The 136,435-nt window shown below is 37.9% G+C and overlaps 6 protein-coding genes across 6 annotated transcripts; 2 read left to right on the plus strand and 4 right to left on the minus strand.

Annotated features, from left to right (window-relative positions):
- The first annotated feature begins 3,705 nt into the window (after positions 1–3,705).
- Positions 3,706–6,949, plus strand: gmnc (geminin coiled-coil domain containing). Its single transcript, XM_084126646.1, has 4 exons — positions 3,706–4,047; positions 4,359–4,441; positions 4,529–4,645; positions 6,055–6,949. Exons 1-4 carry the CDS (start codon positions 3,882–3,884, stop codon positions 6,847–6,849), a joined length of 1,161 nt encoding a protein of 386 aa, XP_083982772.1. The 5' UTR covers positions 3,706–3,881; the 3' UTR covers positions 6,850–6,949.
- A 23,873-nt stretch (positions 6,950–30,822) lies between these two features.
- LOC311090965 (protein NLRC3-like) lies at positions 30,823–44,144 on the minus strand. The gene is made up of 16 exons (XM_084126640.1): positions 43,965–44,144; positions 43,599–43,657; positions 43,326–43,394; positions 42,982–43,086; positions 42,670–42,765; positions 39,304–39,399; positions 37,985–38,080; positions 37,727–37,822; positions 35,606–37,393; positions 35,071–35,244; positions 34,512–34,685; positions 34,171–34,344; positions 33,893–34,066; positions 33,634–33,807; positions 33,086–33,259; positions 30,823–32,747 (listed from the first exon to the last, which is right to left on the minus strand). Exons 4-16 carry the CDS (start codon positions 43,020–43,022, stop codon positions 32,546–32,548), a joined length of 3,459 nt encoding a protein of 1,152 aa, XP_083982766.1. The 5' UTR covers positions 43,023–43,086; positions 43,326–43,394; positions 43,599–43,657; positions 43,965–44,144; the 3' UTR covers positions 30,823–32,545.
- Positions 44,145–45,249: 1,105 nt separating this feature from the next.
- Positions 45,250–52,862, minus strand: LOC311090967 (NLR family CARD domain-containing protein 3-like). The gene is made up of 6 exons (XM_084126642.1): positions 51,085–52,862; positions 50,515–50,688; positions 50,135–50,308; positions 47,191–47,364; positions 46,890–47,063; positions 45,250–46,733 (listed from the first exon to the last, which is right to left on the minus strand). The coding sequence occupies exons 1-6, from the start codon at positions 52,653–52,655 to the stop codon at positions 46,724–46,726; spliced, it is 2,277 nt and encodes a 758-aa protein (XP_083982768.1). The 5' UTR covers positions 52,656–52,862; the 3' UTR covers positions 45,250–46,723.
- Positions 52,863–62,168: 9,306 nt separating this feature from the next.
- Positions 62,169–66,872, minus strand: LOC311090969 (GTPase IMAP family member 8). Its single transcript, XM_084126645.1, has 5 exons — positions 66,681–66,872; positions 65,089–65,766; positions 63,826–64,530; positions 63,075–63,740; positions 62,169–62,996 (listed from the first exon to the last, which is right to left on the minus strand). The coding sequence occupies exons 1-5, from the start codon at positions 66,709–66,711 to the stop codon at positions 62,848–62,850; spliced, it is 2,229 nt and encodes a 742-aa protein (XP_083982771.1). The 5' UTR covers positions 66,712–66,872; the 3' UTR covers positions 62,169–62,847.
- An 11,422-nt stretch (positions 66,873–78,294) lies between these two features.
- Positions 78,295–80,066, plus strand: LOC311090971 (uncharacterized protein). The gene is made up of 4 exons (XM_084126647.1): positions 78,295–78,508; positions 78,795–78,926; positions 79,292–79,429; positions 79,720–80,066. The coding sequence occupies exons 1-4, from the start codon at positions 78,373–78,375 to the stop codon at positions 79,770–79,772; spliced, it is 459 nt and encodes a 152-aa protein (XP_083982773.1). The 5' UTR covers positions 78,295–78,372; the 3' UTR covers positions 79,773–80,066.
- Positions 80,067–81,799: 1,733 nt separating this feature from the next.
- LOC311090966 (NLR family CARD domain-containing protein 3-like) lies at positions 81,800–95,632 on the minus strand. Its single transcript, XM_084126641.1, has 14 exons — positions 95,540–95,632; positions 94,534–94,625; positions 94,247–94,351; positions 93,340–93,444; positions 92,791–92,901; positions 87,968–89,713; positions 87,671–87,844; positions 85,744–85,905; positions 85,480–85,653; positions 85,207–85,380; positions 84,582–84,755; positions 84,299–84,472; positions 83,010–84,025; positions 81,800–82,214 (listed from the first exon to the last, which is right to left on the minus strand). Exons 2-13 carry the CDS (start codon positions 94,569–94,571, stop codon positions 83,953–83,955), a joined length of 3,210 nt encoding a protein of 1,069 aa, XP_083982767.1. The 5' UTR covers positions 94,572–94,625; positions 95,540–95,632; the 3' UTR covers positions 81,800–82,214; positions 83,010–83,952.
- Between the last annotated feature and the right edge of the window lie 40,803 nt (positions 95,633–136,435).

Raw genomic sequence — 136,435 nt, forward strand, 5'->3', positions numbered from 1 at the left:
TGAACACACACACCCATTTCACACTCTTCAAGAGCGGGCTTTCTTCAATAGATTCCCGCATATTATACCACACACACTTAAATTAATATTCTATGGTTTGTGTTCTTTATATGTATTGATGAGTCATGGGTTCATTTAATACATCACAGTGTGTTCATGGATGGGACCATATCACTTTATAGGATGTTTTATAACCTCAAAGTGCAGATTATCAAAATGATCATCCGTCATAAAGGTTCACTGTACTTACACTACCATTCTAAAGTTTGGGGTCAGTAAGATTTTTTAATGTTTTTGAAAGTCTCTTATGCTCATATCTGAATTTATTTGATTAAAAATAAAGTAATATTGTGAAATATAATTTCAATTTAAAATATTTTAAAATGTAATTTATTCCTGTGATGTCATTTTCAGCATCATTACTCTAGTCTTCAGTGTCACATGATCCTTCAGAAATCATTCTAATACGATGATTTGATGCTCAAGAAACATTTATTATTATAATCAGTTGCTTAATATTTTTGTGGAAACCATGATACATTATTTTTCAGGACTTTTTAATGAATAGAAAATTCCAAAGAACTGTATTCACTTGAAATAGAAATATTTTGTGACATTATAAGTGTTTACTGTCACTTTTGATCAATTCAATGTGTTCTTGCTGAAAAAAAGTAATCTCTAAAAAAAAAAAAAAACCCACCAAACTTTTAACAGAAGTTGATTGCTCAATATGTTTACAGGTTATGACAGACTTTGTTTAAAAAAATTCTAAAAGTTCTAACATCAATATTTGTGATCAGAGCATGCTATTTTACAATTACATACCCTGTTACTCACATATAAAATGAATGCACAGTTCTGGAGAACTATTTGCAGTTTCTCCCATACTTCATTTAAGTTCACCCCAACTGTTACTGGGTTTCTATATCTCTGGTATCAGGTGAGAGGACTAGGAAAGAAAGACAGAGAGTGTGAGTGAGCCTGGACAGAGGTTTCAGGTGAAATGACCTGTTTAATTGGCAGTTATAGTGTCGTGGATTAAACACTATCACCATATCCGTCCTCTCCTATACCTCCGCCTCTCAGCTCCTTTCTACAGGCAAGCAAAGCGGCCTCCGAAACCTATACAAAGTCATTCTAAAACCCTGCAATTAGTGCCCAGAGGCCGCATACATCCAAATGGGGACATACCATAGACTTCATAAAGACTAGAGAATAAACCTAACCCAAAGCACTACTCATAAAAGAAAACAGGTTACACTTTATTTTACAGTACATGCACTTACAGTGTCCTTAACCAAGGAAGTATATGGGTAATATAAGGTAACTGCATGGGTTAAGGTTAGGTTTAGGTGTAGGTTCAGGGTTAGTACCTAGTTATTACCCAGTTATTGTAATTGCTATAGCAATACTTACATTTGTATGTACATTATGTCATATGATTTTTTTTATTTTTTATTTTTAATTATGCACGGATGTCCCAAAAGGAAGTTTTGTCAGATTTTGCACATTTAGACTATTTTGTATCCAAATTATATCTACTTTCACACATAGCAGCATACCTTCTTTCTAACTGCCCCATATCCACCCCCACCACATCACACCTTGATGTAAAAGTCCTTATCACTAGTTAAATGTGTTTTTAAAAAACTGAATAAACACTGCATTCAAAGACATTTTGCAACCCATTTACTATAATTTATAACTGAAAGAAGACCTCAGATTTACAGAACAGTGTTCACTGCTGGAGAAATCTGGTCAAAATGACAGAAGGGGATTATTGATGTTGCTTAATGCCCTCTGTATGTTTAGTGGGTCTAGCAAGATAAGGTTTCACCCTAAAGTCAATCTGTGTAATTGAAATCAGTCAAAATATAACAAAGAATAATGCTTTTCACTATCAAAGATGCAATCGATTACAAAGACAACTGAAATTGACTCATTGTTACTGTTCTGTTAAATTAGTTTTTCCATCTTATTAAACAAAATGTTAACATTTTAGGAGAAATATTTGCCATTAAAATGAACACTTGCACTAATCACTTAGTAAATGAATTTTAAGTTCAAAATGTTTTGTCAACATGTCATAATGTTCTGCTCATCAATACATTACCAATGCCTTGAAAAAGACATTTGACATCTGCATTCTGACATGCTGTGATATATAACATAACATGTAAAAATGCACTTGAAAAATCAATTCCATGATGCAAATATCACCCATTAATTAAATTAATTTCTGACATCTGACATGTATAAAGTTAATATTTGGGCTATTTATTTCCATTTGATTAGGCTTATCTCAGAGTATCACCAGACACCATTCTAGACATAGCTGTATTTGTTGATGTCTTCCAAATGAAGTGCAAAGTACAAAAAGCCAAGTGAGTATTAAAATTATAATCTTTCAGTTCTTTGGTGAAAAAAAAACAACAAAAAAAACAGACTGACAGAAATGCACAAAAGTATGTTAATGTGTCACTCTGTGGTATGCACCTTTCATTTAACTCTGAGAGGGGGTCATGAGCATGTCCCTTTGCTCGTTTGGTTAAATTAATTCATCATGCTTCTAAACTATCAGTTGAGCAATTATACATTAACTCACTGGACAGCGCACAGCACCCAGATGCGCAGAGGGACCATCTACCTCTCCATCCTAAAGCAATAAAACCTTGTGGGTGTTGCATTAAATACTACAATCTCCTCTTAAGGTGAACAAATCACGCGCATTGCATTCTGCTCGAGCACTCGCTCATTGCGCATCTGCGATCCAACAGTAAAAGTGTCACGTCACTAATCTGACAGCTTCGCACCGAATCAGGTTTGCTGCTGCGCTCTGGAGAGCCGCGCTTGAGCGAGCGTCAAAGCAATTTGAATGAAGTTTAGCGCACTTGCTTCTCTAGGTCTTTGGAGAGCTCGCACTTACCCGTGTCACTCTACCCCAAGAATTGGTAAGTGTTTCTCTAAATGTTCTGATTATTAGGTTACTAAATGTTTCTATCTCCTGTTATTTTAAAACATTTTAATTACTTGAAAATCTTCATGGCGAGCTGGCTTTACGCGCACCTGTCAGTTGGTGTTTTATCAGGTCTCCGAGAGCCATGTGCATATATCTTGATGTTTAGATGTGACTGATACATTGACAGTTATTTGACATGCATAATTAGCAGACAAAAGCAATGCCAGCGCCAATGATGAAGCAATAGAAGGAGAGTAGCTTAGTTTGTTGCAGTGAGCGCAACACGTGGGTAGGCTACTGTGAGGGCATAACACAGAATGATTGCCAATTTCAATAAATAATTGAATGATGACGCAGAAGATGGAGAGTATTGCTCTATATTAGTTGGGGTTTTTGCCTCATTTTTGCAGAAAAGTTGCACATATTTTCTTGACAGAATATATAGCCTATATTTGCGCATGGAACTGCAGGTTGTAAATTTTGCACCACTTAGCAGGCTGAAAGGTATAGTGCAAAAACAAGTAATCTATATTATGCATTTAACCTATATATTGCCTGTCTCAACAGCGTTTTCAAACAATATTTTAATAAAAGTTAGATTACAAGTTACAGAGCGCAACTAAACAGAAGTTACGTTGGACTGAGAAAGCAGCTCGAGCGCTTTCCGTTAGGAACCGTATGGAACACATTACAAAATAAAAATACTGTCACTGTTTATCACTTGGGACACATTTTATATAAGATTTTATACAAGGGGATGCTGAATAGCTGAATAATCATATTCATTAGCTACCCTGTCTATTTGTAAAGTGGACGCGACAATATTAAATATGCAATTATTTATCATTCAAAATAATAATGAGATTAAATAATTAAATAATTGTCGCCTCACACTGTTATGATGGATTTTTTTTAGAGCACCATGCTGTCCTGCCAAGATCTGAGCTTTGCAGGAGGGCAGCGCTACGAGTACCCCGCCTCGACGTCAGCTGATGGTAGTGTTGACGTTTCCACAGCGACGCTCGTCTCCCTCTGGGACGCCGGTCCCCTGGACAACGCTGCCCGCCAGCACGAGCCGCCGCGGCGGGGTAAGTCCTGCAATATGCCGGGATCAGCGGCGCGAGAGGCTTCCCGCCTTGGCAAACTGGAATTTTTCCATCTTGTACTTTTTTTTTCTTTCTTCTTTTTTCCCCCGTGTTTTGTTAGAGTAGCAATGGACTGTGGAGTGTCTGGCCACCTTCAAATTGTTAGTTCTTTTGGGCTCTTTCTTTTGTTTTCAAAGTAGCCTATTTATTTCATTGATGTTTTTCTTTTCTTTTCACTTTTCAGCTTGCAATTATCCCTAGACCATTACTAATCAGGATGATGACCTTTATTTCAAATGTTCCATTTGTTTTAGATTCACTGCCTGTGTCTGAGCATATGGGACATCAACCCACCTGGCCAGATCAGCTGTCACCTCAACTTCAACGAAACAAGCAGGTATTTAAAAAGATTATCATATCCTAATTACTCCGCCGAAGCTGCTGACATATTGTTAATGATTGTGAAAACATTTGTCCCATAAAGCTCCAAGACACCCTAATGCAAAGAGAAGAAGAGCTGGCCAGACTGCAAGAAGAGAACAACAAACTCAAAGAGTTTTTAAACTCATCATATGTGAAGTCTTTGGAGGAAAAAACTAAGGTAAGAAACCTCACATCTTAAAGGAGTAGTTCACTTCAGAAATAAAATTTACTGATCATTTACTCACCCCCATGGCATCCAAGATGTTCATGTCTTTCTTTCTTCAGTCAAAAATAAATTAAGGTTTTCTCTATATAGTGGACTTCAAGGGGAACCAACGGGTTGAAAGCCCAAATTGCAGTTTCAATGCAGCTTTAAAGGGCTCTACACGAGCTAAGCCGAGGAATAAGAGTCTTATCTAGCGAAACGATTGGTCATTTAAAAAAACAAAACAATATATATATATATATACAGTATGTGCAAAAGTCTTAGGCATGTTAATATTCTTCTTCTCAGTTCTTCTGGATTTAGTCTGTTTAGGTTTCTGTTTCTTCATGTAATCACAGACGGACTCGATGATGGTGAGATCAGATCATACCGGCTGTTGTCAGACTCCTTGTGCATAATGTAAACTGATATTTCCTACTGACACACTACAGCAAAATATATAAATAACTGACTTAAAACCATTTTGGGGGGGGGGTATTAACATGCCCAAGACTTTTGCACAGTACTATGCTTATATATGCTTATTAACCACAAATGCTCGTCTTGCACGTCCACGACTTCACGCATTACATAATCACGTTGGAAAGGTTAGGCGGTAACCTGATGTAGGCTGAAAATGTAGGGTAGAGTGAAAACATACCTCACGTAATAGCACTTTTGGAAGTACTTCGACTCTGCGCAGTAAAAAGTCACGCCTGATCCTCTTCCTCTCACTTCTGTCAATAGTGGAAAGAGGATCAGGCGTGACTTTTTACTGCGCCAGTCGAAGTACTTCCAAAAGTGCTATTACGCCATACATTATAGTTATCCTTTTTAACCCGCTTAGAAAAGCGCCACGTTTTATTTTGTGTCACCATACTTGGTCGTATAACTACTCGTGTAACTGTTTTTAAATAGGGAAAACGTTGATGTGTTTGGTCACTTCTAAATTTATTGCTGCTAGATACCATTGAATATACTGGGGTAAGCTAAGTGCTTTCAAAGTGTCACCGCGCGCTAGAGCGATTAAGTGCACGCACTGAGATGAGAGAGGTATGTATCAACTCGTCTTAGTTAAGGGAATAACATAGTTTAATATGAAAAAACGGTAGAGTATCCCTTTAAGCTATGGAAAGGCGCTATATAAGGTAAACTATATAAATAAATCTCAAGCATTTAAAGCAACAAATAAAATAACTGCAATGCTTGTTTATAATATGCTTTGGTGTGAATGCTAAAATAGTTCTAGTTATCTTTATAGTTATGGTTCTTGGTGTGAATGGCCCTTTACTGTCGCTCATGTCAGATCTTTCCTCAAAATATATGTACAATCAACTTCGCTCACATTCGTTTTACCGCTTTCTCTCTTCTTCAAATTGCAGAAACTTCTTTCTAACCGCAAGGTTCCAGATGGGTCAAGACACCGGAAAAGAACACACGGTGATTTCCGGAACCTGAGCCAGTTGCTTCACAGCGGTGAGGGGAAGCAGACCTGCCGCAATCTCTCTTTGGAGTTTTGCTCTGCAGAAGAGCTGGCAGCCACCCCACCTCTAGACTCATGGATTCTAGAGACTCTCGGTCTGCAAGACGAGAACACCGTCGACCCTGCCCGCAGTTTCAACACCCCTTCTTTCAGCTGTCCACTTCCTACAGAAGATCATTACAGCATGGCAAATGTTGACATTGGCTTCAGCCCTAATGCAGAGGCACGCTGCGATTACAGCAGCATCATAGACTCATCCAGCAACTGCAGTCTGGACACCTCCAGTGGCTACAGCACCTCCCAGAGCTTGGGTTCAAACTATTCAACTCTTGACCCCTCAGCTCTGTACACCATCACATCTACCGGGTCACTAGTCAGCTCTCCACCAGCGATGACTACCGCTCAACACTTCACGCCACCACGAGCTGCCTCCACTCCATATCGGCCCCAAGACATAAGCCCTGGATCATACTACAACACACCAGGCTGTGGTTCCTCCAGTCCATCAAGGGGCGATGGTCAACTTTTCTCCACACCTCGTATGTCACGTAACAGGACAGATGTAGCTTTTAGCATGTCACTAAGTCCACAAAACAGTGTGAAGACGCACAGTTTCTCTCAAGGACAAGCTTTCACACGCAGAGATGCACAAGGGGGGTGGAACTTCACCTGGGTGCCTAAACAATGTTCCTAGAGAAATATTTGAGAACTGTGGGAGAACAACAGACATTTTAGCCATTTTTGAGGACTAATAACGCAATACGCCCCATAATTGCAACAACTCTTCAATTTTACGGGTTATGTTTATATATAATCATTGTATAGCTTTGTGGTATTGTTTATGTCATTTATGAATTTGTATATAATGTTTTTATTCATTGTGATTGAAAGACTTCGTCTTCGATTTTAGATGCAGGATCATGACTGAATTCATTAAAATCACAACAAAAAAAAGTCATAATAAAATGTTTAAAATGTTTGTTACTTTCAAATTGTACAAGAAAACATTAAGATTTGGCCCTTAAATTAAGATTGTCACCACCCACCTTGATGTTACAATGCTAATTCACAAACAGCATATGTCACTAGCTATAAGACACCTGGATCAAATACAGTTTGCATATGTCTTCCATTGAAAATACTAGCTCACCACTAGTCTCTTTAATTGTGAACTGACGCAGTTTAAGTATCAATGTTGTGAGTCCCAAATTTTCTCGTGCTACACCGTTAGCCCTAACCTGTCATTCCCACAGCTGTCCCGCTTCCCTTCCCCTATCACTTTCCCTCCCTGTGTTTCTCTCCGGTACGTCTTCTCCATTCTCCCGCCACTGTGAGACAAAAGAGAGGGCCGGCTGGTCTCGAGGGAGACTTCCTCCCCGACCCGCCCCACAGTTCTGAGACCCCCATGGGGGTCCAACATGGGATACTTACACCTCTCTATCCCTCCCCTCTGCCCAGCCTCTCACTCTCTGCTCTGCCCTCAGGGAGCTGGGGACGGCAGGGAAAGTTTGGGCCTTGAGTTAGCCATGGAGAAGCCAGGGTGAGTGGTCTATATCTAATGACACGGTTAAGCCCCCTGCAGATGGCCTCCAGATTGAGGGGTTGACAGGAAAGAGCACCTTGAGAGGTACAGGTGAAAGAACCAGGAAAAGGAGATGATACATGGATGGGGGTGACCGAAAGGGAATTTGGAAGGATGTGTTAAACAATCAACAGGTTGTGGTTTAAAGAATAACAATGACCTCAGAGATTTGTCTGCAATTCAATATTATATATTCAATTTTAGGTCTTATATTTGGTCTCAGATTAAACAATAGCCTCCCTTTCGACCTGAACACTCAATTCTGTGAAGTTCAATGGAAAGTAAAGCACTGCAGAGATGATGTATTTTTATAGGCCAAAACCCATAAACAAGTAAACATTTTAGTACTTCTGTTTCCATCCTCTCGAAGTCAATTGGTTTTTTGAATGGGTTTTTGGTTAAATGGCTGAAATAAGGTCTGTGTTGAACACAAGTTCAAGATATTTTCATGTTTTATTCTGTGACATAAAATGCATCAGTAATACCCTCTTGTGATTTTTAAAAGATTTTACTTGTCTTGGAAAATGAGGTTGCTAGCAAGTGGCTAAGTGGAACTACATAAGTTGTCGTAGATATTAAACATCATCAGTTGAAAAGCTTTTAGCTTAATAGCTTGAAGTCATGCGATCATTGTGTAGTTAATTTATAACTTACGTTTAGATTTTTACTTCTGCCTTCTGAATGTTTATTTGAGAAGATTATTATGATGAACAAAAAGTGTAAGAATCATACACTTTTGTTGGTCACAGAGCTTAATTACTGCAATAATCCAAAAGCCACTGGAAAAATCCTGTTGGGTTTTTTGTCGAAGGAACCAGTGTGATGCTAACTTCCAGGTTGCTTCCGGCCTATAAAAATAAGCATCACTACAGTACTCTGTACAACAGATATGAAAAACACTACAAGCCAACTGGTACTGATGGTAACTTCAACTGGTCTTGGTAACTTCAAAGTTTATTTGCAAAGACAGGGCGGATAAAGGTGTGTTTGAGACAATCATTCAAGCATTCAAGTTGGGAAACTAAAAGATTGCCTGTTTTTGAATTTGGTTATGTGGGACCATTTCATTACAACACGATCAGCTCAACCAGCCCAAATAACAAAAAGAAAATAGAAATAAAATGTATATCATTATGAGTCATTTTAAGGTTTAAAACAAAACAAAACAAACAAACAAAAAAAAATTCCTAAAGACAGCCTCTGGTTAACTAGGTAGACAGAGAAGTGTAACATTAACAGCAGGCCTCCATAAAATGTACACACAAATACTGAAGAAGAGGTGTTCAAATAAAACACACCAAGACTTGCCCAAACCCTATACCTAAAAGAAAACTTTTTCACATATCTGAATAAAATAAAACATTATTTTATGACATATTTGTTTTTTATATGTAGCTAACTTCTGGGGACAATTCAAATACCCCCAAATGATAGCGAGGTCAACCACACACATGGTGGCTATTGATGGTTATTCATTATATACAGGCTCCCGGCTGTTCCTTGCACCACTTCTATTATAACCAAGAACACCATTTAATCTTCAGCAGCCATAAAACAAAAAGTACTCAATAATTCTACTTCAGATTATGCTGTCAAACTAAGTTTCCGTTTGGCTGACATAATATAACTAAACTGTTCTACAACTCCTAGAATCACTTAGCTGTTGTGAGGCAAACTAATTCAGAAGCAACAGCTATGCTTCTATATTTGAGCATAAGAAAATAATAAATCATAACTGTACCTATACAATGTTAAAGTAGATGTAGGCGTTAGACATTAGGAGAATACTCGACAGAGATAAAGTTAATGTTTAAACAGGCCGTGTGTGCCTCTCTAATTAAGGAAGCCCTGTTATCTTGATCTCTAATAGGTCTGCAGTAATACATGATGTATAAGGTAGAGAGAGTATGCCGGAATGCTGCTCTGCCCGGTGTGATGGTTAATGTGTATCTATGACTGTGAAGCTTGAGTAACTGTACACTGTAAACTGCAGCTGTAAAATCTCTTCAAATATTTATTTTCTCTCATTAAGGTCTCATTGGATACATATCAAAATTTCCTCAGTTGACACAGGCTTGGCTCACACACGCACACCAGAAATGCTCAGATTTATGTGTTCCTGCATGAGGGATTAGGATCTTGGCTATGTTTAGGTTATGTTTTACTACATACTGAATACTGTGCAGAATACACTGTATATTGACTTCTTTAGTTTTAGAAAAGTAAGTGAAACAGTAGACATCCAGTTAAGTGCAGTGCATTATGGGACACAGTATTCCACTCAGTGTTCTCTGAATACTGCACACTTTGGCAAATTCAACATTTGCATACTGTAGGCTATACTTTTAAATATTAGTCTATGGCGGCATCTGATGCAGAGAACTGGGCGAACTGTGGTGATGACTCCCCCCACCCACCACCTAGAGAGACCGACTCAGTCAGGCCTTGGCAAGACTCAGAGCTCATCCGCATCCTTACCAAGACAGTGAGTGTGTTGAGTTTAGACTGGTTGGCTCCAGAAGAGCCCTGCTTCAGCCACCTTGATGAATTATTCTTGCAGCCGGGGCGCCAAAATCAGGCCCCCTTTCAGCGACCAGCCCCGTTCTTCCCTGAGGTCCACGAAAATGGAGCAGCCTCCTCAGTATTTCCCTTGGGCCTATTACACATGCGGTTGAACGTCTGCGTCCCACCTTGAGTGTGGCGCAAGGGCCACAGTTTTCTCAGGGTGAGCCACAAGCCCTGGTCCCCTGGAAATCTCCCCATCTGTATAAAATAAATGTGGAGCTGGGCTCAGTTTCCAGAAGGAAAGTAGTCCTGACATACGCTTCCAAGACTGGTAAGGGCGCCCTCTGCAATGGCAGGCCAGCCTTTGGCTCTTGGACAGAGCCAATGTTGGGTTAGCACATCAACTGTCTGGAAATGATGGTAGTACTTCTGGCCTTCAGAAAGCTCCAGTCTGAACTCAGAGGGCACCATGTCCTGGACATGTCGGACAATGTGACAGTGGTAGTCGTCTAAATCCCCAGGGGGTCTCAAGTCCCATCTTCTGAACAGACTGGTGCGCCGCCTCCTCCTGTGGGTACAGGACAATCTCCGCTCAGTGAGAGCGATACATGTGCTGGGCTCCATGAACACGGGAGCAGATATTCTGTCCCGGTATGGACCTCCTCTGGGGAAGTGGAGACTCCACACCCAGACGGTCCGCATGATTTGGAGCATTTTCGGCAAGGCGGAAGTGGACCTCTTTTCATCGAAAGAGAACACCCACTGCCCGATATTCTTTTTGAAGGAAAAGGATACATTAGCCCACAGGTTGCACTCTCTGCACATTTATGCTTTCCCTCCGGTAGCACTGCTCCCTCAGGTCATCAGCTGAATCAGGGAGGACAGATGCTCAGTTTTGTTCGTGGCACCACTCTGGCAGAACCAGCCATGGTTCCCGGGAATAGTTCAGCTGCTGTCAGCAGCACCATGGCCAATCCCACTGAGGAGGGACCTCCTTTCCCAGGCAGAGGGGTCAATCTTGCATCCCCAACCCGAGTTGTGGAGCCCCCATCAATGGCCGCTCAACGGGAGCCTTCACGTATCTCCAGGGAGATCATGAACATGGTGACTTTATGGACAAAAAAATGGTGGCGTACCATACTCCTATAGCTGGCCAGTCAGTCTTGAGGTCAGATTTCTCAGAGGGGCCAGGAGGCTAAATCCGCCTCGCCTCAACATGGTCCCTTCCTTCGATCTGTCCATTGTCCTGAGAGCACTTATCTCGCTAAAGACCACCCTTCTGCTGGCTCTGACATCGGTCAAGCGATCGGTCAATTCAAGCAAATTGGTGACCTGCAGGCTCTTTCAGTGGATGCTTCCTGCCTCGAGTTTAGGCCCAGTGGCAGCAAAGTAGCCCTTAAACCTAGACGAGGCTATGTGCCCAAGGTGCTTTCCATGCATTTTAGGGGACAAGTCATCTGCTGTCTGTTCTCCCCTCTACCGAAGGTGAGCAAACACCACACACACTTTGCCCCAGTTCGGGCCCTTCGGATGACCATTTCAGGCAAACAGAGCTGCCAGTTACTAAGCAGAGACTGTCCCACTGGATAGTGGACGCGATAACACTAGCTTAAAAGTCCTTGGACTTGCAGTGCTCTATTAAGGTAAGGTCCCATTCCACCAGGAGAATGTCCTCCTCTTGGGCTTGGTCTAGTGGAATATCTATCGCTGATATCTGTGCGGCGGCCAGTTGGTCCTCGCCATCCACCTTTGCCAGGTTCTATAACCTAGACGTCCTTGCCCTTTAGGCACAGATCCTTTCTGCCTAGTCCACCTCCAGCCTCACGGGTTTTCTCTAGGAGACATTATACCCACAAGCTCTGGTCCTGAACCCGAGCCTGCCTTATTGGACACTTTCTAGGTCCCCAACTCAAGTAGCCTGCCTGGGGCCCTTGTCATCAAGCGCCCCCAGGCTATGGCCTCAAACCGTCCTGCACTGATAGCACTGTAGTGAGTTTCCCATATGCATCAGAAACATTGACGTAATGCGAATTAACCGTATCGAAATGGAATGCTCCGGTTATTCACGTAACCTCAGTTACCTGAGATAACGGGAATGAACAATGCATAGCTTACCATGCTACAGTGCATATGGGCGAGTCCACGCTAACGCTACTGCTACTCAGTCGGAAAAAATGTTGAAAGAAGACTTGAAATGGCTTTTAGCACGACTTAAATAGGCAGTCGGCCCTTCCCGTTTTGGCGGGCTGAAAAGCTATTTGTCTGTGCAGTTTTTACTCCGGAAACCGAGTGTTGCATTCTAATACCTATTTTTTGAACATGTTTGTTTATTTGTTATTTTTTATTTTGTTAGTATAATATTTTTTTTTTCATTTGTTTGATACATTGAAATGTGTATGTGTATATGTACATTACATGATTGTACATATTTAACATTTCACATTTTCATGCATTATTTAAAATGTCATTGTACTTTGTATCTTGTTTTGCCTCATTTGTTGTATATTGATAAAAAACAAATGCTATTAAAATACATACTATATACTAATATGCATCAGCAACACAGTAATATAATAATATGGCAGTCTGAGCATAACAAATTGAGTGTCCGGCTCACAGCTCCACCTACTGGACACAGTTCCACACAGCAAAACTACCAGCAAAACGCTCCGGTTACGACTGTAACCTCGGTTCCCTGAAGAGGGAACGAGCGTTGCGTCGAGTTTGACGCTATGGGAACGCTTTGCGTGATGACGTCTTGAAGCACATGTAAAATCAGTCCAATGGCGTGGCGGAACGTCAGAGGCGGGTGACGTCACGTACCAGGAAGCTATAAAAACCGGCCCGAAACAGAAAATGACAGCTTAATAAAGTCTGAAGTCGTGCTGACAGGCATGAAGGAGATATGGCAAGGTGACGCAACGCTCGTTCCCTCTTCAGGGAACCGAGGTTACAGTCGTAACCGGAGCGCTCCCTTTCAAGGGAACTCGCGTTGCGTCGAGTTTGACGCTATGGGAACGTCTATACCAACGCCTCCATAGCTACAAATGTCTGTCCTGTGTGAAATCTAGTAGAGCAGCACTAGGATGACAAAACATGAGACCCTGGAGCAGAGTCTAGATCCAGAGAGTAGAACCTGACGAAAGTGTGCGGTGAGGACCAGCCTGCCGCATCACAAACGTCCTGTAAAGAAACTCCTGAAATAAGGGCCTTAGAGGCCGCCATACTCCTAGTAGAGTGCGACCGGACAGCCAAAGGAGAAGGCTGCCCAGCCGCCTCATAAGCAAGTGAGATAGCCTCAACCACCCACTTGCTCATTCTTTGCTTAGACACCGGGCCTCCCTTGTTAGGGGAGCCAAAGCAAACAAATAACTGATCACTTCTACGCCACAGGGCAGCTCTGTGGACATAGGCGTCCAACGCCCGAACTGGGCAAAGCAAATTATTAGCCTCCTGGTCCGCATTCTGGAAGGGAGGAGGACAAAAGGCCTGCAGAACGATAGGTCTGACCACATTAGTGGGGACCTTGGGGATATAACCCGGTCTGGGATGAAGAAAAGCTTTCACCATACCCGGAGCAAACTCTAAGCATGACGGAGCAACCGACAATGCTTGCAGATCCCCTATTCTCTTAAGAGAAGAAATAGCCAGAAGAAAAAGAGCTTTCAGAGTTAGAAATTTCTCAGGAACCTCCTCAATGGGCTCAAAGGGGGCCAGGGACAGGCCTTGTAGTACAATGGACAAGTCCCATGGTGGCACCCTAGAGCGAACTGCAGGCCTCAGCCTCCAAGTGCCACGAAGGAAACGAGATATTAAAGGGTCTTTCCCCACAGACATTCCACCCAAAGGAATGTGGTAAGCACCTATGGCCGCCACATAAACCTTTAAGGTGGACGGGGTCAGACCTGCAGTGAACCGGTCCTGCAGGAACTCCAGCACTGTACCAATTGGGCAGTTAACTGGGTCCAACCGACGGTCACTACACCAAGAAGTGAAGACTCTCCACTTCAGGGCATAAAGTTTCCTCGTGGAGGGAGCTCTGGATTGTAGAATGGTCTCAACAACCTCAGTTGAGAGACCTGACTCTATGAGCTGGGCCCCCTCAGAGGCCAAGCCCACAGGTTCCACAGTTCTGGGCGGGGGTGAAATATTGAGCCCCCTGCCTGGGACAGAAGGTCTCTCCTGACGGGTAACTCCAGAGGATGCCCGTCGAGGAGGGAGACCAGATCGGGAAACCATACTCTGCCCGGCCAACGCGGGGCTATAAGAAGCAGGCAAACCCGGTCCCTGCGAACTCTCTCCAGAACTCCCGGGAGCAGAGCAACTGGGGGAAAGGCGTACAGACGTAGCCTCGGCCACGTCTGAACCATAGCATCCAGTCCCAGAGGAGCTGGATGCGTGAGGGAGAACCAAAGTGGACAGTGAGACGTCTCTCGAGACGCAAACAGATCCACTTGTGCTTGGCCGAACTCCCTCCATATCAGCTCCACCACCTCGGGGTGGAGCCTCCATTCCCCGGGCCTCGGCCCCTGCCTCGACAGAGTGTCTGCTCCTATATTCTGGACCCCGGGGATGTAGGCTGCTCTGAGTGACAGCAACTTCCCCTGGGACCACAAGAGGATATGGCGCGCCAGATTGGATAATGGGCGCGAGCGCAGACCCCCTTGGTGGTTGATATAGGCGACTACCGACGTGTTGTCCGTATGCACTAACACATGGTGTCCCCTGAGATCTGTGATAAAGCTCCTCAGAGCCCGGAAGACGGCTAACATCTCTAGGCGATTGATATGCCAGGAACGATGATGGTCTTCCCACAGACCTTGAGATGAGCGACCCTCCAGGATCGCTCCCCAACCCGTGAGGGAAGCATCCGTCGTTAGCAGTTTGCGACGACAAGGAGCTCCCAACACTGGGCCCTGGGACAGGAACCAAGGTTTCTTCCACATAACCAAGGCACGTAGGCATCGCCGCGTGACCTTGATTGTGCGAAATGGGTTGCCCCTCGGGGAAAACCCCCTGGTCCTGAGCCACCACTGCAGGGGCCTCATGTGCAGCAGTCCAAAAGGTATCACGTTGGAAGCTGCCGCCATGAGACCCAACAGTCTCTGGAACTGTTTGACAGTGAGTAGCTGGCCTAGCTTTACACTTTTCACAGCTGCAAGGATGGACTCTATACGTGGCGGTGACAGGCGCGCCTGCATCGACACTGAGTCCCAAACCACGCCTAAAAAAGTGGTCCTCTGGAGTGGAGAAAGCACACTCTTCTTGGCGTTCAGCCGTAACCCCAGCTCTTTCATGTGGGCGAGAACAACATCTCGATGAAAGTGCGGGGTGATAAAGCTAGGCCGAATGGAAGAACACGATATTGGTAAGCTTTGCCCCCGAAAGCAAACCTCAGGAACTTCCAATGACACGGACGGATGGAAATGTGGAAATATGCGTCCTTGAGATCTATCGTGACAAACCAGTCCTCGGATCTGATCTGTGGCACGATCTGTCTCAATGTTAACATTTTGAACTTGAGCTGCATGACTGAATCGTTCAGAACTCGAAGATCTAAAATGGGACGCAATCCCCCGTCCTTTTTTGGAACTATGAAGTACCGGCTGTAAAACCCGGTTTCCCTGTCGGAGGGAGGTACATATTCTATGGCCCCTTTCTCTAACAGAGTGTTCACTTCTTGTTCCATAACCAGAACCTGCTCGGGGGCCACCACTGTGGGCAGGACCCCCATAAACCGAGGTGGGCGTTTCTTGAATTGTATCAGATACCCTCTTTCCACGGTCTGCAGGACCCAACGAGAAACATTTGACAGTAGTTTCCACGCTGTCAAAGATTCTACTAGAGGTACCAGCCTCTCGAGACTGGTTTCTGGATTTTGTTGTTGTTGAGCAGTCAATTCGACGCCCTGTAACGGCGCACCGGCAGGGAGCGACCGAACAGACTGCTCTAACACCCTCCTCGGAGGGGGCGGGCATCCCGAGGCCACTGCGTTTCCGGGTGGTCCTTGAGATATGTGCTCGCCGGAGACCGCTGCGCCCTGTAACACCGGAGGCGGCAGGGTTAGCAGAACGGTCCCCTGAGGGTACCGAAGAGAGACGGGCACCGTAAAAAGAGGTGTTAACCGCTCTGCTTCGGGGGGGACTACCCTCATTAGTCCTGAGCCCTCGGACGTCAGGATTTCTTCCCAGCAGCCTTCTTGGCGGTAATAACGGTCCGCAGATCCGCTTTACCCCTCGAAGACTGCTGGGTTTGAGCGCGCCCTCCGTGTCCCCGAGATTTTTGTGGGGGAGCACGGGAGGACACGCTCTGCTTCTGAGTGGCACGGTGCTCAGCGCCCTTTTTAGAGGAGTGAGGCTGCTCCCGCTCAGCAGCCTCATAGAAAGAACGGCGGGGAAGAAGCTTTTGGAGAGCAGCTGCTTGTTTAGCGGCTTCTTGAGATTTTGCAACCGCAATATTCACTGCATCCCCAAATAACCCGGCAGTGGAAACCGGAGCATCTAAAAGAACATGTTTCTCTTTGTCCTTTATATCGCTTAGATTGAGCCACAGATGCCTCTCAGTGGCCACCAGGGCTGCCATAGACCGCCCGATAGATTTAGCGGTCTCCTTGGTGGCCCTGAGAGAAACATCTGTGGCTCTGCGAAGTTCAGCCACAGTGTCGGGACCAATTCCCCCGCCCTCCTCTAAATCCCCCAATAATTCTGCCTGATATGCTTGCAGGATGGACATCGTATGCAGACACGCTGCAGCTTGACCAGCGGCTGCATACGATTTATGTACCAGGGACGAAGTCATTTTTACTGGCTTAGAGGGAAGTGTAGGAGCCTTCAGGGAAGATGCCGTTGCTGGAGAGAGATAGCCCGCGAGCGTCTCTTCCACCCTCGGCATCTCCCCATAACCATACTCTTTATACTTTGAAATAGAGGAATAGAGAGAAGTGTGTGGTGTGTATACTCTGTGAGACACTGGTTTCCCCCACGATCTCGACACCTCGATGTGGAGATCGGGGAAAAACGGCAGGCTCCTGCGCTGGGGCTGAGCACGAGATGGCAGGAAGCGTTCGTCGAGCTTACTTTTCGAACGAACGTCCTGCCGATCCTCTGGCCACTCAATAGATAGTCTGTCAACCGCTCTAGTAATGACATCGAGCAGTTCCTCAAACGCATGAGACTGAGGTGGCGAATCCTCAGACTCAGCTTCAATACTCACAACATCCAACTCCTCAGAGCTGGATAGTTGCAGTACTGGTACCTCTATCGGGGGGGAAGTAACCGCAGCGCGTGCTTCCACACCCTGATGAGAGGCACTGGATCTATCAGAAGGATGCTGAGATAAGGCAGAGCCCGTCTCAACATCCACTGATAAATCCATTTGTGAACCCCAGGACTGAGATCGACGCCGTGCCTCGGCAGCGGCGGGACCCGAGCCCTGGGGAACGTGGTCGGGATAGAACCGAGCCAGGCGGGATCGGAGTGTACGCAAAGGAAGCGCACAGCAATGCTCACAGTCACCACCCTCGAGTGCTGACTGGGCATGCTCCTCTCCCAAACAAACAACACAAAGAGTGTGTGTGTCACCTCCCGTTAAATAACGCGGGCAGGGATGGACACACACTCTAAACTGCTGCTTGCTCGCCATACTGAATAATATAAATATATATACAGACAACACCAAATAAGACAGACAGATTTCAACACAGAGCGCAACTGAAGACTCAGAAAGCTGTCATTTTCTGTTTCGGGCCGGTTTTTATAGCTTCCTGGTACGTGACGTCACCCGCCTCTGACGTTCCGCCACGCCATTGGACTGATTTTACATGTGCTTCAAGACGTCATCACGCAAAGCGTTCCCATAGCGTCAAACTCGACGCAACGCGAGTTCCCTTGAAAGGGAACTCTCTGAAACAAGGCAATCTTGAGCAAGTAACTACTACAGAATAAAACAGCACTTTGATTCAGAGAGGCTGAGGCCGACGAGGAAGTGAGAAAGAAAGACACAACGTTGGTGGAAGATGGAGGCGTTTAGCTGACAACACAAAACAGAAGAGAGGTGTAGCTGTAATATAATGAAACGTGCAGAGAAAGCGTGACAGAGAACAGTTAAACTATTGTGTGTGTTGGTGGGTGTATGTAGTGTTCCGCTCGGAGGATTCTGTTGCTGCTGTCGCGTGGCAAGTGTGTCTGGAATGTGACGTGACCACATTACTCGACCCCTCACACTGCTGGAGAGCTTACAGCCTATCATACTCAAATTAACACATATTCACAAATACAAACATTTATATTCATAGAACCACTGCAATTGCATGGATAAAAAAATATATTACATAAAAAAGCAGGAAAGTGGCGTTGTGCAACTGAGGCCTTCATCACTGTAGTCAATGAATGGCTGTTGCAGAAAGACATTTGCAGCCTTGATCATCAATCCTTAACCATTCAGCTGTCAATCAAATTGTTCATCCTTAACTGCCACAGAGAGTCTATTGCACAATACTGGCAGCTTATAATATCAACTATCAACCTAAAGCAAACTCCACACAGACCACACACACTTACTACATATATTTATAGACAAAAACCAAAGGCACCTTTGACCCTGTGAAAGTCCCTTAAAACAATATGAAGACATGCTAGTTTACTTAATCTGACTATAAACACTGTCCAACAGTGGATTTACACTTTCAAGCACATGGGAATTAAGCTGTCGTTGTTTTTTTTCTCTCCCTGAGCTGAACAAATGTAATTTCCACCACATTTCAAATCACCTTTCATTTTGTAGTTGAAATGACATTTAAATTTTTTTTGGAATAAATAAAATGACTGATCCCTTTGTTTTGCTAATGCTAATTTCACAGCTGGCATTTATTTTGTCCAGAATACAGAGAATTAAACAACTACAAAGTTTATTGTAGTTATTTTTCACACTTTTTTGACGAATGAAGCATTCACTGGTTACTAAGAACTTTTGAAAAAAAAAAAAAAAAACACTTTATTGATACAAACATGTTGGTCATATGACACTTTGCCAGTAATGATTGTATAAAAATATATGTTAATATTTTTTTAACACAATTAATATTTAAATGGTTTGTGTTTATATCACTATTTGTTGTTAAAATTTGAAATTTTTATATTTTAAGATGAAAAGTTTGGGTCTGGCGATTCTATATATACCAAAAATTAAAAAAAAAATAGCAGAAATAAATTACTGCATAGTAAAATGTTTCCAAAACTGTTTTAATGTGACCTTTAGATAACAAAGTTATCTGTGACATACAGTGACTGTAGTTGACGAAACACAGATACGTCTCACTGACATTCAGTTGTTTTATAAATCCTGGATGTTATCATCTTAAGTGTTCTGCTAATAGTTTAGATGAGTCAGTGCTGTTCATTCAGCCGACAAATTTTACTGTACCTAAAGGACACGCTCATAAATCTGTACTGAGAGTCCCATGGGATAAATGTTACAGAGATCATGATGGGACAAAGCTATTGGCATTTGCGTAGGCACAAGCAAGTCATTAAATGCACGCACATATACACACACACACATTCAATGCTTCAATAAACATTTATAGGTTCTGATTGACAGAGAGGAAGTGGAGGAGAGGAAACGGATGCAAACCAAGAGCCTCAGGAAAAAAGGCATTTTGAATAATCATTTTACTGAGCAACGATAAGACATGCATTGATCTGAGTATGTGTGTGTGTTTTGTGAACCTTCCCAAACTAACCAGATCAATGCCCATACAAACATATCTTATTGCACTTTTTGTTTTGCCAAAAAATGTCTGTACACTGACAAGCTGGGATTTAAGATCTCAAAAATCTTTGGAGTTTTTGGGTTTTGAAAAATGTAATACAAAGAAATGTTGTGAGAATTTGAATAAGAAATATTTTATATGTATTTATATGTATATATTTCAATGTAATACTCAAATTAGTGGCATTGAGACGTGTACAGTGTTTAATCAAACTTTTCATTCAAATTATAATATAATGATAATTGTAATGAAAAAACAGTACTAATTTACAGTATACAGAGGACTTTTGCACTACACTGAACTTAAAATGCTTAATTCTAATCTAATTTATATATATATATATATATATATATATATATATATATATATATATATATATATATATATATATATACTGTATATATATATAACTATGGAGAAGCATGGTTTCAAGCACCCTGTATCCCTCCTATCTGCTTATTATCACTTGCGTTTTACACAAACATCTTACACATTACACTGGAATGAGCAGATACAAGAGACCCTAATTTAAATATGACCTTTGACCTTTACATTCCTTAACTCACACATGCTTAGGGTTGGCTGCATACACCTGTCATACACAACACACATGCATCCATTCTATTTGCTCATAATCCCCTTTTTACACAGTTTATCATCCTGATCCTTTGCAACCATTAAACATCATTGATTGTGTCATCCTCAGTAATGTCTATGTTACACCTAAGTTCAAATGACTCCATAATATACTGAGATCTTATTTACAAATATTAGCATCACAAATAAGTGATTATTAATTGTACAGAGCTGTTGTCTTTTTAAAGCTTATGGTCAAGTTAGAGTGAGGTTCCTCTTATGTAAGATAGACCTTAAGCTTTAAAACTCTTACAGTTTGATAAACATCTCCCTCTAGTGGAATTATATGTAATTGCTTCAAATTCTGACAATGGAATTATGGATACAGCGAAATTTATTTTTAATGAGTGCTAGAAAGAAAAAAAGTTAGCTCATATTTTACTGCTGACCATGTACCACATCACATTATGCCATCAACTGTTCATCAACAGTGCTCTCATATGCACTCACATTGCTTTTACTGCCTTTGCAATTCATAGCACTATAATCATCATAATGTATAACACTTTATACATTATTATGTATTAACAAAATTCATTAATAATAATACATTAAATATTAATAAAAAAAAAAAGAAAAATATGAATTAAATTAAAATAATATCAATTACATTTATTACAGTTTTCCTCAATCGATTTGGTACATTTCTCCAAACTCAGGTAACAGCTCTCAAAACAGTTAACACAGCAAACTAAACACACTCTTATGTTGGCGAAACAGTTAAGTATTCACTGCACAATGAAACACAGCATTTTATTCTAGTAATGCGTTTATTAAAATTCAATATTAACATCAAAACTAAAAGTGTGTTCTCTGTTGATTTGATAAATTCAGCTGAAGATACACAAAGAAATAAATGAAAATACATGTTTTTCATTAAGTTCTTTAATGAGGAGTTCAGGTGTATAACAATGAGTTATCACCCCACAAAAAAATATATATATTATGCAAATAAGTACATAGGTAAATAAAAAATAAAATAATGTACTGCATTCATTGAATCAATTGATTTATTGATAATGCCTCTCAATTACATCTGGCCGGAGAATTTCATCAACATCACAGCAAATATTTTCACGAGTCATGCATCGTGGGAAAAACGCCTTGAATGCTGGATCCATCCTTGACATGCTTGTGCCCCAATATCTCCACAGGCCTCTTCCATCGCTTGAAGACTTACTTGGTTATAAGGGTTGCGATCATGTACTTTCCAACTCCAAGAGGAGAAGAATTCCTCAATTGGATTCAAGAAAGGAGAATATGGTGGAAGGAACACCATCCTGAAATGTGGGTGATTCTCAAACCACTCTCGCACTAGTGCTGAATGATGGAATTGGACATTGTCCCAAACAACTACAAAATTCCGCACCATTTGCTCCTGATCACCCTGCGGAAAGAAGATTTCATTGAGGAGGTTTAAAAAAATATGTAGGAGCCTTGCTGTGTTGTATGGTCCCAAGACAGCATTGTGTGCCACAACACCAATTGTAGAAATTGTGGCACAGAGAGTGATGTTGCCTCCTCGTTGTCCAGGGACATTGACTGTAGCACGATGGCCAATCACACTTCTTCCTCTTCTCCTTTTTTTTGTGAAGATTGAAGCCTACAGTAATGGCATTGATTGCAGTCAATACTACTGTGAAACTGTTGCTGAAGTTTGAGTTCACACTTTGAAGCAGCAGTATACATAGATATGCCTAAATCTTTTCACTTACAGTATGGAATAGTCCCTCTACTCCTTTATCTTCTCCTCTTCCTACATCCTCAGCTCTTCTTTCTCCTACATCCTCAGCTCTTCTTTCTCTTTCTCCTACATCTTCAGCTCTTCTTGCTCTTTCTCTTTCTCCATCTCCATCTCCTCTTCTTCTCCCTCTACCCTGTCCACCACCTCTCCCTCTTACACCTCTTCCTTTTCCATTGTTCATCACTTCTTCTTTTTATTGTCTTTTCTTCTCATTCGTCTTATTTGTTGTTTTTCTCTTCCCCTTTTGTAGTTGTTGTAATTAAGACAGCTGTGTGAACAATTAGGAAATTGGCTTTTTCTGTGTTGAGTTGATTATTAACTCATCAAATATCAATTTGGGGTTAATTGAGGACATAAGGTGTGCAACTGACTATTTTACAATTCACAGAGTTTTGTTTGTTGTGTTTTGAAAATGGTACAAAAATGCTTGTGATCTTTGTGAAGACCAATGAAAAAGCTGCAAATGTTTTTCCTGATATATTAAAGATTTGGTTGGCTGTATGAACTGCTGTGATAACATTAGGGAATTTTGTGCACAGTGTTTTGAGAAAATGATGCTTTTGATTTGTAATTTGTATGAAATGAAGGAGAATTTACTATCTGTTTAGGACAATTACAAAGTGTTCAAATCACTGTGTTAAATGTTTTGAGAGCAGTTACCTGAGTTTGGAGAAATGTACCAAATCAATTGAGAAAAACTGTAATATGAGACAACAAGTACGCTAAAATTGAATCAGCCCTTTGGCTTTGTGGTACATTTTACTGGATCAACTGAATCACCAACCCTTCCGAAGGGAAACATTATAATTGCGTCACCGCAGTACAATGTAGCAAAGGCTGTCCCAATTCGAAGGCTCCTTCAAATGCGTCCTTCGTTTCCCGTGAAATGAAGGATACAACAGATGGATCCTTCACGGTCGTGCCTATCACAGAATTCATTGTGTGCCAGTGACAAAAGGATTTTTTGGAGAGAAATTGCAGAATTATTCTTTTAAACGTAAGTTTTGGGTCTCTAATAAAAAATGTTTAAATAATATATATATTTTTTAAAGCGGTTCAAATGTTGACATATCTCACCAAGATGTGAGTATATTTATACTCTTAATCATATTCAGAAATGGACCATAGTGAACATAGACAGTTGTGATCCCTGTTTTGTTTTCAGATAGTTTAATATAATTTTCAAAAAAGTCTAGTACAAATGTTACTGTCATTTACAGTTTTTTTTATTCGCTTTGGTACTATTTTCACAAATAAGGTGTACATTTTCAAAACTCTTAGTACAAAAATCCAAACTGATCACACTTGCAACACAGCTAGTCATTCTTTCAAAACCTGATCTTATGCTTTCATTACAGTTATACACTTTTCAGTCCACACAACATTTGGTTTAATCACAGAAACACAACAGTATGATCTTCTTTCAATTTAGTACTTTTAACAATCAGTTCATTCAACAGCAAACAATGCAAGATACATGTTTAAAAACACAGTTGTTGCTGAATTAATTACAGTAAAACAGGCTATGCCACATTAGAAAATACACGTGCATAACCTAACTTATGTAACTGAATCCATAATGTTTGTAATAGTATCTATCCAGTGTGTTATCAAAAGGTGTTATGAAGTACAGCCATGAGGTTCTGTGCTAGAACAGTTTGCTGGCAATGAATACAGTAAATGATTTTGACTATTTGACTGAATATACTGTAGTGGACCTTTACAGATGAAGGTTGAGTTACAGTAATGTAACAACCATGTCTCTACCATGTTTATAGTATCACATGGCATACATACTGTAATGTAAAATGCTGTATTTGATGCCGTCTGTCTCCCTTCTATGATGCATCTCTGATCAATCTGATGTTTTACAGTCATTGACTGTTTCCTCTCCCTTATACTCTATTCTGCTTTACAGTATTTTCACAAATGGCAAATTTCTCTGTATCTTTCTCTTTCACACACACACACACACACACACACACACACACACACACACACACACACACACACACACACACACACACACACACACACACACACACATGCGTGTGCACACACTTTGAACATCATGGTGGTTATTATCTATAAATCACTTATGTAAAAATAATTCATTACATTTGGTTATCCATATCGGAAATTGCAAACAAGTTCTATAGAAACTGTATATTGAATCAATATCTATAGAAATCTATAGGTGTACCAAATGATTCATTGATTAACTATTAAGATCAGTTGGATTAAATAATAGACAAATGTATTAAATTGAACAAGAAGAGATGCAAATCAAAAGTTTGATAGTAAGAGCTTTATGAAAGGCAGTTACTGTGAATGAAACATTTATGTAGATGAAACACTTATTTTGTGTTGTGAAAAGGATACTTTGTGATTTTGTGTATTGTGCTAACACAATTGAAAACATGATGAAATGTTTGAAAAAAGTGCACTTTTGATGATCTGTTGTGATATTAGCACTAAGAAAATGTACACCTAACTTGTGAAAATAGTACCAAACCGAATAAAAAAAAAAACTGTATTACGGTCACAGTTGCTAGGTGACAAGAACAGTCCTCCGTATATGGCAAGCCGTTTTAACATTTAATCATTTCAACCGACTAGTATCTATTTTCATGCTACTAGTACTTATTTTTTAGATACTAGTATCTATTCCATTAAGTACTAGTACTTATTCAATAGATACTAGTACTTATTCATTAGATACTAGTTCTTATTTATTAGATACTAGTACTTATTCCAATAGTGACTAGTTCTTATTTATTAGATACTAGTACTTATTCATTAGTTACTAGTACTTATTATTAGATACTAGTACTTATTCATTAGATACTAGTACCTATTAAATAGATACTAGTACTTATTCATTAGATACTAGTACTTATTTCAAGAGTGACTAGTAACTATTCTTTTGTTACTAGTAACAAATTTAAATTTTTTGCCATTGACTTCTATGGGGCTCTGTCATTCAGATATCAACTATTCAGTTCTGACTAGTATGTATTCCAATTGTGACTAGTACATATATATTAGATACTAGTAGTTATTCATTAGGTACTAGTACTTATTTTTTAGATACTAGTACCTATTACTAGATACTAGTACTTATTCAATAAATACTAGTACTAAGTCATTAAATATATACTAGTACTTATTCATTAGTACTTATTCAATAGATACTAGTACTTATTCATTAGATACTAGTATGTATTCATTAGATACTAGTACCTATTAATTAGTATTAATTAGCTACTAGTACTTATTCAATAGATACTAGTACCTATTTATTAGATACTAGTATTTATTCCAAATGTTACTAGTAAGATTTTTTATTTTACTAGTAAGATTTTTAATTGAACTCTCCAGTGGCCGTTCTGACTAGTCAAAACATAAGACTAGTAAATTAAGAATAGTTACTAGTAACAATTACAAAAGATACTAGTGTCTAATAAATAGGTACTAGTATCTAATGAATAAGTACTAGTATCTAATGAATAAGAACTAGTAGCTAATGAATAGGTACTAGTATCTAATAGGTACTAGTATCGAATGAATAAGTACTATGTAAAAAATAAGTACTAGTACCTAATAAATAACTACTAGTATCTAATATATATGTACTAGTCACAAATGCAATACATACTAGTCAGAACCGAATAGTTGATATCTGAATGACAGATCCCCATAGAAGTCAATGGCAAATTTTTTTATTTGTTACTAGTAACAAAAGAATAGTTACTTATGGCAAGCCGTTTTAGCTTAAATTGTACCCAGCGTTACTCGTCATAATTGCATTTTTACTAGTAAGAATTAAATTTGAGAGCTCTACAATTCAATTCTTACTAGTAGCAATTACAATTAGAGAGCTCTCTAATTCAATTATTACTAGTAAAAATTACAATTAAAGAGCTCTCTAATTCAATTATCTATCTATAAATTACAGAAACGTCTGTCTGTCTGTCTGTCTGTCTGTGTGTGTGTGTGTGTGTGTGTATGTCTGTTACTCGCATATCTCTCGAACCGTTAGTCCGACTGATTTCAAACTCGACAGGTGTCTCGCTACGGGCACGAGTAAGTGCAGTGCCAAGTTTGACGTTGTTTGGATGAGAAATGCTAAAGATATCGTTAAAAATATCAGTAAAAGAAGCACTTAGAAGGTTGTGGTTTAAAAATAAACATTCTGACATTAGAGGGTTGTATCATTCAAAGAAGCTCCAAGAAGGTTGTGGTTTAAAAATAAACATTCTGATATAAACACGTTGAAAACCATATTTATATATTAAAAACATATTATTGTAAACTGAATCTGTAAGTCAGCTATGCTGTTTACTTCTGAATATTATATTTCATTCTGGTGCGCTTAACGTTATCGCTGCTGTGTAATAGTAGCCTATGTTATTCACCAACTAAACAAGTTATCCTATTCAATGCATTCACAGTCTCTTTCACGGGCATCATTTGTAGTAGCCTATTCACAAAATGTTTGCTCAAGCGTTTTCTCGGAGAGTTCACTGTGTGCTTTCTACCATGCACAAATAAAAATGTCACTGAACTTTTGCTGTGTAATTGTAACAATGTGCACTCAAACACCAAACCAACAATGACTAAAAACACACTTAAAAACTGATTTTGCACGGGCATTTTGCGTGTCTGTCTGTATGTCTGTCTGTGTGTCTGTCTGTGTGTCTGTTAACCACATATCTCTCGAACCATTAGTTTGAACCATTAGCTACGGGCACGAGTAAGTGCAGTGCCAAGTTTGACGTTGTTTGGATGAGAAATGCTAAAGATATCGTTAAATATATCATTTTTAAAAGGTTGTGGTTTAAAAATAAACATTCTGACATAAACACTCAGTCAGCTACACTGTTTACTTCTGAATATTATAGTTTGGTTCCAGAACGTGATAAATCCATCTACCTATAAATTACAGAAACGTCTGTCTGTCTGTCTGTCTGTCTGTATGTCTGTCTGTCTGTCTGTGTGTGTGTCTGTTAACCACATATCTCTCATTAGTCCGATGGATTTCAAATTCGACAGGTGTCTCGCCACGGCAACGAGTAAGTGCAGTGCCAAGTTTGACGTTGTTTGGATGAGAAATGCTAAAGATATCGTTAAATATATCATTTTTAAAAGGTTGTGGTTTAAAAATAAACATTCTGACATTAGAGGGTTGTGTCGGTCAAAGAAGCCCCAAGAAGGTTGTGGTTTAAAAATAAACATTCTGATATAAACACTCAGTCAGCTACACTGTTTACTTCTGAATATTATAGTTTGGTTCCAGAACGTGATAAATCCATTTTGATTAATTTGCGTAAAAATGTGTTTTCTTTACCAAGAAAGTGGCAAGATGAAAACCACTATTTTCTGTTTCAAACTTTCACATAGCATCTTTAGGTTATAATAACATAAAAAATTCAAATCCAGATTTGGATTTTCAAAGATCTATTATAAAAACGGATTATTTCCCCCAAAAAATGCAATAAATTCATGACACTTTTTTTTTCAAAATGCTATCATATTGAAACTGTTGAAATCAGCCATCACTAAGAAATATCTCCTGAACTTTTTTGACGGCGATCAGCTCACAAAAACTGATTTTGCACGGGCACTTTGCACTGCTCCCAGAATCGACGCGCTTATTCATTTGTGGATGTAAACTGAATCTGTAAGTCAGCTATGCTGTTTACTTCTGAATATTAGATTTCATTCTGGTGCGCTTAACGTTATCGCTACTGTGTAATAGTAGCCTATGCTATTCACCAACTAAACATATCCTATTCAATGCGTTCACAGTCTCTTTCACGGGCATCATTTAAGCATAGCATTTTCTCGGAGTTCACTTTGTGCTTTCTACCATGCACAAATAAAAATGTCACTGAACTTTTGCTGTGTAATTGTAACAATGAGCACTCAAACACACCAAACCAACAATTACTAAAAACACACTCAAAAACTGATTTTGCATGGGCATTTTGCACTAGTTACTAGTAATAATTACAATTACAGAGCTCTCTAATTCAGTTCTTACTAGTAACAATTGGAGCCTGGCTCCTTCAATTTGCATTCCAGCTGATTGCAAGGATTGTTCGGTACCTCAACGATGGAAGGACTCATGCAGACTATCCTGGCTATTGAGGGAAATTCTTTGCAGCTTTGCTCATGCAGGAACAAGATATCATGCAAAGACACACACCAGGTCTGCTCTGCATGTCTTGGGCTGAAACATGCCCAATTGGCGATCAAGAATCCTGGTTCCTGTGAGCACAGTGTGGTGCCTCGCCATGAAGAGCCTTCATCGCAGGCTATCACACCAAGCTAGCCTGTCAGGTCAGGATCCCCTCATGTCACCTAGCCCCGCTCCAGCTGTCACTCCACAGGTATCCATACATATTGAGTTGCCCACCACAGCAACTGTATCCTGGGGTGAACTGCTTGATGCATGCGTCCCTCTGCCCAGTTTGCTCAGCATGGTCGAAAAAGAGGACACGCTTGATTTCGAGGAAGATGGGCCATTGGACTTTCTTCTCTCTGAAGAAGCGGAAGATTTCGAGGACTCCCCTTTCCTTCCCCCTGAACACCCGACACAACTCCTCGCTGTGAGATCGATCCATGGAGGAGGCGGGCAGGGGACTATTCTCTCCGCTTCTCAATGTTAATCTGCAAGATGTGTGCAAACACTGCAGATAAATAAAATATTCTGTGTCCGACTGTGGTAGAAGAGACTCCTGGAGGAGGTTGCGGTTACCTGGAAGGACAAAGCTTTCACCAGTAAGCTGCCTGTGCAGGGTGGATCCGCTCTAGATGTAGAGGAGGTGGAGAAATTCTCTGCATGCCCCGTATGGAGCCATTAGATGCCATGCACTAGCACCTAAAGCGAACGGCGGCTGCAAATCTGACAATGCCATCTAAAGCGGACTAATTCCAGTCGAGCATGATGGTAAGCACTTATAAAGCAGTCACTCTCTCAGTCAGGGCTCTGAGTGCAACCTCCATGCTGAACACACACCAAGCAATGCTTCAGGATGAAGCGTCTACCATGTCAATAGCCTATTATCATTTTTAAACATAAATATAAAATTTAATTAATGGCTACAACACATAGTACAGAACAGAGAAGTTTCATGTCAGAGCTGGATTTGAGCGAACGTCGTTTTGGTGAGTGTTAGCGGTTCATGAGTGGAGCGTTCGCTTGAGACATGACCGATTGAGTGGAGCGCACTGGCATACTCTGCCGCCCAACCCCCCAGCTTTCGCATTCCTAGATGGCAGAGACCGAACGTGAATGCAGCAGGTCAGAGCGGAATACCAGAGCAGAAAACTGCCTGGCCTAGGAAGAACTATCCGCTTGCAAGAGCTCAGACGGTCCAGCCAGCTCCTCATCCTCAGGAGGCGAGAAGGGAGAAGGCGGCAGTTTTATGGGGTCTTCCCCAAGGAGAGGAGCCCACAAGTTTTCACTGTACTCCCAGGAAATGTTGCAAAACATAATGCCCCCAAAATTTTGCAAAACATATTAACAGAACACCCTCAGAGAGTTTGACTCTGTCCAAGCACTAAGTGCCCACTCCTGTGAAATACAGACCACAAACTTGTTCACGACTCATCCACACGATGGCAACAGAACGCTGCAAATAAATAATTGGCACACAGTGCCGCTGTATAATGGTTCATAACTCATCCATCCCTGGATGTGGTGTTTGTGGTTGGCAGGAGACTTCGAGGTATGTGGCAATACAGGAGTTAGGATAGTGAGAAACTATAGTTGTTATTCGATCTATGTCATCAATGTTCGCGGCGGCCATGTTGTTGACATAGAAACCACAGCAACTGTCAGTCTGTCAATTAGTCTGACAAGCGAGGCAGCATCGGTATTATCCATGGTATTATCGTATTATGTTTTTTTTTAAAACAGCGCAATGGTGTGTTGTGTAATACACGGCTGTTCTAACAACAGCAATAAGAACCCCGGAGTTAGTTTTTATGCGATACCGACTGTCAGAAAACGTGAAGGGAAGGAGACAGAGGAGTTGAGCCAGCGCAGGAGAGACTTGTGGCTAGCTAGGATAAATAGGCTAAACTTTCAGCCAACTCCCCACAGCAAAGTCTGTTCCCATCATTTTACCACAGGTAACGTTAGGGATATATGCCTCACAGCAAAGTCTGTTCCCATAATTTTATCACATATGGTTAGCTGTAAGCAGTGGCTGAAACTAAAAAAGTAAGAAGGTTGCCGACTTTGCCAGAGATGAAGTAGTTATATGACTCAAGTGACTTGAAGGCCTTCAGCTCCTGCGAAGTGTATGTGGATACTGTATGAACGAGATAGTTATAAATATCCGGATAAGTTACGGCTGGCAATAAGGACGGATCTTTACTTAAGGCTATTGGGTCTATTTGACATGGGTCCACACCAATCAAGTAAGTAAGTAACATTTATTTGTATAGCACCTTTCACAGACAGAAGGGTCACAAAGTGCTGCACAGTAATGAAAATAAACAATAAAATAAAATAAAAACAGCACAAGTACAAACCTAGTACAACTCCATAACTGTACTACCATCAGATTCATAAAAATCCACTAATAAACACGTCAAATTGTTAATTAAAAGCTTGTCCAAAAAGATGAGTCTTTAAGTGTTTTTTAAAAGATTCTACAGAACTCATAGTTCTCAGAGCTAAAGGGAGCGAGTTCCAGAGCTTTGGAGCCACAACACAAAAAGCACGGTCACCTCTTGTCTTAAGGCGTGTTCTGGGAACAGTTAAAAGATCTTGGCCTGAAGACCTCAGAGACCTACACGGAGTATGCATATGTAATAGATCCTGAACGTAGGAGGGTGCTTGACCATGCAAGGCTCTAAAAGTAATGACCAAAATTTTAAAATGTACTCTAAAACCAACAGGAAGCCAATGAAGGGCCTTCAGCACAGGAGTAATGTGTGACCTCCTGCTGGTCCTAGTCAAAAGCCTAGCAGCTGCATTTTGTACAACTTGCAGTCGATCTAAAGAAAATTTATTCAAACAAGTGTACAGCACATTGCAATAGTCCAATCGTGTAGAAATAAAGGCATGAACAAGCATCTCCATCTCTTTTTTGGAAACCATAGATCTAATCTTAGCAATGTTTCTAAGATGGAAAAAACAGGTGCGAACCACAGACTTAACATGACTGTTAAAACACATTGATCTATCAAAAATGACACCCAGATTTCTTATGTCACTGCGGTCAGAGGATGATAGACCCCCGAGGGCCTGACTAATCTTAGGGGTAATGTTGTCTGGGGCAAAAATCATCACCTCTGTTTTATCCGTATTAAGTTGCAGAAAGTTCTCAGCCATCCATTTATTAACGGAGACTAAACAATTCAGCAGAAGGGACAGTTTGTCTAGTCTGTCCGTCCAATCAAGCGTATCTTCTCTTGATACTGACGAGATGAAGCCATTAGGCTACTGCTTCCCTCAACTCAAATCTGCGTGCGGCTAGGGGCAGGACAGATGTCATGTCAACAATATGGCCGTGGTTAGCTACTTCCGGTGTTTGCGAATAAGGCCTATAGTGAGAAACTGAAACGAGTATGTTGCTTAATATATGCGTATGCACTTAATGTTATCAGAGAACCGGGGTTACACAAGTAACCTATTGTTCTCTCACACTCGCTCGATTTCCAGGATATTGTTTATAATTTGTGGGTCTATATGCGGGAGACTCAAGGAACTTCCAGGAGAGGTGGGATGTCTGGTAACAGGTATAATTACTCGTCGATTCCATAAATCAATACTTTACCTACGCTTGCAATATTATCTAGCTAGCTATACAGTCCTTTCTTGATTCATCCTTCCCATTGTGAAGACTCGCATACAACTTGCACCTAGTCCATGTTTCACATCCATTTCTCATGATTTGTCTGTGGCCTTGTAGCACGAAGAAGAATGTGGAAATCTGATAGTGTTTAGTCTGAATCAAAGACAATGATCAGAGTGGAGACAACTTATCTACTTATCAAAATTAAACTCAGTGCAAAGACTCATAATCAATCTCTTTACATTTTTTAAGACATGCAAGGATCATTTCAGTAGACCTACAGAAGAATAACAAAAGCTTATTTCTTTAAAAACTGGATATCTAAGAATAACGATGTGATTAATGTTGTAGTGTTTGCATTTGCAGTTGTAGTTTTTGCATTTTAAATTTTGGGTCATCCTCCATAGCAGACAACAGCTGCCTTGTTGAATCTCCTAGATTGTTCATGTACAGATCCAGCTCTCTCAGGTGTGAGGGGTTCGATCTTAGAGCTGATGCTAGAACAGCACAAGCTTCATCTGTGAGACCGCAATATTCCAAACTGCAAAGACAAAAAAAACCAAAAAAACATTTTATATATATATATATATATATATATTAGAAAAGAAGCCTCATAATTGATTGTAGTTAATAAGGCGCCCTATCAGAGAAGGTGCAGACCAAAAAAAATGGGTAACACTTTATTTTGATGGTCCTTTTTGAATATTCTGTTGAGGATTCTGTTAAAATTCTATAAGTAACTTTGCAAGTACTGTACTTGCCAACTAAAGTCTAATATCTAATGAGAGTTAGTAGACATGTAGGTGCAAGGTTACTTATAGTCAACAGAATGTGTTGAAGGGACCATCAAAACAGAGTGAGACCACATAATGTTCTTACCGCAGTATCTCAAGTTTACAGTCTGGCTTTTCCATAGCGGTACAGAGCATTTTCACCCCTAAGGTTCTCGGTTTATTTTGAGACAGATCCAGCTCTCTCAGGTGTGATGGGTTTGATTTCAATGTTGAAGCCAGAGCAGCACAACCTTCCTCTGCAATGTTGCAATCTCTCAGTCTGTAAAAAAAAAAGAAAAAAAAAAAAAGAAGAAAATTATATAATTGTACAGTGGGGTCCAATGTCTAGGATGACATTGAAAATATAGATTGTTTTTTTATTTAAACCTGGAAATAAATGTTTAATATTCTAAAAGAATTCAAAGTAACAAATAAGAACATTTGTGAAAATTGTACAAAAGGTCACATTTCCCATGAATTGTCCTCAGTTGTAATTTAAATACATGCAACTGAATATATTGAATATAGAAGCAATACTGCAGAAAGGAAAAGAATGTGAAAGATACCAGTATCTATTCTGAAAACTCAGAATATATTCTGACTTTTTGTTAATATGATGACTCATATTGAAATCATTATTTTAATTTTGCTTACCGCAGAACTTCTAATTTACAGTTTGGATTTTCCAATGCAACAAAAAGTTGCTGCACACCGGAGTCACCCAGTTTATTCCAACCAAGATCCAGCTTTCTCAGGCTTAAAGGATTTGATTTCAAAGCTTTGGCCAGAGCAGCACAGCCCTCACTGGTGACGTCACAATTCGTTAACCTGCTGAGAGAATGACACACTCATATCTGTCCCTAGTTTTGGCACACAAAACTTATTTGACAAAAGTGGTGAGTGCTGATCTTGCCTGAGTATCTCAAGATTACAGTCAGAATGTCCCAGTTCAACAGAGAGCCTCTCTACACCAAGGTTTCTGAGTTTGTTACCAGACAAATCCAGATCTCTCAGATGTGAGGGGTTTGATCTTAGAGCTGAGGCCAGAGCTGAACAACCTTCATCTGTGATACCACAGTCTCCCAACCTGCAGAAAAAACCCCCCAAAAACAAATAACAGAATAAAACAAAACAATGTTATAGACTCTTTATTGACTTTGACATTTATTACTCTCTGTGACATAACCTTACCTCAGTATCTCCAGTTTACAGTGAGAATTCTTTAGTCCATCAGCGAGGACCTTCATTCCTAAATCTTTCAATTTATTCCTGGACAGATTCAGCTCTCTCAGGTGTGAGGGGTTTGATTTAAGAACCAAAGCCAGAGCAGCACAACCTTCATCTGTAACACCACAAAGTCTCATCCTACAGAGAAAATGGCAGCAAAAATATGTTAAAGGACACACAATTCCAAAAATAAATAAATAAACAAGTAAATAAATAATAATAATTATAATATAGTATGCTATTCCTTGTAGTTGGTAATGTCAAAATGTATGTTTTAGTGAGGATAATTCGAGAAGTTATCTCACCACAGTTTCTCTAGTTTACAGTGAGGATTCTGCAATTCAGCAGAAAGAATCTTCAATCCAGTGTTACTGAGTTTATTTCTGGACAGATCCAGCTCTTTCAAATGTGAGGGGTTTAATCTCAGAGCCAAAGCCAGAAAAGAGCAACCTTTATCAGAAACACCACAAAACTCCAGTCTGCATAAAAAAGAAGTTTAAGAATTTACCTCCTGGTTTCACAGACAAGGCTTAAGCCTATAGTCCCAGACTAAAATGCATGTTTGAACAGTTTTAGCTGAAAGCAATTTGCACTGTATATCTTAAAATATATCAGTGCCATTGTTTTATCTCAAGATGCACACCAGTAATGTTTTTTTTTTCTTTTTCTAGGGCATGTTTATAAAAGCTACTTAAAAGTCCTAATTGAACTAAGGACTAATCCTGGCTTAGTCTAAACCCTGTCTGTAAAACCAGGCTAACATGTACTAATTCAATATTTCATTTTATTTACTATAAACAGCTGAATAAACCAAATGTAAGAAAAGAAAAAACAGAAAAAAACAGAAAAAAAAGATGAACTTACCTGAGCCTCTCCAACTGACAATGAGGATTTTCCAGTCCAGCACAGAGTAGCTTCAGTCCTGAATCATTCACATTACTCCTAGTCAGGTTTAACTCTTTCAGACAGCAAGTCTTTGAGCTGAGAATAGAACCTAAGGTTGTATAGCTTTTCCTTGTGAAGGTATGCTCACAAAGTCTGCAAGAAAAAATGTTTTGTTCTGTTTTTTTTTTTTTTTTTTTTAATAGTAATTTTAGCATGTGCATGTGCAGTGTTGGGTAAACTACCTCTGGAATTACATGAATCTTTTAGATTACACTGTGTTAATGAAAATAATCGAAATACTTCTAAATTCATTGAAATAACTCAATGCAAGAATAATCTTATGCCATATTTAACACAAAACAAAAATACAATTCCATTATATATATATATATATATATATATATATATATATATATATATATATATATATATACAGTATATATACTCTCTCTCTCTCTCTCTATATATATATATATATATATATATTAACTTAATTACTTCCAGTATGACTTACATTGCAGTTCTGGATGCTTCAAGCACCGACTGTAGCCTTTGAAGTCTTTCATCTGGCAAGACATGTGTCAAAACATATTCATTTAAATCAAACACATCTAGTTTTTGCTCTGAGGTCAGCAATACAAAGATCATTGCTGACCACTGCGAGGCTGTCAGTGTGGTATTTATTCTTGCCCCTGATTTTAGATAATGCTGGATTTCCTCCACAAGGGAATTATCATTCAGTTCGTTCAGGCAGTGGAACAGATTGATCGATTTCTCTGGAGAAGGATTCTCTTTGATCTTCCCCTTTATGAACCAAACTAATTGCTCTTCGTTGGCAGAGCTGTTTTCTGTCTGTGTCAGTAGCTCTCCTAAGAGAGTCTGATTGGACTCCAGTGAGAAGCCCAGAAGGAAGCGAAGGAAAAGGTCCAGATGTCCACTGGTACTCTGCAAAGCTTTCTTCACAGCACTCTGATAGAGGTCAAATATTGAACCTTGTGCAGCACAAGGCAGAACTTTGAGTAGAAGACTTGGTTGGTCTAATTCATTTGTGTTTTGATTCACAAAGGAGAGGTACACATATAAAGCTGCTAGGTGTTCCTGAACACTCAGATGAACAAAGCAGTAGACTTTCCCCTGAAACAGCCCTGATTCTTCTCTGAAGATCTGAGTACACAATCCTGAGTACACAGCAGCTTCTTGCACGTCAATGCCAAATTCTCTAAGATCTTCCTCATAGAAGATCAGATTATTTTTCTCCAGCTGCTGAAAAGCTAGTTTACCCAGTTTGAGAACCATGACCTTGGCTTTCAATTTCTTCTCATAGTCCTTCTCATGTTTGATGTTGGTCTGAAGGATCAGGAAGTGTGTGTACATTTGAGTGAGAGTCTTGGGGATCTCTCCACTCTCTGCTCCACTCAGCATCTTCTCTAGAACAGTGGCTAAGATCCAGCAGAACACTGGGATGTGGCACATGATGTAGAAGCTCCTCGATGACTTCAGGTGTGAGATGATTTTATTGGCCAGACTCTGATCAGTGATTCTCTTCCTGAAGTATTCCTCCTTCTGTGGGTCATTGAAGCCTCGTACCTCTGTCACTCGGTCAACACACTCAGAGGGGATGAGATCAGATGCTGCTGGTCTGGAGGTGATCCAGATGAGAGCAGAGGGAAGCAGATTCCCCAAAATGAGGTTCGTCAGCAGCACGTCCACTGAAGCTGATTCAGTCACATCACACAACCTCACGTTGTTCTGAAAATCCAGAGACAGACGGCACTCATCCAAACCATCAAAGATGAACATGATTTTACCTTCATGTGGAGAGATTTCCAGTTGTTCTTTGACCATGAAAAAATTTAGTAGATCTTTAAGACTGAATGTTTGGTCCTTCAGCAAATTGAGCTCTCTGAAAGGAAGTGGAAATATGAGGAAGATGTCCTGATTCGCTTTCCCTTCAGCCCAGTCCAGAATGAACTTCTGCACAGAAACTGTTTTTCCAATGCCAGCGACTCCTTCAGTCAACACAATTCTGATGTGCTGGTTTTGTCCAGGTAAGGGTTTGAAGATTTCATTGCAGTTGATTGGGGTTTCCTCCATTGTGGCTTTCCTGGAAGCTTTTTCAATCCATCTGATCTCATGTTTATTATTTATCTTTCCACCTCCACCTTCCGTGATGTAGAGCTCAGTGTAAATCTCATTGAGAGGTATGGGAGCACTGTTTTTTGATATCCCTTCATGCAAACACTGAAACCTGCTCCTCAGATTTAATTTGAATGCATCTCGAACTTCAAGGAGTGAGGCATTACTGAAAAAAACAAAACAGAACCTGTTATTCTTTAAATATATTTAAACCATTACTCACAGAGCAGACCTTTTACTTCTTTTATTATGTATTAAATTACTTAATAAGGAGATTTCTAATACTTGTAAATTGATACTTTTAAAACGTAAAATGTAAACTAAAGTCAAATAAACAGATTAAAAGGGACTAGATAAAATAAATAGCAAGCTATAATTGAAAACATGTCTGTGACCATCATCTTTTTTGAGAATCCTTTTTCTTTTTTTTTTGCTGCCATGGTAGAACTAAAGACTGAAAAGATATATAAAGGAAGGTTGAATCTAACTGATCTTTTACCTGGATTCTTTTAAAGCCAATGGTTCATTCATTGAATGATCACTCCTCATGGACTCATGGCTTGGACATGGAGAAGATCTCCCCATCTGCACTGAGCTTCAGAGAAACACAGACATTACAACATTTAATCAGTAGAGCTTCCCATCATTCAGATTCAAGTGCGGCACAATTAAGTAGGTGCACTTGTGAGAATGCAATAATATATAAATATTAATAAAAATATATATAAAGGACGGTGTAATCTAGCTGATCTTTTACCTGGATTCTTTAAAATCCAATGGTTTATTCATTGAATGATCACTCCTCATGGACTCATGGCTGGGACATGGAGAAGATCTCCCCATCTGCACTGAGCTTCAGAGAAACAGAGAAGTTACAATTTAATAGTCCCAACTGTGAAACAGTCACAAGCGTGAGACAAACAATTCTAATTTTTTGGTTTCTTTTAAAAACAATATCTCTTTTTAGAATCTTGTTGTTTTACATGACGTTAAATAAAACTAAAAACTGAAAAGTGATAGAGAAGGAAGCTTAAAGTCCCACTCCGATCATATTTTGAGCTATTTTTAAACATTCTCAGTGGTCTTTAAATGATGATTATGCCGTTTTTAGCCAAAATCACAAAACCTGTGCCGTTTTCTGGGACTTTGCTTCAGCAGAGCGGCAGTAGCTCATTAGCAATTCGCCTCTGCGTTGTGGGGGGAGCCGTTGGCACGGAGACGACCCTCCCCCTCGTTCACACCGCCGCCGACTTGAGCTTCCGAGAAAACGGAGAAGCTGATCATCGCCGTTGCTGGGTTTCCAATCATTATCGGATTAATTGCAGTTTAACCATCAGAGTGAAAGTTTATCATTTGCATGTGTTTTTAAGTCCTGCCAGTTTAACAGGGCGCGCTTGACAGGGCATATAAGAACGCAGAGAGATAGCAGAGAGAGAGAGAGCCTCGGCCGCGCGCGCACTCACTATTAATAATAATAAATAATAATGTGACCAAAACGGTTATACAAATGCTGTCATTATAAAAGGTTTCTAGTGTCAATGTATTGCTTGTTTATTTTGTTTACTTTTCATGGTGTGACACTTCTCTTCTCCCATGATCGAACATAGAATGCTGCTACGTCAGAGCGGCCAAAGCGTCAACAAGCTTCCTCGTACTTTTTGACAAGCGTCCTTGACAGGGCGGCCAGAGCTTCTTTGCCGCTCAAGTCGGCGGCGGTGTGAACGTACAGTTAGCATTGCAACCCGCTACCGCACATAGGTGTTGATCCGCCATCGTCTTCTCTACTCCTCAGAACCTGAGCCGCGCGGGCGGGGACGGAGGGGAGTATGAGCTTGTGGTACCGCCCAGTGGAGTTACTACGTCACAACTCCAGTCTATTTTAGCTGGCATTTTAGCGTCTGCTACTGATTCACAGCCATTTGAATGCAGAAATACTCAGAAATACAACTTTGAACTTATTTTTCTCAAGATATGTCCTCTAACATCAGAAAAATGCCACAAGAACATGTTAACACCTAGAAAAACATGATTTTCATCGGAGTGGGTCTTTAATTTGTATTAATATAAATATTTTACCTGGACTCTTTTAAAGCCAATGGTTCATTCATTGACAGATCACTCCTCATGGACTCATGGCTTGGACATGGAGAAGATCTCCCCATCTGCTCTGAGCTTCAGAGAAACAGAGACATTACAACATTAAGTCAGTGCAGCTTCCCATCATTCAGATTCAAGTGCGGCACAATTAAGGTGCAATTGTGAGAGTGCAAATGTGCAGTTGTGTGTGTTTAAGAGGTCTTTCATTCCAAACACCATTACAATTCTCAACTCCACAAGTGACTGACAAACCAAATGAAAGTGGCATGAATTGTATTTGTTTTTATTTTTTCTTAACATTGTCTGTTTAGCTATTTTATGTGCTGGTGAGCCAAAGACAAATTTCCACCTTGGTGGACAATAAAGACATACAATACAATACAATACAATACAAAGAGTCAATATTAATAAAATAAATGTGCAATTGTGAGATATAAAGTAATGATAATTTAAAAACTAAAAAGTGCAGAAAGGAGGTTTTATCAAAGTGTGGAACTTTGTTTAACAGCCTCAAGCTTTGATGAATATGCCTCTCTCAGTGCAATAAACAGATGTGATTCTGTTGTAATAGTTTAAGTGTAAAACAGCATGCACTTTGTGTGATTCGTAGATAGAGGGAAAGTTGCACTAAATAAAGTATCAAACATTCTCAAACAGAAAGACTATCACTTAAATTCTTAATTGTCATTTATTCCTATAAACACTGAATGTTGACAGCTCTCAAAGAAATGTCTTCACCTAAAACACAGTCCAACGTACAACATGTGAAACAGTGTCGTCTGCAATCTGAACAAGATGACTAAATCTAGTGGAGTAATAAAACCATCATTTGGAAACTTTTGTGTATTTATTATAAACGGCTCTTTTCTTAGTGATTTGGTCTTTTGAATCTTGCATGGATTGTAAGGACACGTGTCATTCCTGTATAAAGATTATGTTTTTAACGTTAGTCCATAGGGTGTGGAACTATGCATCACTATGGTGTGGCAAAATATGCTGCCGTGTAAAAGATTTAAGCACAACTATTTACACACATACTAAGTAGGAGAATATCTAACTGTATATTGTAGATTGTGAACATTCCATTATCTGTTTATTTGGGGTCAGAGAACATCCTTAGCTCATATATCTCTTTAATTTTGTGCTGGATGTTGAAGTGTTAGTTAAAAGAAAAAGGTATTAGTTAATAACAAACAAACAAAAACTTTAAATCAACATGAAGCCATAATATTAATAAATAAAATATGGTATAATTACAGTTTGAAAATGACTTCCATAATATTTTATTTTGGTAAAGCTATGCCTGGATCACCCAACACAAAGTTGTGCGTTGTGAGTGAGACATCGCAAAGATTACACCAATATTAGATTTCTCGAACATTGCGTGGTTGCACTACGCCTGAAACTTAGTAATCAACATGCATTTATGTAGGACTGTCAAAAAATCATCTGTTATCATGGTTTAGTTGTATTTTAAAACACTGTTTTTTCTTAAAAATGTTGTGTCAGACGTATTTGGTAGCATGATTATCTTGTTTAATCGTGTATCAAGTCCATATTTATCAGGTTAATATTTGTAGAAATAAGCAAAATACATTTATAAAACAAAAAGAACAAGTTAATGGCCTTGTGTCAGAACACAACAGGTATGAAGATATGTTTGGTTTTTAACTTTTTATTCTAACTTTAAAGCTAGATTATCCTTTGAAAAGTGTAATACAGTATTTGATTTTTACACATGCAGTGTTTTCGCCAACTGGCCTAAACTGTTGACCCCTGAAGTTATGACTTCTGAAGGCCTCTCATGTGTAGATTCACTCGGTTGAAAAATGGTATTTTGTAATTTAAACATCTGAAATTAAAGGTACAGTAGTTTTTAAAAAAATGTATTTTATTAGCTAAAATCATTGTCTGTATTCATAAAATATGTCCTCATTGGTGTAAAATGACCTCTGCCAATGATCTGACTTCTGATTTTTTTTTTAAAATCTTTATTTACATGGGGCGGGTAAGTCCAAGGAGGCTTCCATGTCGTTCCGCCATCTTGAAACACTATAATACCAGAGAGGTACAAAAACCACTAGCCTACCTCAACACGTTTCATCATCAACGCGTGTTCGTTCAGAGTCCACAGGAGAAGGAATCCTCGTCGCCAAAAAGCAAAAATTTTATTTAAAAGGAAACGTGACCGGCGAATTCAAAACGAGGGTAAATATCGGGATAGCTTTTCCCAGGTGGAAAGAGCTAATGAAGGAGAAAGACTTTGAAAGGGACACTGAAGTTGCCTGCTTTCTTCTCAACAGGTAAGTCAAAGTTACGGTCTAAATTACAAGCTTTTTTTCATTACTTGGTTGTGTAAATCATTATATAGGCAGCATAACAGTAGAACATGTATAGTTAAACTCAATGATGTGCTATTGGAAGACATGTTGTCATAGCTTCTTGGCACATAACGGCTACCGCAGTTTCAATACGCATTTGAAAAAGCGAATAGAATTTCACCGCTAGATGGGAGAAATTCCTACACAGCGTACCTTTAAGGACTAACAAAAAAAGCCTCCAAAATCGAGGAAGTCAAAGGGCATGCTTCCTGCTATAGTATCATCAGCTCTCCCCAAAGTCTGTTCATGCGGCCACCAGACAGACAGCCTGTCGCATCAACAAATGCTAACATTTTAAACTTCTACATACATTTTGAGTAGATCCGATAGTATTTTCTCAGAAAAGGGTTTCACCCTGTGTGTGTTTCCACACTGATTAAGGATAGTTCGGGAGATACAAGTAAAAATGATCTTATAAGTGCAATAGATCATAGCTACCGTAGAAAAAGTAAGATCATGCTTTGAATTAAGACGAGTAAAATTAAGTATTCGCTCAAGACCAACTTTACTTATGCCGCGTCATGGACCACAGAGGCACTGAAAGTCTCTGAAATTGTGTGGTGATTTTCCAAATGATACAACTTAGTCTAAATAAGAGCAATGTGGAGTCCTCGGGTTTCTTAAAAACAACACAACAACAAAACATTGTGACAAACTTTGACAACATGTTGTATGGACAAAAATACTGTTTCAAATATTTTTGTATAAATAAGATCTAAGACGCCTAAGCATACTTTTTGCTTTTATTTTTATTTTATATTTTTTTTAAATCTAAAGTTTTTGAACAGACGCTGTTTAGTAAAAATAATACCTTACGTTAAATTTAAGCAAAATCATTTACATATCTTTTTAGAATCTTGTTGTTTTACATGATGTTACATAAAACTAAAAACTGAAAAGTGGTAGAGAATGAAGCTTAATTTTTATTAACAGTACTATAAATATAGTACTATAAATATTTTACCTGGATTCTTTTAAATCCAATGGTTTATTCATTGAATGATCACTCCTCATGGACTCATGGCTGGGACATGGAGAAGATCTCCCCATCTGCACTGAGCTTCAGAGAAACAGAGACATTACAACATTAATTCAGTAAAGCTTCCTGTCATTCAGATTTAAGTGCAGCACAATTAAGTAGGTGTAATACTAATAGTCAATACTAATAAAATAAATATGCAATTGTAAGATATAAAATAACATATAATTTAAAAAATAAAGGGTGAAGGAAGGAAGCTTTAATTTTATTGCATATATCTAAATCATGATCATTTACCTGGGTTCAAGCACAGTCTTTTTAGCCTCGAGTTGATCCATTAGGCTAAATGATTACTTCTAATGACCAGGTCTCGTTAAATCTGATCTCCCCTGCTGGATTGTGCTTCAGTGAAATAGAAATGGTGGTAACATAATATTAAGTTACCGGAATTAAGACTTTTTTAATCTTACAAAGTAAGAAACAAATTTCACAGCCTAATGATATTTAGTTTAATAGTGTATTTAGTTGCCAGCCTGTGTATAATAAGCCAAGATTTTATGTTTTTGCCAGCAAATAAAGAAACAGTAACAAACAAGATTTTTTATTAATTTGTTGTTGTTGTTATAAATAAAAACACATACTAGTTGGCCTCAGTATTAGTGGAGCATTCGGTCACAACATTTTCAGAACTCATTCCAGCTATAATGACTCTGAAAATAAACCAAACAATAATCATAGTAACAAGTGGCTATAAAAATGCAATGAAAAATACTGGACTGTAGTCACGTTTTGTAAACATTCCTATTGTTTTTTGCTTTAACCAATCTAGTCATCTCTCAAAACAACAGTTGTTTTTGTCACAGTAAAAGACAAACATGTAACCAAACTACTTGTGTATACGTCATAGTATTTACCTAATTCTTTCAGACAGGTCAACTGACAATGAGACTGCTTTCAAATTCCAAATTCACATCTGAAAGTAAAATAAAAAACAGCCAAAAATGACTTAATCAATGTCTCATTTCAGTAGGCTTAACAATATTCAATTCATACTTATATTAGTCTGGCTGAAATCATTTTGCTTTTGTAGTTTTTTGAGGAAATAACAGATACAAAGTATATTCAAAATATATAGATAAAAATATATTAATAAATATTCAACAGATAAAAAGATGAACATTGTTTCATATCAAGCTAATAATAATTATAATAATAATAAAAAACATCTTGTAAGAGGAATTTAACAACATTATACAATTCATGAGTTTGTTTATACTCACTTTGGCATTCTGTTTTTAAGAGCGTCACCTTTAGAAACAGCAGAACTTCAGTCGTTATTGTATCTTATTGAATCTTTCAATCTTTATATTCTCCAGCCCAGATGGCAACTTGACCAAATCCGTGAAGATGTTTTCAAGCAATTTCTAACTTTCATTTCTGTTCACTGCACAGAACTGTCTGACAGCTCTCAGAGCACCGCCCACCCTCATCCCCAAGAGCTATGCAGGTAAACAACTGGGAGAAGTACGAACAGGACAGACCGGTTTCAGGTAGAAACATTTTCATGAAAACCTGGGGCCATATTCACAAAAAAATCTTAAGGCTAAAAGTATCCTAACTTGTCGACTTAGAACTAGTGGTAAAATAAAATGTTTTGTGAATATGGCCCCTGGAGTGGTTTCACTGGTCACGGATCGCTTTGAGCGCAAGTGGGAAACTAGGCTATTTGTGGCTCCGCTCCACTCATTCAGTTAATTCCAGGCCAGCTTTTGTTTGCTTAGCAACTGTTACACGAAACCATTTTTTCCCCTGTGATTTAAAAAAAAGAAGAAAAAAAGAAAAAACAAAACCGAATTGGCTAAAAATAATTTTGAAACAAATTATTGCAGCTCGCCCTGTACATCAATCGTGCTGTAGGCTGCCAAATGAGTCATTCAGTATTGTAGCAAGTCTAAAGACTGTTTATGTTCAATATCTAGATGCATGTATTTTCTTTCTTGTGTTATGTGTTCTGGTTGTGTGGAGCTTTAAGGTGTGGCCTGTTCTTCTGAAGAACGAGCCTGCGCAGAAGTTTTGGGACTGTGTGAGGCGAGAGCATCGGCCACACAGGTGCTCACGTTAATAAAAGAGCATTAAAACTGTTAAGTGAGTCTATAATTTTCTCCAATCGCTACAGTATGTTATAAGCCTATTGGTGATAGACCTACTATCTACACAGTAATATGTATAATAGTACTAATTTATATGCGGTTTTCAGTTTGAGCTTTCACTATTTAATCACATTCTACCTTTTCTGGACCTCCTTCATGAGCACGAATTATGTTTTATTTTTTTATTCTGATTGCTGTATCAGATAGCCTACTTCTCATTCAAATATTAGCTCAGTGGGCGTAGCCTACACTATTACAAACCATATGACAAACCACAAACCATAAACTATAGCTACTGTACACAAAACAAACCAGTCCTAAAAAGAGAAGTTAATATTAATTTAAAATGATGCTAAATCTTCACTTTAATTCACATAATTTGAATTGCCAGAAGAAAAAAACAGCTGGATTTTTTCCTTCAACATGTCTTGTTTATACACAAATATTTAAACAATAATAATAATAAAAAGACAACTTTTTTAAGATAAAAATTACAACAATTGGGATTAACTGCACATCGCAGCTTTATACCAATCTGCAACATTTACAATATTATTACAATATAAAGCACGAAAAAATATTCATTGTAAACAACTAAATATATGTCAAAAAAAGAGGCATAAATAACTAAATGTTAAAAATAGTTTGGTCACCATGATTTTGCCAAGTAAGGCGTGTTCCAGGATCAACATATTTTGTAGGTCCTGGAATAACATTCCTTTACGTAAACATAGTCCATGGAAGCTTGTTTCCGCCACAAAATAAAACATTTTAAAAGATAATTGCGACTTTTTTTCTCACAATTGTGAGCTTACATCTCGCAATTCTGACTTTATTTCTCAGAATTGCAAGATATAAAGTCAGAATTGCGTGAAATAAAGTCGCAATTGCGTGTTATAAAGTCAGAATTCTGACTTTTTTTCTCGCAATTGTGACTTTATATCACGCAATTCTGACTTTATAACACATAATTGCGAGTTTATATCTCGCAATTCTGACATCTTTTCTCTAATCGTGACATATAAAGTCAAATTCTAAGGAAAAAAAAGACGGACTTTTTTTTTTTTTTTTACAGTTTATATAATGCAATTCTTTATATATCCCAATTGCGACTTTATTTCTCAGATCTGCGACTTTATATCTCGCAATTGCGACTTTTGTTTCCGCTACTGAAATTTCTCAGGGGTTTCAGGGGTAGGGATAGGGATAGGTATGGAAGCTTGTTTCCGCTACTGAATAATAATTAAATAATAATAATTGCGACTTTTTATCTAACAATTCTGACTTTTTTTTCTCACAATTGCGATATATCAATATTAATTATAATTTAATTATTATTCAGTGGCGGAAACAAGCTTCCATACCTATCCCTATCCCTACCCCTACCCCTACCCATAACTTATCCCTAAAATCAGAGTGAAATGACAGTTCACGAGTTCACACTAACATACAATTAGAGGGAGTAAAGTTTAATGCGTATTTGGCGGGCTGTCCGGGGCTCTGAGCTCGGAGTTCGGCCCGAACCCAGAGTAGCCTACCCCCGTTCACAAATCACGTTCACCAGGTAATTTAATAGAGGCTGGAAATTTAATAGAGATTTCATAGAGAACGTTCATGTTTACATTTTCATAATGAACATGTGGCCAATCTGCTGGAGAGAATCTGAAACATTCAGAAAATAGTTCCATCACCATCACAATGTGTTGGACAGAGTTTAAATCAAAAGAACCATCAAAACCAAGCTGATTTCAACTCAAAACTAACAGATCATGTACACTGGCAAGTAAATTGTGAAAATGAATGAGGAATTAAAACACTGTGTATCAGTCACTGGTACAGCAGCAACAAATCCACTGAGATCCCCATCCGTCAGTTCTCAGCTGGACTCTTCAAATGCAGCTTAAAAAAGGAAACAATAAATTACATTTATTTCAGATCAAAAAGTATATTTCTTCTGTATGTTGAAAATATTATTTTCCTAGTGTTAAAAGCAACATGTATCCCATGTGTCCCTTGTTAATTAATGGAGTTTAAAAAAAATAATCTCAAACTTACTGTAATTTCTCCAGTTTATATTGTGGATCGAACTTTATAGCAGTGAGCAGGTCAGTGCCCGTGTCTGAGAGTTTATTTTTGGTCACATCCAGCTCTTTCATCTGTGAGGAATCTGATCTTAGAGCTGAAGCCAGAGCAGCACAACCGTCATCTGTGAAATCACAATCCCTCAGCCTTCAGAAAGAAAAAATACACAGTATTTACACTCATTTCAAAACACACAGTTACTACAGTATATGCACTCGACTTTATTATATACTCTTTCCATAGTAGGATTACAAATCCTAAATAATGATCTCACCACAATATCTCCAGTTTACATAGAGGATTCATGAGTTCCTCAGAGAGAACTTGTACTCCTGCATCTCCCAATTCATTCTCAGACAGATCCAACTCTCTCAGGTGTGAGGGGTTTGATCTCAGAGCTGAAGTCAGAGCTGTACAACCTTCATCTGACAAGTCACACAATCTCAACCTGCAGAGAGAACAATGGGACATTCTTTAAATTATTTACATTTGATTAGTCATTTAAGAAACTAGTACATGTACAATGTTACAACACCACTAATATCTTAGGAGAGAGGGGAAAACACCAGTAGGATATATGTAGAATGATGTGATGTGTTCTATTTACATTTTTAAAAAGTTGTATATACAGTGAGGAAAATAAGTATTTGAACACCCTGCTATTTTGCAAGTTCTCCCACTTAGAAATCATGGAGGGGTCTGAAATTGTCATCGTAGGTGCATGTCCACTGTGAGACAATCTAAAAAAAAAAATCCAGAAATCACAATGTATGATTTTTTAACTATTTATTTGTATGATACAGCTGCAAATAAGTATTTGAACACCTGAGAAAATCAATGTTAATATTTGGTACAGTAGCCTTTGTTTGCAATTACAGAGGTCAAACGTTTCCTGTAGTTTTTCACCAGGTTTGCACACACTGCAGGAGGGATTTTGGCCCACTCCTCCACACAGATCTTCTCTAGATCAGTCAGGTTTCTGGGCTGTCGCTGAGAAACACGGAGTTTGAGCTCCCTCCAAAGATTCTCTATTGGGTTTAGGTCTGGAGACTGGCTAGGCCACGCCAGAACCTTGATATGCTTCTTACAGAGCCACTCCTTGGTTATCCTGGCTGTGTGCTTCGGGTCATTGTCATGTTGGAAGACCCAGCCTCGACCCATCTTCAATGCTCTAACTGAGGGAAGGAGGTTGTTCCCCAAAATCTCGCAATACATGGCCCCGGTCATCCTCTCCTTAATACAGTGCAGTCGCCCTGTCCCATGTGCAGAAAAACACCCCCAAAGCATGATGCTACCACCCCCATGCTTCACAGTAGGGATGGTGTTCTTGGGATGGTACTCATCATTCTTCTTCCTCCAAACACGTTTAGTGGAATTATGACCAAAAAGTTCTATTTTGGTCTCATCTGACCACATGACTTTCTCCCATGACTCCTCTGGATCATCCAAATGGTCATTGGCAAACTTAAGACGGGCCTTGACATGTGCTGGTTTAAGCAGGGGAACCTTCCGTGCCATGCATGATTTCAAACCATTACGTCTTAGTGTATTACCAACAGTAACCTTGGAAACGGTGGTCCCAGCTCTTTTCAGGTCATTGACCAGCTCCTCCCGTGTAGTTCTGGGCTGATTTCTCACCTTTCTTAGGATCATTGAGACCCCACGAGGTGAGATCTTGCATGGAGCCCCAGTCCGAGGGAGATTGACAGTCATGTTTAGCTTCTTCCATTTTCTAATGATTGCTCCAACAGTGGAGGTGTACAATTTTGTCTCTAGTGTCTTTGGACAGCTCTTTGGTCTTGGCCATGTTAGTAGTTGGATTCTTACTGATTGTATGGGGTGGACAGGTGTCTTTATGCAGCTAACGACCTCAAACAGGTGCATCTAATTTAGGATAATAAATGGAGTGGAGGTGGACATTTTAAAGGCAGACTAACAGGTCTTTGTGGGTCAGAATTCTAGCTGATAGACAGGTGTTCAAATACTTATTTGCAGCTGTATCATACAAATAAATAGTTAAAAAAATCATATATTGTATATATACAGTGCAATGCATAAGTTAATACACCCATGCTAAAGTTGACTAAAAAGAGGAATAAAAAAATCATATTTTGGAAATTGAACTTAATGCCTTAATTTAAAAAATTAGGAAAAATCCAACCTTTTAGGACACCAATTTTCTTTGTGAATGAATAATGTATCGTAAATAAATAAATGTTCTTCCTTAAAATACATGGTGCATAAGTGTGTACACCCCTATGTTAAATTCCCATAGAGGCAGGCAGATTTTTATTTTTAAGTATTTTTTTATTTATTAATTTTTAGGATACTATGCATCCTGATAAAGTTCCCTTGGCCTTTGGAATTAAAATAGCCCCACATCATCACATAGCATTCACCATACCTAGAGATTGGCATGGTTTTATTTCAGTTAGCCTAAAAGCTAGTTTGATTTGCATTGAGAGATGATCTTATGGAAAGTACCCCATGCCAATCTCTAGGTATGGTGAATGCTATGTGATGATGTGGGGCTATTTTAATTCCAAAGGCCAAGGGAACTTTATCAGGATGCATAGTATCCTAAAAATTAAAAAAAAAAAAAATACTTAAAAATAAAAATCTGCCTGCCTCTATGGGAATTTAACATAGGGGTGTACACACTTATGCACCATGTATTTTAAGGAAGAACATTTATTTATTTACGATACATTATTCATTCACAAAGAAAATTGGTGTCCTAAAAGGTTGGATTTTTCCTAATTTTTTAAATTAAGGCATTAAGTTCAATTTCCAAAATATGATTTTTTATTCCTCTTTTTAGTCAACTTTAGCATGGGTGTATTAACTTATGCATTACACTGTATATATATTTTTAGATTATGTCTCTCACAGTGGACATGCACCTACGATGACAATTTCAGACCCCTGCATGATTTCCAAGTGGGAGAACTTGCAAAATAGCAGGGTGTTCAAATACTTATTTTCCTCACTGTATACGAAAATAGATTGTTTTAAATGTGCTAATTTTCCTGGTAAACCATCACAATGAATTAAATTCCTCTACATCATGTGCTAATGTAATATTACTTTGTTAGCAGACAGTGGAGACTCTTAGAACATCTACATATATGAATAGCTTCTTAATTGGACTAATTAAATTCAACACATCAGACCATTTAATTTACTTTTTTATTATCTGTGGGTCTTGTAGAACTTACTTCAGTGTCTCCAGTTTACACTGAGGATTTTTTAGTGCATCAGAGAATAGCTTCATGCCTTGATCTCCTAGGTCATTTTCAGACAGATCCAGATCTCTCAGATGTGAAGGGTTTGAATTCAGGGCAAAAGCCAGAGCGGCACAACCTTCATCTGTGATACCACACCGCCACAACCTGCGGACAAATAACAAACAGTTCTGTTTGCTTAATTCCAGGAATACAGAGCATGATACACTATATAAAATAAAATACTAATAAAACTTCAGACACACATTTTAAACTGTGTAGTGTGCAATCATAGTTCAGTAATGGAGGACATCTGAAGTCAATGTTGAAATATTGTTCATAATAAAGTTATAATAAGTCTAAAAAGATCTTACCACAGTGTTTCCAATTTGCAGTGAGGACTTCTCAGTCCAGCAGAAAGTAACTTCACACCTGAACTCTTCAGATGATTGAAGTTTAAGTTCAGTTCTCTCAAACATGATGATTCTGAGCCGAGAGCCGAAGCCAGATCAGCACAGCAATTCTCTGAGAGACTACAACAGCCAAGCCTGGAAATAAATAAGATCACCTTTATGTTTTCATGTATTTTATGTGCTAATCAGTTTATACAAGCTTTTATACGCAGCTTTTAAATAAAATATCAGCACTTTAATGACACCGGAAAATATAATTTAATGCTTTTAATAAAAAATTCTAGTCATCTGTGCAAACACATTCAAGAACAAAGGATCTGTGTGTAGGATCTGAATATTTATATTTAAAATATACATTTAAAATATAATTAAAAAATGCACTATTTGAAACATCATGTCATCTACCCATGTAGACTGTCAATCACACAGATCCATCCGATTCAGAAGCTCTACACACTTCACATATTCTTAGCATAAAATGCAGACTTTCTTTATTATTGTGGTGATAATGTGAAAGAGCCGTTCACTTACTGAGCTGATCTGGATGCTTCAACCACAGGCAGAAGATTATGGAGAACTTGATCCTGTGTGATGTTTTTTTGGTTGAACTCATCCCTGATGTATTCCTTTAATTCAAACACTTCCAGCTGCTCTGAAGTAAGCAACACAAAGACCAGTGCTGACCACTGTGCTGGAGACAGATTGGCATCTCTTATCATCCCAGTGCTGAGATAGTCTTGGATTTCATTTTCCAGAGTATGATCACCTAGTTCATTCAGACAGTGAAACAGATTGATGGATTTCTCTGGAGAAAGATTCTCTCTAATCTTCTTCTTGACGTACTGGATAATTTCCTCTGTGTTGTGAGACATTCCTCCTGTTTGTGTCAGTAGGCACTTAAAAAGAGTTTGATTGGACCCTAACGAGAGACCCAGAAGGAAGCGAAGGAAGAGGTCAAGATGGCCATTCTTACTTTGCAAAGCCTCTTCCACAGCCCTCCCATATATTGTGCAGCATGCTGGAGACTGAACATTGTGTTTTAAGGCCTGATATTCACTAAGAACATCTACATTTTTCAAACTGAATGAAAACAACACATAGAGAGCTGCTAGATGTTCCTGCATGCTGAGATGAACAAAGCAGTAGACTTTCCTCTGACACAGACCAAACTCCTCTCTGAAGATCTGAGTGCACAATCCTGAGTACACTGATGCTTCTGTCACGTCAATGCCACACTCTCTCAGATCTTCTGCATAGAAGATCACATTGCCTTTCATAAGCTCTTGAAAAGCCAGTTTCCCCAGTTTGAGGATCATGTCTTCATCTGTCACTTTCTTCTCATAGTCCTTCTCATGTTTGATGTTGGTTTGAAGGATCAGGAAGTGTGTGTACATTTGAGTGAGAGTCTTGGGAATCTCTCCACTCTCTGCTCCACTCAGCATCTTCTCTAGAACAGTGGCTGAGATCCAGCAGAACACTGGGATGTGGCACATGATGTAGAGGCTCCTCGATGACTTCAGGTGTGAGATGATTTCATTGGCCAGACTCTGATCAGTGATTCTCTTACTGAAGTATTCCTCCTTCTGTGGGTCATTGAAGCCTCGTACCTCTGTCACTCGGTCAACACACTCAGAGGGGATGACTTCAGATGCTGCTGGTCTGGAGGTGATCCAGATGAGAGCAGAGGGAAGCAGATTCCCCAAAATGAGGTTCGTCAGCAGCACGTCCACTGAAGCTGATTCAGTCACATCACACAACCTCACGTTGTTCTGAAAATCCAGAGACAGACGGCACTCATCCAGACCATCAAAGATGAACATGATTTTACCTTCATTTGGAGAGATTCCCAGTTGTTCTGTGCCCAGAAGATCTTTAAGACTAAATGTTTGGTCCTTCAGCAAATTGAGCTCTCTGAAAGGAAGTGGAAATATGAGGAAGATGTCCTGATTCGCTTTCCCTTCAGCCCAGTCCAGAATGAACTTCTGCACAGAAACTGTTTTTCCAATGCCAGCGACTCCTTTAGTCAGCACAGCTCGAATGTGCTGGTTTTGTCCAGGTAAGGGTTTGAAGATGTCATTGCAGTTGATTGGGGTTTCCTCCATTGTGGCTTTCCTGGAAGCTTTTTCAATCCATCGGATCTCATGTTCATTATTGATCTCTCCACCTCCACCTTCCGTGATGTAGAGCTCAGTGTAAATCTCATTGAGGATTGTTGGAGTTCCTTGCTTTTCTATTCCCTCATAGACATACTGAAACTTTGTCCTCAAGTCTGATTTGAGTTTGTTGTGGACTTCAGCATGTTGACAGTCAAAGCTACAACACACATTAGAAAATACACAAATTAGCAAGCACAGATTTTTACACGCCCAAATATAACTTACTTTATAAGAGTAAATGTTGTAAAAGTTATCAGTTTTTATTTTATTTTATTATTATTATTTTTTTTTTATTTTTTATTTTTACAGTGGCTTCAATTTACTTATATGTGTAAATACCTGCACTCTGTACTGATCTCATTTGGTGTCGGGTTTGTCCTATCCAAACTCTGACACCGTTTTCTCGAATGTGACTGGAGAACTTTACAGACTTCAGCATGTCGACAGTCATTACTACTGTATGAGTAATTATAACACAGATTGAAATTCAATATTCAGGGTTTATATTTTATAAATGCCTCAAATGTTTTCCATCTTCATTTTTAAACATACCCGTGTCCAGAGGTGTCTCTATGCCTAAAGAACACTGGAAGCTCTATTGACTGGTCACTCTTCATGGACAGACAGCTGGGAGCTGGTGAGTCTCGTTTCTCATCCTGCATTGAACTTTAACAAAATAAATTAATGAGAATTTTGTTCAGAACTGATTTTATCATGAAATGTTATTTTATTCAGATCAGACTTCATCGATAAATAAGCAATGTTCAAAAGTGCTTCCATCTCAAAACTGACCTCATCTGCCTTTACATTTACAGATTTTCTAAAGCATTTCTTTTGTACCTGCAAAAGCATGTGTCACGTTTGTTTGACCGGGACCTCTTTAGCGACCCACAGCTTGGCTTTGGTGAACCTGGTCTCTTTGGCTCCATTGATCTGTAACCAAACCAATAAGGCACTTTGCATGTAAAATGTTCCTTTCAAACTTCATCTTGGCAATCTTTATATCAAGGTTAATACTGCAAGTACATTTCATCTTAATATTGACTTGTGTTCAAGACTTAATTTAATTTAAATATCTGATTCTTCATTTACTTTGTCTGTAATGATATTATGATGACTGAACAAAAATAACTAACATCACAGTATTTATTTATTAATATTACTTGAGAAAAACAAGTGTCTATTTGTTAGTAGTAAGATTGTAAGACAAGTTTATTTGTATACTGTTACTCTTAACATTGATTCAAAGCAGCTTTACAGGAATTCATACCATCCATGTATGACTATATATTTAGCTTTATTGTATTTATTATCTAGTAGATCCATCTGTGCCACTTTTAATAAACAGAACTGCATTGAATTACTTAAAATCACATCATGTTTTAATAGCACCACTGTGCAGTAAACTGATGCAGTTACAGTAGCCATTTTGACATTACATAAAAACAAAAATAGCAGTTGTATCTGGTGAGATAAGACATATATTACTAGTTACAATTAGAATAAATACTTATGGCCTATAGGTTATCAAATAAAAGAGTGTAGTAGTTAGGGATGCACCGATCCGATACTCAGTATCGGTATCGGCTCCGATACCGCCATTTTTGCCGGATCGGGTATCGGTCAGACAAGGCCGATCCAAATCCGATATTGTGCGTATACTATTCAGTGTTATTGTTAAGCCCCACAAAAGGCACACAAACATTATAAAGCACCATAAGTTTTCGTGCACAATATTATAAGTGTTCTGAAGCCATTATATAGTATAATGTGAGATATAAATTAATATTTAAGTCGTTAAATTCAAGCTCACGTAAACGTTTCCCTCAGCTGCGGCTGTCAATCATTCTTCATTCAGCATTCAAACAGCGCGTCGCGTTCGGTTACGACAGTTAGCACGATGAAACTCTCTCCAAGATGATTCAATGTTACTATTATTATACTTGATCTGTAGATAAAGGTCTATGGTTTCGCATAAAACAACTTTATCTTGCTGGACTTTATTGCTGTACCTTAATCATGTTACTTTCTACCGGGTGTCTGTTAGATCACAACACTGGAGTAAAGTCAGGTAGGCTACTATTTGTTCTTCACGCGCACAGTAACTGAAATTTAAAACTGTTAAAAGAAAATGCTGAATAGACTATTGCATAGATAGATACTGTATGTATTTGTATGTATTGTATTTGTATTTTCTTTGTGCTTTAAACTTTTCAATGCGGACTCGACGCGCTGTGACTCATGTTGCTTCAAGCGCATCATTCTGCGCTCGGGATGCGCATAAGCGCTTTGTGCCGCACTGTATTGGAGCCTTTCATATCATAATACAGTGGCGCAATGAAACATTATCAATAGCCGTTCTTGTTCTGTCCTATCTATCATATGTTGCTACCTCATTAAACAGCTGCGCTATACATTTAAAAAATGTCTCAATTTTATAGTAGGCTATATATAAAATAATTGCTATTTTTGATTTTTATCTTGTTTTTCATGAATGTATTTTATAACAATACAAAGAGCAATGTGTAAAGTTTTACCAGATTTAGTTACACTTATTGTCTCTAATTTGTTCCCCACTAAACTTTTTTTTTTTTTTACAAAATGTTCAGATTTTATACAATTATTGTGCACTCTAGACTAAATTTTACTGCAGAATTATCCACTAATCTAGTTTATAATAGCATTTATGTCAGATTATGATCATATATTTTTTGTTGTTGTTGTTTTTCTTTTTTTCAGTTCTTATTATCAGTTCAACACAAAGTTATAGAAATTCTACTTGATTAAAAACTGCGCTGGTATCGGTACGGATCGGTATCGGCCGATACTCAGAATTTTTGGGATCGGATCGGATCGATTCTGAAAAAATGGTATCGTTGCATCCCTAGTAGTAGTAGGCCTACCTAATGAAGCATTACAGGTTACATTGAAAAATATACAAGTCACCACTGGAAGACTTACTGGCAAAATAAACAAGCACTTGTAACACAGTAGGCACTAGCAAGTTTTAATAAATAAATGTTACAACAACATACCATACAAATATTATTTCAAAGTTTTACAATAGGAGCCTTGCCAGTGTAATATAATACACCTCTGTTGGGGAAACAATCACCTGGGTAACCTTCTGTAACCTAAAACCCACACTGTTCCTACATGTAAATGTTGTGAATGAGGTGGGAGTCAATCCAGTATCACACAGCAATGTGCAAACTTTGCTCTAGAGTTATGCGTGTAAAGAAGTCTCAAAAACCACAGTCAATTAGGCTATACACTACAGAAAGTGAAAGTAAACATCTGACGCTGCATAACTAATCTTTTATTTGCTCGCAGCTCGTCGGTTAGGCTATGCGCTATAGCCTACTAAAATTATTGCGAGGATAAATTAATTTAATAATAAAAATAGTAGCCTAGTAGTAATCATAACAATTTAATTCATTAATTGGAAATTCAAATAATCTTGTAAAAGTCGATAGCTGATCATTATCTTCTGAATTGTCTATCGGCGTGTCAGCGCATCGCGTCAAGGCGCAATCGCGGGGCCCTCCAACAAGCGGGGGTTGCGTGACAGTTGCGTGACAGTTGCTCACTCACCTGTGTCAGGTGGATCTCGCTCCGCCTCGGTTGTTTGTCGATCCAGCACACCGGCGTCAGTAGTCTACAGTTCAGGTTAGGTTACAATGTTTAGTTGTGGTGACCGTGAAACAACATCAAGAAACATGTCCATTCGTCAAAAGTAATCCAAAATTGATGAGGGAGACAACGAGACTCTCACTATCCCAAGTCCAAGACTGAAGAAGTACCTGCGCACTGGCTTGCAGATAAGTGACGTAATCATGGCTTCACCGGCTCGCCAGCCCTAGGCTATCCCTAACCTTCAGTCTTAATAAAAGACGCCTTTCTGAAAAGTGAAAGTTACAATGTAATACGCATAATGGCCCTCATTTATCATTCTTGCGTAGAAACGGGCATATATGTTGGCGTAAGATTATGCTTACACTCCTCTCACCGCCTGATTTATGAAGCTGTGCGTACCTTTGAAATCCAGGTGTACGCAATACCTGCCCTTGATAAATGCCGCGGCTGAAAACGATCGTCATTAGAATAACACGCCCCTATATATTCAAGTCTCCGCTTCCCCCACGCCCTCATTTTACGCCATGGACACACGGAAGACGGCAAAGAAGAGAAACTTCTTTGAGAAAGAGAAAGAGAAACCAGGGAAGTGGAAAGAAACAAAATTGATTTCTAGATTTGTATTATTAATGACGCTTATTGTTATTTAGAAGAAGAATGTCGTTATTATTATTATTTGTATTATTATTATTATTTTTATTTAAAAGAAGAAGAATGTCAATGTCTGAATTATTTTTTGGTAATTGAAAGCCTTTCATTACTGAACCCACCTGCCGGGCCTAACCCTGGCCTAACCATCGTTTCAAAGAATAGTACAAAGGTGAGCGCGTTGAGTATAAACGCCTCGTCCGTTTGGGGAGGTGCGCGCGCAGTCTGCGGAGACTCGCGCTGCGGAGCCAGGCGAAAGTATTTAAGGCTTGAAACCAAGGCTTGAAACGTCAGGTAAAGCGCACAGGCTCGCAACTGAAGGAATACATATGCCTACAAATCAAATGCTTTGGTAAAGTCACACAAATTAAACATTTAAGTCCGTGTTGCACAAAAATAAACACTGAAGTTTATAATTACTATGTTGTTGTTTTTTTACAGTGGGTCATACAATATATCTTATCTTTTAGTTTGTCAGTGCGTTTTGTGGTGTTAGGAATTGTTTTTCTGCGCATTTTCGCACTCAAAACGTGCGTACACCACCTCCCGAGCTGGCGTAGGATTTGAGCGTGCCGTATGCCAACGTCCATATTGATAAATCTCAAAGTCACCGTGGTTTTGGGTGTACGCCAGGTGTACGCTGGAAATTTGGTGTACGTACTTTTGATAAATGAGGGCCAATGTGAGGTTTGCTAAGTTAAGAAGAACATAAAGAATCCGAAAGGAAAATAGGTCTTGCTTTGAAAATAAATAATAACAGCATTCACTGACCACGAACATAGCTTAAAATAGTACAGTTTTAAGTAAATAACAATAACAAATAACAAATCTATTTGGTGTAGCCTATAACGTATGTTTGATTAAATTGTGCAGTTTACCAGCCTGTGAAGAGGAGCTGACACCATATTTCAATAGGCTACTGATAGCTCCACTGTGACTAGACACTTGGCTTTGAAAATGTTTAATTTGCTGAACAATTCTTTTTAATTTACCACATTTTAGACTATAGTCTATTTATAGGATATATCCTTCCTTATATTGTTTTCCATTAATTAGATATTGACAAAAGTAGTAGTTACAGTATTTCTCTTTACAGTGATTGAGCCTTTACACACAGCTGGATTTGAAAAAATAAAAACATCTCAGCAACCGAAAAAAATAATATTTAATTTTATTTTTGGAATGTGGTTAGACATACAGAGAGCAAAATAATACATAGGCATTAACCTCACAATTGTGTTCAGACATCTAATCCAACAGGTTTTTTACAGCTAACTACTTTTGAAGATTCTAAAACACAGTGGGACAGTAACAAACTAAATATGTTTAGTCTTCATGAGCACTGTAGTTAAGAGAAAAATATAGACACGTTAACCCTGCAAAAATAGCGTCACAATCTTGACTGAAAATCTGGATACATGTGATAAAAAGTGTGTCAAAAATTGAAAGTGCAGAAACAATTGAATATTCTCAAATGTAAAGTTTTTTAGAGTTACAATTAAAGTGCTTAAACTGCATACATATAAGCCCAAGAAAATAATAAATGAATAAATAGGCAAGTAAATAGGCAAATGGCAAATTACACCCGCAGTTAAGTAAGGAGATTCAGTGAAAACCACAGAGGGGTGTGGTAAATGCACAACCAGTACAAATAACACAGTAAACTGCAAATCAGTACAGCAGTAGCTGGCATGAGAAACAAAAATCACTATAACATATTGTAATTTCAACTTAATTGTGCAGTAACTATATTATAAAAACAGTCGTGCAGCTACAGGGCACATGGAATGAGAAAATAGTATCTCGTAAAGGTTATTAACAATAGAAACAAAGAAACATTAAATAAAATATCAAAACATTAAAATCATTGTCTCTATTTAACAAATCCTCAAACAATCATGTTTATTATAGCTTTTGATATAGCTTTTGTAAAATATTATGAGATCTGATTGTTAATATTTGTTTCCTATGGAAATTGTTCCTGCAATACAACTATTACTAAAAAGAGAAAATGCAAACTTTTGTACCCAAGCTATTGAATACATAAGTAAACAAAGCTACCTCTCTGTTCTATATGTACAGATCTAAACAGCTAATTAAAGATATTTAAGTTTATTAAATTAATGGAAATCACACAGAACAAAAATTGTTCAGAAGTGTTGACTGCAACTAAAAAAAAATTCCAAGTTTTGACAATGTTAGACTGGTAGAGCATCTCCATTAAACTCATGAGAGTCCAATCCAGATGTCATTTCTGAACACACTGTCTATAACAGCAAAGCCAGGAGAGTGTCCAAACACACAACCAGAAGCAGGAGAGTGTGCCCAGTTGTGTGCTTATGACAGTGACTGTCCGAACAATGAGAAATGCTGCAGCAATGGATGTGAACATCAGTGGATCCATATACAGGTATTTTTTATTATAGGTTATAGTGTTTGGATTTTTTTTTTTTTTTTTTGTCTTTTATAATTGTTGTCATATCCTACTAAGTGGTGACAATTGTTTTTGTTAAAAACGGCATAGTTTACTGTTTTACCACATCTGCATACCAAGCTTATTTAATGTTTGGCATCTTTAGACGTTTTTCATACATTTAGCATTATTAATAAGCATATAAAGAACATGGAAATGTATAACTGTTCCAAAAAAGCATTGTCCAAACCTCCGCTGAAATGGAAACAGAGAGACTGGACCTCTTGGAACTTTAATTGAATACCCCTGCTCTAGTGCATCCTATACACTGCCACCAAGTGGCAAGCCTTTGAATGTGGATTTTTTCTTTCTTTCTCCAAATCACTAGTTTCGAGGTGCAATCATTTTTATTTGCTTTGCCTAGTTCTGTATCTCAAAAGTGACGGCTGTAAAGAGCTTGCTGATGCAATCATAAACATTATCTTGGTTGCATCCGAAAACTTAAATGCTGCATTCGGAGGATGCATTCCAAAGTAGGAAAGCAAGGCACATCCGAGTCCAATGTTAATTTCACTTCTGATCATTTTTGAAGGCAGCGTAGATATCTTTCGCTGCCTTTGATATCCCACAATCCTATGCGTTCTATTCGAAGAAAGGTCTGAAAGTTGCGGTTGGTGGTTAGTTTGTGTGTAAATGTACGTTTTGACCTATGTTTTCCTCTTCTGATGTCATTTCTACAGATAAATTTCTACTAGTGATGTTACAAGCTTCAAAGCATGTACTTTGCAATTACTCATGAAGCTCCGTGCTGGAGTGCATATTGTTTTCATAGAAACACGTGATCAATGAAAAACCAAACCACTTTATTTCCAGTCACGCAGATGCTTAATTTTAGGTGTCGGAATGTTTGAAGCCCGACCACTACTCTGGTTTATGGAAGTTCAAGTCCATTTACAAAAAAATATATATATATATATATATGTATAAGCCTATATTACATTATTATATATTCTGCCATATAAAAAGTATCAAAACTATCAAATAATTAGAGCACCATTTACTTGCATCAAACTCTGTTGGTATTATTGTAATTAGAATTATTTTATTATTATTACATTTAATTTATTGCCACACTTTAATGTTAATTATATTATCAGAAAACTGAACATTTAGCAAAGTCAGGCTTTTATTTGTTTTATTTTATTTTTAACGGAGATGGGCTCTCATACGGTGGCCGAGAGAGCTCAACACGCTGCAACTGAAGAAAACACAAGCAAATAGAAAAACACCCGCAAATTAAGAAAACATCTTCATCAGTTTCACAACACATGTCCGCTCCAAATTCTCGCAACACAACCAGATACAGAAATGCACTGCAAAAGTTCACAACACAACCAGATACAGAAATGCGCTGCAAAAGTTCACAACACAACGCATGTCCCAGCCGGGTTCGTCACTTATTGTGGTCCCCTGGAAACATTTCTGTTGTGTTCTGTGCTATTTGCAGCGCATTTCTGTATTTGGTTGTGTTGTGAACTTTTGCAGCACGTTTCTGTATTTGGTTGTGTTTTATTTGGAGCACACGTGTTGTAAAAATGATGAAGATGTTTTCATAATTTGCGGGTGTTTTTCTATTTGCATGTGTTTTCTTGAGTTGCAGCGCGTTGAGCTCTCTCGGCCACGGTTTATTAGCCACTATAAATTTTACCTGCCACAAGATGCCACTGTTTTCGACACTCTTGATGCTTCAAAGAATTAAGAGGCTTCATTTCTCCATCCCTAATTTCTACTGTAGTAATGAAATATTTGTTTAGATCTCACCAAAGCTTTGGCTTTGCTGTGGATCATTAAACTGTTACACTGCCTCCGAAATCTCTCCGAAATCGTGAGGTACCTTCATGCGCAAATGCTGCCAGCAGTGTCATTGGCTTCATCTGAAGTCACATAGGCAAAAAACAGTATGTGACAAAAGAAGTATGTCCAACAGACCTTGAAGAGTAGGCAAAAAGTACCCGGATGACCTACTTCTTCTGGTCAGATTCTGAAGTGTGCATATGATGGACACTTTACTATCCCACGGTAGAGGACTTATGAATGGCAGTGAAGCAACTTAACTGACACTGTTAGGTCACATGGTAATAACAACATGGCCAATGTAGTACGTCCAGATTACATTCATAGGCTACTACATACGCTATACAGAACAGACCTTTTTAGCGGGTGTGAAGTAATTAATCAAAATGAGTAACTACTCGAGAGTATACAATTTCGTAAGCAGCCCTATAAAGGGGCGGTCACACTACACATTTTTTTCCATGGACTTCCATTCTACACATGATGTGAATGCCTCAAACTGCAAACGCATGCTAAAAGTTTTGCATTTCTTTGGGTTCCAAAGTTCAAGTTTGGTGAACTCTGAGCTGCGAATTCACATCACATGAAGACGAGCGACCAGCAGAAGATCTATACATCATGCCCTGACCTCTTGGCTGAATTAAAAGAACAATATTTATGCATTAAAGTTGAGTATGTAAATATTTTTTATATTTTGAGTGTATTACTATTTGTTATATGTGACCCTGGATCACAAAACCAGTCACAAGTAGCACTAGTATATTTGTGTCAATAGCCAACAATACATTGTATGTAAAATGTCTTTTATGCCAAAAATCATTAGGATATTAAGTAAAGATCATGTTCCATGAAGATATTTTGTAAATATATCAAACATTTATTTTTGTGAGTGGATGCAGCACAATCAACATAAATGGACAACTTTTGGGTGATTTTCTGTGTTTCGATTTTTTTTTTTTGCACCCTCAGATTCCAGATTTTCAAATAGTTGTATCTCGGCCAAATATAGTCATATCATAAACAAACCATACATCAATGGAAAGCTTATATATTCAGTTTTCAACAGTCAAAAACCATGCGTTGATTAAAATAGAATAGATTCCCAGACACAAATGGATCAATATGCCCGATACCAAATTAAATTGATATTCAAAAAATGAGAAGATTTATAATTTTAAGATTTAAAATTACATTTTACTGAAAAATTATGTACATATTAACATATAAAAACAACAACATATAAACATTTTAAAAATGCACAAAAAAATAAAAAAATAATCCCAGTCCCAAGCATGGTGTCAAAACTAAATTTCCAAGCAATTAGCCAACAACTTAGAAGGTGAGAAGCATGCTACAATTAAACAAACAAAATGTACATCTACTGAAACGACACTATCTTCAGTACTGAATAATCACTAAAATTGTGTGCATCCTTATGTTCACAGACATTCAGTCACAGTTCACTGATAGACTATTGAAACACATTCAGAGACCTATTGGGTTGTAGGGTAGCGCTGCTGGGTCCAACAGTGGAAACGCAACTTGATTTTGACCCTGACTCGCAGTGGCTCGACAGTGGAAAAGCGGCTAATCAAACTCAGGAATAGAGCCAAGAGACTCCACTCCAGAGCTCCTTTTTGAACTTGACTCGAAATGCCTCTCTTCAGGTGCTTCCTGCGATCTCTGGGACATATATGCTGAACTGATCCCAGAGGAAGTACTGCATCCTTCGGCAACTGCAAGGAAAGCAATTAATATATCAGATAATCCCTTTACATATTGCACGACATGCAAATAAATAAAGAACAACTTACGATTTACTGGATCATCCATGCTCTCTGCTCTTTTAATGGGTACAGCAACTGTCCTTTCAATTCTCTCTAAAGTCTCTCTGTCTATTTCATAAAGACGCCCTCTGTTTCCTGCCACCATCTCCTCGATCTTCTCCAGCAGTTCTGTGACCTGAGATCCATCACCCCAGTTTTTAGTATTGAGAACATGATACGTGTTCCCACATTTCTCAATGAGCCACTGGAGAGCGTCACCTTCACTTGCAATGAATAACTCTATGGGAGTGTCTCCTTCATCTCCAACAGCGAACACAACCAGCGTGTGATTCCAGACTCTTTCACCGAGAGGCTCCATGATTTTCTCTAATGCGCTCTTCTCTTCCTCTGCAAAGGAAGACTCAACACATAGGACTACAATGAAAGCATGTATTCCTGAGGACCAATCTGCTACAGTTCTCAAGATGTTGAGTTTAATGTCCTCAAGTCTCTTTCCAATAAGGTAATCTTTCTCAAAACCTGGTGTATAAACCACAGTGAGATTCCTTCCTGCAACTTCCCCATTTTCTTTTAAATTCTCTTCTATTATTCTGTCAAACGCTTTCCTTCCCAAAATTGTGTTCCCTGTTGAACTCTTGGCAGAACAGTGTGGTCCAAGCAACAGCAACCTCATTTCAAAAAGTTCAGCATCTCCTTAAAAGACAGAGAAGACAGAGCACAGACCATAAATATTCTCAATTACTTCACCATTGAAACCATGTTTCCATTGTTTACTCACCTGATGCTGAATGTCTCTGTTCATTTCTTTTTTGCACTCCAGCCTTCATTTGTTTAGCTCTTTCCACTACATTTAGCCTTCTGTTTTTAACCTCTTGCAAATTTTGATTTATTATCTCAAAACAGCATTTTTGTTTTCCTGCGACCATTTCTTCTATCTTTTCAAACAGCTCATTCACTTGATTGCCATCATCTGTGTTCTTGTTGTTAATGATATGATACCGGTTCCCACATTTGTCTATTATCGACTGAAGAGCTTCTCCTTCACTCTCAATGAACAGTTCAATGCTTGTGTCTCTCAACCAGTCGCCAAAGGTAAAGAGAACAATCATGTGATCCCAGACCTTTAGACCAAGATAGGCAACATGTTGCTCTACTGCCTTTTTGTACACTTCAGTGAAAGAAACGTCCACTCGTATGACCAGGAGAAAGACGTGAGGCCCTGGAGGACAGTGAGATGAACTCAACACAACCTCATCTTTATAGATTCTAGGGGTGAATTTTGAGTGGTAATTTCTTCTTCGACCTGGAGTAACCACCACAGTGATGTGTCTTCCTGCAACATCTCCTTCTTGAATCACAGATATAAGTGATCTTTTGCAATCAAACGCAGATTTGCCCAGGATGGTGTTTCCTGATGAACTCTTCCCAGATCCATTATAACCCAGTAGCACCATCCTCAGCTCTGATAGGGGATGTTTATTTTCTGTTGGCAGACACAAATATTTTATTATGGGAGGTCAGCATTCTGTTTCTCAGTTTTTATGACCTCAGTTAATATGAAGACATCTCTGTCGAGAAGGAACATCGTGTCATAAATGGAGTAGGCTATAAAAAAAAAAACATTAAAGAGGTCAAAGTTTTGTTCTGTTCTGACATGTTTTCAGGCAGCCTATATAGAAAATACAATTTTATTGTTTAAGCATATAAAAGCTTTAGCTAAATAGTAAAGCTGCTATCTGCTTGAACAATACTATTTCAAATGAGCACATAACTATGAGAACAATGGTAAAATATATAGTTTATTTAGTACAAATCATGCTAAAAACTCGGTTAATGTGTCTGAGTGTTCTAGAGTGAACTTTATCAGAAAGAGGTTTTGATTGGTCCTTTAACTGTAAATTGGCACTTTATTTTTTAGAGGTACTGTACCATTTTGAGTGTTACAATTACGCTTGCTCAGTCATTATAAGGGGCCAAGCTCTTTCCCCCCTTAAACTGTCTCTGGTTAAACGCAAAAGTAATATACATAGAAAAAGCTCACCGCTTGTTCCTGTCTTGTGTCTTGTCTGATTCTTCATCCTTCTTTCCTCTGCTCTCTTTTCCTGTTCTCTCCTCTTCTCCTTCACATGTTGCAAAGTCTCTCTGTCTGTTTCATAATGGCCGCCTCTGTTTCCTTCCACCATCTCCTGTATTTTCTTAAGCAGTTCTGTCACCTGAGATCCATCACCCCAGTTTTCAGTATTCAGTTCATGATATCTGTTCCCACATTTCTCAAAGAGCCACTGAAGGGTTTCACCTTCATTCTCAATGAACTGTTGTGTTGTTATACCTCCAGGATGATCTGTACAGGTGAACAACACTATTGTGTGCCTCCATACTTCCTCACCGAAACATCTAATATTATCACACAGAATGTCTTTTTCATTTTGTTTAAAGGTTGTGTCCACATTTAAGACCAGGAGCAGGACATGAGGTCCTGGAGGACATTTAGTCACACTCAGGACAATTTCCTGTTTATACAGTTCAGGATTTTCTTCATAGGGTAAATTTCCCCACCAGCCTGGAGTATCAACAACGGTGATCTTTGTACCAGCTATTTCACTGCATATTTTCATACTGTGCAAAGTCTTCTTCAAGTCAAACTCCTTTTTGCCCAGGATAGTGTTTCCTGCTGAACCTTTATCAGCATTTTTTGGACCAAAAAGGACAATCCTCAGCTCTGTTAAGAGAAAATCAGGGCAGAGCATGTGAACATGTACTTATATAGTTTTAAGAGTTTATTTAGGCGAGAATGTAGTTATTTAGACCTCAAATATGTGAGTAATATATAATCATAGTGCCTATTTTACGATCTGTTCAGAAGTGGCCATTCATCGCTTATGTACCCGGAGAGAACACCGTCATCTCGGCCAGTCATTCGGGAATTTGCCGCTGGCTTTTATATGGATAGTGGTTAAACATGAGATATAATTAATTTGGGGTATATCAAACATGCAATCTTTGGTCTTATTAATCTATTACTTGTTCCATTTCACTTAAATCCTGTTCGAGATTGCAACTTTTTTACGTTTGACTAAATTGTTTTCTTGTTTATTTCCTACGGTCTTTTATAATGGCTATTGTTGTTCATTTAAATGTTGTTCAATAAATATTATTTTATATAACATGCTGTATTTGGTATTGAGAAAGGATAGTGATATGGACTTAAGTGAAAGTTACATTATTACACCATTAGATGGTGACAAAAACTGTCTTTATGAGTGGGTCAGAACAAGGAAGTTGTTTTAGCGCTGTCATGGGAAGGACAAAGACGAACATATCGCTTTCCTCAGCGGACATTCAAAATGATTTTTTTGGATATAATATTATGGACATCGACCTGAAGAATGAATGCTAGCCTTGATTTGCAGAGACATAAAACAGCAATAAACTAAACAGTTCTCAGCTTGTTTTGGATGTGTACCCTATAAAAAAGTATTTAAACAAATGAATCAAAATGATTCATCATAATTACAATATCAAAGGCACTAATCGATTATAAGCGGACAACCATAATTTCTAAAGTTTGATTAATCAAATGTGACTAAAACGGTTAGATCAAACTGTGCAATAATCAATATTTATCACACTCACCGGAGGAGCTACGTGAACTGCTTCGATTCATGTCGACACTCAAATTCCTCTTCTCGGGTCCCAAAATTCTTTATTAACAGGTAAATATTAGCTCCAGTCCTTTAAAATAATGCATTAACTGCAGTTATATGCAGTTAATACTACAAGCATTGTCAGAGACATGGTGTGCGTTGCACTGCACAACTTGTTTACAGAGAACAGCAGAACTTTGCTCCCTTATTGGTGCTGTTTTATTGAGCCATGTATTTTATACGACGGGCAAAGAACAGTCAGGTGTGTCGATTGCAAAAGAATATATGCATAACAAAGGTAGCCTACTAATATGCAAAATACAACATGTAATCAACAACTGGTAATAAAAATAAAAAAAAAGATGATGATTTATTCACCTTATTTTTCAACAGGGAAGCTGTTTTCTGTTAATGTGCGGAGACTTCTGATTATTTGCCAGTATAAGATAATAACAAGAATAGCAAAATGCTGCAAATGGTAAAATATTTTTTATGATTACAAAAATGAATCAAAATATGATAATAAGTAACAGTTTGCAATATCAAGCAGCATAACAGACAGTTTTAAATTGTAATAATATTTCACAATATGACTGTTTTTGTTTGTGTTTTTAATCAAATAAATGCAGCCTTGGTGAGCAGAAGAGACTTATTTTAAAAACATAAAAAATCTTAATACCAATCTAAGACTTTTGACCGGCAGTGTGTGTGTGTTGTGTGTATGTGTGTGAGTGTGCGTGTGTAATATATACAGACGAACACGCCAGCTCGGTGGCTGCAACAGCTTAAGACGAATGCTGAGCATAGATTAGTTAACTTGATTTCTGCACGGACAATACATGCGTTGCAAGGAGCATCCAAGTTATAAACACGTACAGGCCATACATGCATAGGTGCCTCATATCATAGCCCACCTGGCATGGGTTTTCCACAAAGGGTACGTGTAAGAGAAACCACAAACGATGACGGATTCCTTATCCTTTTTACACCGTGGTTGCCTACCTGCCCATAATATTATTTCAACATGTTTCTGTCAATTTTACACATTTTAGTCTGACAATGGTTCAACTAGTAAAATGTGTACAAGTTTATGTAACAATAACACGTGAAGTTAAAGGTGCAATCTGTAAGAATGAAATAGGTACTGCAGTCCAATTCAAATTATCAGAGATCGTCGTTTGGTCAGGGTATATTCTGGCAAACCAGTTGCCAATCACGTCTAGCAATCGGCAAAGCAAACTGTGGCACACGCCATTTACCAATAAGCGATGGGTAATTCGCAAAGCACAATGCTATTTTCTGTTTCCCCATAGAACGGCATAAAGTAAGAGGTTTGAGAAGTAAGAGGCGGGGCACCAGTTAAAAAATTTCAAAGTTAAAGTTCACGCAAACAGGTATTAATAGACAAGGTTTAGTCAAATATTGATTGTTTATAGCTGAATTAGTAGAACGCAATTATATTTGGAACATATAGCCTAGGGGAGCGCGGGGCACAACCTAACGCGGGGCTAGTTGTAACACGCTTGTTTTAACCCTTTCACGCATAGTGGTCACTACAGTGGACAGCTATTAAAAAAGCATTTTCTTGAATTTGCACGGGTTTTTATGGCAAAGTTGCACATCAATCTCTTCATTGGACCCTGGTGCATCATCCTATAAATTGCAACCAAGTGGCAAGCCTTTGTGTTTCGATTTTTTCCCCCTCCAAACCAAGATGGCCAAGGGTCAGTCAGACATGCCAAGTTGCTCCAGAATATCCACCCATTCCTTCTATCCTAGGAGACTCTTGTAGGTAAAAAAAATATTGCAGCATAAAGCAATATCTAATGAGTCATATCACAGTAAAATTTTCCAAGTTTTGATTTTAGATTGAGAGAAAACTCTGATTAATCACATGTCCACTGTAGTGGACGTCATGCATGCAATGGCTATATTTCAGCTACAATTCATAATTATAATGTGAATATTGTTTTTGAAATTTAAAACTTAAAAACGTAATATGCATTGACTTTTTCTACTGTAAATAAATGTATTTGTATTATTAAAATGTAATTTTCATAGACATAGAAAAAAGTCATGTGATTACATAATGTATGACACTTGTCATGCATTACTTGTTAGATCAAAAAGTAATCTGATTTTATAATGCATGTTATTGTAATGCGTTTTTTTACTAATAACATCAAAAAGTAATTGATTACGTAATGCATGTTACTTGTAATGCGTTTCTTTACTCATAACATCAAAAAGTAATCTGATTACATAATGCATGTTACTTGTAATGCGTTTCCTTTCTCATAACATCAAAAAGTAATCTGATTATGTAATGTGCGTTATTGTAATGCGTTTTTTTACTCATAACATCAAAAATAATCTGATTACGTAATGCATGTTACTTGTAATGCGTTTCTTTACTCGTTACATCAAAAAGTAATCTGATTAGGTAATGCACATTACTTGTAGTTAATTACTTGTTAGATCAAAAAGTAATCTGATTAGGTAATGCATGTTACTTGTAACACATTACTTTACTTGTAACATCAAAAAAGTAATCTGAATGTGTTATGCATGTTACTTGTAATGCATTACCCCCAACACTGATCATTTCAGATGAGATTGAAAAAAGCGTATCGCTAGGTTTTCTCAGAGGAGGGCTATGATAGAAATGTGCATGTCCATCTTGAACATAATCAGAATTATCAGCTAATAAGGGTAAATCTCCATACTCTGGTGCACTGGAGAGAGCATCTGAGTGGTTTCCACAGTTGTACCTTGACAGACTGTAGAAAATTCTGATGGAATCACGTCCTCATGTTCTGATATCATAGATAGGCGAAGTGCAACTTGTATGAAGTTGTATGAAGCCATTGCAATATTTTGCATTTATATTTTTTGTATATATTTTATAGTTTTCACATTATTTGATATAATTGCATTGATTAGTTTGTTAAATTCACATACTTTATCTGTTTGATTATTGTCTTATATTTAATACAGTATATCTTCAGTTTAAACCAACTGCATGCTGTCCACTCAAGTGGACATCTGAAGATCTCTTTGAAAAATTTGTAAAAAAATAAAATAAAAATCAATTCTTGTTTTTCATGCCCTAAGAGCAATAAAAACACATAGGAAAAAAATCCTGACTGAGGTTATCATAATTCATGCATGAAAGGGTTAAATACTTCCGCACATGCTTGGATGACGAAACTTTGTGTATTTTTTTTTTTTTGGAAGATATCCATAGACATGTATTAAACCATAGCAAAAGTAAATTTCTTACTTAAATTAATTTTTCATCTCTATTTTTTGTGTTTATTTAAAATAAGACAAATCTGATATTATTTTAATCTCTAAGATGTTATTTAACAGTTGAGATAGTTATTTAATGCTTCGCTAACTAGCAGAAGACACTATGCAGGGTTTAAATCCCAGTTGTGCAGGCGGGGGCATGTTGCGTTACAATGTGCCCCTATTAGAAATATGCTATTAGGCCTATTCTATACTTTTATTAATTTTATTGAGAAAACGTGAGAAAAAGGTGAATACTGACTGAGAGTCAATGTTCAGAAATTACTAATTATTTATTTGTTTTGAACTATGTTGTATAGCTGTGTTTTCATGTGTCCGTAGTCAAAAGTCAAAAATGAGTTTATATTTAATTATTAAAAATTGCCATTATTTTATATGAAAACGTTTTTTAATTTTATTTTATTTAGAAAATATTTTAGTTTGTTTTGTATATTTTTTTTATTAGATCAGATAACATTTTAAGCTGTCATATGGTCATGTTACAATGTGCTCCACACATGTTACAATGTACCCCACCTATGGGGCATGTTGTCACATTTCACTTCCATTCTTTTGGGGTATATCAAGAAAAAAGTATATACTGTATTAATAAAACAAAAACACATAATTGTAGAAGACGTGGTAAATTAATGTGGGAAACTCTGAACCATAAGTAGAGTTACACAAACTGAGAAAGTCAAAAAGCGTTACTTTGTGCTCCGCTCTCCCCTATAATCCAATAAAGAATCCAACGATATAAGATATTGGCATAAGCAACCCCATTCTTATGTAATATCTTAATAAAATATCGAATTTAATATCTTTAAGTTCACACCTCCATTTTGTAATATAATTGTAAAATCCGTTAACACAGATTTTAGCCTAATAGTGGTTCTCAAACTGGTGGCCATGCTGTAAAGCTTCCAGATGGTATACACAGGGTAGCCTAAGCCACACTTAAGACGTTTGATGAACTATAGAAATTTTCAGAAATTCAGTGTAGCCAATCATCAGAGAAATAAGACTTCCAACTAACATAATTTATTAAATCATTGCATAACGCATTCTATTGTAGGCTATTATTTCATGCATGTATGGTAAGTTTTAAATGGTTTGTGTCATTCATTTTCTGTGGAAAAAAATCATCTAAAGCTTGATCGTTTAATACTGAGTGTTGGAGAGGCTTTTGGACTGTTAGGTTCTGATTTTGTAATGATGAGTAAACCCTTCGGGATGCCGGTCAGAGCATAAATAATGAGGAGACAGGTGATCAGATTAACTCTGTGTATTGGAGGTAGATGGATGAACCACAGAGGTATATTCAATGATGTACATAGTCTGGAAAATAAGTACAATAAAGATAATGAATAAACTAAATATATATACAATAATAAGCATACAATGTTACATAATGTAAAATAATTATTATTAATTCACACCAGTGACATTTCTCTACTCAACATCCAGTTAAATAAACAGAAACGAGGTATTCCACAGGAAAATAGGCTGTAAGCAACCATGTCATCAATAACATACAGTGCCCATATATGGATAACCTTGTGGCAATATGAAAAGCATTCAAACAAACATGACGCTAATCACTCGTCTGGTATTATAACATCTTAACAGACCAACATCATATCATTAATAACCCTTTAACACTGATCTACAGCTTAATAAAGAATGAATAATCATACTTTAAATAATATTACCGATCTGAATAACAGAACGATCTCTACAGGACATGTCCGGGCATGCACGTATGTCACGGACGCAAAACTCTGTTCAGATCACGTTTAAAGAGCATCTTGCAGGTTAGAAGACCCAACAAGTCAATGTATAGAAAAATAATGTAGGAACTAGATTTTCTTTAAAAAATTTTTTATAAATGCGCTACAGTGGCTTCTGGAGTCGTTTTTGTGAGAAAATTTTACTTCCGCATCTGAAAATGGGCGTGACGGGCGTGACGTAGCACGAGGGAGAGCGGTCGCTTCAAACAACAGGGAAAAGTGGATCGCAACGACATTTCGGACGCTGAGGAAATTGTTGACGGACCACAGCCATACAATTATGAGCCTGCTAAGCTGCCAAGAGAGCAGGGACAGGCCAGGATTAATGTTAGACAGAACATATTGGAACTTACAATAACAGAAACTAAGCTTTGATCAGGCGTTTGTCATGCTCATTAATATCCGCCCAGACTAACCTTACGTGATATAACTTAGCGGTTTCTCATAGAGAGACAGAGAGATATTTATTCCTGATACATTTTTTGTTCCATAGGTGCTTGTGTGGGAAATGCGAGGCAATGTTTACAGCTGAGGAAAGTCAGTGTTGCAGGGAGGTGGATGCATACTGGGCCTTAGTGGAAAATGCCAAACTTCCATGGTTGCAGTTAGTGTTACTACAGTAAAGCCATGGTGAATGTTGCTGATCTGTGGACACTGGATAGTTCGTTCATTCATTACATGTTCATGTTTATTCCTGGTTTCCACGTCAGCGCTGTTTGATCCGTTAATAACAGAGAAATGTGAATATTTCTCACTAGATCTCGCAGCGATGTTATTACTAATGTGGCGAATTCAAATGCTTTATTTACTGGATCTCGCAGTTACAGTGTTGCTTGATCAGGCTCGCGCTGCACTGGTCCAAACTGATAAACGGTCCACACAAACACAATAACGAGTAGCAGCTAGCTCAGTTTCGTTCCGCTTACATTGCGTTAGCCAGTTGATGTTGTGCTCGCGCCTACATCCGGCGGGAGAACCCGAAGATGCGTGCACTGAAGGAACCGCACCAGCTCTGAGTCTCACCCGGTTCTTACTTCGGTATCCCATGTTGAACTCCATCATATCGCCGGGACGATAGCCTAATCCTCCGATCTGAAGTGAACGCTACACACGACCACGTTTTCCGAAGCCGACGCGGAAGAGAAATCCCGTCTCTTCACCTGCACAAACCCAGGCACGAAAGATAGCACCGTCCTTTTTCTTGTTAGGAAACCGGTGGACTCGATGTCCTGACAGGCTGGAGTTTTTGCAAGCTCCACAAACACATTTACCATGACGATGATAAATTGAAATACAAAAACTAGTGAAAACACACTGACTCCCGACCGCTCTTACTGAATACCAACCTATTCTGCACTGAGCTGCGGCAGAGCACAGCGCACGTCTCCCTCGTGTGACGTAAAATGACGCGATGTTGAAAAAAAGCGGTTTGTACGAGCAGTCAACTTTATCTACTAAATTGGTGTCCTTATGTCGTTTTAAAACATTTTAAATCCTGCATTATCTTTTTATATGGTATTTTCATACACGGTTATACATTCATTTAGATTTTTTTTTTTACCTGCAAGATGCTCTTTAACACAAAAATAGTAAAATTATCTTACTTTGAGGTCAGTGACTAACATCGTGACATTCCATCTGCAGCAATCACTACGAACAAACAGGAATCAACAACTCTGCAGCTGACAGCTCGAACCATAGACTGTAAAAAAAGATGGACGACGCCCCTTCACTCTCTTCCATTGATGAGAACTGAAGCCGCCAGTGTCCCGATATGGCGCTGACATATTGGATCTTGAGTCTGCGCAGTAGCGATCTCGGGACCAGACCTGCGCAGTAGTGAGCAGGAAGTAAAGCCGCGAAATCAACGCTCCGCCCTCACTCTCGCAGAATGCACTCAGGGAGAGTGGATTCTGCACATTTTTTAAAAAATTGATTGCAGTATGACAAGAGGCTTGTTAAAATAAAGTAAATACAATCTCCTCAGTCCTCCGAAGATCCCGAAAAAATGTCCGTTGGTGCTTCAGTGACTACTTCGCTCAGAGAACCTGTCAATCACAGCTGTCAATCATGACGTTACACCACCGCATCACGTAACTAACTAAAAAACAACTTATTTTTGAAACAGACACTTGAACTCACATCAGCGTGATAAAAACGACAGCAAATGAAAGAAACCACGTTTGGAAAAAAGGAGTGTATTTTATTTGTTTAGTTGGTCTCACGTCCCGTTGAATAACACGGGCAGGCGGGGCTTATGACCTATACTAGGACCAGTCACCGGGGGGCGATCGAGACGTTTTGGCTTCACTTTTCAGGGCTTGTGCGGCACGCTTGGCTCGAACAGATCACACAGACACAGCAGATAGCGACAGCTCAACTAACTACTGGCTCACTAACGGCACATTACATGACGGTTTCATAATAAAAGTCCCTACTAAATGAGCCTTTAATACACTGAGGCTATACATTAGATGCGCGGATCATATTAAATATACATATAAATATACAATATTACATAATTTTCTCTGATTTATAGATATCCGCACCCGATCGCCACATTACAATTATTTTAAGGCCGGTTTCATACAGCACGCCTGAGTGGCGCGTCGGAAGAGCGTTTGCTGCGCGTGCGTGCCCATTGTGCTTTCACACCGGCTGCAAACAAACGCTTGGTGACGGCACCGATGATTTTAAAACCTGACACATAGGCCCTACGACTGTGACATTAAAAATCCAATTATTTATTTATCCACCCCCGCATTGTGTGTTCATGTTTTAATCTGCGTGTAATATACAAATGGTTTCAAATATTAACACTCACATATAGCTAGCTGCATAACCATAAAAACCACTGCTGTAAATCTGTGCAATATAATAAAATAATAAAATACCCAGCAGAGAAGTGATATGAACATGTAGGCCTATTGCTTAAATACGCTCTTGAGCACGTGTAGCCTATAGGCTACATAATAATATTTGCTAAATATCGACATAATATCTGTTTTAGTAAAAATATTTCTTTATTTATTTTCACATTTTAGCACTGTGCGGTTATTCCCATTGTACGCACAAAACCCAATGGCCATGCAGGGCTTGTATTCTATTTGGTAGCCTATTATTGTCTTATTTGACTTAGCAGAGTAAGTCAAGCCCGTTTCTGAAAGAGAGGTAACTTATACTCAGAGTCAGTTACCATGGTAACTTACTCTGTGAACCTAACCTGGTCGGGAGCAGGTTTTCTTCAGTAAACCCAGAGTTTCTATCGGTCTCCTCCCCTTTTTTAAAGGGGAAGTGGTGTTTAAACACCTCAATCATTCTTTCAGTACATTTTTATTAATACAATTAATATTTTATTAATAAATAAAATATTGCTATTTTTACTGCAGTTTTTTCCTATTTTTTTTATAAGATGAAGTCTATATAACTCCTTAACACTGAAAATACAGTAGTAGATTAGAGTTACATAATGTAGTTCTAAACAAATTCTACAGAATTAAACTGTGGCATTTACTGGAAATCACTGAAATGTGTTGATCTGTGCACCAGAAGTTGATGGACCGTCCTCCTGCTGTTCTTCCACACTCTGAGGGCGGAGGGAGAGATAAGAATACCCGTTTATACTTAGATTTAAACTTAGATTATCCACATAAAAATTTGAAAAAATGTGAATGGGTAGATTGTTTGATGTGTAGACACATAATATTAACATTACCTCTGTAGGCCTCTCTGTGGCAGCAGAAACTATTTATCCTCATCGTCCTATGAAGATGAGCATTTGGTTGAGGACACTTTATAACACTATTTGTCATAATTTCTGGTGTATTGAGTAGGCGACTTACGACTGCCTGGGGTTCTGTTGGGACAGGAGGCTCCAAAAGACAGATATTACCATCAGAATCTGTTAGGACCAACAAAAAACCCAACCTCAAAGTAAAATAAATGGAAATATCAAAAATAGCCTATCTAAAAAATTACACATATGTAAACCTCTTACATTTTATGAAGGCCCTTGGATCTTTGGGACTGGCTCTGAAGTCCCTCCTGGAATTCCCTCAGCCAAAAATGCTGCTACACTGCTAGACACTGGATGCTTTAGTTATTTAATATGTCAAATGTTTGTAAAGTCAGGTAGCCTTCACCCATGATATGCTCAAGCCTTACCTGATTGAATTATGTTTTTATATTTAATTTTCAGCTGCTGCCATGTTCTTTTAATGCCTTTAGGATTGCTCCACATGAAAATTAAAATTAGGTTGAATAACATACTGTTCTTCCAGTTTCACCTCTGATATTATAACAGTTGGGCAAGTTACTCTAAAATAATTATCAATGTTATCTTCAACAGTGTAATTAGATTAATGTAATAATTACTATCTTTAGAAAGTATTGGTCTACTTATTACTAATTACTAAATCCTCAACCACTTGAACAATACAAGGAGAGACAAGAAACTGCACTTTTATTGCTTTCAAATAAACAATATACAATTGCATGAACTTTTCTTGAATTGACCAAAGTGTGTAGAGGGAGAAGGTTACATAAAAAATATACCTTTTTAAAAAAGTATGTTAAATCCACTATTGTTTTATACAGAATTGTTCTCTATAGTCTATGCAGTAGCCTATTTAATGTAATTACATCAGATTTTATTTTAAATTACAGAAGAATTAAGAGTTATCCCTTTAATTAAATCACAATATTTAGATTACTTGGTAATTAATTACACCCAACACTGTATAACAGTAATTCCTCTTTTTGCCATGGTGACTCGTAATATCTGCGCTCTATTGATAATGGCTTTTTATAGTTGTGGTGCACGCGCTTAACTCAGAGTAGGTCAACTCAGAGTTGATTGAACTCATTTCAGCTGTTCTGAAACCAAAAACTCAGAGTTTCCCATCTCAGGGTAAGTCAACTCAGAGTTCAAGTTTTAACTCAGAGTTGGTTGAACCTCCTTATTGAAACAGGCCCCTGGTCTATTAATACCTGTTTGCGTGAACTTTAACTTTGAAATTTTTTAACTGGTGCCCCGCCTCTTACTTCTCAAACCTCTTACTTTATGCTGTTCTATGGTATCGTGCTGGGGAAACAGAAAATAGCATTGTGCTTTGCGAATTACCCATCGCTTGTTGGTAAATCGCGTGTGCCACAGTTTGCTTTGCCGATTGCTAGACGTGATTGGCAAACGGTTTGCCAGAATATACCCTGACCGTCGTTTCTCCCGCCGCCTGCTCCTCAGACTGGACAGCGCTCACACGGGTTGCCAGTTTCAGCACACGCAACAGGAACGAGCGCAATGGACAATGAAAATTGGCAAATTGGCAATGTGCAGTATCACAGACAGACCAAAACAAAAACAAACATTCCAGCCCGGAAACACACATTTCAAAGAAAAATAACTGGCTGTAGAAGTGTTTTTCAAAGAAACCAGTGTGTGAACTTAGCATGTTTCCTCATGCAAACGTATTTTTATCCTTTATAGAGTGAAAAAGTTTCTTACAGCACCTTTAACTAATGTAAGTAAGTATAAATTACTTACCTTTGCTGGATCAATCACATTCTTCTTCTTCTGAGGTAAATCCGAGGCTTATTCCTTACACATCGTCTTCCTAACTCGATGAAAAACAGAGGAATGATGAAGCTTGACGCTTTGTTTGTCGAGTTTCGAAATCGAACAGTTTGTTCTTCCTTTCCTGTAAAAAAAAAGAAAGTAGTAAGTTTTTACTACTGTGATTTTACCTCTAAATTTTGGGTGATTATTGTTTTAAATGGCTTTCAGTGAAAAAATATGTTTCCCTTAGGTTTAGAATAAAATCTGTTGAGTACCCATATGGATTGAATTTCCAGTTTTCTGAGCTTGTGAGCATGTAAATGTAAATGGAAGAAACTCTCCTTTACTTTATTTCCTTATGATATTGTGAGAATATTAAAGTTTAAAATACTTTAAAAAACTAAGTGGAAATCTATAGAGTATATACTTATGTCAAAATATTTACCATTTAAGTCTTGCTTTTTTGGATGTGGGGTGTGCCTTATGATATTTATGCTCCCTGTCTTGCATTGTAAATGTGAAAAATGTGCCATTAAATAATAAAAAAAGACATTAAAGACTTATAATGTTAGTAAACATTTCTATTTTAAATCATTTCGAATAATGCACATTTCTATTTTCCTTTTCATAAAAATCTCACTGCTGACATTCACTTCTGCCATACAGCAGACAATAAGAGCACTACTTCAAGTTCACATCTCAGATTCATGAGGAATTAAAAACAAATCTGCTGAGAATATTCTGCAATTTCTTCTCTTTCCACAGGCAAGTCCATATAGTGTCCACGTGGATTAACTACGCTAAGTCATCTCCTAATTACTGCGTGAACGCATCGCTCCTCCAAACTTAATCAAACACCTGAACAAGCTAATCAAGGTTAGGCTAAAGCTACAGGCAGGTGAGCTTGATCAGGAGTCATTTACCCAGACCTCGCTGGATCTTTAAAAACCTGTTTTCAAATATCCTTTATAGCGATTTATGTTGTGGGATTCAGTAGTTCTAATTCATGCTAATTCACGAGTTCGTTGAGATCGCAGGTTGAGAGGATGACAGCTCGGGTGCACTGCTCGTTGAGTGCTGTTTTATTGTGTCTGTCTGCATGTTTGAGCACAACAGACGCTGGATCTTTTGGCTTCATACAGCCAGAAGAAGATGCCTTTCAAAATACGACTTCTGTTTTAGGTACAGTAGGCCTACCTTTAGTTACAATAGTAAATTTATGGAAAACCTATGAACTGTCTAATATGAGCGTGTAGGCCTACTTCTGTTACACACCCTACTATAGTGGCTTTGAAACTAATTGACAGTTTAGTGATGCATGTTATTTCTACTTGATTTGAAGCAGATCAATATGCATATTTTCAAGTTTTTGATGCATATTGCAAGACCCCTGATGTACAAATGCTGAAGCAAACTAATACAGCACGCCTGATATCCCCTAACAATCCTCTTAAATCCTCTTCTGTAGTGTCCGGTCATTGTCCGGAGAAGCTGAAGGTTGTGCCGCCCGGTCGAGGATGTTCTTGTGATAGAGACTGCTCTGAAGGAAACATTTGCTGTCAATTTCCCTTTGGGCACGTGTGTGTGCCGCCTGTTTTCAGTGAGTTTCAATTAATGATGGATGCTAGAGGTCTTCCAAAGGAAACACTCAAACAATTTGTGTATCCTATATAAACAAGTTTTCACTCAGAAATTGCTAGTAAATTTCACAAATAATTGCAAAAAAATCCCAAGTAACTCATTGAACTAAACATGAAACTTTGAAGTAGAAAGACTGAACTAGTATTTCCTTGTAAAACCTACTCTGATCTGACAACTTCTATAGGCTATATTTAAGTGCTGTCAATCGATTAAAAACATGAACTAACGTTAAGGCACTAATTTTGACAGGACACACATTCTTTGAACGGTAAATGAGACCTTTTAGCATTCAGTGATGTTTTCACTGACATGTCTGTATAACAGCAAAGCCAGGAGAGTGTCCAAGTGTACAACCAGAAGCAGGAGAGTGTGCCCAGTTGTGTTTCTATGACAGTGACTGTTTGAACAATGAGAAATGCTGCAGCAATGGACAAAGACATCAGTGTATGGATCCATATACAGGTAACTTTTTTTTTTTTTTTTTTTTTTTTTTCTCTAGGTAATGTGGTGTTTAGTTTTTTTTTCTTTTTTTTTTTTTTCTTTTTTCACTTTTATAATTATATCATTTACTCTGACAAAAGTACCATAATTCAGCCCATAGCAGTTTCAAGCACAGAATACCTTTACAAAATAAAATAAAAATGATACATACATAAATTACAATTTACGCTAAGGAACACTTACTATTCATGATTTGAGTAGATGTACATCTGAGATTGAATCCTAAAGCTGACTATCTGTATCTATTACAGTCGAACCTGAAGCCCTAACCACCGAAGCCTGCAGTCGATCCATCGAAACCTGAAGCCGAACCATGCAGTGCACTAGTACTGCATTAGTGGTGATCGCTGTATCCGTTATGGCCAATGTCAGTCATAAGATTGATTTTGCGTAACTCGTACTAGAGTTCTTTTACAGATCAATTCAGTGCTTGGTTCATATGTGGTGTTTTCCGTTTATCACCAAATACAATTTCTTTTTTTTTTCTTTTTTTTTTGGCCTGATTGAAGTTTGTGTTTGGTACCAAGAAACACTTTTCCATTGCCATGTTTTGCCAGAAACTATCGTGACGTAAACCCTTATTGTTGCAATGCTCTTTAAAAAAAAAAAAAAAAATTCTTTGCCTCAGGCCTTCCCCAGCCAAGACACATAACAGCTTAAAAAAAAAAAAAAAAAAAAAAAAAAACCCAAGTGGTGTATTTTATGTGAAATAAAACGTTCAAGTATCTTGAGCTTGTTCACCACAAACCTTATTTTAGCCATTTAACCAAAACCCCGTTCAAAATTGGCACATTGACTTAAGGACGATGGAACCAGAAGTGCTAAAATGTTAACTCGCTTATGTTATTTATGTTATGCTATGTCCTCTGTCGAGGAAACCAGGACGGAGTTGTTAAAGATATGAAGTGATATGAAGTGATGTACAGTATAGGAAAAACAATGGGTTTTTATTTATCAATACATTTTTAGGTTTCAGGACTTTTTTTTTTTCAGAAGATTTTTTTTAACCAACAAATATTTTAGAAAGATGGTTCAAATATAAACAATGAATTGATGTACCATTTTAGTTTATGCAATATGTGGGTAAAATGGCCATAAATGTGTAGCCAAACGCTCTTTTTAGCACCACTCACTGGACCACTCACTGGACCTTTCACTTTGAAACTGTCGTGAAACGTGCACGATGCAACGTATTTTGCAAAAATGTTGCCACGGGTATGTTTTTCCAGTGAGCCTGGGCTGTGTAAAAACATATTGGCTGCGTTCGAAACCGCATACTCCATGAGTAGGTACTTAATTTCAATAAGTACTTACTTAACGAGCGCTAAAAGAGTAGGTACTTTATAGCCAGATCTCGTTGAGTATGAATGAGAACCGGACATCTGCCATGTTGACGTTATCATGTGACCTACGACGCGTTATCACAAGCGCAACAACTAGTAGAAGATTTGAACGACACGTTTAATTAATCTGTCTGTAAATATCATTATATTGATTAAACTTGCTCCTTTTGTGGACTTTTTGAAGAAACTGCTGCCCATTTATTTTGTGAGTACATTTAGGGTTGATTAAACCCACCGTTTTATCCTTAACGATATTTATTTTTATTACGAAATCCCAAAATTGTCATCTCTTGAATATGTTGTTAATTTCTTTATTTTATATCCAAATATTTTCATCCATAAGCAAAAGTGGCTTACTGCTTTATGTTTTCCTCTTTTTCTTGTTAAATTTAACTCTCGTTTCATCCCTCAGGCCTATAAATAACAGAAAATGCATTTTTAAATGTATTATATAATTAATTATTTAAGAAAATATATATTTAGATATTCAACCTTATAGGTTTTTTTTCTGTGTATAAAATCTCATGTTTGCAAACCCATGATTGATATATATATATATATATATATATATATATATATATATATATATATATATAGATATACACATATACCTTATAACATCAGTAACTCGACAGCCCTACCTAGAACGGTTTTCCTCAGCGTTTGTAATGTCTGCACAAAGGGCAGCTGTGCGAAGATTTGCCTTTGGAGGAAAACTGTTGATTTTATACTCGAAAAATTTAAGTATCATTATTAAAAATTAATATTACCCCAGAACGAATTGCATTGCTATCCCACCCCAAAACATACAATAATAACAACGATAAATGCTGACCAATTAATTATATTACTTTTTACTGAAAATGATATAATTCAATAAAACAAACAAAATGTAATGTATGTCATTTGAAATAGCTATGCATGAATACACTTTAGATGTGTATATAGCGAACATACCTACATTTTCATTCAAAGAATAAATAAAGCATGAATTAATTGTATTTTATTTACTGACAACAATGAGAAATATTAATAAATTAGTTAAAGAATGAATCAAAGTCACCATCACACAATAAACAAATGCATATACAAGTCAACACATGAAACAAAGCTTTATTCAAACTACAATCATGTATGTAGACTACAGGCGCTGAACCCCACATCCTTCTGCCATCTCAACACAGCGGCTCCCATTCTGCGGCTTTATTCTGATGAATCAGCTGACCGCCAGAGGTGAGCCGTGCCTTCGTGCCGGAGGTTGTTGCGTGATGTGTTGTGCTTCACAATCTGAGGCAATAAGGGCAGGTGGAGTGATGGAGGGTCTCATGAGGGCACCATCTCCAGGATTCAGCTCTGGGCTCCTCATCCTCAGTACTCACACCAGCCTACTGACATTTCAGATCCTACAAAATGCACAAACATAACACAAAAGCAGTCATTATTTTTAGAAGACAAAAATGCTTTTTTTCCACAAATGCCGCCATCATCTTTCCTTGCAGGTCCTGCTCCACCACAACAGCTGTGCAGCAAATGCACAGAAATCAAGAATCAGAAAAGTGCTGTAGTAGCTCAGTTTGAAATTACAATAATTAAAATATACTACAACTTAATATTTAAATAGTTGTTGTTATTCATTTCTGTAATGTCACAAAGCCTTTGATGGCAGCATTCAGCTTCATGAGCCACTCTCCACCGGATAAACACACATCTGTTCATCTGACCCTGTAACATCCAGACCAGACTCACATACCTCTGTGATTTATGAGCTCAACACTACATTTACAGGTTGAGGTTGTTTTAACTTTTTATCCTACATAAATGTTCCTTAATTTATCAACAGTACTAATGGACAAATAAAATAGATAACTTATGTTAGTCACACATCACTCAGATGCCTATTTCATATCTATTAGACGTAGTAATCTGCAATTCTTATAGAAGAGTTTCTTGCCAGATATTAAATAGACATTTAGTAATTGTATTTAAGATATATACGGTTTAAAATGTATGCAAATCCACTTTGGAGACGTATGTGTCCTTACTGGAGCTTCTCTGTTAGTAAGCTGCTCATCCTATCCCATAATAAAATGTGATTTACAGCAAAATCACAAATATATAGCGTCTTTACACCTTCAACAATTCAACAGTTTACTGTACAGTAGTTCAACACATGCGATCATTTGATTTGTAAAACTCACATTTGAAAACAGTCTCGTCCGTCATCCTTTCCGTCACGTTCGAGTATGACCTATCCTTCTTCTTCTTTTTCATGACGTATCCTCTCGCGTGGCCTCCTGGGATAGAAGAGTATCCATCGGTTGAGCACTCAAAAATCTGGGCGGAAGCAGTAAGCCATCCGGGAACTTCTCGCCTACTCTTTTATGAATATCGATGTTTCGAACGTACTGCTTCCTTCACGTACTGTTTTCGCCTACTATATAGTAGGAAAGTAGGCATATTCGAACGCACTTAAGTCCGAATCTCGCGATAATTAGTACGTCGCCCAGGTAATTCTCGCCTACTCTTTTGGATTCGTACATACTTTTTCGCTCGCCTACTCTTTTCCCCATACTAAATAGTAGGGAAGTATGCGGTTTCGAACGCAGCCATTGACTTTATATTTGAATCTCACCCTTATTGCGTTGAGAGCATGATGCACATTTAGGCCTTCACCTAAATTAATAAAGATGTGAATTTAATTCACTATACGTAACAGCAAAATATGACATTAGAAGTTTAGTTTATAGGACAGTATTATTAAAATGTTGAAACCAAAACAAGTAACTATAACCACAGGAAAAAAAACAAAAAAAAAAACAAATTTCTATAACTCAAAAACATTGCCCTTGTAATACATTAATCTTCACGTATGCCCTTCAGTATATTCATTCATTAACATATGCATTTGTAAATTGTGCTAACTGAAAGCTATTTAATTTATTATGTATTGCTAGAGGAGCTCAAATCTATCATGTCACTTTTGTCTCTCTTTTATGAATGTAAATATTTAAAAAGGGCTACTTCATAATGGAAAATAATGAATGCTGAAAAATTCAGTGCTGATTCTTCTGACCAATGGGAATCTTTCTCAACTTGTGTCAGATATACAAGTATTAGTTTCTGTATAAATTTGCAGCAGGATCATTGTTGCTCCTGAGAAGTGTCAGGATCATTATTGTTTTCTGTGAAAGATACAGATCTCCCAATGGATAAACTGAAAGAAAAGACAAAGACGTGTGACAAATAAATTACATCTCTACAATATATATAAAATTAATATTGAGTGTACAGGTCAATAGATTTTTTGCAAATAACTACTTTAATTTCAGTCTTGTTCCTTATATCAAGTTGTACTATGGCTTAAGAAAAGACTTGGTTGTATGGACTAGTAGGGTACTTTTTTTAAAATGTTTTTCAGCTTGAAAATATGACTCGCCATCCATGAAAAATGTTTTGAATTACATGTGGTTGAGTAAAAGAAACTCACTTGACTTTATTTAGTTTATTATTTGGAAGAGCCAGAAGAGCTGAGAGCTGCTCCTTTGTTGACGTTCCTATTTCATTCCCAGATAGATGCAGCTTACTCAAGTGTGAGGGGTTTGCCGTCAGAGCAGAAATCAGAGCAGCACAGCCTTCATCTCTGACACCACAATCATTCAACCTGCAGAGGCAACAAAGACACATCTTCTTTGTTCAGGATACACAAGTCATTGACAGAATTGTAATTCCTGAGTTTGACTTGCAGAGTAATTTAATCACTGTGACTCTACCCTAGTGTCTCTAGTTTACAGTGGGGATTCTCCAGTGCAGTAGACAGCAGCTTCACCCCTGAATCTCCTATGACGTTGCTAGACATATTCAGCTCTTTCAGCTGTGAGAGGTTTGATGTCAGAGCCAAAGCCAAAGCAGCACAGCCTTCATGAGTGATACCACAATCAGTCAGCCTGCGTAGAGAAAAACAACACTATTAATCAGTGTAGAAAATACACATCATGTACTATTGTTGAGGGGGCACCAGTGACAGTCCTCTGTAAGTTTAGTAGTATGATTTATTTTCATTTTGTGTACATGGGGACCTGGTTTAAAATCCCAACTTAATATATGCATTTTTGGTAACACAGTGTCCTTGTTACACTTTACATGTAGTTACTATAGTAATAACTATAAATTATGCAAAATTACATGCAACTAACCCTAAAACAAATCCTAATTCTAAACCTATAGTAAGCACAAATGTAGTTAATTAATATTATTCAATATGTATAATTGTAAAATAGACACCTTAAAAGAAAATGTAACCTAATTTTTGTTTGTATTCCCATCTAATAATAATATAACAATTAAATACAATATTAAATAAAATATTCAATGTATGACTCAGGAATGTCTTCTTACCACAGTTCTTCAAGTCCGAAAGGAGGACAATTTGGTCCATTAGCAAGAAACTTAATTCCAGAATCTCCCAGTTTATTCTCTGACAGATCCAGCTCTTTCATGTGTGAGGGGTTTGATCTCAGAGCTGAAACCAGAGCTGCACAACCTTCATCTGTGAGACCACACTCCTTCAGCCTATACAGAGAGAACAATGACACATCCTTCACTCGTTTCATTCACAATACATCGATTGGTTCAGCAGTAACAACCTTAGCAGACAAGATGAGATCTTACTTCAGAACCTTCAGCTGACACTCAGGATTCTTTAGAGTGGCATACAGATGCTTCGCTCCCAGATCTCGTACACTATTTCTAGTCAGATCCAGCTCTCTCAGGTGTGAGGGGTTTGATGTCAGAGCTGAAGCCAGAGCAGCACAACCTTCTTCTGTGATACCACAATCCCTCAGCCTGCAGACAGAACAATGACACTTATTTGTATATAGGTGTATTGAGAATAGACTTAAGTATCCCATATGCTAATGCTCAACCAAATCATACTTCAGTTTCTGTATTGTACAGAGAGAATCAGAAAGACACTTCACTCCTCTATCTCCCAGTTTATTAAATGACAAATCCAGATGTTTCAGTTGTGAGGGGCTTGATCTCAGAGCTGAGGCCAGAGAACCACAACCTTCATCTGTGACACGACAGTCATTCAGCCTGCAGAGAGAACAATAAATAATTCTGTCTCAGTTAACACACCAGAGCAAAGGCTTCTTCATTAATAGGTAATCACAACCTACGTACATTTAAATATTTGCTTTGATATATTTAATGTGAATGACACATGAAGGTCGGTCTGTCTGTGATTAGGTTAGGGCTAAGACTTAGATGATGATTTTGGTCTAAAAGACTTATTTCAGTCTGGACACCACTATTTACAAATGGTTTATATCATAATTATATGTGACCCTGGACCACAAAACCAGTCACATGGGTAATTTTTTTGAAATCGAGATTTATAAATAAGCTTTCCATTGATGTATGGTTTGTTAGGATAGGACAGTATTTGGCCGAGAACTATTTGAAAATCTGGAATCTGAGAATCTGTTTTTGAATTTGCAAAAAAAAGTTAAAGTTGTCTATTTGTGTTCGCAATTTTGCTGCATCCACTCACAAAAATAGATTTTTTATATATTTACGTTAGGAAATTTACAAAATATCTTAATGGAACATGATCTTTACTTAGTATCCTAATGATTTTTGGCATAAAAGACAAATCGATAATTTTGACCGTACAATGTATTGTTGGCTATTGCCACAAATATACCCGTGCTACTTGTGACTGGTTTTGTGATCCAGGGTCACATATTGTAAATATATTTGTACAGTTAGACTGACTATTATAAAGATATTTTTGAGCCCTTAACCTCACCCTACCCTAAAAACAGGCCAGTAAACACTGTAGATGACAATCATTTTAGATACAATATAGCAGGGATCTCAAACAGGACTTGACATTAACTTTTGTTCTTACCAGCCTCTGTGGCTAGTGGTTTTCCAAAGTAACTAGCCATTCAGCATTTTTAATAGCCACAATTTTGACATTAATACCATGGGGAAAAACTACTATATAGAAATTTCTATTATCTCATAATTTGGCTGCAGGTATCTGTCACTTTAAGATCTGATGCACGTATCCATTATACTGTTACATATGCGTTAAAACGTGAATTCTCGCCAATACCGGAATTCTGGCATTATTTTGTGTGTATTTGACTGTTTAAGCATTGTAAGTAGCGAAAAATAACAATTTAGTCCTGAGAGGTGGCTTAATTCCCAAAGTGGGAATTGCTGGAATTAATAAAATTATGAATTTTAAAATTAAAATTATCTTATGCCGAAATTCAAGCTCTGTAAAACCAACAATATTCATCCAGATCAAATGAAACAAGTGAGTGAGTGAGTGAGTGAGTGGACGTGGGCTTGTGTGTCAATTCACTGTCGGAAAGATGAGAGTGAGAAAGCGCAGCTGGTATCGTGTGTCTATTCTGCAGAAAATGAGTATTGGAAGTGTTTCAGATATTTCAGTATCGAAAAATCTATATTTTTAACAGTATTTCTCTTAGTTTATTATTTCAGATGCCTTTTTAAAAGACTACAATTGAAATATGTATTTATTATATATAAAATTTCAACCCACAAGTGGCTAGTACGAGTGAATGCATTACACGCCACTGCTGAAATAATGTCAAGCCCTGCTCTCCAACCCATGCTCCTGGAGAGCTTTATTTATTGTAGACTTCATTTCCAACCCTGCTCCAATAGATTTTCTGGTTCAGGTGTGTTTGATTGGGCTTGGAGCTGAACTGCAGGATTGTAGCTATCCTGGAACATGGTTGGAGACCCCTACATATATATTACATAGATAGTATTATACAAATATTTTAGGCATACGCATCATAGTAATAACACAAACCATTACCTCAGTATCTCTAGTATGCAATGAGAACTTCCCAGTCCTTCAGAGAGCAGTTTCACTCCTGCATCCTTTAGTTCATTTCCATTCAGATTCAATTCCTTTATACATGAATACTCAGAGGCGAGAGCTATGGCCAGAGGAGAGCAGCACTTTGTTTTCAGTTCACAATGAGCAACCCTATGAAAAATAATAACATTGACAGAAGATTTTATTTAACAATAAATCATAATTGATTTAAACAACAATAAAAAAAGACAATCTGAAACATGACAATTTAAATGTATTGTCATTATAACATACAAAACTGATTTGGACGCTTTAAGGACAGGTACAAGATGCTGAAGAACTTGCTCCATTTTTGGACAGTTGGTTCTCCAGCTATATTTCTTCAACTCAAACACATCCAAGTTCTCTGAAGTCAGAAGAACAAACACCACAGCTGACCATTGTAAGGGGGTCATTTTGACTGTGGTAAGAGCTCTACAGTTGAGATAACGCTGGATTTGTTCCACTAGTGCACTGTCACCCAGATCACTGAGGCAGTGGAACAGATTGATGAATTTCTCTGGAGTTGGATGTTCCTCTATCTTCTTCTTGATGTATTTGACTGTTTCCTGCAAATTGTGGTTCCTGCTTTCTGTCTGTGTCAGAAGAACTTTTAAGAGCGTATGATTGGACTCAAGGGAAAATCCCAGAAGGAAGCGAAGAAATAGGCCCAGGTGTCCATTTTGACTTTCTAAGGTCTCATCGACAGCTCTCTGATGCAGGTCAAATATTGGGACCTGTTTATGTGTTGATTCAGTCATTTGGACAAACACATTGATGTTCCGGGTGATGAAGGTGTGATGCACAAACAGTGCAGCAAGATGTTCCTGAATGCTGAGGTGAACAAAGCAGTAAACTTTCTTCTGACACAGACCAAACTCCTCTCTGAAGATCTGAGTGCACAATCCTGAGAACACTGATGCTTCTGTCGTGTCAATGCCACACTCTCTCAGATCTTCTTCATAGAAGATCACATTGTGTTTTATAAGCTGTTGAAAAGCCAGTTTCCCCAGTTTTAGGATCATGTTTTCATCTGTCACTTTCTTCTCATAGTCCTTCTCATGTTTGATGTTGGTTTGAAGGATCAGGAAGTGTGTGTACATTTGAGTGAGAGTCTTGGGAATCTCTCCACTCTCTGCTCCACTCAGCATCTTCTCTAGAACAGTGGCTAAGATCCAGCAGAACACTGGGATGTGGCACATGATGTAGAGGCTCCTCGATAACTTCAGGTGTGAGATGATTTTATTGGCCAGACTCTGATCAGTGATTCTCTTCCTGAAGTATTCCTCCTTCTGTGGGTAATTGAAGCCTCGTACCTCTGTCACTCGATCAACACACTCAGAGGGGATGAGATCAGATGCTGCTGGTCTGGAGGTGATCCAGATGAGAGCAGAGGGAAGCAGATTCCCCAAAATGAGGTTCGTCAGCAGCACGTCCACTGAAGCTGATTCAGTCACATTACACAACCTCACATTGTTCTGAAAATCCAGAGACAGACGGCACTCATCCAAACCATCAAAGATGAACAACACTTTATATTTATCACTGAAAATGTCAATTTCCATAGTTTCGTGGAAAAAAACTTGGAGAAGATCTGAAAGACTGAGTTTGTCCTTTTTCAAATTGAGCTCTCTGAAAGGAAGTGGAAATATGAGGAAGATGTCCTGATTCGCTTTCCCTTCAGCCCAGTCTAGAATGAACTTCTGTACAGAGACTGTTTTTCCAATGCCAGCAAATCCTTTAGTCAGCACAGTTCTGATAGGTTGGTTTTGTCCTGGTAAGGGTTTGAAGATGTCATTGCGGTTGATTGGTCTGTCATCTGTAGCTGCTCTCTTAGCTGCCGTTTCAATCTGTCTGATCTCATATTCATCATTAAACTCTCTTCCTTCTGTGATGTAGAGCTCAGTGTAGATCTCATTCAATAGTTGTGGGTTTCCCTGCTTTGCTATTCCCTCATGCAGATGTTGAAACTTCTTCCGCAGCTTTGTTTTAAGTTTAAGCCTGTAGATTTAAAAAATAGTCACACATATCACTAAATGTTCACATAGCCTTAAACAGATTCAGATATTACTTTAATGTAACTTAATGGGGGTTCAAGTTAAAACATGGGTGTGAATCATTTTAGTGGGGTCCCAGGACATGCTACCAAGTGAGGTTTATTTGTTAGGTTTTTTTTTTGTGTGCAAAAATGGTCTTTTGTGGCAAAGTTGGCCAGGTTTTTCCTTTTAGTCATTCTTAGAACACATTTTACGCATGGCTCTTGATTCTAACTTGTACTTGGCCTTGTATTTGTTTAAGCATTTGTTACAATTTGTTTAAGCATTTGTTACAACAAGGTATTTGTTACCTTATGGGTAAGACCATTGATGGCTCCTTGTTTTTATGCTTAGGCCAATGTGAATCTTTTTTTCTTTTTCTTATTAATCTAATTTGTTATGAAAAATAACAATCTACACAATTAGAAACTATAGCTACAACATCCCACAGTTGTAATATAAATCCAGAGTGAAAAATCTGTTCGCTAAACTCAATGTATATTCATTAATAGCCCAATTCTAAATATGTTTCCATTACCATGGTACTAATATTGTACATTTGTATAGGCTGGTATATATATAATATTGGATTGTACTTGGTATTTTGGTTATTGGGGGGTTCAGCTGGTGCAGTCCTTAGCAGAGATTTCAGTTCCTTACAGAAATACAAAATAGATTTGGCGATGTTTGTGTGATTTTGATCATTGGCAATTATCATTGATTTTTATGATAATTAAAAGTAACAAAATATCTTATGTTCCCCAAACATGAAGGTGAATAAATGATGACAAAAAGTTAAAAAATTTGGGAAAACTAACCCTTTAATAGAGATTCAGATGTGATTTTAATAAATGTACATAAGTAATTTAATGTCTAAAAACAGTAATAAATAAATAATCACCATAAAAACATTTTTATGATTACAAATTGTAATATTAGATGTAATTAACACTAATACAAAATATGATTAATTACAGAAAACAATTAATTTGTTAATCAATTGATTCACACCGCCCTAATTACTTTATCTATTTGGACAAGTGTGTCCAAAAAACTTGCGTTAAATATATATCTAGTTTTTAGGGTATTTTTGCCTTTATTTTAACTGGACAGCACAATGAGAGATTATAATATTGATCATAATAAAAAAGAGTTTTCTTTTGACCAGTGACACAAAATGACTGTCCAACAATGCATATGTTACTTCATATGCAATAAAACAACAATAACAACAATTTTTAGGAACATTTAAGAAAAATGTCCATTTGCAGAATAACTTATTATAGCAACCATTTGATTTTCTGACAGAAATATTTGCAAATGTTATGACGTGTAATTTTGATCATTGACTATCAATATTGGCTGTCATTTTTAAAATGTGAAAATGGCAAATCTTTTGACGTGTCACTACTGACTGTGTCTGATCTCTTCTGCCTGTAACAGAGAGCAGATTATACTATAACAGTAAATAATAAAAATGGTCTGTTAAGAATAACAGTAAAATAAGTAAAATTACACATCACTTGCATTGTAAGCTTAATACAGATTCAGATGATTTACACGTCACACCACGTCAATTCAAATCTTCGATTTAATGCATTCTAAGATTTGCATAGTAGTTTATAAAATAAAATGGTATAGAGCATCACCATAAATATATTTATTATTATAAATTATAAAACGGTTAGTTCCGATCCTTGAATCTGATTGGTCAATAGCTGCGCTTTATTCACGATAAAACACGGCTATGACCGCTTCACCCAACGGTTCTATTTATCACTGCGCCCTTAGCAACACCCTTAGCAACCACACGTACTGTATCACACCGGCACCTCAAAGGTTTACACAAATCACTGCCTTCGCAGCACCATGGTGCAGAGATTGTCCGATGCTGGTCTCAAATCGAGGGAAATTATGTCTGTGAGTGGACATAAGTGAGAAAGTTCACTACAGAGCTACTGGAGGCCAAACTTAAAACAAAGAAAGCACTGGAGCGACATTCTTGCTGCAACAGAAAACACTGCTGACAGTGCTGAGCCCCAACTAAAGAGAACCGCGTTAAATATCACCACAGTGGAGCTGATTGAAATGAGACAAATATTTAATGCGTGCACAATAAACGGAGATGTTCAAATACATTTAAATAAAATTTTTTTAAAAAAAGTATCTCTTGTTAGGCAGCATTTTAGCAACTAAATTAATAAAATAGATTAAAGACCCAACTGTTATCTATCAAAATGTGCCCTTGTGTTTTTATATGTAAATATTTAGTTTAGTGCAGAGAGAAAATAACGGAATAAACAAAAAAAAATAAACGTTTTCTCATGCTGAGAGATAAGCTATGCCTATTTGTGTGAGGAAATTTCACAAATATTGTGTTGTAAAAAATAAAAATAATGAGACAAAGTTTGAGAACGGTTTGTTGTTTTTATTTGAGCTTTCATGCATATTACACATTGGAACGTTGTTGTTCACGGTCAGGGACTATTTTTTTCTAGCGGAAGGAATGCTTTTATTGATTTAACTTCATGAAAGTTGCACTAATAAATTTTTTTTTACTTTAATATTGTGTGGTAACCGTTTTATAAAAGCAATAAGTTACTCGAGGCAAGTGCTGTATCGTATATAAGTAACGGCTGAAGGGATTGCAGGCACTTCGCGTCGTACCTAACAACGCCCTTCAGTCGTTACTTATTCACGATACAGCACTTGCCTCGAGTACCTTATTGCTTACTTTTATTATGCGTGATCAATTGCATCTAACACAGTTTATTGTGATTAATCACAAAAAATGATTGAATCACAGTCCTAATTCCTTCAGGTATTTGGATGTTTGTCTCCACAAAACTTGAGTTAAATGAACTTTTTTATATTAATTTGACAGGACAGTTTATAGAGAGACAGGAAATGATAGAAAACGAGACAGCTTTTGGGAAAACAGAGGTCATTTGATTTTCTGAGAGAAATATTGCAAAGATTGTGCAAATTTATGTGTAACTTTAATCAGTGACACAAAATGGTCATCCCTATCTATAAATGTACCTGTCTTCAGAAGTGCTGTGATCTTTGAATTCAACATCCAGTTGCTTTGATGCATATCTCTTCCTCTTCAGGGACACACAGCTGGGCACCTGTGAGTCTGATGTTTTATGCCTGTAACAATGCATATTTTACTTCATATGCAATAAAACAACAACAACAATAACAACAATTATAAACAATCACAATATATTTAATGCATTCTACGATTTGCATAGTAGTTTATAAAATAAAATGGTATAGATTACACCATAAATATATTTATTATTATACATTTTATTATGTGTGATCAATTGCATCTAACACAGTTTATTGTGATTAATCACAAAAAAAAAAGTGTCCTAATTCCTTTAGATATTTGGGTTAAATTAACTTTTTTATATTAATTTGACAGGACAGTTTATAGAGAGACAGGAAATGATAGAAAACGAGACAGCATTTGGGAAAACAGAGGTCATTTGATTTTCTGAGAGAAATATTGCAAAGATTGTGCAAATTTATGTTTAACTTTAATCAGTGACACAAAATGATCGATCCCATTTGTAAATTTACCTGTCTTCTAAAGTGCAGCCACCTTTAAATTCAACATCCAGGTGCATTGATGCATCACTCTTCAGGGACACACAGCTGGGCACCTGTGAGTCTGATGTTTTATGCCTGTAACAATGCATATTTTACTTCATATGCAATAAAACAACAACAACAACAACAACAACAACAATTATAAACAACAACTTTTAGGAACATTTAAGAAAAGTGTCCATTTGCAGAATAACTTATTATAGCAGCCATTTCATTTTCTGACAGAAATATCTGCAAATGTTATGAAATGTGTAATTTTGATCATTGACTATCAATATTGGCTGTCATTTTTAAAATGTGTAAATGGCAGATCTTTTGACGTGTCACTACTGACTGTGTCTGATCTCTTCTGCCTGTAACAGAGAGCAGATTATACTATAACAGTAAATAATAAAAATGGTCTGTTAAGAATAACAATAAAAATAAGTATAATTACACATCACTTGCATTGTAAGCTTAATACAAATTCAGATGATTTACACGTCACACCACGTCAATTCAAATCTTCGATTTAATGCATTCTAAGATTTGCAAAGTAGTTTATAAAATAAAATGGTATAGATTACACCATAAATATATTTATTATTATACATTTTATTATGCGTGATCAATTGCATCTAACACAGTTTATTGTGTTTAATCACAAAAAATGATTGATTCACAGTCCTAATTCCTTTAGATATTTGGGTTAAATGAACTTTTTTATATTAATTTGACAGGACAGTTTATAGAGAGACAGGAAATGATAGAAAACGAGACAGCATTCGGGAAAACAGAGGTCATTTGATTTTCTGAGAGAAATATTGCAAAGATTATGCAAATTTATGTGTAACTTTAATCAGTGACACAAAATGATCATCCCTATCTATACATGTACCTGTCTTCAGAAGTGCAGCCACCTTTGAATCCATCATGCTGTTGCTTTGATGCATCACTCTTCAGGGACACACAGCTGGGCACCTGTGAGTCTGATGTTTTATGGCTGTAACAGTGCAAATTTGACTTAATTTACAGCAATAGAAACAACAACAACAATAATTATCTGTTCAGAATAAACTAATGATTAACAAATGTAAAAGTTTTTGTAGGGCCTATACTTGACTGAACAAATCTAAATTATTTATTTTTTTATTTTTTTATTTTTTTATGAATTTGTATGCTTACTTGAGTGTAGGAGTTACACTTTGCAGTGGAGGATCCATTGCTGTTTACTCCTTGGTTCTGTAAATCTCATCCACTCTTACTGGGTTACCAAACTAGAGTTTCAATTAGAAAAGTATTAACTAGAAAAATATTTTATATACAGCAGTAATTCAAAATACATCGATAAAATATCTCATTTAAAATCCATATTAAAATAATTTAATATAGAAACATGCATCTAAATATAGATGAATTATGAGATAAATTATGAGGAAAAACAAGGACCATGCAGTGCAATTAAAGCAAAGCAAATAAAAAAGAAATGGACTTGGATGTAGCAATAATCTATTATGTTTATATTTTGCAAGCATATTCATATTTAGTCTCTCATGCTACTTCTGATTAATCAAAATCAAATGTTGTATTTGTTAACATGAGTTAATGCACTGAACTAAAATGAACAATGTACAGCTGGATGTTTATTAACATTAACAAAGATTCATAAATCCTGTAACAAATGTATTTTTCATTGTTAGTTCATGTAATACATCAACTAATGTTAACAAATGATACCTTATTGTAAAGTGTAAAGTACATTATTATTATTATAGCCTACATTTACCTTAAAAAACTAATTTAAAGACTGCTGTGCAATTCATGTGTTTACTATTGGATTAATGCCAATGGCTTTCTTCCCACTTTGAACTGCCTCACAGCCTGTTGAACAGGTTTAATGCAAAAAGCTACAAACACACCCTTGTTACAATTGTGAAACCAAAACTGTTTATATTAATTATGTTATTTTTGTATGTTGATGTTTTCAATTTTATTTTATAAGCCTAAATAAGCTCTTACAAAATAGACGAGATTTATTGTAGTGATACAGACATTTTGTTCCCTCATATTTGTTGGATGCTTATTCTAAGCGAAATCAACTTATCCTTTAAAAGCAATTAACAGACATTTCACGTTCAAACACGCATTCTCTCAAAGTATTTATAATGTAATCAAATGAAAAAAAACTTACAGTTCAAACGCCAAACCTCGCATTTTCCAGACGAAATCTTTAACACCCATAGATGTTGTTCCAGTGACTGAGATCCTGCCTTGCTGGATGTGCAGCTTTAAATTTGGAGACGCCCTCATGAATGGAGGTGACATGGTACACCACAGTAGATAGGCTTGTTTGAGATGAGCAAAATCAGCACTGATGTCATGCTGACGTAAGTCAAAAAACTCGCGCGACGTGTTGGATTCTGCAGTCGCGCGTATCTCCACCGACTGCTCCACCGGCTTAAAACAAATTAAAAACACCACATAGACATATAAACAAGATTATTTTATCTACATTCAAGTACTTAACATAGAAAATAAATGGGTTACTATTTCTTATTCCAAGCAACCTCTTTTTCTTTTTGCACCATAATTAATTAAATATATTTTTATTCAATGTAGGCTACAGTATTAAATCACAGAAGTCCCAAATTTGTTTAGGAAAATCCTTCAGTTGAAAGAAAAACAGATAGGCTATAGGTTTGTTTTGATCTCAGAGCGGCACAGCCTTCATTTGTAATGCCAGGGGCGCAACTACCCAGTGTCAGAGGGGTATGCAGCAACAATTTTGGCAAAAAAAAAAAAAAAAAACCTTTTTTAGTAATAGTGTCTGTCTACATTACACTAATACATAATAATAATAGTTATAATATTAATCCCATGATAGTAATAGCCATATATTGTAAAACAAATGCACTGAAAAATAAAGGAAACTTTCATAATTAGTTTTGTACTAATTTCTATACTTAACATTAAAGATGTGATTGGGCCAGCCCAGTGTCAATCAAGAAAAGAACCAATGGGCCGCTGATCTACGTGTTTAATGAAAAATGTAAAAAAAAAAAACTAACGCGGACTTTTTTTTTTTTTTTGGACCAATGTATTACAACGGCACTAACCCAGCGCCGCCAGTTAAGCAAAACAAAACAAAACAAAACGAATGGGTCGCCGATGTACGAGTTTTATGGGCCGTTAAGACAAAGACAAAAAAATAGCCTAGGGTATTAGATGTATCGGCCCAAAAAGCACGTCGGCCCACCGGGAATCTCCTAGCCTACATGCGTGGACGTCACACTTTAAATCCTACCTGTTGCCTTTGACCATCCACTTGTTTAGCTGCTGGCACATCAATTGACTTTTCCCTCTTTCTTTTTCTATTTTTAGTCCCGACAGCTTTTTTGCTTTATCCATCTTTTTCGACTCATAGCCTACCTGCTCACTCAGCGCTCACGTCGCCCCCGCCTGCTCGCGATATTATCCCCCCCTCTCTATGTCAAAATTCTATGATGGAATCTTATGAATATCCTACTCTAGCCTGTTAGTCCTCTAAAAAGTTATATAAGATTGAGGAAATGCACAACAGCAGCTACGTATAGATTAAAAAAAATAAAAATTACCATCGTTTTGGCGCCCCTATGCGCCGCATATAGCGCATACCCACTTTTTGCGCCACTGTGTAATGCCACAATCTATCTGTCACAGTAGGCCTATGTTCAGAGTGTTTAGTTTTCATGGACTTTTGTTTTCATTCATCTTCTGTGTTCCTTGTTCAGATTCCCGCCACTTGTTTGTCTCCATGGTCACCGTCATTATGAGTTAGTTTGTGTCAGCTGTGTGATTAATTATCGTCGTTTGTGTTAATGTGCTAATTAAGTTGTCCATTCACTTGCACTCCTTGTCCGGTATTGTTCGTCTCTGTACGCTATTTCGCATGTTGGCTGTTTGGATTATTCTAATAAATCTTGTGTGCTATATTTCTCATCTTTAACTTCATTGAGTTTAAGTGTTACAGCCTAGGCTTTCAGCCTAAAGAACAATGACACATCTGATATATTTTAAGTGCAGGCCAACATCACAATTTAGGCCCCGTTTACACGTACATGGTTATTTTGAAAAACGGAGACATTTCCCTTCGTTTGCACCCTTCGTTTACACGCAAACGGAGGATTCTCCAATGAAACCGATTCTTTCTAAAAACTCCGGCCAGAGTGGAGATTTTGAAAATCTTCGTTTGCACGTTTGCATGTAAACAGAGAAAAACGGAGTTTTAGGCAGCAACGTCACAGAATGTGACTATTTTCGGGATTCTGATTGGCTAAGGTGGGCTTGAGCTTCTCGTTACACTGCCACCTACAGGTTTGGCATGCTCTTGACAGCATATACACAGGTTCGTGTGCACGATGTTATTTTTGAAAACGAAGAGGGGAGAAATGTCCGTTTATGAAAATAGCCATCCACGTGTAAACGTAGCCTAAATCACAACTATGTAGCAAGTTGATTGAAGACACAACAGAAGAAAAATGAAATACAAAAGCCATCATACTTAAAGCCATCTATTTTAGTCACTTTTTAAAAACATTGATTTCTTTGTGAATTAAGCTCACCTTACAACAGCCGACACATTAGCACTAACAACTTGCATTAAAAATATCAATACGGAATACACATAATTTAACTTTGAGTTTAACTGCAAAGCATGAATTGTCAGAACAAAAAGAAATGTAGAAAAAGCTAATTCTTACATAAAAAATAGTTTTTCTCCTCTAAAATCTGCTGTGTCTGCCACAGGGCTGTACTTTCTCACATGTGGAATAAGGATTAAACCAAGCATGTGTGAAGTGAATCAGTTGATTTGTAACTTGTTCCAGATTGGAGAAATTGGAACTGTTACAATTAACCAGTGTTACAACCATCCCCGGTCTCCCTATATGGCTTCAGAAGACTTGGAATACATCATGAGTCAATACTTTATACTGTTTTTGGTCAGTTTTTGCAATAAATACCTGTGACTGTACTTTTATTTGCCTGTTGCATGTTTTACATTGTTTAGAAGTGGGTAGGTTTAGGGTAGGAGTGGGGTTAGTTGCTCCAAAATATAAAAGTGGCCTATACATTTTAAAATACACAAAACATGTCTACTTTTACAAATGCCAAGAATTATGCTTCTTGATCTGACGCATAAGGCAAATAACTGAAATCAATGGAGTACCCTGTGCATTAAAAAGTGGCAAAATATGCAATGAGTTGGGTGTGAGAACATGGACTTTGACCTTGAGAGTCCGATTCATATCTTTGGCCATGATAATTTAAAATTGAATCAAAATTGACAATGTACAACTCACCTATTCACCTGTTCCAACGGAATGCAGACAGCAGAGATCCGTTAGTTTAAATAATCCTATCCGGATTACACATCAATATCAAATAATTTATTAATCTTTATTAAATGTAAGAAGAAAAAAAACCTCACCCATTCTCTTTCGAGAGCGGTCACTTTCAACATTGCATCAGGTTGACGCTGCGGGAACTCCTCCCCTTCTTCACAATTCCTGAAACCTTATAGGATAACGGCAGTAAAACAACTGGGCAATTGTCGTGAAGTATGCAAATCACATGCAAATACTGACGAGCCTTCGGGCAGTATAAAATGCAGGTAGCGACAATTGCAACAGAATCTTCTTCACGCTGCCATCATTGAATACGCAACATAAAAAGGCGCAACGGAATAACTTCTTCACCACATCCGATGGATTCCTTCTGCAGACTTTGCGTGGGTCCCCCTGGGTATTTGCATGTGATTTGCATACTTCGCAACAATTGCCCAGTTGTTTTACTGGCGTTATCCTATTAGGTTTCATGAATTGTGAAGAAGGGGAGCAGTTCCCGCAGCGTTAAGCAGACGCAATGTCTCATTCCCGTCTCTCAGGGAACCGAGGTTACAATGGTAAATGGACACAGTTTCTGTAGCTATCAATTCGTGGACAGACAGCTGAGAGAAGCATCCGAGCGCTGCACAAGGTTTTACTTTCACTTTTGAACAGCTTCAATTCTGATGGTGATGTAATCGAAGCAAAACTTGCTCTGGGGTTATTCAGACAAGATTTTTAAAGATTTTTTATGCGTCTCAGATTTAATGTGTAGAAAGTGTTCTGTAATGATCCGTACACACATATCAGCACATATCAGAGTGAAATTCAGAATCATTCAGTATTGTATTGTAGAGTAGTGACGAACACTTAATTTGAAGAAAAAATCATGTCGATTGTGCAAAGTAACTTTTTATTTATTACTACACTGAAAACATCTGCTCATTAATATTAAGTGATATATGTGATATGTGACTATGTGATATACTTGACTGAAAGACATATTAGCTCAAATTAATTATGATACGTTTGACACAGACTGGGTGTTTAGAAAGGCGTGGGGGAAAAAAAGACGTTCAAGTAAGGAATTGTTGGTTGCTGCCATCTACTGTGGCTTTCTGTACATATCTTTTTAATCAAGATGAAAAACAATCACAATTTTGGAGGTACTGTAGATTTCAGACGTTTTTTTTAATGTGCATAATCTTAAATCATGTGCAGAAATACGATTAGACTAAAAACATAGAGTATGTAGAAATCATTCAGTTTACACCAAAGCATCATTCTAAAAACCCAATGTGCAATTAAATACAATTTACAGTTTCTCTATAAGAAATCTCTGTGGTAACAAAATCTTGTCCAGGTTTGTTACACATCACTGTAATAAAAGCATAAGAGGAGTAATAGGTTAGCCATTGACATTTGAAGAATGTGATGTGTTTGTTTTACAATGTCCATTGATGAAGGCAGCACAATTACATGGCTTTAGGTGACAAAACTTGCATATTTTGTTATTGTCAAAAATTATACGTAAAGTACTTACCATGTAATGAAGTCTTCAGCCTGCCAGGATGATACAACCAGAGACATCATAGTGGAGTTTCTGCTATCAGAAGTTCTCATATCATCTGCAGTGTCTCCATTAAAGTTGCCACAAGCGCCACAAACTTTGTCTGTCAGGTCTCTGTTTACGGATAACACGACCCCTCCAGTGACAGAGTAAGTCAGTCTCATGGTAGACATCTTCTCAATGACCACAGCCTCATTTCTGTATGAGACTGACACCCCCTCTTCAGGCATAAAGGGATATGAGACCTTCTTTCCATTCACCTGTTTCAATAAGATACATATTTTCTCAGTTTCTCTGTCACCAGCACTTTTTATTTCTTTGAATCAAATATTATATTTTAAGACTATGGTTAATGTACCACAAAAAATAATGCTATATTTATAATCTTTAAAAACATATTCCACTGACCCAGCTGTGCCGACGATTGTTGACTGTAATGATCATGTCCTGGAAGAAGACGTGGACCTTTGTCACTTTACCAGAATCATTCCTGGCACATGCAAGTGCATCTAACACCACACGGAACCAGTCATGAGACTCTTGATCACATAAGAAAGCCATTTGAAAGGCTCCTAGCCGGCCAACCGTCCCCTTTACACCATCAAATGACTGCAACTGGTCATCTGCATCAAATACACAGTGGCCTTTATCAGGGTAACAATCTCGTTTGCCACCCTGAACATCACAGATGTCTCCTCTGGCACAGGCTTGTTTCACACACTCCAGCACCCCTGCGGAATGACACACACACTTCATGTCGCAGGTGTCAGTCACTGAGACTTCGCCAACCTAAGAGGACAGAGCAGAGAAAAGCTTACCCATAGTTCCCTGCACCATCACATTTATTATTGAAATGCAATATATAAATGTGTGTGTGTGTGTGTGTGTGTTAAAATACATTTTCTTATCTCAGTTTAATATAAACAGACAACTTCAAGTAGGATATTATAGGTAGGATGATATTATCATTATTCTGCAGAAATTGCACATGTCAGCTTGAACAATGTTTCGAGTTAATCAAAAGACACTAAACAATGGATTTATTTAAATATTTCTAAAAAGACATTAAAATGGCTGGCAGTTAATTTGGAGAATTATAGAATATGTGACAAAGGTATGTAAAAAAGTGGATAAGCAGCTCTTATCAGACACAGAAACGATCATTGATGGATTTAAGAAAAGCAATAAATCCCACCTTTAGGTATTTGCCATTATGGACACATCCACAGTCTCCCACGGACACACACTTATCACCATCTGAGAGCAAACCTTCATCACACTGACAGCCTTCCATGCAGATATCTGGGCAGCTGTAGGACCCACTAAGGCTGGCACAGGTGTTGGCACAATTATTAGAGCACTGTACATAGTGACTGTTAGCTGGACAATCGGCCGCTTAAAGAAAGAAAATGCACAAATATATATTAATAAAATGCATTATATTAGAGGTTATATATACACTAAAGTTTAGAGTTGGAGAAATATATATATCTTTTTTTTACTGTTTTGAAAAGAAGTCTGTCACATGATCCTTCAGAAATCATTTTAATATGCAAATTTGTTGCACAAGAAACATTTCTTACTATTATCAATGTTGAAAACAGTTGTGCTGCTTAATATTTTTGTGGCAACATACATTTTTCAGGATTCTTAGATGAATAGAAAGTTCAAAAGAACAGCATTTAATTGAAATATAAATCTTTTGTAGCATTATAAATCTCTTTACTGTCACTTTTAATACCTCCTTACTGATTAAAAGTTTTTTTTTCTTCTAAAACCTTTGAAAGATAGTTTATATACATTATTTATATAGTTATATGCAGTGTTGGGGTAATGCATTAGTAATTCAAGTTACGTAATCAGATTGCTTTTTTCAATCAACGATAAATCATTACATTTAAATTTACGAAAAAATATCTTTTAAAAAAGTTACTTTTTCAAATAAGTAATGCAAGTTACTTTGTTTTCCCATGTATTGACTGGCAGTAACGCAATTAGTTACTTTTTTAGGGAGTAACGCAATTTTGCAACTTTCCCAACACTGGTTATATGCATATATAACAAATTGAATATGATACAAAGCTTAAATAAAGTGGTAAAAAGAAAAACAGCTTTAGCTTTACAAACTTACAGCAGAATGAACTATTTCTCCATGGCATGATTTGTATCCCTGCTTGCTTGCAGATAATGGCATAAGCCTGAAGATTTTGACATAGCATGGCTCTGTCTCCATCCATAATACACATGTCAAATACACAGTTAATCACATGGTTCTGAGGATTCACCCAAGCATGACATGCACTGAAGGGACCAGCGACAGTTGCCATAAGGCCACAGGCATCTTCTCTGCGGTATCTCTCGGCTTCGGTCGGATTGCACTGCTTCTGGGAATTTACGTCTCCACACTGAATGCCAGTTGCTGGCAATGCCCACGCCTGTCCGAACGCATCTACACTGGAGCTTTGGGTCCCACTGGGCAACAAGAAGTCATCGGCTGGGTTGCCATTGTAGTTGCCACAAAGGCCACACATGCTGCCTTGATAGTTTGAGGGTACATGGACTTCTGCATGGTAATCGGCATCATATAGAACTCTCAAGCCGAAATCAGTTTGCACTGCAACTGTGAAACCAACCTGGTTAATGGTGACTTGATGGCCAAGTGATGTAGGGAGGTTCACAAACTCGTCATTTACCTGTCAAAGAGAACCAACAGCAAACATGATTTCAGCTTAATTTTTAATAAGTAGAAACAAGTGAACCATCAGCACATATTATGTATTTTATTTTCTATTATTAGTTTCTTTCATATTGGTTACTTATTAATAATTTATTCATATTTCATCTTAATTTTTTACATATATGCATCGTTTTATACAGTGGTGTATACATTACTGTTTAAAAGTTTGAGATTGGTAAGATTGCCTCTTGCTTATTTCATCAAAAATATATTTAAAACTGTAATATTGTGGAATATTATTACAATTTAAAATAACTGTTCTATTTTAATATATTGTAAATGTAATTTATTCCTGTGATGGCAAAGATGTACCACATTATCCTTCAGAAATCATTCTGATATGCTGATTTGCTGCTCAAGAATAATTTCTTCTTATTGTCAATGTTGAAAACGGTTGTGCTGCTTTATATTTTATTTGTGGAAACTGTGATACTTTTTTTATATATATATATTCTTTTAATAATTAATAGAAAGTTCAAAAGAACAGCATTTATTTGAAACCGAAATCTTTTAAAACATCAGTATAATGGATACTTGCTGAATAAAAGTAATTTCTTACTGAGGCCAAACTAGATGAACACTTACAATGACTCTCCAGCGTTCACCTCGTCTGATGCTAATTGTCAAGTTGTAGACATTCACAGTCAAGTTCTTGATGACAGAAACTCCTATGTTTTCAATCTGCTCATTCCTGGTGTCCACAGAAAAATCCACCAGCCGCCCTCTGTTCCGATCACATACCTTAGCGAGTGTATAAGCGCATGCACCTTGAAAGTCAAACCTCTTGTCATCGAAAGAAAAATAGTGAGGGTCACCAGTGGCGACACATCTTCCGTAACTGACAGGGTGGCATCCTAATACTCCATTCATCACCCTGCAAGCTTCCCCTGGGCCACAACTTGATGTCTGGCAAAAAACGGTTCCATTTTTCCCACACCTGCACAGCTCCAAGCACTGCTGATGGACGTAAAACATTTGGTGTTTCTTGTAATAACGTCCCTGATAGAAGCAGCCACATTCTGCTTGTGGCACACAGGTTTGGCCGCTCAAGATGTATCCATGATCGCACTGGCAGGCCTCAGCACAGGGTCCGCTGCAGTTGAGCTCAGAGAGATTAACACAGGTCTCGGGACAGCCTGGGGCACAGGGGTTGTAGTGGCTGTTGGGTGGGCAGGACGGAGCTGTGGTAGACAGATTGGAGACATTGTTCATTGTTATTTCAGTCAGTTTTTGTATTTTGATCAGTGTTGTAATTGTTAACATTAGAGCATGGTCAGGGATTTGATTCTGCATCAATCAAAACAAATTGGGCAGTCTGGCCAATCAGAGCAGAGTAGGCTCTCGGAAAGGAAGGGGTTTAAAGAGACTGAATCTTCAAACAAACTGTGATGTCCAATGTATATTATGAGAAAATGAAAGTGTTTTTTGACCTTTGATGCATGTAAACCTATTGTTGGAGACCTCCAAAACAAATTTAAAACATTTAATTATTATTATTATTAACCTTTAAAATAGCATAAATGGGGCACTTATAGAAAATCAGTCAATTACTTACGACAGAAAGTAGCATTTCTCCACGGGTGAATTGTGACACTTTGACTCTGACATGCAGAAGCATAGACTGCCACCGCGTCACACAACACAGCCTGATGTCCTTCGAAGTTGCAGGTGTCGAATATGCAATCCTCTAGATAAGATCCAGGATCAATCTGGGCGTGACATTCTCTGAAAGGTCCTGTCTGGTTTGTGATGATCTCACAATAGCGCCGGGCGATCTCCCTCTGGGTCGCAGGACAGGTTGAGCATTCAGTGCCAAGGCAACCATCTGATGAACATTCAGGTGTTGCGGCAACCTGCCAGCTCTGTCCCAGACTACTGGCATTGGGTGCCATCATACCATTGCGCATTGCAAGGTCATCCTGAACAACACCGTTGAAGTTCCCACAAAGGCCGCACACTGCGCCGCTGTAATTGTTAGGCAAAGTGACCTTAGCCACACTGGACCAGTCAAAGGTCACCTGGAGACCAAAGTCTGTCTTCAACACAGCAGTGTTCCCACATGTATAGTAAAATACAAACACACCTTGCATCGAAAAGGGAAGCTCTGCTAACTGGCCATCTACCTAAAGATAGAATAAAACACATTTGGTTAACATCACAAAAGTGATTTATTGTTAATTTATTGATCATTTATTTATCTGGAATATTGTGTAGACCAGAGAACCAATTCCAGTTCCAATTCAAACAGATCCATTAATGATTCTGTAGTATTTTTGAAGCAAAAATATACAAATTAATTGGATTAAATAAATCATTAATAAATCTGCAAAACAAAATATTCGTTGTTTATACAGACATTTGAATGACTTTTCACATTGGAGAAATCCAATAATTAGCCTTTTTTATTTTATAAAAATGCTAAACAAATAAAAAATATGGAATCATATTTCATCATTTGTATAAAATACTACTGACAAAACTCATCTTTGTCTAATTTTAGCTTGAACTGCAATATAACGCAGTGCTATATAACTACAATCAACAAGCTCAGAAGAGTCGATAAGGGATTGTATGGTCTACACTGAATGTTTTTGATTGACTAATTCTGAATCAAAGTTTGTGTTGCGTTGTATGGATTTGATACACTGAAACGAACCAGATCAGAGTCCTTTATTTGTGAAACCCACTACACTTGTGGATTTGACTATACTGGTTGTTCTGTTTAGATTTGATTCACTAAAAGAACTAACTCAGTGTCATTTGTTTTGCAATGAGACTTCACTAGTCTGTTTTGTGATTTAATTCATTAGTGCAAAAAAATAATACTAAATTGAACCGTTTTGCAAAAAATGCTAAAATGCTCTTAATCCAAGTGAGTGAGTCATTGATAGAAGCAGTTTTTTTTAAATTAAACTAATTCTAAACAAGAACGGTTCTCAACCCCACTAGTGTATAAGGTGTGTAAGTATATTGCGTACTCACCAGGATTCGATACGGATGTTCTCTGGTCATTGTGATGGTGAATCCATTCACAGACACATTGACAGTTTTAGTGAAGCTCACTGCTCTGCTCCAACGATGTTCATTCTGAATGGTCACATTAAAAGGTACAAGACCCTCTTTATCAATGCACAGGGCCGCCAACTGATACACACACGTGCCCTGGAAGTCAAAACGGAGTCTGTCGAACGTGTGGTAATGTGGGTCTCCTGACGCTACACATACAGCAGAGCTCATTGGCTTACAGCTGCGTCTTCCATTAACCACTGAGCAGCTCTCACCAGAGGCGCAGGAAGATTCACGACACACCACGACTCTCAAGTTACGGTCACACTCGCACAGCCGATGACATTGATCATCAGCCCAGAACGTTTGGCCTTGTTGGTAGTAGGCGCCTTCGAAAGAACAGCCACACTGATTGGTGGGCACACAAGCGCCAGCACTGAGGACAAGGCCGCTGTCACAAACACAAGCTTCCACACAGGCGTCAGTGCAATAATGCTGCTGATCTGGGTACGGACACGTTACTGGACATGGAGAAGCACAGGCCTCATAATGACTGTTCGGCGGGCAGCTCATAGCTGTTGAAGAACAAGAAGAGGTTCATGGTTAAAGTTAAGTAACCCTCAATGCACAACTTGACAACAGAAACACCATTGGAATGCACATTTTTTTGGTTTAAAGACTGATTTGAAAGCATAACAACTAAACTTTTAACAAAACAAAAGAAAATCAAGCATTTTTTATTTATTTTGTAAGATCTTATGGGCTGTTAGTGATGCTTGACACATTATTGGTAATTCAGTATGTCTGTAAAACAATAACAGTAATACTAATTCTGTCATGACGACTCTCGAGAGATTGGTATGGTAATAGAGATTGGCATGGTAATGAATATGGCAATGTTTATGTATTTGGTCTTTTCGGAATAGATCTGCAACGCTGCTGCAGAGCAAGTACAGAGACTTGCTACTGCCAATACATTCACAGACATTGCTGCGAGCATGTAAGACATGCTGCTGCACAGGTAACATACATGATTTAACCCTGTAGCAGATCTATACAGGTGGAGCTGGGGAAGGTGTAGGGTTTCTGAAAGCGCGCTGCATACTGCCACCAGCGACACCCTGGTATTTGTTTGAATGTTGAGCTGCAGCTGATTGGACACTGATGCAACAGCAACCAATCAGCTGTGCCATGTGATCGCTACCAAATGAGTCAAAGACTTATCAGCCTGCGCCATCTAGAGTTTCATACCAGAACTAGGTAATTAAATAATTCTACCACAGATTGTACTGGTATAATACTACTAATAATATAACACACTCTAATGTTTGCTCGGCTGAATATTAATTATACTGTGTTTGCTTGAACTGATTTGCTGAAATCAAAACATGTACAGTAATAGGTGAGCACTAGCCAATCAGATTGCTGCTTGGATTTCAAACACTCAAAGTGTTTAATTCCGTCACAGGAGAGTGAAATCTAAAAATGTATTAGCCAGTGGCTAACGGACAGACATTTAGTCCCCTAGTGTGAGATTTATTTGCACTGTAGAGGGTTGTTAAAGTCGGCATAAAACGGAAGTTGTGATAGTAGATCTTTTCTTCCCTATTGTCACGTATATCTGAGTAGAATGGCTTCTTAAACAGCTAGGGCGGGTCTTTATTTTTGTCCATTGGAAATGAATTGGATTGTTGTTTATTCGCCGATAAACACGTCATCAGAAAAGTCGTTACAAGAAGATGGAAATGAATTCAAATCAAAAATAATGATGTGCATGGATATATCATTTACAGTAAGCACTGTGATATTCCATTGAAAAATAAGAATTGTCCATTTTGATTTCATGGTGACTAAGTATACAAACGTGTGCCTTATGAGTGCTTAGGCAAACTTACAGCAATGGACTTTCTCTCTCCAATCTGTAATGACGACGCCCTCTTGACGGCACCGAGCGACGTAGGTCTCCAGAGCCTGACAGAGAATTCCTCGGTCTCCGTTACTGAAGCACAGGTCAAACACACAGCTTTGCTGGAAGGCCTGTGGGTTTACTTTAGCATGACATGCACTAAAGACACTCAGACCTGTAGAAGTAAGGACACCACAGAAAGCGTCTGTTTCATACAGGGCACGTATGTCAGGAGAGCAAACAGGGCAGCCAGTCTCACAGCCATCATGACATGCAGATGTGACATTGTCTTCTGCTCTCCAGCTCTTTGCCCACTGGTACACACTTGGCAGAAGGTTTCCAGCAGGGTTTCTCAGCTCATCTCCAGCATTCCCATTGAAATTTCCACACAGGCCACACACAACTCCATAGTAACTACTAGGCAGCTGCAGGTCAACCCTTGAGTTCCAGTCGTATGAGACGCGCAGACCAAAATCAGTTTCCAAAAGCGCAGCATTGCCACTCTCTCGCACCCTCACACGGCCATCATGAAGATCAAGTGGAAGATTAAACACCAAACCGTCCACCTGACAGAAGAAATCAGAAACATTAAAGAGATTATGATTTTTAATTACTGTTTTATTACTTTAATATTGTTTTATTACTGCCTGTCTGTTTCTTAAGTTGTTGTTCTGTGTTTTGGTTGGCTAAAGAAAAATTTCCACCCTGTTTGACAAAAAATATCTATTCTATTCTATTCTATTCTATTCTATTCTATTCTATTCTATTCCTTTATATTCTAATGTAAAATAAGTTTTTAATATGATTAAAAAAATATATGATTCCTGATTATTATTATTTTTGTGGGAAAGTATTCTAATATTTAAACAAGACAGTTATGTTCCACACAGAAAAAAAAATATCAATATCAATATATTTGACAAATACAAGTATTAACAGCAGAGTTGAAATGAAATATAATTTCCAAATGATAAAAATATTTAGTTTAAACTTTACATATTCTCTTTTTAAGAGCTTTTATAGCTTAATATTCTTGGAAAAATAAACATATAAAATATATTTAATACATTTAAACATTCAAAAAATCTTTTACATTTCAAAAATATTAAATAAAATTTCCACACGGTTTCTATTATTTATTTATTACGTGGTTTGGATATAGTTGACGGTCAATGGGTGTTTTGGGTTCTGTTTAACAGGATCGAAATGATAAACCATTTTATTTTTGTATTCATTTAATATTATATTAAAATTAATATACTAACATTTAAATATAAAAAGTATGTTATCAATAAAAATATATACTAAAATAAAAGCTTATTTTTGTTTATGACATGCTGAAATGAATAATTGAGGTTGTTTTTTGGTTCATCTTCATTTATCTAAAAAAAGGCACTGCTGTAAAGTCAAACAGGCTGAGTAGATCTGTTCATATCATGAATTTAAAATCATACTTTGACAGATGACAGTGAGTTTGTATCTTTAAAATATCTGAAGTGACTGAAAATCGGAAAAACATCATTCATTCATTACCATGATCAGTCCCTTCTGATGGTTCACCACGGTAAGAGTGTTGCCATATACAGTAACCTCCACCTCCCGCACATAAGACACATCAGGGTTGCCACGGTTTTCATTGCTCTGTGTCACAGAGAAGGGCTCAAGTCCGCTCAGATTCCCACAGGTCTTAGACAATAGGTATCTGCAGGTGCCCTGAAAGTCATATTCATATCCATCAAAGGTGTGGAAGTGCGGATCGCCCCACGCCCAGCAGGTGCTATTGTACAGAGGCACACACATGGTCTTGCCACGTTCAAATCGGCAGGTCTCTTTCTCTCGACAGTGGACGTCTTGACATGGATCTGTAGGCAGAAACAGCGAGAAGAAACACACAAAAAATCTGCTATTTAATAATACACAACAGATGCGGTTTGTCTGCATTTTTCCTGTAAGTTGCATATCTCAAAACCAAAAAATAACATATTTTACTGATTCCTTACACAAAGAAAATTAATAAAAGGACATTTATCTTGACCTGGGTGATAACAGGCCCACACTCCCGCTCTCAGTAAACACTGTGTGTCATTAGGACAGTTGACTCTCTCACAGGAAAGTCCCTTCCCTGGATCACATTGACACTTCTGCTCACACTGGTTCAGGTAAACCACCTCCCCAGCCTGAAAAAACAAACTCGGTCATAATGCAGGACAAGAAAGAGAATGAAATCCAGATAGGCACTTACAGCTAATATGTGCGCATATCCAACATCACTACGTTTAACTAATAGTAATCACCTTAAATGTACGTCCCAGCTCATAGCAGCCGCATTGCTGGTGTTCAACACACTGTTGGCCATCAAAAAGATAACCATTGTCACAAGCGCAGCCCTCTGTGCAGGTTTGAGGACACTGGATTATTGTAGTGATCCCAGGACAGACAGCAGAGCAGACGTCTGCACACAGCTCATAATGACTGCGAGCTGGACACGCCATTGCTGGAAGTTAATGATTAAGAAAGAAATTACATGATTGGACGAGAAAATAAACAATGATAAAACAGCAAAGACACTGGTTTAAATTTCAGACTGTTACTAATAGTTGCAACTAAATATTACAATTAAGTCCACAATATGCCAAGATCTACCGATTAACAGAGGGTCCCAGACATGACATGACAAGTAATAATAATATATTTATGAATAAGTAAATAAAAATGGGAAATTTTATATTTATATTTTGAATATTTTTCTGGGAATATTTTGGCCATATTTTATATTAAATATAAATATAACGGTAGTGCATTTCAACTATGCATATTTACAATATATAATAAAAGATTTTGGTAAAAAAAAAGTTTTTTTAGATGTACGGGACATAATCCCTTTGTTTTGCTGTGATATTTGATTAATTAGAAAATTAGAAATCATAAAAAAATATTTTTTTTCCAGAAGAACAAACTTACGGCAGAAAGAGTCTGTCCTCCATTTTTGGATAACGACACTGGCTGCACGGCAACTAAAAGCGTATCTCGCCACACTGTCGCAAACCACCTTGCTGTTTCCGCCAGACGCGCACGTATCAAAGACACAGTCGTTCAGATAAGCTGAAGGGTTCAGCACAGCATGACAGACGGCAAACGGTCCGTTGGGGTCAACCAGAACTCCACAGTAGGGATGCTTCTCATAGATGGCTTTCAGTCTGGGATCACAGTCCACACATGTGCCGCTTTCACATCCGTCCCCACACACCGCTCCAGGAACGTCCACTTTCCAGGCTCTCCCGAATACATTCACGTCCTGTGTAATATTGCCATCTGGGAGGCGGAAGTCATTGGAAGGGACTCCGTCAAAGTTACCGCAGAGCCCGCAGGTTTTTCCACGGTAGTTGCCAGGGACGGTAACAGTAACTCTGTAAACCCGGTCATAGGTCACCTGGAGGCCAAAGCCGGTCTTGATGATGTAGTTACTACGGTCAGAATAGACCTGGACCAAGGAGCCATTTAAACTGTTTGAATTGTATGGCACATTAGTCAAAACCCCATTGACCTGTGGGAATAGTGTTGTATTAGAGTCATACTACATTGACAGCAATTCAACAAAAGTTTCACATTTTTTAAGAACCTTAAATTCACATATCACCAGGCATTATGGGAGCTTCATTGAGCAGCTTCTGAAGAACAAAAGCAGACAAACCACCACTTACCAAGATCTGGGGTTCGTTTTGTCTTAAGACAAGGGTGCTGCCGTAGATGGTTATGGCCACTAGCTTGGTAACAGCGACTATTCTTTTGGGCCACCATCTCTCATTCTCCACCTGGATGGAGAAAGGGGTCAGGCTGGTCTGTTCCAGGCCACAGGATTGAGACAGGACGTAGGTACAGGTGCCCTGGAAATCAAAGCGCTTCCCATCAAAGGACACATAGTGTGGGTCTCCAACAGCTTCACAAATGGCCTTCCCGATTGGCTGGCATCTGCGAACGCCATCCATCAACTCACACTTCTCATAGGGGCTACAAGATAACTTATTACAGACCACCTGTGGAAACAAACACAGGGCATTCATGTCTTTTGTATTGTGCAAGATTTGTGAGATGGCTTTAAATAGATGATCTGAAATGCATAGATGCAAATCAGCAGGTTCAGCCTGTAATGCATTATAGCATTAAACATTAAAATACTCTTTATAAACTAGGGAGGAAGACTGAACTCTTATTATATTAAACGATCAAGGAAAAATATGATTTCTCATTATGACTCCTCTAAACCCTTTCTCAAAGATAACAAGCCCTTTATAACCTTACAAATCAAATCAAACCCAATCACAATTACAATGTCAAAACTGTAGAATATTCCCTAACATCACTTTGGCGTGTCCACTTACCTGGCCATTCTCTGTACATGTGCACACCTCCTCACAGTTATTGCCAGGATAGAACTGTTGGTAAAGCAAATAGTAGCGTTTGCCATAGAGACAGCCACACTGAGAGAGAGGGACGCAGTTTTCGCCACTCCTGACGAAACCCTGGTCACACACACAGCCCTCCGTACAGCTGCTATGACAGCCAGTGGGAGGAGCCAAACTATGACATGTGACTTCACAGCCAGAACCACAGAGCTCATAGTGGCTGTGAACAGGACACTGAACACCTGACAAGAGACAGACATGTGACTGGTAAATATATATTTTTAAATGGTTCATTACAATAGTATAGTATAATAGCATAGTGAGCATTTCAATGAAAACTCTATAAGGTCTGTGGCAATCACTTTGAACAACCCTCAGACTAGATTACATGTCAGATTTGATTATTAACTTAATACCCTTCTGTTGAATATATTAAAACTCCCTTTTATCCTTAACACATTTTTTTTTTTGAGCTCTGCTTTATATTTGTTGGCCTTTGTTGAGATGAATGGAACTGGTAGAGTAGTGACTTACAAAAACTCTTGTGTAACACAATATTACACTGTATATGGTTTCTCAGAAAGATCTAGATACAATCTGCCAGTGTTTGTCTCACCACAGAATTTAGCAGTTCTCCAGGGGCTGATGGTTTTTCCCATCAGCTGACAAGCAGATACATATGCCGTTATGGACTGGCACAGTATATCTCTCCTTCCATTATACAAACAGACATCATAAACACAATCCTCAAAAAATGGTTCAGGGTTCAGCCCGGTTTGACAGTCCCTGAAAGGCCCCTGTGGGTCACGTAGCAGCCCACAGAAATCAGACGTTTTATAGAGACTCTTTTTGGCCGGGTCACAATTTTGACAACTGTCTGTGCATTCATGGACACAGTCTGGGATCTCGGCTACAAGCCAGCTGGCACCAAACTCAACCGGTCCTGAGGAAGGTAATGTTGTTCCTCTGACGGTCAGATCATCTTCTGGATTTCCATTGTAGTTCCCACAGAGGCCACAGACGGCACCCATGTAGATGCTGGGGATGGTGACGGTGGCAAAGCTGTTCCAATCAAACGTGACTCTGAGACCAAAAGAGGTTTGAACGACAGCAGACCAGCCACTTCTAAAAACTGAAACCTGACCTTCAATAAGACTGAAAGGGAGGTTCAACAGCTCACCATTGACCTAAAAGAGAAATCCAATTGTGCTTAAATTTCTCGTTAAATGACAACATCAAGCTATTTGGAAAGATCAAATTGTTTGCCTGAGGTTTAATGTAACAAGAACTTACGGTAACAAAACTGCTGTATTCTCTATCAATAACAATGCTGATATTGTATACTTGGATCTTCAGTAACTTAGTGAACGTCACCGCCCTGCTTCCCCGAAACTCATTTTGCACCAGCACATCAAATGACACCAGTCCAGGATCTGAGACACAAACTCCAACCAACTGATATATACAGTTTCCCTGAAAGGAGAATATAATAATGCTAGCATTTTACACAAAGGGTACTCCTCCAAACATATGGACATTTTGATCTAACACTACATGCTACGTTTTTTTTATGTTGTCTTTCCAGGACACTTTGAGTATGCATGAAATATTCAAGCAGAAGAAAATATATTTTTGTAGTTAATGTGGGAGAAAAAAACAACTACATTTCACCAAGTGCAACATGTTCCTGCATCAACGTCTTTGTTAATCCTGGAACAACATTCAAATCAACCAATCAGATTTGAAGGACAAGTTTAGAGTTTATGTCAAGTTTAGGTTTACAACCAGGGTTAGGTGCTTCTACATCAGTGTTATTCACCTGTCATTTCCCTCTGATTTTAGTGAGAAGTTATGGGTAGGGTTAGGTATAAGGGTAGGGATAGGATTAGGACTAAATTTTCAGATAGAAATGTTGTTCCAGGATCAACAAAATATGTTGATCCAGTAAGATGTCTTACTTGGCAAAATCACGATGACGTAGTGATACCTACACTACAGATGCCATGAAGAGAGAGGTTTTAAAAGAACATTTTTAGTTGTTACACACTGCAAAACATATATAATGTAGAAAAAACTGCACAGTTATTTTGTGTTTCAATAGAATAGTACCTGGAAGTCGAAGTACTTCTTGTCAAAGGTGTAGTAGTGGGGGTCGCCCCCTGCCATACAGGTGCTTTGGGAGACAGGATAACAGTCCCTAATGCCATTTACCAGCTGGCAGTGCTGTCCAGCCCCACAGCCTCCATCTTGGCATTCTAGTCGTCCACCTTCTGTGGAGCAACGGCAAAGCCGCTGGCAAGCATCATCCGCCCAGAAAGCCTCCCCAGCGGGAACGTAGCGTCCATTGTAGGAACAGCCGCATTGGGAAGAGTGTACACATTTTGATCCACTCAGAACAAAACCAGGATCGCAAGCGCATGTTTCGACACAGGGCAAAGTGCAGTTCAAAGGAGCCCTGAGGCCGCAGGTCAAAGGGCAAGCGCTACCACAAAATTCATAATGACTGTTTTCAGGGCATCTGTAAGCTGAAGACACATTCGGAAATAAAACATCACAATTTTGCTGAACAATGTCAAGTCAAGATGCTTATCATACTATTACTCACAGCAATTGGCTGCTTCTCTCCAGTTGGTTAGTTGTATCCCAACATGTTGACATACACTCGAATAGACCTCCAAGACATTGCATAAGTAGTTTCTGTGGCCATCTGCCAAACAGACGTCATACAAGCAGTTCTGAATGTAAACAGCAGGATTAATATCAGAATGACACTGACTGAATGGCCCCTTCATTAAGAGTCCACAGTAGTTTTCACCCTCCCATTGTTTAAGTGCTTGAGCATCACATTCATGGCCGCTATTGTCATCTCTACAGCCCTCATCCCATGTTAAGTTGTGAACTTTCCAACTCTGGCCAAACGCTGTTGCATTGGGAGCCTGGGTGTTTGAAGGCATTGTGAAATCATCATTGGGATCACCATTAAAGTTGCCACAGAGGCCACAGACTTTGTTCATGAAGGCGGTGGGCATGGAGACCACGAGATAGTGATTATAGTCATACTGCACATTCAGCCCAAAAGAAAAAAGGATGGTGATGAAGCTGCCGGACTGGAACATGGATACCCCAACATCATCAAGAATGACAGGAAGGCTCCACACACTGTGGTCAATCTGTACAAATAAAAACATATTATTGTATATTAAACTGCAAAAAATTATCAGTCAGTATTTTTTAGCTCTAGATTGTAAGCATTTTCTCTTAAAATATGTTTTAGGCTTTTATCATTATTTAAAGTCACCATGAAATCAAAATTTACTTATTTTTTATAGAATATTTTAGTGTTTAAGCGACAATGTTTAAGTGTGTTTTAGGGCCCTATTTTAACGATCTGAAACGCAAGTGTCAAGCGCAAAGCGCAAGTAACTTTGTGGGCGGGTCTTGGCGCTGTTGCTATTTTCCCGGCGGGATAAATGACTCTTGCGCCAGGCGCAAATCTAAAATGGGTTGGTCTGAAGTAGCTTCATTATTCATAGGTGTGGTTTGGGCGTAACGTGAAATAAACCAATCAGAGCATCATCTCACATTCCCTTTAAGAGCAGGCGCGCTAGTTCTAAAGCGGATTCCTATTGTAACGGCGGATTTGCCAGGCGCGCGCCAGGAGCGGTTCACAGCCAAGGAGAGCAACGCTCTCGTCACGGCCGTAAAAGAGAGAAGTTACATTGAAATGGAGAAACCCACCCAAATTAACTTCGGTTAAACAGGCGTATGATAATTTGGGTAAATGTGTAAGCTACATGTATGCTTTTATAATAAATTGTCTATCTATCTATCTATCTATCTATCTATCTATCTATCTATCTATCTATCTATCTATCTATTGTAATAATGTATGATTTGCAAAAATGAAAACTGCTGCTTCTGTGTAGATGAGAGAATCAAAGTGTATGCGCGTTGTGCACACGCTACATTGATTATGGCCAAGCATGCGCCCTTAAAATAGCATATGAATAACATGCGCAACGCGCCACTGACTTTAAACTATTTTTTCCTGGTTAGTGGCGCAATTGTTTTCTAAACCTGCAAAATAGCATGAAGGAACGTTTGCGCCGGAACACGCCTCCTTTTTTGCGCTGAACCGCCCAGGGAGCGCAAGTTCATTCCCTAGTTTAGCGGCGTGCTTCTGTGGATGGAAAAGCGCGCTTTACGCGGGTGCAAAATAGGAATGATACATGCGTCGGTGTACAAAGTCAATTGCGCGGGGTGCAAGATAGGGCCCTTAGTGTGCTAACAGCAACGATATAACAGTCCAATAAAACAAGTCCCACCCTATTTTTTTCTGGTTTGAAAAACCATTGCACATGGATATAATCTATTATTATAACATTATTATATTTCATAATAATATATTTTTTTCTGGTTTTAAGCATAAGCCTCACTATTTTTTGCTTATGATTTATGATTTAAGATTAAGATTTATGCTTAAACCCTTAAGCTCTTATGCAATTTTGCTTACTGAGTAAACTGATCATTATAAGGATGTTTAGACACGTTTATAAAATGTTATATGATAATTTTTTTAAATGAATGGCTTACTAGTTATGAGGTCTAAGCTATTATTCTCACATGAGACAATACTGTCAATATTGCAGTTGCAGTTTTAGTACTAAAACCATGCAATAAATACAAATAAAAATGTTTACCCTGACTTTCCCGGGATCTGAACCTTCAACGCTGATGGTGATACCGCCGATATTCACAATTACAAGTGCCACATAGGAGACTCTCATGTCGCCGCGGTTTTCATTTTTAGCCAAGACTTCGAAAGCTGGAAGGCTGTCATTTTTCTGACAGTTCCTGGTGACAACATAAGTGCAAGTGCCCATAAAGTCAAAATAACGCTGGTCAAATGTGCTGTAGTGAGGGTCGCCCATAGCCCAACACATTCCAACTGGTTTCTTCACACAGGTGGGGAAGGAACCCATCATCTGGCACTCTTCATCCTGACTACAGCCAACGCTGTAGCAAGAGCGAGGCACAACTACAACAAATGGAGAAAACAGAAGATACACATGATGCTGAAGTGGCAAAGTTTGGCAATTAAGAGATAACTATGGTAACAAAGTAATTAAGACAGCTGTGTTAGCTAATAAAAATGCATTGTTGGACTATACAAGGGACATAATTTACTTAAAGGAATATTTTACACAAAAAAAAAAAAAAAATCTGTCATCATTTACTCACCCTTATGTTTTTCCAAACCTGTATGAGTTTCTTTCTTCTACTGAACACAAAAGAAAATATTTTGAAGAATGTTGGTAATTAAACAGTTGACTGTAGCCATTGATTTCCATAGTATATTTTTTCTACTATGGAAGTCATTGGCTATTGTCAACTGTCTGGTTACCCATATTCTTCAAAATATCTTCTTTTGTGCTCAACAGAAAAAAGAAACTCATACAGGTTTGGAAAAACATAAGGTAAATGGTGACAGAAATTTCACTTTTGGGTGAACTATCCCTTTAAGACTGGCTATACTGCATTAACAACAAATGTAAAAGCTTTTTTAAACAAAAGGAGGAATGTGTTTAATTTAGACATACCTGGATCAATGCATGGGGCTGGAGCTCCGTATCCATTCACTTGCTCAATTCCCACACTATAGACCCCAAAAGAAGCACTTGCATGGGTTACTTTGTGCCCACCTGTCTCAGGTTGATAAACCAGCTCAGTCCAGGAGTACTGGCTGTTTTTGATGACCCTCCACTGACTTTTTCCAGGTAACGGCAAGCTATCAAAAAGAATCCCTGCTTTCTCATTTGTAGGCACAATCAACAGGGCTCGGTTGTCAAAGCCAGCTATACCATCAAGTGCGTACGAAGAACCGAAATGGTTGTTGGGCAGAATATTTACAAGAAACGGGTCGTACATCACATTAAAGGATGTTCGCACACCATTAAACAGAAAAAACACCTGGATTCCGTTGTCAGCAATGATGTCAAGACCATCTGGAAACTGGATTTTGTATTCTATGATCATACCACGCTGAAGTACATCATTTAATATAGTACGGCCAAACTGAACAGTTACATTCGTTGACTGCGATGCCTGGATATAGACGCTGTCATACTGGCTCTGGATGCTAAACGGAGCCACCAGGAATTGAGTTCCCCATCTTTGCACCGGCAGGAGTTGCTCATAAACGTGATTGCATTTAGAAAAGCGCCACGTGCACATGTGGCCCGAGTACACGGCGATGGGAAGTTGCGAGGACACGCGGGTTCCTGTCAAGTCTCCTTGGCTTTGAATTTGTGCATTTTCGAAAGGGTCCATCACCAAAACTAGTTTACTGCCGACTCCATACAAGCGGCCTTCGAACCGGACCGCCGCTCGAAGGAACACTTCCACCGTGTTCTGCTCTTTACCGTTGACAAGTACAAACTCCTTCAGCATGGATGGAGGAGAATTAGTAGGGGTGAACACATAATATTCAGTGCCCCATTCGCTCATAGGGTAGACCAGGGACGTATCTGCCGTGTATTGTTTTGAGTTTAGTGAGAAAACCGTTATGTCATCAGTTGCCTGAATGAGGGCAGTATTGCGGGACCTCTTGGTGCCAGACAGCTCGACTTCTTTGGGGAGGGTCACAGTGATGCCCTGACCTGCAGTCAGTTGCATCTCCTGGGTGAAACGAAGACCAGGTACGTTGACCTTCACCAGGCAATTAGAATTCACAGAGGTGATATAAAGCTGAAAGAGCGGCATATCAAAAGGGGGTACATAATTTTGCATAAACGCGGTGGCAAATTCTTGTCCTGCAGATCGAGCCTGGCAGCCATCTTTAAGAAGTCAAGAGAGAAAGACTGAGATAATTAATTCCACATAAAAAAAAAAAATGTTGCAACCAGATGTTTAGAAGACCAATGGTATTAAATAAGTGCATTTAACAAGACTTTCAAAAAGTTTCCAATTTTTTTTATAATAATATATAATCAAATATTTAAATTTAAATGATTCATTTAAAAATATTTTAATTAATTCATACATCATGAAATGTGTTTTAATAACAGATATTATCATATAAAAATTCATTAAATAAAATAAATAAATAAAAATAATCCAAAGAAAAGATAGAGCCTTACCCCAAAACAGAAATATCACAAAACAAACCAGTAAAAGTTTTGCTCCCATGATTAGCTGTAAATAAATGTTAGTCAAATTAACAAAGAAGCAGTACATTTCAACATGCATTAATTTTTTACAAAACTGCAGCATACACAATAAGTATCATCCACCATATATGTATTATGAAAGCAACAAATTACTACATTTCACACACCACATGAAAATAACTCTATAATGCTGCTTACCTTCATGGGAATCAAGAAATATACAGTCTATCTTATGCAGCCTTTTAAATACCTGTATTATCCCTGTATTATCTCAAAACCAATCAGAGATTAGATCCTGGAACCGGGAGGTGACCCATTTAAAAGGATCCATTTTCTCCCCCAGGACATGAATGGATAGCGTTAAATAATAGCGGTGTAATTTACAACAAACATACAACATTTACAAACATTTAAAACAATCTATGTTTGACTTCTAGCACACCACAAATGATGTTAATAGTCATACAAACAATGTGTACGTAAATTGAAATACTCATATTGCAGTGAAATAAACAAGAAAAAGAAAAAAATTGAGAATGCTTTTCAAACCACGGAAACAATCATGAACAATTGAATCCTGAAACGTGAGCTTGTGATGGTAAATGACGTAAATGATATGTGATGTGGAATTGAGTTTTCCTCAGCATAACAAACCATGGTCCCGATTCGGCAGCTCAGGAAAAAAAACAAAAAACACCGTCTACAACAATCTGTCTCAAGACTATGATATTCCTGAAGGACCCAAAGGATCTGTACAGCATTACCATGAATCATTTCTATCAATTGCTGACTGAATCATTTCCAAGGGTTTTATGGACAAAAAACTGTTTCTATCAGAGCCTGACATTGGTTAAAGAATTTTAAAAGAATTTGCAATCTACAGTAATATCTTTTCCAAAAAGACAGTAAAAAGTTAGTCTAGCTACATGCAACTGGTCACAAATACACACTGTCACAAAGTCTGGGAAAATACAATCCACATGGGTTTTGAGCATCAAAAAAGGCCTGCAAACCTCACAAATACTATTATCAGAACACACAAGAGAGGATGTCAAGATTGTAACCATGAAACTTCCTGCCTGGTTTGATGTTGGGTGAAAAGATATTCCCAGAGCGTCTACAGCTGAGATGTATGGCAAAAGAGAGAGATTAACCAAACACAGCCCACAATGAAGACGGACAGAAGGAGAGGAAATAAACAGTCGACACTTTAGTTCACTGTGGTTTCTGTTCCTCTAAAATGAAGTCCCATGAGTCAATGAAGTCCCATGAGTCCAGAAGAATAATGGAATGAACATCACTGTACATCTCATCCTCAATTTACAGAATAAGCACGGTGAAGCAGGTAGTGAATAATGCATTATGCCAAGCTCAAGAAGAGAGCAGCACCCACCACTAAAACCTATTCAAAATGTACATATTTAATGATAAAACGGCAACTGAAGCATCCACTTGCTCGTGTTGCCGTTTTCTTTAAACTCACTTATTGCTTTTATTCTGCAAAAGTCTTGCAGTCAAAGGAGATTCATATCCATTCAGCGGTCACTTTTGATCAGTTTAATGCATCCAACTTTGGAACATTTGTGTATCTGGTTCACCTCAATCTTACCTCCATATTTAATGGATTTGTGACCACTGACAGAGAACACAACAAAGCTTTGAATTAAAAAGGAGCATGTTTATCACTTACATGTTTATGATTTTAAAAAAAATAAATAAAAAAAAATAAAGTTTATTTACTTATTTTAACAATGCAAAAAGCTGCCATTCCCTTATGGGGCGCCGTTTGTAAAGCGGCTCACGCTGAAAATAACAGCAACATTTTGTCACATTTAGCTTCAAACAATGTTTAAAAAACTGGTATGAATTTCTGACGGTCACTTTTAACCACATTTACAACAATATTTGTCAACTTAGAAATATTTTAAATAGTTAAATCTAAATATTAAATGTTACACCTAAATGTTAAATCTAAATGCTAAATCTAAATCTAAATGTTAAATCTAAATCTAAATCTAAATATAAATGTTAAATATAAATGTTAAATATAAATATAAATGTTAAATATAAATATAAATGTTAAATCTAAATGTTAAATCTAAATCTAAATCTAAATGTTGAATCTAAATGTTTCGGGTGAAACTAAATATTTAACTAATATGCAAATTCCAAATGCCGGTAACCGGAAGTGCCAAAATAAAAGCTCGAGGAGGTCAGTGTGTGTTTATAGCATGGTTTTATTTGACACTATAAAGTTTATAGTGTCAAATAACGAATAAAAACCATCTCATAATAATAACTATAATATAATGATAATAACTACCTAAAATAATAAACACGTTTGGAGAAACTGTAGAGTTTCGTGAGTGATGACAGAGTGATGACATGATATTCAGTCAAAGTGAGCCCCCTCGTGGCTATTATGGCTACAGGTCATAAGTCCCGCACTTTTCATAAAAGTGACACTAGCCTACTCTTCAAATACAGTTTCTCCAAACGTGTTTATTATTTTAGGTAGTTATTATCACGATAATCCATGTCCAAAAGTCCATTTCCTCGGATGAGATGTTTTTTATTCGTTATTTGACACTATAAACCATGCTATAAACCACTATAAACACACACTGACCTCCTCGACCTTTTATTTTGGCACTTCCGGTTACTGGCATTTTGAATTTGCATATTAGTTAAATATTTAGTTTCACTCGAAACATTTAGATTCAACATTTAGATTTAGATTTAACATTTAGATTCAACATTTAGATTTAGATTTAGATTTAACATTTAGATTTAACATTTATATTTAACATTTATATTTAACATTTAGATTTATATTTAATATTTATATTTAATATTTATATTTAACATTTATATTTATATTTAATATTTATATTTAACATTTAGATTTATATTTATATTTAGCATTTATATTTAGCATTTATATTTAACATTTAGGTGTAACATTTAATATTTAGATTTAACTATTTAAAATATCTCTAAGTTGACAAATATTGTTGTAAATGTGGTAAAAAGTGACCGTCAAAAATTCATACCAGTTTTTTAAACATTGTTTGAAGCTAAATGTGACAAAATGTTTCTGTTATTTTCAGCGTGAGCCGCTTTACAAACGGCGACCCATATTCCCTTGTGCTAAATCATAAGCAACGCTTATGCACAACGCTATCTGTCTACAGGAAAAACTTCTTTCTCTGACCTTTCTGCACGCACACACGCACACACACACACACACACACACCCACCCACACATTGCATGCAATGGCCAAACAACGGTTTCTGGGTTTTCCACAGAATGATGTCATTGGAAGCATCATTGGGCGAGTGAGGTTAACGGTGAGTGGGGAAAGCACATTCTTACTAATTAAGGTGTTGTTGATGCTACAGTCAATCGTTAGCTGAGGACTATAAATTCTGATATAAGAGGTTAAGATTGCAAGTTATTGCATTTCCTCGCCTTTTTGGTCTGAGGCTCTGAGCGTGGAAATGCCATTGTATTTCCAGTGTGGATCTGGATAAAGAGAAAACAATATTGATCAATACATAAAGGATGTGTATTAATTAAGGCAACTTAAAAAGAGATAAAGCACACCAGTTTAAAGTAAACCTACAGTTAGACTGTGTAAAATGTGTATTTAAAAGCTGTTGGTGCAAATGGATACATTTAAGTCATCATTACTTGTAGAGTCTAAACCTCCACACACAGCTCTAAATACATGGTGCAATACTGCCATCTAGTGGTGATATATATACAGTCCATTTAGGCCCTATTGGCTGCTCTGTTCTTAAATAGATGCCAAGATGAAATTGCTCTTCTAATACTTGTCGTCAATAATGACTGTGCATTAAGAATGCATTGCACAAAGCTCCCAGGGCTCACATCTGAATATGAATAGCCCCAACTCACAGCTTACCGGCATTTACTCTGCACTAGTGCCATCGATATCATCTTACAGTACATCATATAGGGGCTTCCTTTGCCATGGGTTCATTTGGCAATATGCCATAAGTAGCTCAATATGGTGCAATTAATGCATCAAACTTGCTGTGGGTTGCATGAATGTGAACAGGAAAAAAAGTATTGTCACTCAGTTCAGAGGGGAAGGATCTGCTGCATAGGCCAAAAGAAGTTTGTTTAAATTGTTTATCTTTTAATCTGCATAGAACTAATACATACATAGTACCTTCACCATCATTTGTGAAGGACCACCCATTTAAACACCACTGTATGATAAATAGCAGTTCTCAACTGGTTGGTCGTGACCTGACAATGATTTCAATGAGTGTGATAGGGTGGCAGACAGCGGGGAGAAAAGCAACAACAACAATGCTAAATGCAACTAACAAAACCGTTTAATCATGCAAAGATAGCAAAATAAAAAGGCTTATAAACGAGAAAACATTACTGTCTTGCAACAACACATTGTAGATTTATCGGATGCAAATTCATCTGCCATTTCGGCTGGTGTCAAAAACCATGAACAAAAGACATGCAACAGAGGTTCATCTGCAACAAGGACAAACCCAGGGTGTTTTGTTCAGATTTCTGTGCAAAATCAAGGCATTTTAATAAACCCAAAAAATAAATAAAATAAAACATATATTGGAACATGAACATAGTATCTGCACATTTTAATACACTGATTTCAAAAGTGAAAATCAAAAACAGCTGTTCAGCAATGACAGTAAATGCACAGGTGTTTCAAGAAGAACAAGTTCAACCCTTCTTTTACATAACAGTTGCAGTTCCCACAGAGACCACAGGTTGCAGCAAAGCATTTGCTAAAGAAGGCAAGACTGTGGAGATTTTGAGTCACCTTTTTGCTAAAAACCCCGCAAATCTTACATTAAAAAGGCAGTGCATGAGTTATATTTATGTTATTTATGTTCAAAAGATTATTAGTCTCATACATATTCAGAATCTGTAAAGAACAAAGACATCAGGCATGTCCAAATACACTGGTCTTGGCCACTTGAAAGCGTGCAAGTGTCAGGAAGTAAGTGCACAAGACTGTCCCTTGTCTTAAAAAGGGCGCAGTGCCCTGAATGCACACTAAACCCACACTATCCGAAGAGGTATTCGAGGATAAGTGTATCCCATCATGCATCATGTTCGGGAACTCACATGCCCCGAAATCGCGAAAAACATTCCACTGTAAGTTAAATTAATTAGATATTACATACAATCCGGTAATAAAACATAAAGTGTTGCACGTTTTATTGGTGCAAAGATGAGTAGGTATTTGGTAGGTATGTGTATTTTGTACAATGTTTGCAACTGCTTTTTATCACTTATTTAGAAGCACCACAATACAAAAAAATAAAAAAAGCTGAATTTTACAGATTCAGGCTGGAGATGATTAGAATTTCAAACACACCCATAACTATGTTTAATACAAGCCTTCTCTGGCCTTTAACCAAGTTATATCACTCCATATCGTAACCCTAGCAAACTTACCTGACACATAAACCTGTTGATTTTCATATACAAATATTCAGTCAATTTTTCCTCCTCAGAGCTCCATTGAAACGCCTCAGGCTGTTGTTCGAACTTTTGTCTCTAACTGTGAACTAATTGTTTAATGAGGCGCTTTAATATCTGAATGTCAGTGCATCTACCTGTGCAGATCACCTAAGGCTCAGTCAAAGCATCATGGAAAAAATGTGACCTGTTTTTCAACTCGGCTTGCAAACACATTGACCTCGCAAACATTTGTGTACGTGAACATACAACATGTACTAAAGCACATTTGCGCTGGAACCTGCCAGTTATGACGCAACCCTTGCAATTGGAAACAAGCTGCCCCCATTCTTGACTCACCGTTCCCTTCCCACACCTCCACAGCACACAAACACACAATAGAGCGTGTTTCTGTTTGTGACTACAGCAAGAACATATCCAGACAACACTCCTTTCTGCCCTTTTGATTGGTTATGTGGTCTTTGGGCAAAAGAGTGTGAAGAGTTTTCACTGAGGAGACTGTTTCTAGATCTTGATCATTCTCAAAACAACTTGTTCTCCACTATCAGTCCATCAAAGTTACAGTGCCTTATCACAAGCCATCTTCATTTTTGCAGATGCAAGTTTTGAGTTCATGTTAGTTTACTTCTAAAAGTTGACAAAAATTGAGCGTCAGCGTCAGTTCTGGCAGGCCAGGGGCCTGTACCATGAAGGTAGCTGAACAAACTCGGGGTTACAGGATTAGTTTTGAGTTGACAAAACCAAACCGATGCAATCAGGCTTTATTGGTACCATGATGCAGCTCATCAACTTTCTCTGTCAACTCAGGCTTTGATCCTCAAGCTATGATTACTCCACGCGCGCGTGCACATAAAAGAGTGACGTCGGCACTGAACAACCAATTGCGGGTAGAGCGAGAGCGATATATTTTTCCGCGGAGGAACGAGAGATAATCATTCAGAATTACGATGAATTTAAATATGTATTTCAAGCTCGAAACAATACGTTCTCTGCTGCCAAAGCAAGAGAAGACTGTTGGAGAAAGATTGCTGATTCATGTTAATGTGTAAGTTAAACAAATACGTTATATATTTATGTAAAATTATGTATGTGTAGCCTATACGTGTAATATAGCCTATAGCCTATTTTTATAATATATAAAAATGTGCATGGATGTACTAAGAAAGATTAATATTCATTGATTTTTAGATGCAACCCCAACTCCAAATGTTCTTGGCAGCAGATAAAGACAAAATATAAAAATATAATTCAAAGTGGTGAGTATTTACCGCAACCTTTTATTACTTTTGTGAACATTTTATCATAAACACTTGTTTGCAGCAAACAGAAATAAAGAGTTAAATTCAGAAAACCAGAATACACTGGCGGAGGAGTTGGCTCTGAGTAGGCAATAAGGGACGGCCGATTATGGATGTGATTACAGGTGCTGTACAGTCTGACCCTGGTGCTGGCTCCTCTAAGCAAGTAACACTGGGTACGTGTGCAATACATTACTACTTTTTTAAGTTTTAAATATGGCTGACTGTATGTTCTGCAGTAGAGGGAAATACAGTGTCCCTGTTGAAGCCAGCACACATACACACACACACACACACACACACACACACACACACACACACACAGTCTCCCACACAGAGGTCAGTATGCAGCAAACAGAACACCAAACATAACCTGCTTTACAACAGTTATGCTTTACATTGGCCTATTTTTATTTATTAGGGTGGAGGAAATGATGAAGACACTCTGTCTGTGTGTTCTCAGACAGTTACTGATGTGAATGCACTGGGCTTTTTATTATGGCAAACATTTAAATGTGTGGCATAAAAAAGGGACTGGCCCTTACACATCTCTTTTATTGTAGGATTTTTCAGAACCTGCCCCAGAAATGGAGGCCTCTACCTCAATGGGCTTCAGAAGAAATGTGTAAGGATTTAAAACCCTTGACATAAATTACAGTCAGTCCTGTGTTTGTAGGAAGTCAAGGAACTTTTTCTGAGCCTCCAGAAAACTTGTAATGATCATGTTTGTGGTGGAATTATGTTTTAGGTGGAAACAGACTCAGTCAGGGCCCTGTACAAAATGAGTCTTGAACTAGACCGCACACTAAAGGAGTCTTGAACTAGACTGCACACTAAAGGAGTCTTGAACTAGACTGCACACTAAAGGAGTCTTGAACTAGACTGCTCACTAAAGGAGACTTGAACTAGACTGCTCACTAAAGGAGACTTGAACTAGACTGTTCACTAAAGGAGACTTGAACTAGACTGCTCACTAAAGGAGACTTGAACTAGACTGCTCACTAAAGGAGACTTGAACTAGACTGTTCACTAAAGGAGACGAACTAGACTGGACTGTGAGCTGAGAAGGCTCCAAAAAAAAAAAAATTGGAGATCAAACAGCTGGATAAAACTGATCTCAGTATGTGAATTTATTTAACCAAGTAACACTTTAGTATGAATATTTATTAATGCAACTTTCTCTTGCTCTTTCTCCCTCCCATCCCACAAAACCAATAAAACAGTTTGAGACCTATCTGCAGTTTCAATGTGCTTTTATTAAGTGTAATATTGTATGGTGATTGCCTCTACATCTGCACCAGCTGGGTGGGCCGCTCTGGTGACTCTGAAGCGTCGAACACAGTTGAAATGTGCCTTTAGGATGCCAAAGGTCATCTCTATCTTCACTCTGGTTTTACTGAGGGCCACATTGAAGCGGTGCTGTGGCCCTGTCTGAGGGTCATGATAGGGGGTTATTGTGTAGGTTTTTCTATCTCAGTTCAAATTAACAGTGTTTTGTACTGTACCAAATTTAACTTGCTTTCCTCAAAGCGCTGACACAACAAAGACTCACGGAAAATTTGTGAGACAAGCACTGGAGCCAGGCCATTTGGCATCCAAACTTGTGATCATACATTCATGACCACAAGTCGTCTGCAGATGAAATGTTTAGTAGATCATTGTTATATCTGTTAATGTTAGGCTACTATTAATTTAAAGATTCATCTCTCAGAAAATAATCATCTCACATATTCACATCATCTCTACTTGAACATTAAGGCTGTGATAGGACTTCCTATTAACATAATCTGCCTCATGTTCCCCTAGAGCAGTGGAGATTGGAGCAATAGACTGCATGTTGCAATGACTCTAGGGAATCCTATCATAAGATTAACAGAATAATAATAAAAAATATTTAAAATAATTCTTAACATGTATTGTATAGTAGCCTACATTTGTGAAATTTGCTTCTTTTAAAAAAAAAAAAAAAAGTGTTCATGTGATGTCACCCTATCAATATATCTTACCGGCAATTTTATAAAAGTCCTCTTTTATGGACATGGTCGATAAATGTCCGGGAAACACTATTAATGAAACTATTAATGTACTCCTGCAGAGCGAGGACCACCTTGCGAATGGTTCGACAAACATATGTTTTCCCCTAGCTTCTGTGCGTCACCCACCGTGCAAGAATGTACCACTTGCAAAAAAAAAAAACGCAACGCAATATTTGCGGTACAGTAAGTGCATGAATTCGACGTGTTAAATTCTTTATGTGCGGCTCAAGAAGTTCGTAAAGATAAGACATTGCTTCCGCGGAAAATCTGTATCTTTCATACAAATAATTATCAGGAAAGGCAAGGGGATTTTGTCATGCTAAAAATTATTTCTTTACGAAGTACTCGTCTAACAATTTGCGCTGAGATGTCACCGGATTTGGAAGAAAAGGTGAATAAGTTACGTCACCTATATGTTTCTTTGCTCTCAGCTGATTGGTCAAACTTCAGTCTGAGATCTCGAATCCAGAACATAACCTGCCCCGGAGCAGGTTAGCCGTGCAGCGTAAGATACCATGGCAACGAACACCGATTAAAGCCGAGCTACTTTCATAGTACCTAAAACCCAGGGTTGGCGGAAACTAAACTGAAACATAGCTGGCTAGCCACCTAAACCGGCTTCATGGTACAGGCCCCAGGTAGTCAAGACGCTGCTAATGCTGTTTGCTAACAACACTGTCCCGTCAGCTGATCTGCTCCAGCTGAGCTGCATTAGCTCGTTAACTCCCCTCGCTGCTCAATGGCCAAAGCTCAAACAAGGTGCCCTATTTAAAGCACATTCAGTTGCTCATACATACTTGCTGCTCGCTTCTGCTGCCCACCACCTCCCCAGCTCCTCCTTATGCATAACATGGTATTTGCTTTATGTCATGTTGCCTGCTCTGTTCACAGGGGGGATATTTTAGCTCTCACAGTCCTAAACTGTGTGAGCGTTCCCTAATGCTGCTGCTGCTGCTGTCCTCTGACTCTCTGCTATTTCATGGTGCTCATGAAAGGTCAGAGGACTCCCTGAACAGAGCCATACCGCCAAATTCAATTCAGGAACATCAACCTGTTTTGCAATCTATTCAATATAAATTCTTTTATTTTTATTGTCTGTGTTCTTGACTTAATGGACCTGACAGAATTAGCTTTTAACCAAGCATTTGAAAACTTTTCTCTTCAGCGAGAACAAACCATTAAGATTCATGACTCATCCAGCACCAAACAGATCTTTGGCCAATCAAATGTAGTATGAGATTATCCCACCCCTTATACCACCTGTATACCACACTGGCTGTGTCCGAAATTGCATACTCTTTTGAGTAGGTACTTACTACGCTAAAAAGATATGTTCTATATAGAATAAGTGTGTGTAGTATGAATGTAATCCATACGTAATACATCCGCCATACTGTCATTATCATGTGACCTACCAGCGTCAGTTACGTCGCTTCACCTCCATTCATAAATACTCTCCCATGGCCTCATGGGATAGTTAAGTGTCCATCGTATGCACACTTCAGTATCTCGCCAGAAGAAGTAGGTCATCCAGGTACTTTTTGCCTACACTTTTATGAGTACTGTGAATTTGGATATACTTCTGCCACATACTGTTTTTCGCCTACTTCATTGTGGGGGTAGTATTCGATTTCAGATGTAGCCTCTGACTAGCAATACCTGGGAGCAAATAATTGCTCATGGCTTTAACACAAACTAAAGGCTACTTCCTGTTTCAGTAGGAAATATGCAAACACAGCAAAGAAAACAATCTCCCACACAAGAAAACTTGTCTTCAAGGGTAAGCATCTGTACAACAGTATAATTAGCTAAAATAAAGAAAAATAATAAGTTAAGAATAAAATTGGTAACATTATGAAGATAATAATCAACATAATTTCATAATAACACTTTTAGGAGAATATTGTCACAGTTTCAAATCATAAAAAGTTATCAAAAATACATTATGAAATTATTTTTGCAGCATTGATAAATACCTTTCTGTCTATTTACGTGTGATTTTAATAACTTTTATATTAAATTTAAATTATATTCCAAAGTTCTGAGTCAGTAAGATTTTTTTTTTTTCAGCAAGGAAGCATTATTGATAAAAAAATACAGTAAAGACATTTACAATGTTACAAAATAATAATAATATAATGATAATAAATGTTTTATTGAGCAGCAAATAATCATATTAGCATCATATGTGTGACAACCAGGTTCTGTTTTTGTCATGTTTTTGTTTGTGTTTGGACTTTGTTTTATTTTATTCAGTCTCCTTGATTCTGCCGGTGCTTATTGTATTCAATTATCCCTAGCTTGCTTAATCATTAGTTCCCTTGTTTCAGGTGTGTTGTCTTGTTAGTTTGTATGGTCCCTCTCGTTGTTCTCATTTGCCCCAGCTGTGTCTCGTTCCCTGATCCCCTCTGTGTATTTAAATCCTGTGTGCTCTCTTGTTCGTGGTCAGTTATTGTATGTAGGTTTCGTGTGCATGTACCTATTTCCCGTTCTGAGTTTATCCTGTTCTGAGTTTATCCTGTTCTGAGTCTATCCTGTCCTGAGTCAATTAAAGTCTACTGTTGCATTTAGATCCGACTACCGTCTCTGCTTCTACGAGAATCATGACAATATGATTTCTGAAGGATCATGTGACACTGAAGACTAGAGTAATGATGCTAAAAAAAAAATCAGCTTTGCATCACAGGAATAAATTATATTAACAAATAAATCAGTTATTTTCAATTTTGAAATGAGAAATGAGAATTAAGAGAAAAACAAATCTAATCAACCTCAAACTTTTGAATGATAGTGCATATTTATTTATTTTAAAGGGGTCCTATTATGCCTTTTTATGAAGTCTTGATTTTGTTTTTGGGGTGTACTAGAATATGTTTTCATGCTTGATTGTTCATATTTTACATTACTATAGCTCCTCTCTCCCCAGTCTGGTTGAATGCGTCATTTTCGATGACGCCCCTCCTTCCAAAATACGAAATGTGCTGGCCCAGTGTGTTGTGATTGGCATCGCTTAGCACATGTTCGGAAATGTTCTTTGGCGTAGGCCCCGTCCATAATCCAAATCCGGAGGGTAGCAGATGCTTGCAATTCCTGCCTAAAGATGAAGGCAGGAGCGGAGCCTACCCCCGATGGATGGACAGGGACCGACCTGGTGGTGGTGGGGAGGATGGGGGTGAACGCCGGCATCAGTATCTGCGAACGTAGTAATGGGTGTTAACCAAACTTATTTACTCCATATGTCAAGTGATGATTGGCTAGACAGTAGAACTTGCGCTAGAGCTCCCATTTCTTCTCTAGTGTAAATAATGATGGCGTCAATTTTTGAAACCAATTCGAGCCCGATTCAGACCCTGACAATGTTAACGAACAAGAGGATCGTACAGAACGGATTTCATGCACATACTTTGCAAGCACGGATTTCACAGGACGTTTCAGAGTGGTATGTTTTTTGTAATTTTATAATACATTATAGATACAATGTTATCCACAAATTAATAGTGATACTTGTCGGAAAACTAAGGTAATACAAACAGTAATCGATCACAAAACCATGGATAATTTTCCTAAGGAGAGGTGGACCGTCTTACAAAAGCAACAGCTAGCAAAAGCAACAGAAAACAAGCTGTTCTCCACAAAATGTGCAGCACACAGATAAACATTGGGGTTGTAATTTTAAGGAACAGTGTTTAAAATAAATTTTAACCATTCTAAATTTGTCAGCCTTAGGAAGGTTAAACAAATGGGGTGGACAAAACATCAACTCTCAATAACAACAACACTGTATTCTCTAATGCAGCTCAACCAGGCCTCACACTTTTTTTTTGTGTATTCCATTGGTGCTGATTATTTAAATGAGTAACATTATGACTTCCCAAGATCTGGAAAAATCATGTTGTAGTCCAAACAAGCCGTTTGTTGTAGTTCTTGAAAAGTGGATTATGTTACATAAAATATCTCCCTTTTGAGTGGACTTTGTAGCTTTGGAGCTTTGTAACCTTGCAGATCTTTTTTATGCTCAAACAGCAACATTACACACTAACTAAAGTTGAGAAAGTGGAAAAGCATAATAGGACCCCTTTAACACAGCACTATTGTACCATCTGAACTCTTAACAAAATCAGAAAAAAAAGAGACTTTTCTTTAACATTTTCAAATTTGGACTCATGACAAGCATGAAGATCAGGAATTAATTATATAATAAATTCCAGGGTGACTGATTAATTATTTTAAGAATACAGCAAAGATCTCATATAGTTCTCATAGTTAGAGACTTTATACAGTATGCCTCCATTCTTTGGAATTGAACAGTGCCAAGTACTTTTTCAAACTAACTGTTTATCAGATCACCAGTGACTCAGAGGCTTAAGTCACGTATCCAAGAGTGATAAATAACAATGCATTTCGCAAAGCCACCTTTCACAACAAGTGTGGGACTACCATAACTGGTTCTTTTGCTTCTCGACAGCTGTATGATGCCAGCAGAACCAGTCATACCTTTGCTGACTTCAGCTGAAAAATCCGTTAGAAAGGGCGGGGCACTGCGGGTAAGTGTTATTTTGGCACTTTAAAGTAGATGAGGAGTGACACCTTTGCCTACAGGTTTTCAGCAATCCTTCAGCTAACTAGAAGAAAGCCAGACGCATGAGTCAGATGCATGACCGATACTCAAAACAAGATCAAATCATGGCGTCAAGGAGCCAGGCATACAAATCACCCATATCTTCAAGGATGTACAAATAGAGATTTTCAGAAAAATAACAAAACGTTTTTAGACTTTAAGGAATAGTTCATTCGTATGGAAACTTGTTTCCACTAAGGAATAAAAAAGACAACTTTTTTATCCTATTATTCTGACTTAATTCTGAATTGTGAGAAGAAAAAAAAAAGTTCTCCCCCCGTGGCGGAAACAAGCTTCCATACTTTCGTCATTTACTCGTCCTCTTGTCTTTCAAAACCTATTAGAATTTCTTTCTTCCAAGGAGCACACAAAAAGAGGTTTACAGCACATGTCCAAGCTGCTAAAACACCAAAGGATAGGTTTAGCAGAGTGTCTGAGCTGTGCTCTTTCATACAATGAAATTGAATGGTGACCACGGCAGCGTTTCTCAAAAGCATCGTAAGCTAAGCTGATCGTAGAGACTATTGGTGGCAATGGTTATAGGCTGCACTTAGGCTTACAATGCTTTTGGGCTTTCATGCAAGATTTTTAGTGAATAATGACTTGGTCTGTATGTTCTGTGATAATGAAATGGTCTGTTCCTCACACAAAGCTATTGTATGGCTTTGGAAGACTTGAGATATAGTGCACAAGTCGTATGGACTGCTTTTATGAAGCTTTGACAACCCGTGGTCACCATCCACTTTCATTGTTTGAAAGAGCTCAGCTCAGACACTGCTAAACAACTTCTTCATTGGTATTCAACTGCAATAAGAAAGTCATCCTTTTGGGGTTAAATAACTCTTTAATACTCAGACTCATTTGGTATACAGCCTCTCTTCAACTGACAATCGGATCGGATTCAGCACTTTCATTTGCTTAGACATAGTGTCCGTACATATATTTTAATGGGAGTTGGCTGAGCAAGTCAAGGCTTGACTGCAGATTTGAAGGACATGAGGATTGTTCCTTTAGTTTATGTGGATTATATGACTAATCCAACCCTTAACCTATTTGCTGATACCCAAAAGTCATGAAATCAATCAAACACCTGACATTAAAATAAATCTTTCACAAAATGACTTTCAGTTGTGTGATCCTTATTTACACCTGTAAAGCCTGACATATGATTTTTATAAAATGGAACAGTTTTATAAAACTTGTATTTGATACATTAGACTTTTATGTCTATTTTATGAGAATATGGCGCTTATAATCAAGAAGGGGAAAAAACAATCATTTTATTCAGAGGCCCAAACTGAGCCAAAAAATGAGTGGTGGCATAGATGACTGTACAAAATCAAAGTTTTGATTAGGCTGATAATTTAGAGGCCTTATGAATGCATGGATCAATTATGATATAGGCTTTATAGGGTTAAGCACTAATCCCTACATTACTCCATTAATATAGTCCCCTTGAAGGAGTGAATGAAAACGAGTGAGTGAATTCGGACACTGACATTTATCTAGAACTCTGTCGTGGAAACTAGCATGTATAAACCTTAATTAAAATATTAAAAATCAATTAAAAAGGAATTATTACCTGCATGATATTACACTGTACCCACATTGGGCGCCAACTTCTGGTGAGACAGGAATTAATTCAGCACGACCCTAACAGTGCATTATGGGTATCTCTAGCATTGAGCACATAGATATATAAACATACAGGCCTCATTAGTAGCTGTTTCAACGGGCTGTTATACTGTACGTAAGTGGTCCGCCATATAGGACCGGTCTGTGAACGTTCGAGGGCAAGTTTGACCTCGCATCTGCAACCGCATGTAGGAATATCTATATCTGCAATAGACTTCAGCAGATGATTTTGCTAAACTCAAAACAAGACGAATGAGTCAGCTAACACAGCTAAAAGTAACCATATAAAAACCTGTAATATTACGTTAATACACATAAACCACACTATGTTGTGGCATCATTGATTCTTACTGTGAATGATGACTAATCGACCGATCCAAGATGGCGGGTGAGCCGACATGTCTGGTGCGGACGAATGTGCAGTATGGTTGAGCATATGGTAGTTGTACACTCGTTATTGCGGTGCATTGTGAGATTGAAAGAGTGGTTTCAGACACCACCACTAATGGCTGTCCCCTCAAATAGTGCCCTATTTAAGGGTAAAGGGGTGTGATTTCGGACATTTTGTTGTTCTTCTTCTTACGGCTTAGCCGCAGTTCTGCCACCTACTGGGTTGAAGCATGAAACCAAGAAAACTGACGTAGTCTGTACAATTTCAGAATAATCAGTTTTTTTGTTCATGAGCCAAACTAAATTTGGAGCACCACTGAGTAAGTCATCTCGTTCGTTAATGAGGATCCACTTACCTACTGGTTGTGTTACAAAATGACTAATATGACTAACAACATTTAAACTAAAGAAACTTTAGTTAAACCTAAATAATAACCTAAATTATTTAGGCTAGTGTCTATGTTAGAACCATGTCTTTTGTTTGCTTAAAATTATGCAGTTGACGAAAAATAGAATACATAATATATTTGCTCTGTTGAGATTTGTGTGAAATGATTATGATGCTTAAACACTGTTTCTGGAGTCTTTTAGTAGTTTACATGCATAATATGTATTGCAAGGCTGGTTTTGGCTATGATGAATGACTCATGAACATGAAAAGACTTGCATCCACCTATGATGTAACGATAACCTGAAGGGTCACTAAATGAGTCCTAATTCAACACTAAATCTAACACTTTAATCATTTCTGATTTTAAACAGCTGAAAGAGACAACTGTAAATATATCTTTCTTGCTGAAATATTGACAGTAAAAAATGTTACATTTTAGCGTTTCACAATGCGACCTGCAAGACTACTTAATCAATTAGCGTCGCTACTGATTTAAAAATATAGTGATTCCATAACATCTAGTAAAATACTAAATGAATAAGCTTCATGTACTGGTAAACATGTTAATAAAAATGATGCATTTATACAACCTTTGAGTTTGTGTAATGGTTGCTCAAACATAAAACAACGACAACATTAAAGTCACCATGAATTCAGAATTGACAATTCTTATTTTTATATGGAATATTGCAGTATTTGTTATAAAGGATTTATCTGTGCACATAATTATATATTTTTTCATTTATGCGCCCTCATAATCTTTAACCCTTGCGTTTTGTTACGGGTCAATTTGACCCTTTTTGAGTTGTTGGAAATACCGGTTAACCTATGTTTTATTTTTCTTGACATTTTGTGACTTTTTCTCATTTACGGTCAGGAACAGGCATGCAAAGTTCAACACGCTGATGTGTTTTGACATATACACATAATTTCTGTTACGTTTGTGGTGTTCATGGGTCAATTTGACCCACATAATTTAATGTTTTAAGGCAACTGTACAGACCCAAAATAATAACATTTCTTGTTTTTTTTGTTTTTTACTACCCTATGAAGCTACAAAAGAGCCTT

This window comes from Abramis brama (assembly GCF_963993115.1).
Source record: "Abramis brama genome assembly, chromosome: 10".
Taxonomy (NCBI): Eukaryota; Metazoa; Chordata; class Actinopteri; order Cypriniformes; family Leuciscidae; genus Abramis; species Abramis brama.

Excerpts from the sequence above, each read along its gene's own strand:
- gmnc (XM_084126646.1), top strand. The coding sequence starts at position 3,882 with ATGCTGTCCTGCCAAGATCTGAGCTTTGCAGGAGGGCAGCGCTACGAG. Across the intron at positions 4,442-4,528 it reads AACTTCAACGAAACAAGCAG|CTCCAAGACACCCTAATGCA; the intron begins GTATTTAAAAAG and ends TGTCCCATAAAG. Across the intron at positions 4,646-6,054 it reads CTTTGGAGGAAAAAACTAAG|AAACTTCTTTCTAACCGCAA; the intron begins GTAAGAAACCTC and ends TTCAAATTGCAG.
- LOC311090965 (XM_084126640.1), bottom strand. The coding sequence starts at position 43,022 with ATGGATCAACTCGAGGCTAAAAAGACTGTGCTTGAACCCAG. Across the intron at positions 42,766-42,981 it reads AAGACTGTGCTTGAACCCAG|CTCAGTGCAGATGGGGAGAT; the intron begins GTAAATGATCAT and ends GTTTCTCTGAAG. Across the intron at positions 33,260-33,633 it reads TGTAAATTAGAAGTTCTGCG|ACTGAGAGATTGCAACATTG; the intron begins GTAAGCAAAATT and ends TTTTTTTTACAG.
- LOC311090967 (XM_084126642.1), bottom strand. The coding sequence starts at position 52,655 with ATGGAGGAAACCCCAATCAACTGCAATGACATCTTCAAACCCTTACCT. Across the intron at positions 50,689-51,084 it reads GAAGCATCCAGATCAGCTCA|GCTTGGCTGTTGTAGTCTCT; the intron begins GTAAGTGAACGG and ends ATTTATTTCCAG. Across the intron at positions 50,309-50,514 it reads TGCAAATTGGAAACACTGTG|GTTGTGGCGGTGTGGTATCA; the intron begins GTAAGATCTTTT and ends ATTTGTCCGCAG.
- LOC311090969 (XM_084126645.1), bottom strand. The coding sequence starts at position 66,711 with ATGAATCGAAGCAGTTCACGTAGCTCCTCCG. Across the intron at positions 64,531-65,088 it reads ACACAAGACAGGAACAAGCG|AAAATAAACATCCCCTATCA; the intron begins GTGAGCTTTTTC and ends GTCTGCCAACAG. Across the intron at positions 62,997-63,074 it reads CATGGATGATCCAGTAAATC|TTGCCGAAGGATGCAGTACT; the intron begins GTAAGTTGTTCT and ends CTTTCCTTGCAG.
- LOC311090971 (XM_084126647.1), top strand. The coding sequence starts at position 78,373 with ATGACAGCTCGGGTGCACTGCTCGTTGAGTGCTGTTTTATTGTGTCTG. Across the intron at positions 78,927-79,291 it reads GTGTGTGCCGCCTGTTTTCA|CAAAGCCAGGAGAGTGTCCA; the intron begins GTGAGTTTCAAT and ends TCTGTATAACAG. Across the intron at positions 79,430-79,719 it reads GTGTATGGATCCATATACAG|TCGAACCTGAAGCCCTAACC; the intron begins GTAACTTTTTTT and ends TATCTATTACAG.
- LOC311090966 (XM_084126641.1), bottom strand. The coding sequence starts at position 94,571 with ATGGATCCTCCACTGCAAAGTGTAACTCCTACACTCAA. Across the intron at positions 92,902-93,339 it reads GGCTGCACTTTAGAAGACAG|GCATAAAACATCAGACTCAC; the intron begins GTAAATTTACAA and ends GCATTGTTACAG. Across the intron at positions 87,845-87,967 it reads AAAGCGTCCAAATCAGTTTT|GGTTGCTCATTGTGAACTGA; the intron begins GTATGTTATAAT and ends TATTTTTCATAG.